Below are 132,229 nucleotides of genomic sequence, written 5' to 3'. Positions count from 1 at the left end.
TAGTTGGCTAACTGTAGTGTGACAGTTTTAATTGTCATAGTTTTTTATTACTTGTTTTGGTATTTAATTGATATGGTGGCCATATCAGTGCACTATTCAGATCCCCTTCAAGAGGACCTACTTTGGGAAACATACTTGACTGACAGCCAGCTGCCACTGCTTTGGGTCCATTGCATTTGAGCTGAGGCCGTAAAAACCTTGAGCTGCTCCTAGCCAGTAACTGAGCACAGCAGGAGTACTACTATACTTGTCCTTTACTGTCCAGTGTAGAACTTCTCTGTGGGCAACTGTGGCTTGGGGAACTTCTTAGCAGTCTGGAAGAGACTTTCTTGGAACTACACTATAATCTGAAGCTCTTTCCACTCAGTATTTCCTTCCCTTCCTTCTTTTTACAGAGGTCAAACTTGTATTATGGTCTGTAGGCTCTCTCTGTCAATTCCTGTCTATTTTATTCTTCACAGATGTTTCCTCCAGTCATTATCTTACATGTTTAATCCCTTCTTGGCATCTGTGTCTCTGAGGGCTGGAACTGACATATGTGGTACAGGGAGTGGTGTAAGAAATCAGGCAGTAAGATGGGGTTTGGGGAATAGTTGACTCAGTCCTTGGTACAAGGTGGCCACTTGACTAATGATTTGACCAGTAGTGACCTAGGAAAACTTCCCGTAAGAGGGGAATGCTGTTGTCTAGACAGTGATTTAGGCGTTTGAAAAATATGGGGAAAACAATGCCTACAAGGATAGCAGAGCTGGCCACTTAAGTTGTACTACTGCCTTGCAGGGGGATATTGAGTTGACACTTAACACACAGTTAAAGCTAAGTTTGGGAGCCAGGAGGCCTCTTTGGGCTTCATAAAAAGGCCCTTATTTCCTTCAGTGTAAGAACAGATATGGGATTTGACAGAGTTACAGAGCTCTAAAGATATTTGAATGCTTAGCCCGTGGGCGGGGGAGTGGGGGAGAGGTCTGCTGTGCAGTTAGGCCCCTGGTTGGGAAATCCTGCATCTTGAAATATGGGATGGTGTGGTAGAGCCCCTCCCTATGGAATGTGATGGAAACCTCAAGACAAGGGAAGGCAACCTGGCTATGTGTGCATGTGCAATATTCTTCACAACTTTGTAATATAGACTGCCCATTCAGACTGTATGTTACTATGTATGGGAGACACGGGAGCAAAAATTGAAAAAAGGCCACCCCCCCCCCCCCCCCCCCCGCTGCACTCAGGGCTCAGCTTTTGGGTTTTAGCCCACTGAGCCAGTGCTGGCACAAATAAAGTTGCTTCCTGGAAAGAAAAGCCTCGGTGTCCAGACTCTCTGTGTGTGTGATTCACCACTACATCTCGTGGGGTGTACCTCTCATCCAGGAGGTGGAGATGGTGTTTTACCTCTCTTATCGCAGGGGTATGAACCAGGAGAGGCAACCTCACCTGGTGCCAATGGACTGCTTGATCCATGTGTGCTGGGGTGGGGGTCCTGGATGCACAAAGGAACCTGGTGAGGCCCAGGAACCACCTCAGGGAGCACTGCTCATCAGACTGGTAAGAGCCAGCATTCATTTTGGTAGACCTGCCCCTGAGAGGCAGAAGGGGAGCCTGATCACCTCCCAGAGTTGCCTGAGTAGCTCCATGAAGAACGAAACCACAACTCCAAGGTGCTGCTGGGCAGTGGGTTAGAGTCACTGTGTGACTGTGTGTGAATGAGATGGAGAGTGGAAAGGTTCTGACCTGACCAATGGGCTGAAGCTAGTGTTTGGCCCTGATCCATGGTTCCGTTGTGACCTCATATGGCTTAGGGCAGCATCAGACTTGGGAGTCTGATCTGGGTCAGGGTTTGATACTGAACCCAACAGTGTCAAGAGGCACCTGAAATATCTCCAAGAGGAGAGTGGCTGGAAATGGACAAAGCGAGTGCGTCCTCTCCAAATTAGTCCCTCCCTTCCCCGCTTTTCCTCTCCTGTGCATGAAAGTTGTCGGATAGGGGAAGGAAATGAGTGGAAAGCAGAGTAAACCGACTCCCCTAGAGTGTATGTTGAGGAATTTCAAAAAGGGATATTCAATAGATTATGGTGTGAAATTAACTCCTGGAAAGCTCCAGACATTCTTTGAAATTGATTGGCCATCGTTCGGGGTGGGCTGGCCCTCTGAGGGCTCACTTGATAAGGAACTAGTTGGCTGAGTGTTCAGGGTCGTTGTGGGGGATCCAGGCCACTCTGACCAGTTTCCTTACATTGATTGTTGGTAAGACCTGGTCCTATCTTGGCCGCCCTGGCTAAAAGTCTGTATTGAAGAGATCTGTAAAGTTATGATAGCTCATGTCACGGCTTCCTCCAAATGCCAGCCAAAAACTGAAAAATCCATACTGTTGGGAGAGCCTGAGAGAACCCCACCACCGTATGCCCCACTGTACCCCTCGCTGCCACCTGTGTCTCCAGCCACCCCAGCTACTGAAACCCCACTGAGCTTGCCCCTAGTCCTGAGGCCTTGCCACCTCTAGCACCACTGGCCTCTCTGGATGTGACCGGCTCGCCCGGACCACCATTCCTAACCCCATAACACCCCTCCTGGAAGGCAACTAGAAGATCAGGCGGCGGAGACAGTCCTTCCCTGGAGCAACACCAGGGAGCCCTACAGATGCCACTGAGGGAAACTAAGGACCTATTATGATCAGGAAGGCCAGATCTGAGAAGGCCAGCATGTTTTTGTATACCAACCCTTTACCACCATGGACCTCCTCAGTTGGAAGCACTGTGTTCCTTCCTATACAGAGAAGCCCCAGGCTATGATTGAACTAATGCAGTCCAAAATTGAAACCCACAAATCTCCCTGGAAGCACTGCTGCCAACTCTTCCTGACCCTCTTCAACATGGAGGAGTGTCGCCAAAATACTCAGGCAGCCCTAAAATGGTTAGAGGAGAATGCCCCGGCTGGGGCACTAGACACCCAGGCTTATGCTCAGGCTCACTTCCCTGGGAAGAACCCCCAATGGGACCCAAATGACTCAAGTGTAGATGTAGGGCTTGCAAGGACTGAACCGTATCAAGAAGCCCTTCTAAATGGCATGAAGGAATGAGGAAGAAGGGCCATAAATATGAATAAAACATAAGAAGTGCTCCAAGGACCTGAGAAGAGCTGGAGCCAATGCCATGAGAGACTATGTGAGGCATTTCGTTTCTACACCCCTTTTGATCCAGAGGCGCCCGTTAACCAGCAGATGGTCAATGCGACTTTCATAGGTCAGGCCCAAGGGACATCAGCACAACTGTAAAAGCTAGAGGATTTCGCGGCATGAATGCCAGTCAGTTGCTGGAAGTAGCAACTAAGGTGTTTGTTGACCGTGACCAGGTGGCACGGAGGCAAGAATGCCAGAAGGTGCAGAAAAAGCCAGACTTATTAGTTGCTGCCTTGGTGGAGTGGTCAGAATGCTCCTGGAAAGATGCCTGCCCTGCAGGGACAGGGCAGGGGCCAAAAAGGGGAATGGCAGGGAGGATCATCTAGCCCAGGATCACAGTTAGGATGGAACCAATGTGGTCACTGTCATCAGGAGGGCCACTGGAAAAATGAGTGTCCCCTGTGGCTGGGTAATTTTCAACAGGGCCCCAAACAGAAAGAAAAAGGCCATGTGGTCCAGGACCAGTACCAACCAGCATCACTGCCTCATGGGGCCCCCGAAGATGATTTGTGGGGCTAAATGCCATGGAAGACTATGAGTAGGACTATGATAGACCGGGCTCTATTTTATTAGGCCCCCAAGAGCCTATGGTCCAAATGAATGTGGGGGACTGATCCATCGACTTCATAGTAGATACTGGGGCAGAACACTCAGTGGTGACCCAACCTGTGGGCCCCCTCTCACAGAGACAAGCCACCATTGTGGGATCCATGGGCAATTGGACACGTTGTCCCTTCCTGCTGCCCCAGCGGTGCAGTTTAGGCAGCCATGAAGTCATCCGTGAATTCCTCTATCTCTCCAACTTCCCTGTGGCTTTAATGGGCCAGGACCTGTTGGGAAAGTAGCAGGCCCAGAGAACTTTCAACTCCCATGGACAAGCTGCTCTGACCCTACGAAAGCTGGAAGCAAAGATTATGACTGTCATGATTCCCCAAGGGGATGAATGGCATCTCTACAGTCTCATGGAGGAGCTACCACAGAGACCTGAGCTGCCCTTCAGAGTACCGGGGGTGCGGGCTGAGGACAACCCACTAGGACTGGCCTCCAGTAATTGTAGAACTAAAGCCAGGGGCAGGGCCCATCTGCCAAAAATAGTATTGCATCCCTTGTAAGGCACAGATGGGTATACAGAAGCACCTGTAAAATACGGGATCCTCCCACCCTTGTCAGTCATATTGGAACATGCCTCTCCTACCAGTCCAGAAGCCAGGCACTGATGACTATCGGTTGGTCCAAGACCTGTGTGCAATAAACCAGGCTGCTGTCACCCTGCAACCAGTTGTTCCAAACCCATACACTGTCTTGGGTCTTATCCCCACCGAAGCTGCCTTCTTCATATGCCTAGACCTCAGTGATGCCTTCTGCATCTGCCTGGCCCCCCAGAGTCAACCAATCTTTGCCTTTAGTGGGAGAATCCTGAAAATGGTGACAAGGGTGAGTTAACCTGGACCAGCTTGCACCAGGGGTTCAAAAACTCCCCCGCTATTTTCGGCACTGCATTAGCCTCAGACCTAAGAGCCTTCCCAGCAGATCAACATGGCTCTGTCTTGCTTCAATATGTAAATGACTTACTGCTAGCTGGAAGGTCTCAGGAGGATTGCATGGAAGGAACTTACCATCCTATGGGAAACTGGTAATAAGGTCTCAAGGAAAAAGGCCCAAATCAGTCAAAAGAAAGTCAAGTACCCTGACTTTCGTCTCTCACAGGGGCAGTGCCAACCCGGCCCAGAGAGAAAATAGACCGTTTGTTTGATCCTGGTCCCGTCGACCTGACGTCAGGTTCAGGAGTTTCTTGGGGCTGCAGGCTTCTGTAGAATCTGGATAACTAACTTCTCGGCCTTATGAGGCCACAAAAGGGGGAGAGTGGGAACCTCTGTTATGGGAGCAAGTACAGCAAAGGGCCTTTGAAGGGACCAAATGGGCCTTCACCAACGTGCCTGGTCTGGGGCTCCAAGACATGTCCAAGTCCTTGTATGTTCATGAACATACTGGCATCGTGGTGGGAGTCCTAACCCAGATGTTGGGGTCATGGCATTGCCCAGTGGCATATCTCTCCAAGCAGCTTGACACTGTTGCCCAAGGCTGACCACCCTGCTTGCAGGCACTTGCAGCCATGGCCCTCTTAGTCTCCATTGCTGACAAATTAACTGTGGGAGAAGAATTGACAGTCCAAGTGCCATATTCAGTATTGACATTAATGGAGTACAAGGGACAATACTGGCTAACCAACACCTGGATGATCAGATCTTGGGGAATGCTATATCAGAACCTGTGCATTCACCTAGAAGTAGTGTGGACCCTAAACCCTGCAACCCTACTGCCTGTCGGGCCAGGTCAACCAGATCATGACTGCATTGAAATCATGGATGAGGTGTTCTCCAGCTGACCGGACTTAAGGAACCAGTCCCTCAATGACCCCAACACTGAGGATTTCACTGATGGTAGCAGTTTTGTGAAAGAGGGAGAATGCCTTGCAGGGTACTCCGTGGTAACCCTGAATTCTATCATTGAGACCAAACCCCTGCCAAAGAGGTCTTTGGCACAGAAGGCAGAGCTCATCATGCTAACCCGAGCCCTTCAACTGGCAGCAGGGATAAGTGTTAATATATACACAGACTCTTAAGTATGCCTTCCCCACCCTCCATATACATGGGGCTTTATATAAAGAGAAGGGTCTAATAAACTCAGGAGGAAAAGACAAAGTATGGTAAGGAAATCCTTGAACTCTTAGATGCTGTGTGGGGCCCTGAAAGAGTGGCAGTCATGTATTGTCAGGTACATCAAAGGGGAGATACCATGGCTGCATGGGGAAACCAGGCAGACTGAGAAGCAAAGCTTGTGGCCTCCAAAGGAACAATGGAATCAGTGGCTTTAACTGCTGCACTGTTCCCTAGTCCACTGGTAGAATGGGAACCTAATTACTCACAACATGGGAGTACCTGGTTTAAGACTGAAAATGGAAGCTACCTTCAAGGTGGATGGTGGAAATTTGAAGGTGGCAGAATAGCAATTCCTGAGGCCCTGGCTCCAGCTTTTGTCAAGCAGTTCTATCAGGAAACCCATATTGGCCATATAGCTTTTGAGACTACGGTCAGCCAACATTTCTACATCCTTCAACTCTCCACAGCCTGAGCAGTATGCAAGCAATGTGGAACGTGTGCCCGGATTAACCCACGTCAGGGACCCAAGACCCCTGTGCAGAGTGTCGGGGGAGCCCCATTTGAAAATATGATGGTAGACTTCACTGAGCTTCCCTAGGTCCAAGGTTGTAAATATCTGTTGGTCTTTGTGTACACTTTCTCAGGCTGGGTGGAAGCCTTCCCTACTTGCACAGAAAAGGCACATGAAGTCCCTCGACTAATAAAAGAAATTATTCCTCGATTTGTGATCCCTATCAGTATGGGGTCAGATAATGGGCCAGTGTTCATGGTGGAGGTGGTGTGACTGGTGGCAAATGGGTTAAAGATCACCTGGAAGTTACACATGGCATACTGGCATACAGACCCCAGACCTCTGGGAAGGTGGAATGAATGAACTGAACCCTGAAGCTGCAATTAAGTAAACTATGTCAGGAACCCACCTACACTGGGATCAGGTGTTGCCAATCGGCTTGTTAAGAATCAGGTGTAGCCCCAGTAAGCAAATGGGTTCTCCCCTTATGAAATCCTTTATGGGCACCCTTACCACATTATCAAGGGCATAAGAGGGGGATCTAAATGAGATAAGCAATCTGACCCTGAGGCAACATATGCAGGCCCTTGGCTTTACCCTGACCACCTTACACCACTGGGTTAGGGAGCGATTACCTGTTAATCTGACCACAGACCCTCATCCCTTTAAACCAGGAGATGCTGTATGCATGAAGGAGTGAAGTGTCCAACCCCTAAAACCCCTCTGGAGGGGCCTGTTCACTGTCATTTTGTCCACCCCCTACTGCAGTAAAGGTAGCCAAGGTGGGTCCCTCACCACAGCAGAGGGAAGCTGGCATCTCAAAACTGAGAGTGCATTCCTGATCCTTCAACGCTGTGCAAGCTGACCACACAGAGGAAGCAGTCTGCAACGACAGAGGCTCTGGGAAACTGCAGCCCTGTTTTAGTCACTCTGGAACCTGATTAATCTACACATGGCAGAAGCTTGAGGAATTGACGGTCTGGTGGAACAGACTGTCCTTATTTTCTTTATCTGTTTCCTTACTGTGATGCACTGCCACCCCTCGTTTCTCACTGTTTCTGTGATTCTCGCTCTACTTTTCACCATAGGATTGGCAGAGGCTGTCCCGGCTGGCTGGAAGTGTGGTGAGAGGTTTCTGTTAGCACTCACCTCTTTGTGGATAGGATGCTTCATTGGTATTGGTTGCTTCTAATCTGGACTTCTTCTGTAGACCTAGATTCTTCATCATATGACCCATGTATTGACAAAACCAGGTCAGGGCAGGGAATCACTTGGACCTTACTATACCATACCCACTTCACATGCCAAGGAAAAGTCCTGGGGACCTGCAGACCACCTATTTTATCTGCCAATGGGAGAGTCAATACACTTGCTTTGATCCACAATACTCTCCCAGTGAAGATTGGTTAGAAGTCCGATTCTACCAGGGCCCCCTCGGGGTGGGGTGGAGGGGCGTGGGTTGGTCAGCTGGACACAAATTACTAACTGCAAATGACTGGTGTCAATGCTGTTTGACGTATGTGCAGTTATAGGTATTGGCCCAGAGGCATCTGTCATACAAAAAAAGGCACATGTCACAAAGGGCCCAAGGACTCGATATACCATGTGGAGACTTAGACTGGGAGTGGGAATAACAACTCAATGACAAATATATGTGTGAGGAAAATGGTTTATGTGCCTATACACCTGAGTTTTTATGACCCAGCTGGAGGTGTGTTTCATGGGCTACTTGGAAACAAGAAAGTACAACAGTGCTCCTTCAGAAGGGGCTGCTACATCAGGTTGTCAATCAAAGGCCTATAACCCTGTTAATTTTACCATCATTAACCCAGGAGATTCCAAGTGGTGATGGGGCACCCGAAGTGGCATCTGGATCCATGGGTGAGGCAGAGACCCAGGGAACTGTGCTATATTTCAATAGAGTCACTACTGCCCATCCAACCACGACCCATCAAGTCTTCCACTCCTTCTATGAAGAAATAAGAAGTAGCCCCCTTCCCATTTCAGTCACAGCAAGAAACTAACTTGTTTCTAGCTCTAGCAGAGACTTTAGCCCAGACTCTAAAGATCTCTTCTTGCTATGTATGCAGGGGAATCAACCTGGGGGGTCAATGGCCATGGGAGGCTAGAGAATTAGATCCCCGGAAACCTTACAATGGAACAGAATACCCCAGTCCTACTATCAGGGTTTGGCTCCTCAAAACCTGTTATTGAGAAAAACTGCCTTGCTTGATGGGGAAGAAAGTTTACCATCTCTGTTGGAAGGTTAACGTGCCTATGCCAAAGATTTTGTAACGCAACCACCTGGAAAACCCAATGGTGGGGTCCCCAGATCACCTTGAGCCAGATCCCTACCCCTTGTCCAACTTCTCTCATCTCCAAGAGGCCTGGGACAATGTTGACAAAGCCATCGAATGGCAGGCCCCAGGTGGAAGGACAGCCTATACACTACTTGCCCTAGTCTTGTCAGGGTCATGTGTGCTGGGAACTATTCATCCATCTTCCTGCTCCCACTTGCCAAAGGGGAACATTTGGGAGTCCAAATGTATGGGGACAGGGAGACTCAAAGGAAATGATGTGCCCTACAAATTGGCAATTGGAAAGATGATGAATGGCCTCCCGAGTTATAATCCAATATTACAGCCCTGAGCACAGGATGGGTCCTGGGGCTACCACACTCCCATTTATGCTAAACTGTGTAATCAGACTACAAGCAATTATAGAAATTGTAACCAATGAAACTGCCAGAGCTCTTAACTTACTAGCCAAGCAGCAAACTGAAAATGCACAATGCTGTCTATCAGAATCGCTTGGACTTAGATTACTTACTTGCTTCTGAGGGAGGAGTTTGTAGAAAGTTTAACCTAAGCCTACAGGTAGGTGATAAAGGAAAAGTCCTAGAGGAGATCACAGATTGAATGAGAAAGATTGCTAAAGTTGGGACCCTGGGGGGTTATTTTCAACTCTCGGGGGATTCAAAACCCTCATAGGTATTATCCTCTTGATTTTGAGAGCTTGTGTAACTCCCCTGGTTATACGGTCTGTCTCCAGCCTCATTGAGGTAATGGTTGAAAGGAAAACGGCCGCATGTGAAGATGTTACAGAAATACAAACCTCTAAACCAAGATGATGCTCTTTGACCCAAAATAGGGTATCTGAAACACATCAAAGGCGGGGTGGGGGGGAATTCGGTAGAGCCCTTCCTCTTAAGGAATGTGGGGAAAACCTCAAGACAAGTCAATCTATGTGTGCGTGCGTGACATTCCTCACAACTCTGTAACATAGGCTGCCCATTCAGACTGTATATTACCATATATGGGAGAAAAGGGGCAAAAATTGTACAAATTCCGCCCCCCCCTTCCCCCCGCCCAGCTCCACTGTGCTGGGGGCTCAGCCTTTTGGGTCTTAGCCTGCTGAGCCTGTGCTGACATGAGTAAAGCTGCTTCCTGGAAAGAAAAGCCTCAGTGTTCTGACTCTGTGTGTGAGTCACAGCTACAATGGGAGTACCCCTGAAAAGTTTGTTCTGCAGACACCTCTGGGCCCTCAGGAATTGAAGAAGTGGCTCATACATCCTAGTAAGAAGTAACAATTCCCTCTGCTTACAGAAAGACCTCTTTCTATAGTTGGTCTCATTTTTTCTCCTAGCTGAGAGACTGTGGTAGCTAGGGTTAAATCTCAGCATCATCTGCCCAGGGACTGCTAGGACTGATAAGGGAGGAAGAGATTACACACTGAAGGAATTGAAATAATCATCTAGCATGTACTAGCAAAGAGCCAGAGGAGTACACTTGGGATTGGATTTTGAGGGTCCTTGATCAAGGGGGCTGGAGGTTAAGATTGGATAATTAAGATTTTGCTGACTTGGGATACCTGTGAAACAGAAGACTTAACCCAGGTCAGGACCTGAGGGGACGGGGCATACTTAACTGCTAACATAGCTCTTCAAAGCTTGGAAAATGGGAGAATAGAAATGAGCTTACACCATGGAAGCTTTTGACTTCTAGAGAAGATAACCTTTTTGTTTTGGCATACTTACCTGATTACTGCTTCCTTATTATTTGTAACTAGTTGTTTTGTAACAATTTAAATGGTTTTTAGATCCCCTGCAAATGTGTTTGTTCTTCTCAACCTCTTTTTAATCTTATGTGGATTATGACCTGAGAATACTAATGATAGTAATAGTGGTGATTCTTGTTTTCTTCCTGAAAACATTACTTAAATGGTAATGTCTCCAGTGTTGTATACAAGTTCTTAATTTCTGATAGATACCACTTAAATTACGGACATTTCCTAATATTTTAAACTCTCTTGTGCAAATTTTATAAATTGCCTCTTCTGCATGTGGTGATCATATAGTTTTTCTTTTGTTATCTTTATAATGAATTACTGTATATTCTTATTCTTACCATCCTTATATTCCCACAGATCTACTTGGTCCCAATAGATCTTGTCAATATTTTATTACGATAATTTATAGGGCGGAGGTTCAAGATAGTAACAAAGATCTTAAACTTACCTCCTCCCATGAACACAACAAATTTATAGCTACATATGAAACAATTCTCTCTGAAAAGGACCTGAAAGCTAGCTGAACAGCATCTCTACAAGAAAGGATAAAAGGACCACATTGAGATGGATAGGAGAGGCAATACATGGTCTTGCAAGAACCACCCCCCCCCACCCCCTGCAGGCACAGAGACCACCAACTGGAAAGGATCTCCTAATACAGAGCTTGTCCCTGAGGAGTGAGAGGTTTGTGCTCCTTATCAGGCACCCCAGTATTTGGGAACTATATCAGAGAGATGAGCCCCCAAAGCACTTGAAAATCAACTTCAGGAAAAACAGAGGGCTTTAGGGAATGGAAAATCCATTCTTTTTTTTTTTTTTTTTTTTTTCTTTTGGTTTAATGTCTATTTATATTTGAGAGACAGAGACAGAGTATGAGCGGGGGAGGGGCAGGAGAGAGGGAGACACAGAATCTGAAGCAGGCTCCAGGCTCTGAGCTTTCAGCACACAGCCCAGTGCAGGGCTCGAACTCATGAACCACAAGATCATGACCTGAGCTGAAGTCGGACGCTTAGCCAACTAAGCTACCCAGGTGCCCCGAAAATCCACTCTTAAAGGGCTCATGCACAGACCCACTCATCCTAGGACCCAGCACAAAAGTAAGTTTGCTAATCTTATAGCATCTGCTAGAGAGACAGGAACCTGTTGGGACTCTCGGGACAGAGGTGCTGGCAGACACCATTTTTGCATTCTCCTTCTGCCTTGGGACTGGTGCTGGCCGTGGCCATTTTTGCACACATACCCCCTCCTCTCAGCCAAGGCCTACCCTGCTCTAGCTAGTGCCCTGCCTCCATGGCCCACCCTGCCAGGCAGTGGGCATGTATAGCCCACATAAGGGACACTCCTTGAGCACCTGGCTCGGGTGGCCATGGCGAGACGGTGTTTCTGGACCCCCTGGGACTGAAATAATCAGTCCTTGACAGGTTACCACCTCCAAGGCACTGCACAAACAGCAGACTGAAATATATCCCCAGTGTTCATGTGAAAAAGGCATATTTTCTTGTCCTAGAGCTTTAGCCTGAGGTGCAGGATTCAGGTTTGCCATATATTCAAAAGCTATAGAGATGCCCCCAGAAGATGGGCCGGGAGATAACCATATTAGTGCTCTCCCATGGCCACATAACAGCTCACTGATACCTCCCAGAAAGGAGCTTATGTGAGTGTGTAGCCACGAGTTCTGCAGTTGTTACCCTGGGGTTACCTCCAGATTTCCAGGTCTGAAAGTCAGCACGGTTTATTGATTGCAGACCCACAAGACTATATATTTACATACCTTGAGAGCTGCTACGTGTAGATCTGGCTTATTCTATACCTAAAAGAAGTAGTAAAAGAACAAATGAAGCCCAAAGTTAGTAGAAGGAAGGAAATAATAAAGATCAGAGTTGAAATAAATGAAATGAATAATTGGTTCTTTGAAAAGATAAGCAACACTTATGAACCTTTAGGTAGGCTCACAAATTAAAAAAAAAGGCCTCAAATAAAATAAAAAACGAAAGAAGTTACAACTGATACTATGAAAATACAAAAGATCCTAACAGACTACTACAATTATGTGCCAACAAATTGGACAATCCAGAAGAAATGGATAAATTCCTAGAACTATACAATCATCCAAGACTGAATCTTGAGGAAATAGAAAATTTGAATAAACCGATTACTAGCAAAGGGATTGAGTCAATATTTAAAAACCTCCCAACAAACAAAAGTCCAGGACCACATGGCTTCACTGGTGAATTTCTACCAAACATGCAAAGAAGATGTAATACTAGCCTTCTCAAACAAGGATACATAAGAGAAGAAAATTACAGGCCAGGCCAATAACCCCGATGAACATAAATACAAAAGTCCTCAACAAAATGTTAGCAAACCAGGTTCAACATCATTAAAAAGATACACAAGGGTCGTCTGGGTGGCTCAGTTGGTTAAGTCTCTGACTTTGGCTCAGGTTATTCTTGTGGTCTGTGAGTTTGAGCCCCATGTCGGGCTTGATGCTGACAGCTCAGAGCCTGGAGCCCGCTTCGGATTCTGTCTCCCTCTGTCTCTGCCCCTCCCCTGCTCGTGCTCTGTCTCTCTTGCTCTCAAAGATAAATAGACCAAAAAAAAAAAAAAAAAAGATCATACACCATGACTGAGGTTGATTTATCTAGGGGATGCAAGGATGGTCAATATCCACAAATCAATTAATGATAGATACATCACATTAACATTTGCATAGAAGAATAAGCTATTGTGTGTAAAGTACAAATAAGGCCAGGAGACTCCAAAACAACTGTAGAGAGAGAACTGCCTCAGTTCATAATGACTTAGCAGTCCTGGTGCCATTCTGCCACAGGGAGTGTGACTTGGCTTCTGTGAAACAAATTCATGTCCTTGGGATAAATTCCCTCTTTTGCTTTAGCTTATGTTGGTTTCTGTCCTTTGATACCAAGACATATTCTTAGTTTTTCATTTACATTGTCCACCTACCTGGTCTCAACTCTCATTAGCCTAGACTTTTGTAATAGCCTCTTGAACTTTAACATGATCTCATTGTCTACCTTCTTTTTGTAAGTAAACAAACATATTCTTGCCTGATTAAATGCTTTGAAATATCATTTTGCACTGGCCTCCTCTTGACTTGTTTTCTTTAATAAAATTTGCGAATTCTGGTGAAGAGAAGGCACAGATTAAGGAGTAAGACTATATTAAATTGGTTTATAAAATGAAAAGGCTACTCTATAACATAAAATACCGAGTGAATATGAAGTTGTTAGTGCCTTTATCTGGAATTCTTTTTCCAGAATAGTGGCACATCTTCCTCCGCTTCATTTAGGTGTCTGCTTAAATGTTACCTACTCAGGCCATTCTGGTTAATTTTATCTAAAATGGTAGCTTTTTTCTTTTTTTCATCTTTTTAAAAAATTATTTAATTTCAAGTTAGTTAACATATAGTATTGGTTTCAGGAGTAGAACCCAGTGATTCATCACTTACATATAACATCCAGTACTCATCCCAACAAGTGCCCTCCTTAATGCCCATCACCCATTTAGTCCATCCCCTCCAGCAACCCTCAGTTTGTTCTCTGTATTTAATAGTCTCTTATGGTTTGCCTCCTTCTCTGTTCTTATTTTTTCCTTCCCTTTCCCTATGTTCATCTGTTTTGCTCCTTAAATTCCGAATATGAATGAAATCATATATTTGTCCTTCTCTGACTTATTTCGGTTAGGATAATACACTCTAGTTCCATCCACATTGTTGTAAATAGCAGATTTCATTCTTTTTGATCTCCGATTAATATTCCATTATATATATACACATAACACACACCACATCTTCTTTATCCATTCATCAGTTGATGAATATTTGGGCTCTTTCCATACTTTGGATATTGTTGATAGCGCTGCTGTAAACATTGGGGTGTATGTGCCCCTTCGAATCAGCATTTTTGTATTCTTTGGATAAATACCTCGTAGTGCAATTGCTGGGTCATAGGGTAGTTCTATTTTTAGTTTTTTGAGGAACCCCCATACTGTTTTCTAGAGTGGCTATACCACTTTGCATGTCCACCAACAGTGCAAAAGTATTCCCCTTTCTCTGCATCCTCACCAACATCTTGTTTTTTTTCTGAGTTGTTAATTTTAGCCATTCTGACAGGTGTGAGGTGGTATCTCATTGTGGGTTTGATTGTATTTCCCTGATGATGAGTGATGTTGAGCATCTTTTCATGTGTCTATTAGCCATCTGGATGTAGTCTTTGGAAAAGTGTCTATTCATGTCTTTTGCCCATTTCTTCACTGGATTGGTTTTTGGATGTTGAGTTTGATAAGTTCTTTACAGATTTTGGATACTATCCCTTTATCTGTCATTTGGAAATACCTTCTCCATTCTGTTGGTTGCCTTTTAGTTTTGTTGATTATTTCCTTTGCTGTGCAGAAGGTTTTTATCTCAGTGAGGTCCCAATAGTTCATTTTTGCTTTTGTTTCCCTTGCCTCTGAAGACATGTCTAGTAAGAAGTTGCTGTGGCCTAGGTCGAAGAGGTTGCTGTTGCCTGTTTTCCCCTGTAGGATTTTGATGGTTTCCTGTCTCACATTTAGGTCTTTCATCCATTTTGAATGTATCTTTGTGTATGGTTTAAGAAAGTGGTTCAGTGTCATTCTTCTGCATGTCGCTGTCCAATTTTCCCAACACTATTTGCTAAAGAGCCTGTCTTCTTTCCATTGGATATTCTTTTCTGCTTTGTTGAAGATTGGTTGGTCATACATTTATGTGTCCATTTCTGGGTTCTCTATTCTGCTCCATTGATCTAGGTGTCTGTTTTTGTGCTATAAAATAGTACTTTTTCTTAATCACTTTATCCCTTTACCCAGTTCTTTTTCTTTAAAGAACCTACTGTTATGCTATATACTTCTTTACTGTTGGCTTCCATCCATTAGAACGAGCATTGGAACTTCATCTGTTTTGTTTACTGATACATCTGTAAATGTTTACTGATTCATCTGTTTTGATACTGATATATTAATAGTGTTTGGAACAGAGTAAGTATTGAATAAATGAATGATTACTATGCTTGGCATAATTGAGCTAAGAAAGATATATTTATACTACTATCTTAAATCTGGAAGTGTAAGATACTCTATGAGAAGAAAAAATGATTGTATACAAACTGTAATTTATGGGCAAGGGGTTATCACAGTAACTAAGAATATGAAGGAAAAAGTCTTGTACGTACCTATAGTGCACGAACTACCAAAGATGGGCACTTCAATTTTAGTTCTTATAGCGTTTTTAGCATATAATTATATGCACTTTCATTTTTTAAAATATTTTTCAACTTTTCCATTTTTTTAATGTTTACTTTTATTTATTTTTGAGAGAGAGAGAGAGAGAGAGAGAGAGAGAGAGAGAGAGAGAGAATGAGAATGAGTGCCAAGTGGAGGAGGGGCAGAGAGGGAGGGAGACACAGAATGTGAAGCAGGCTCCAGGCTCTGAGCTGTCAGCACAGAGCTGGATGCCAGGCTCGAACCCATAAACCATGAGATCATGACCTCAGCCAAAGTCGGATCCTCAACCAACTGCAACCAACTAAATGCACTTTTAGAAGTACTTCATGGAATAGAGAAAACTATCAATATTTGAAGACAAAAATAAAAGTTCAGACATAAAGTGTAAGCTCTTGGTTTAAGTGGAAATGGGATCTTTTTGGAGATTTGTTAGTGGGCTGTATTGTCACTTTATGGAACCAGAGTTTTAAGAACTAGCTTCATTTTTCTCCTAGTAGTAGTAGTTAGGAGTCCCTCTGAAAAATAGAAATTTAAGAAAAACATAAATTACTATTTTGAAATCTACCATTGAAGTTTATGTCTTAGAAGGCAAAGTGAGAAATGAAAGATTTTGGTCACTATTAGAGAAAAATCAAATGTACAAAGCATATAGTTTATATTTAATGTCATTTTCAATTAATCTTAAGTATTTCAGAAAATGTGCCTACCATAATTATATATTATTTAGTATATAATAAATATTATATAATCAGTATTTATGGACTTAAATACATTTAAAAAATATTTGACTAAATTTTCAATATTTTATAAACTATGTATGAGTCATGAATATACAAACATTTTATCAGAGTTATAAAAGGATTGCATATTCTAAATTATGGCTTCCATCAGCTATTCACTTTTTTGTGGATTATGTGATAAATGAAATCATGGAAATGAACACTTTATAGCTATTACTAATAATTATGTCAACAGCCTTTATATAGGACTGTTTCAAACATTAACTGAAAATCAAGGTCTTTCCATCCTTTATACCAGGAACATACATATGTAAGCAACATACACAAAAAATGACCTAGATCCTTTTGATGAGTAAATGATTTTCCTATATTTTCTAAATATTCTAAATATATTTGCTAAATTTGAAAAATGTACTCCCTCATTCTAGTTAGGATCCCATTTATAATATTTATTCCACTACATTTATGGTTTTATGACCAATTTGAAAGATGGTGTATCATTAAAAAAACAGATCAAATTAGCTTCTTCAACTCCTTATTATATCTGGTAACTGTACTAAAGAAACTGGCTTTGAATACGGCAAGTCCCAGTCTGTGAAAGTTGTAGGCAAGTACAGCACTTGTGCAGAGGTAAGCTATTACATGACCAAGGGTAAACTGTCACAGCTATATACAAAGAAGGAAAAGAAGATATGTAGGAAGAGATCCATTACAGTAGCAAATGTTACCTATGATTTCTAAGGTTTTAAGCTATTTTGGAATTATAGGAACTGAAGGGCAATCTTTTTAAAGATGTATATAAATGGTTTAGTTTTAATATTTATTCATTTATAACATAAATAAAAATAAGAATAGAAGTAACTCTTAAAATAAAAAAATAGACCACATAAAATGAGCATTTTAATACAAATCATTAGAATATATTTATACTATATATAAATCTATACATTAGAAGACACTACTGAAATTTTGCTCTACAGAATATCATTCTAGAATTCTCTTTAAAACAACCAAATCACTGGGAAGAATTAGATGATGACTGTGAAACAGATTCTCCCATTACAATACTACTTCTGTCATTTAGAGTTTTGACAACAGTTGTAGCTGGAGACTGTAGCACTTTACGAGAGAGCCTCATTCTTCCATCAGCTGGATCACGTCCAAAGTATTTCACCTATATTAAAGAAACAAATTTACTTTGAAAGTTATAGTACAGTGATTGACATCCAAATTAGAAGATATTTAAATTTACATAGTGCAAATAAAACACTGATTAATGTTTTTACTTGTCTGTTGAAAGCATAGCTCAGTGCTAAGTAGAGGTATATGCTAATAAATATAATTTGGTTAAACAGTGATTATAAAAAAAGAAGAGACCAGCATTTAGTTGTCCAATTATAATCTTCTGTTAGACTCATCTGTGCCTTCCAGGTCTCTACACTGGAAGAACAGTGAAAGCCATGGTCAATGATTCTAGATAAGGGATTTCTGAGCCTAATGGTGCTACAAACTATATAGGATTATGCTTGGGTCATTTACACTATTTCTCAAAAAGGACTATCACACTGGAGATTATTTGGCTTGACCTTAGACAACACAAGTCAGGGGGAATTTTGGCAGTTTTAAAGTCCCTTCCGATGTTAAAAAAAACAATCTTATACAGATGTATCTTAGTTTTTATTCTTCTCCAGAGGCTACTTGAACAATGGGACTACAGATTGGGAATAAACTAGAAACCTTAGTTACCCGGGTCATGGATGATATGTGTAGCTGGAATGTGGTATGGAAGAACAATAAAACAAAAGAAACAAAACCAAACCACACCACACCAGACTGGCAATGACTTCCTTTATCCACTCATAAAAGACTATAGAAAAGGTCAAACAACATGGCTTTCATCAAACTTAAAAACTTTTAGCCTTAAGCAGTGTAGAAGCAATTAAAGTCTCAACTCCTCAAATATGACATTCGAGGCCTTCAACAGAGTTACTACACTTTCAGGGTTCTCCTGTCCTGTCTGCAAATCACTGCACAGTCATCATTGACCTCATGTATTTTTAAAAGCTCTACAGGGGACTACTGTTCTAACTAAACTATAAGCTAGGGGAAAGAATTGCATCTTAAATCTTTAGTGAGTCTATTTAAGAGCAAACCTAAAGTTTAAAAAGCACAGCATATAAATAATGTAAATCACAGATGTTGCTTTGATTCTTTCAGCTTACTTAAAAAAAAAAATTCAAACTTCGGATATAATTTACAACATTAAGGGTAAAAAGTTGAATACAAGTACCTGAATTTCTTGGCCAACTTCTAATCCTAAGGCAGTAGGATGTTTAATCTGAAAGAGAACATGTTAATCTATTAGTTGTTGTATATAATTTCCTAATATCCATAGTAGTACACATTTTTTAAGTAGAAACAGCTTTATTGTTTTTTTGATTATAAAATCTGTTGATAAAGACTTAATACATACGTATTCAGATGATAGCAAAAATTACTGAAGACCTCTATACTTTTAGATCACTACTGCTAATACAAGTATTCAAATGTCTACTTAGTGTGTATTACATTTGTAAAAATGGACCTTACTGAGCTTGTCTTATAGTATGTTAATTTTTCATTCAATAATATGTTGAGGACATCTTTTTACAGTGGTGAGAATGGACATCCCTGTTTTGTTCCTGACCTTAGGGGGAAAGATCTCAGTTTTTCCCCATTGAGGATGATAATAGCATTTGTCTTTTGTATATGGCTTTTATGATCTTGAGGTATGATCCTTCTATCCCTACTTTCTTGAAGGTTTTTTATCAAGAAAGGATGCTGTATTTTGTCAAATGCTTTCTCTGCATCTATTGAGAGGATCATATGGTTCTTGTCCTTTTTTTTTATTGATGTGATTAATCATACTGATTGATTGGCGGATACTGAACCAGCCCTGCATCCCAGGTATAAATTCCACTTGGTCGTGGTGTATAATTTTTTTTAATGTATTGTTGGATCTGGTTGGCTAATATCTTGTTGAGGATTTCTGCATCCATGTTCACCAGGGAAATTGGTCTATAGTTTTTCTTTTGTAGTGGGGGTCTTTATTTGGTTTTGAAATCAAGGTAATGCTGGCTTCATAGAAAGAATTTGGAAGTTTTCCTTCCATTTCTACTTTTTGGAACAGCTTTAAGAGAAGAGGTGTTGACTCTTAACTTAAATGTTTGGTAGAATTCCCCTGGAAAGCTATCTGGCCCTGGACTCTTGTTTTTTGGGAGATTTTTGATTACTAATTCAATTTCTTTACTGGTTATGGGTCTGTTCAAATTTTCTATTCCTGTTTCAGTTTTGGTAGTGTATATGTTTCTAGGAATTTGTCCATTTCTTCCAGATTGCCCATTTTATTGGCATATAATTGCTCATAATATTCTCTTATTATTGTTTTTATTTCTGTGTTGGTTGTGATCTCTCTTTTTTCATTCTTGATTTTATTTATTTGGGTCCTTTCCTTTTTCTTTTTGATCAAACAGGCTAGGAGTTTATCAATTTTGTTAATTCTTTTAAAGAACCAGCTTCTGGTTTCATTGATCTGTTCTGTTTTTTTTGGTTTCCATAGCATTAATTTCTGCTCTAATCTTTATTATTTCCTGCCTTCTGCTGGTTTTGGGTTTTATTTGCTGTTCTTTTTCCAGCTCCTTAAGGTGTAAGGTTAGGTTGTGCATCTGAGACCTTTCTTCCTTCTTTAGGAAGGCCTGGATTGCTATATACTTTCCTCTTATGACTGCCTTTGCTGCGTCCCAGAGGTTTTGGGTTGTAGTGTTATCATTTTCATTGGCTTCCATGTACTTTTTAATTTCCTCTTTAACTTCTTGGTTAGCTCATTCATTCTTTAGTAGGATGTTCTTTAGTCTCCAAATATTTGTTACCTTTCCAAATTTTTTCTTGTGGTTCATTCTGAGTTTCATAGCATTGTGGTCTGAAAATATGCATGGTACGATCTTGATCTTTTTGTACTTGTTGAGGGCTGAGGACATCTTTTTTTTTTTTTTTTTTTTTTTAATTTTTTAAATTTATTTTTGAGACAGAGAGAGACAGAGCATGAACGGGGGAGGGTCAGAGATAGAGGGAGACACAGAATCGGAAGCAGGCTCCAGGCTCTGAGCCATCAGCCCAGAGCCCGATGCAGGGCTCGAACTCACGGACTGCGAGATCGTGACCTGAGCTGAAGTCGGACGCTTAACCAACTGAGCCACCCAGGTGCCCCGAGGACATCTTTTTATATCAATGTATGAAACAATAGAGTATTCAATTATGTAATTTGTTTGATATCCTAAAGATGGTCATTTAATGTTTTCAATTCTGGTGTTACAAATGTTAATAATTACTGAATCTAGGTGTAAGGTATATGGGTGTTCAGTGTACTATTTTTTCAACCTTTCTGTAGGTAATTATTTTTTAATTTTTTTTCAACGTTTTTTAATTTATTTTTGGGACAGAGAGAGACAGAGCATGAACGGGGGAGGGGCAGAGAGAGAGGGAGACACAGAATCGGAAACAGGCTCCAGGCTCCGAGCCATCAGCCCAGAGCCTGACGCGGGGCTCAAACTCACGGACCGCGAGATCGTGACCTGGCTGAAGTCGGACACTTAACCGACTGCGCCACCCAGGCGCCCCTCTGTAGGTAATTATTATTTCAACAATTGTGTATTCATTTACTCAAATTATCCTCTCAAAACAAAGTCCTAATGTTGAACTTCTAGGGCCAAAGGTACTCATACACATTTACCAAACACTCTCCAAAATGTTTGCCCCAATCCTGTCAACAGTATCTGAAGTATATGAGAATGTCCATTTGTTTTACCATATATTTACTCACACTGGGAATTTTCAACTATCTGAAAGCTGAAAAATAGTAACTTAGTTTTATTTGCATTTAAAACAATTGCTATTGCTATTGCTCTTTCTTACTGATCCATATAATCCCTTTGTATATGAAACCTCTCTCATGTTATATACATTTTTTCCCCTAAGTTGCTACTTGCCTTTCAGCTTAATTTTGCCACATAGTTTTTTCCCCTTAATGTTTGTTTTTGTGAAGGAGAGTGTGAGTGTGAGCAGGGCAAGGGCAAAGAGAGAGGGAGGCAGAGGATCTGAAGCAGGTCCTGCACTATCGACACAGAGCCTGACATGGGACTCGAACATACAGTGAGATCATGACCTGAGCTGAAGTTGGACGCTTAACTGAGCCACCCAGGCACCCTTCTGCCATATACTTAAAAAAAAAAAAAAAAAAAAAAAAAAGGTCAAATTTAATCAATTTATTTACATTTTTGGCTTTGATATCATGCTGAAAACTATTTCCCCAGTCCCAATATTATTAAAATATCCCAATTTTCTTCTAGTGTCATTCCCCAACCCCACTCTCCCATGCCCAGATTTTTTTCTTCCCTCATCACCTTAAAATGTTTTTTTGTTTTTAACAGCTCCTCAAAGCAGATGGGATTTTGGTATTAAAAAAAGTAGACATCAGGGGCACCTGGGTGGTCAGTCCATTAAGTGTCTGACTTCGGCTCGGGTCATGATCTCACGGTTCACAATTCTGAAGCCTGGATCAGGCTCTGTGCTGACAGCTCAGAGCCTGGAGTCTGCTTCAGATTCTGTGTCTCCCTCTCTCACTGCTCCTCCCCTGCTCACACACTCACTCTTTCAAAAATATACATTAAAAAAAAAAAAAAAAGTAGATACCAAACCAGCTACTCCAATATGAATTACTGAATAATCTTTGTTTCTTCACAGACTGAAAATGCAACTTTTAGAATGTATTATGTTCCCATGCATATACCTGGATGACTTCTGGTCTCTATTTTCTGTTGCATAAATTGTCTATTTCTGGGTAATACACTGTTTTATTCTGTATAGCTTTATATTTCAAGGTTTGGTAAACCAAATACTCCTATTCTCTGCCCCCCCCCCCCCCCCCATAGTTTTCTTGAATAGTTTCGTATTTTTAGCTTTATCCTGCCATGCTTGGTTGGCCAAGAAAAGTGGCAAGACAGGGCTACAACTAGATATTTGTAGTTAACTGCCACGTGTTAACTCTAGATGTAATACTCAAGAATGTTTCTATTCCATCATGAAAGAATAAATATAAACATCTGTGTTAAAGAGTATAAGAACCTTTTGTCATTTTTAGTTTTCTTTATTTAGGCTAGTATTGGAGAAAGTACACAATCCTCATCAACCCAGGTAATTTTACTCTGATTATTTTAAGGCAGTTTTATATTTTTTTTTAATTTTTTTTTAACGTTTATTTATTTTTGAGACAGAGAGAGACAGAGCATGAATGGGGGAGGGTCAGAGAGAGAGAGAGGGAGACAAAGATTCTGAAACAGGCTCCAGGCTCTGAGCTGTCAGCACAGAGCCCGACGCAGGGCTTGAACTCACGAACCGTGAGATCATGACCTGAGCCGAAGTCAGACGCTTAACCAACTGAGCCACCCAGGCGCCCCTTTAAGGCAGTTTTAAAAATAATCAAGTTATTTATTTTTTTTTACCTTTCGTTGATCAAGTTGTGTGTTATGAAGCAGTACTGCAGTCATATTTGGATATAGTTTAACCATTACTCCAGTGTCTCTGAAAAGGAAATAAGCCTAGTTAAAATAGTAATATCTGTGTATGTACTGATAATCAAACTGATTACGTATTCATATGAGAGCAAAGTAAACACACACACACAATAAAAAGTAGGATTCTCTAACTTATATTTTCAATTGAACATACAACCCATATTTAAATACTTGTGAATCAAAGTACAGAGAAAAGATAAAAAGGACAAGCTTTTAGACTGTATATTTTTCTGTATTTCTTTTCATAGTATTTCCCAAAACATTTTGAAATGACATTAAATATTTTATTTTACTTTTAAATGTTTATTTATTTTGAGAAAGAGAGGGAGAGAGAATCCCAGGCAGGCTCCATGCTGGCAACACAGGGGCTTGACTATAACCATAAGATCATGGCCTGAGTTGAAATCAAGAGACAGACACTTAACTGACTGAGCCACTCAGGCGCCCCTCCTTTGGTTTTTATTCTTTATTATTCATTTCATATCACTTTGAACATTCAGGCTACATCTGATATGGTTTTTTTTTCTTCTTAGTGGATTTTCTCATTCTGAAAATCAATCTTTTCAGCTGATGTTGAAGCTGACATTTTAAAAAATGCACTCCTTAGGCATTAAGTAATACTATCTTTACAACAAACTAACAAGAAACTACCAGAAAAAGAAGAAAGAGAAAGGAAATATTGCTAGGTCTTTTCTGGGCCTGTTTACTATTAGAAGATTTAAATGGTGGGAAATTTGGTTTAAGAAAACAATTCAGATATAAGAATCTATTAGTACAATCGCAGAATCATCTTATTGAAAACAAACTAGTATAGAAAATAAAATATACCTTAAAAATAATTAATGATTCTATGGTTATTGACATAAAATCTAAATACCTTATACTTTCAAAGTACATAATGCAAATGTGAAGTTAATGTGCACTTATAAATCTTATAAAAACCAGAAAAGCATTACCTGATTTCAGTTATTGTGGCAGTATACACTGCTCCAAATTCTAGTTGGTGCTCTTGCTGTAAGTGCAAAATAAGTCATAAGATTAATAAACAGCAACAAAAAAGAAAAAAGTATTATAAGATCTATACTTACATCATCTCTGCAGATTTCAGTAATGAAGTCTCTTGCTTCATGCATAGCACTGGGTGTTGGTGCAAATACAGAAAATGTTTCTTCATCCACCTGACTAATAGTTACTCCTTTTAAAAAGATAATTTAACATATTAAAGTTAACTTGCTCATGTGAGGAGTGCCTGGGTGGTCAGTCAGTTGAGTGTCTGACTCTTGGTTCTGGCTTAGGTCATGATCTCATGGTTTGTGAGTTGGGGCCCCACACTGGACTCTGTGCTGACATCACAGAACCTGCTTGGGATTTTCTCTCTCTCTTTCTCAAAATAAATAAATAAGCTTAAAAAAAAAAGTAGATGTGACAGCAAGGGATTGACCTGTAAATAGCTGGGCAGGGTTGTGTTATATTTAGTCACTGCTTTAGGAATGATAGGATTCATTCACCAATAAATACATATTGCACACCTGCTATGTATCAGACATTGTGCTAAGACCTAAGGAAACAACAGTGAGTCACTGTCCCTGTGCCCTTGGAGCCTACAGTTTGGCAGGACAAAGCATATATAAGTTCTAATTTTGGAAGATTTGGCTTTGCTCTCTTAATTATGAGTAGAAACTATACTATAATGTTTTCCTCACCTTTTCTTCTTTCTCTTACCCTTTAGAGTGATGAACAGACGGGTAAGGGTTGAAATTATGTCAGTTTATCAACTAAAAAGCTGGTTAAGGCAACTCTGCTTCTCATTTTCCCTCAATAACTTCAAAGCTGGTAAGTACTAGGTAACTTAGATTGTTTCCAGAAAAAACAAAGTATACTATTTCTATACATACTCTTTAAATAAAATAGCTTAAATAAGACTAAGTGAAAAACAGAATAGAAGATTACAGCAAAATCCTCTAAAGTTGAAAACTAAACATTTTTCTAAATGTTCAATTTTAAAATGTTGCAAAGAAACTGATGAATTCTAGGTGATCCTTCTTGAATACAGTTAAGGATGAATGCTGATTTATTAAGAGGCATACAGAAAATGTAAAGACATGTCAATATTACATTCTTTTCTCTTGTTCTTTTCTTAAACATATTTTTGGAGCATCACAATAGAGATGAAATGGACCCTTACATGGCCTAGCATTAAAACCCCCAAACTTCATACAACTCTCACCTGTTTCAGCCTGAAGCTTTTTTAAGTGATATCCACCTGGTCCAACAAATTTTGCCCGTTTTGATAATGGAACCTGAACAGTTTCTGAAATGTAGTACAGACAAAATTATAAATAACTCAAATATGTATATGAATATAAAACATGTCTTGATCAGTCAAGATTTTTTTTGACTTAGACACATGTAAAAATATTTCATGTAAAATAGAAAAATAGTTATTTGACTAAAGTTTTTGAAAGTTTTAATGTCTAAAAATATCTCCCCAAATTTAAAGCATTTTCACTATGGAAGTATTTATAATATTTCTGTTTTATGTATGGAGTTAAAGGAAATTTAAAATAACATACTTTTATATATTAATGTTTACCTTATCATGGAATAAATAATTTTAATGCGTTACCTACAACAGGTCCATTTTCTTTTCTAGATGCTCGAGGTTTTGAAATAGTTTTGTTCATAATCTGTAAAATCTCCTTCTTTGCCACTATAAGAGATAAACACATGATAAAAATTATAACTACAGTTGACCTTGAACAACTAGAGACTAGGGACATCTACCCCTGCTTAGAAAATTCGTGTCTAACTTTTGATTCCCCAAAACTTAACTACTAATAGCCTATGTTGCCTGGAAGCCTCATCCATAACAAAAAAGTTAAGTAATACATTTTGTATGGTATATGTATTATACACTGTATTTTTACAAAGAAGTAAGCTAGAGAAAAGGAAATGTCATTAAGAAAACCATAGGATGGGGTGCCTGGGTGTCAGTTGAGCATCCGACTCTTGATTTTGGCTCAGGTCATGATCTCATCATGACCATGAGTTCAAGCCCCAGGTTGGGCTCTATGCTGACAGCATGGAGACTGCTTGGGATTCCCTCTCTTGCTCTCTCTGCCCCCCTCCCTCTAAATAAATAAAAAACATTAAAAAAATTAAAAAAAGAAAACCATAAGGAACAGAAAATACATTTACAATACTGTATGCTTGTTTATTGAAAAATATTTGTACACAGGCATGTCAGGTAGCTTAGCTAGGATGGGGACTCCCTGTAGAATGGCAGAGCTTCATAGCCTGATTGCCTAGGCTCAGTAGTGGCAACCTCTGGGTGGCCTGCAGGTAGCAACAGTTGTGTGGAGACAAAGTATAGCTGCCTTATCTGCCTGGGCATGTACCACAGTCCCATGGCCATTCACCTGACACCTGTGGCCACTTATGAGTGCACTGGTCTCCAGGGGTTCCTTGAGGCCAAGGTGCCATGGTGGGGAGTGGGTCCCTCCCCAACCCCACAAGCACTGAAGACTTTGTGCAGGGACTCCTATGCAGTGCTGTCTTGCCCTCTGGGCGTGTTCTTCCTTCAGCTGAGGCTTCTGCCAGCCAGCCCTGGGTGCTTGACAGGACCACCCTCTCAGCACATTGGGTGATCTTCAGCCCAGCACAATTATGGGCCCCCTGGGGGGCTGGTGATGGCCTCAGAAGGCCTCTCAGGATAGTCAAGAGTATAGCAGGCATGACCTTTGTGTGAGATGCCTTTAGTTGGTTGGATGGAGACTGGGATGGGCAGTAGAAAATAAATGCCTTTGCTGTAAACTTAAAAAAAAAAAAAAATCCACATGTAAGTGGACCCATGCAGTTTGAACACATTGTTCAAAGGTCAACTGTATATAAAATAAATGAGATCAGATATAGCAGCATTCTTAGTTTTTCCAGAGTAAAACCCAAATTCTTTAACTTAATAGTCAAAGCTCTTCATATCCTAATTACCTTTACAAGTCTACTTATAATCCCCCTTCTCCATAAATCCTATAAAAACTGAATTTTCTCTGGTCTCTCGTAAAGGTTGTTACGTGAAATTTCATTTTCTAAAGTGGTATTTTATAAACAAGCCCATTTTTAATAATAAGTTTAATGGGAATTATAGTTGCCATGAACAAATGAACAATGATGGAAAGAGAATCAGGCACACTGGGTTAGCTTACCTGAGGCTTGTTGAATGGCCTCCATTACAATTTTTATTGGTATTCCGGGTAATTTAATATCAGCCTAAGATGGAAAAGCCAAAAAATGATATAAATATTACTTCATGACATTATTTAAGTATTATACAAGTGAAACAAAATAGGTTTTAAAATACCTGTAATGCAGTTATTCCCTTATTAGTGCCAGCTATTTTGAAATCCATGTCACCATTGTAATCTTCGATTCCCTGAAAGAATTTAAGAAAGTATGATATGGTTTTAAAGAAAAATAAAATTCACCCAGTTACTGGAGAAGAATTAAAAAAAATAGCTTTAGAAGTAAACCATGTCTTCTGAGACTAAAAACAAAGTGTCTTCTACATTAACTACTGCTTCTCATTTGTGACTTTAAGTTGTAACTATTTCATCACAAAATCACTTTAAAATCATGTTCCTCACATAAATGCATAAGGATTCATTTACAATCACCCTAAAGTGAGCCATTATGAATATTTACAGTGTAATATATATATATATATAACATATATATATATCATATATATAACATATATATATGATGTTCATATATATATATCATATATATATATATATGAACATCATATCCCATAAAATTCAAGGGTAGTATTCAGAAGAAGAAAGTAAGCACAAGGACCTTTATTTCTCAAGTAGTATTATTCTTCTAAACATACAATGTTTATAAAATGTTTATAAAAATGCATAATCTTCACTCTTAAATATTTGAAAATGTGGATATACTTGCCAGAATATCTGTCAGCAATCGATAATCTTCTATTTCATCCTTGTCAGGATTGTTTTTAGTGACCAATCCTATTGCCACACCTGCGACAGCAGATGAAATTGGAACTCCTATAGTTGAGAAAAAGAGCTTGTGTGTAATGTGTATATCAGCCTAACACACACATCTATCATACTCTTGACACTTATTTTAAGGTAGGTGAATAGTGTTTTAAATTGACAATCACCAGAAGTAAGTTGGAGAGGTCATCTGACTACCTCATTTCTTTTTAAGCATACGATAAAAGCCCCTTAAGACAATTCTAACAGGTAATTACTGTTCTCAGCAAAAACCTCTATAAACATAGCAACCTTAACTCCTAACAGAATCCATCCATCTTTTTGCTTTTGGTGTGTTTATCTTTTTTTTTTTTTTTTTGAAAAGTAACCATGTATTTGGTAAATTCTTCTAGCTTGAACCCCTCAGTTTACCTTTCCATGAAAGCCATCATTAGGTTTTGTGTATCCTCCCAGAAAATTTCTGTGCCCAAATATGAATTGTAGTGTAATCTTCTTTACTTATGGAAGCATACTGAATGCTCTCACTATCCTGCACCTTGTTTTTTTCACTTAATAACATACCTTGGATATTGACACATAATGCCACACAAAGCTCCACCTTCTTCTCTTGAATGGCTGCAGAGTACTCCCCCCATGGGTTTATAGGCCACATAACAGAAGTGGGATTACTGAGTCAAAGGGTGTGTGGGTTTACATTTATTATAATTCTATCAAACTGCCTTCCAAAGAGTGTAGCATTTTATATTTTTACTGGCAGTATTTGAGGTTCTACATTCTTAATTCCCATCCAATCTCTTGACCTTTGTTCAGATAAAAGGTAAAAATGTAGCTTATTGTTTTTAATTTGACTTGTTTTTATGAGAAGGGTTAAACTTCTTTTGAATGTTTATAGGAAATATAAAAATAGATTATTTCCTAGTCAGTTGACTTTGTTTATTGTGATTTATTTTCCTGTACAGAATTTTAAATTTATATGCAATGATGGTTCCTGGATTCTGCCTAAAATGTTTTTTCCTAAGATTTTGATAAAATCTTCAATGTTTCATTTTTATATAACCATTAAAAAAAATTTTTTTTTTAATGTTTATTTATTTTTGAGACAGAGAGAGACAGAGCGCGAGTGGTGGAGGGGCAGAGAGAGAGGGAGACAACAGAATCTGAAACAGGCTCCAGGCTCTGAGCTGTCAGCACAGAGCCCGATGCGGGGCACGAACCCACGAACCATGAGATCGTGACCTGAGCCGAAGTTGGATGCTTAACCGACTGAGCCACCCAGGCACCCCAAGCATTTTTTTTTTTTTTTTTTTTATCACTTGGAACTTATTATAAAGGAGTGTGGCAGGGGAATCTCATTTCATATTCTCTAAGTAATGTCACTTATGCCCATGGTTTTTAACCATCACCTATAATGCTGATGACCTAAAAAATCCCTCTCGCCTGCCTACTTCTCTTTGCTAAAGCCTTACATCTGTATACCCAATAATTTGCCTTGGACATCTCTTGCTAAATGTCCCAAAAGCACCTTAAATATATATACGTATATTCAAAATGTAATTACCCCCAATAAATCCTTTTTGTCTTGCCTTTCTTATCTTGGTTGAATGCAACTAAGACACTTATGCCAGAATCAACACTTCTTTCCTCATGTCCTATATCCCATGAAGTCACAAAGATCTGATAGTTTATCCTTTAAATATTTTTTTTTAGAAAGTTGTCCTTTCCCCTAAATACTGAAACATCCATTGCTACTCCTTTAGTCCAAGTTCACATTATTTCTTGCTCTGACAGCATTCTCCCTGTCTGGTTTCCCAAATTTTAGTGTCTCCCCCCAGCTCTCATTCTCTCCCACTTCATCCTCCAGGGCTAACATCTAAGCTGGGAAAAACTACAAAAAAGAAAAAAAAAAATCAGATTAAAAAAAAAATCAAATTCAAATCAAATCTACATAAAATTCTCTGAGTTCCCCATTATCTCCTTTCAAGAAATTTTTATACATTTCTATGGTCAAAAAAGTTAGGGAAATAGTATATATCCTATTTCTAGAGATTCAGAATTCATACTAGCATATTAAAGTTTCTTTAACTCATTAAATAAACCTGCTTAACCCTGCTCAAATGTACTTTAGAATAGAAAAATTTTCAATAATCAATATCCAGCAGGAACACTAGTTCATAGAATACAATACGGAGTTGTTAAATACTAGCTTTAATTTCAAAATCCTTAGCATAACAATAACCTTTAAAATCTGGTCCCAATTTAATATTTTTTTCAAATACATTTCAGAAACACGCTATACTGCTTTCTAACTTTATACATGTTGTTCCCTTCAAATGAAATATGGTCCCTGCTCCTAATGACAGATCAAAAACTACTCAACCTTTGGAACAAGATGAAATGTAGCTGTCTCTATGAAGCAAATTTTCTTCAATCTAATTCTTCATCCATATTGTGCATATTTATGCCTTTTACCTATTTGTATTATCTTTCTGATTTGTTAGTGTCTTTGGGTTTTTCACACCTGTAAGATTTAAAAAAAGTAGGTATCATTTGTATCTCTGGAGCACAGGACAGTGCCTGATATAGGGCGTGGCAAGCACTCAGGTTTTGAGTTGAATTGTATACACTTTGTCGGCTTTTCCCACAGGACTTGACATTCCTTCTTGTCAAATTAAATTTTTTTCTATTTGGCTTTTTTTTTTAATCCTGTTTTTTACATTTTTTAGAGATCAAAATTGTCATTTAACAGATCGGTTACCTACTCCTTTTTAGCAGTATCCTTTTTATCAGCAGGCCAGTTTTCTCAGTTCAGTAACAAAAACATTGAAAGGGACAGGGTTTAGAATGAAGTATCCTCAAGCATTCCACTTGAGGTCTCACTCCAACATACTGATCTGATTCTCTTATCTCCTCTGCTCATCCTTCCACCAGTTATGAAGGTGCACCTATCATCCACCTCAATTTCTGCATCATTTACAGAAAGATCATAAACTGTGTATCTCTAGATACACAGCATAAGCAACATTCCCCACACCCCCCTGCTCCAAATCTAGTACTATTTTCCAAAAATGGAACATTGGTTTACTATGACATGTTTTAAGTCAGTCCCTTCTCTTCACAGTCCCCTTCCTTCCTAAAAACACTTATACACCTTTCTTTTCATAATCTATTTAAGAGTCTTCCACAGTCAAGTTCACGGAGTTATGCTTTACAGAAAATACTTTCCTTTCTTTCAAAATTAAAAACTTTTTGTGTCCTTGGTATACCAGGTTCTGATTTTTCAAATACTGCCAACATAGGTCAGTTTTCTCATCCTGAAGATCGTCTTTTTAGTTTGGGTTTTTGTCTAGACCAAAAGATCTGAATTCATTTAATGCAGTTAAAGGTTCTCTCTTTTTACTTTATCTTTCAGTTCACCTTTTTGAGAATATGTTGTGTTTTCCAATATGAAATTGGAAGACTGATGAATTCAGGACCCACAAGGACAAGGACTTCATTTTGTTCATCTCTGTGTCCCAAGGGCTTAGATTAGTACTTGGCACAGGAGTGACATACAGTAAAGATTTGTTGAATGAATGCATGACGGTGAAACAGCAACCTTAAATATCAGATTCTGTTTTCCTTCCACTAAACAAAACTGAAAATTGCCTTTAGCATTTTTTTTTTTTTTTTTTTTTGCTTTGGCTTAAGTTTTCATCTTTCTAGATAATGTTATTACATATTCACACCATTCTTTCATCTCATTCTTGGTTATAATATCCTTTCTATCCATTTCTCTGTACTATAAACGTGTGAACTTAGAGGGAACTCCTTGTATGGCCTCTTGAGTATTTTTAGGTTCCTTTTTCTTCTGAATGGCATCATTGGTGGGATGCAGGAATTGTTTTCAGAGCCTCTTAACATGTTGACTCTTTCCCTTTTGGTGTTTTAGACCCAGAGATTATACTGAACCACCTGCAGTCTTCCTTCCTAAAATTCTGTGTACCCTTCTATGGGTGGTATTGTTCTTCTTTTATCTTGCATAAATTGACTAGAAGATTACATGGTTACTTTCTTTTATGGGTCCTAAATACTTCTGCTTGGTGATCCAAACATCCTTAGTGAATGGAATCAACTGCAGAGCTCTTTACCTTTTGGAAGGTGAGAAAGCTCACTGCATCGCCAAGGCAAGTAAATAATTTCAGTATTCTGCTTTTTGCCAAAGATAAGAATTCTAGTAGATATCTGTATAGTTGAAGGTGTACTTTGATCTTGCTCTAGTTTAGTTTGGTAATCTGTAATCTGACTTCTCCAAGTCTTAGTAAAACCCAATTTTTTAAAAAAAATGTTTTTTAACATTTATTTATTTTTGAGACAGAGAGAGACAGAGCATGAACGGGGGAGGGTCAGAGAGAGAGGGAGACACAGAATCTGAAACAGGGTCTAGGCTCTGAGCTGTCAGCACAGAGCCCAACATGGGGCTTGAACTCACGGACTGCGAGATCATGACCTGAGCCGAAGTCGGATGCTCAACCGACTAAGCCACCCAGGCGCCCCAGTAAAACCCAATTTTAAAGAGATCTATATTTAATACTAATCAAATCCATATAAAGCGTTAGTAGTTTTGAGACATAATCCTTTTACCTGCATCCATTAATGCTAAGCTTCCACCACATGCAGATGCCATTGAAGATGATCCTATGGAAAGAAAAATACTTGCTTTATAATATACTGATTTTTTTAAGTGTTGAAAATTGTTATATTGGTTATTTCCTTGTACATATTCAGTTATCTTTCCTTCTTTCTTTTTACTTATTTTTTTATTTTTTAAAATTTACATCCAAATTAGTTAGCATATAGTGCAACAATGATTTCAGGAATAGATTCCTTAGTGCCCCTTACCCATTTAGCCCATCCCCCCTCCCACAACCCCTCCAGTAACCCTCTTCTCCATATTTATGAATCTCTTCTGTTTTGTCCCCCTCCCTGTTTTTATATTATTTTTGTTTCCCTTCCCTTATGTTCATCTGTTTTGTCTCTTAAAGTCCTCATATCAGTGAAGTCATGATTTTTGTCTTTCTCTGACTAATTTCACTTAGCATAATACCCTCCAGCTCCATCCACGTAGTTGCAAATGGCAAGATTTCATTCTTTTTTGATTGCTGAGTAATACTCCATTGTGTATATATATATATATATATACACACACATACCACATCTTCTTTTTCCATTCACCCATCGATGGACATTTGGGCTCTTTCCATACTTTGGCTACGGTTGATAGTGCTGCTATAAACATGGGGGTGCATGTGTCCCTTCGAAACAGCACTCCTGTATCCCTTGGATAAATGCCTAATAGTGCAATTGCTGGGTCGTAGGGTAGTTCTATTTTTAGTTTTTTAAGGGACCTCCATACTCCTTTCTTTTTAAAAGCAATTAACACAAGCTCTGCTAAACCACAAACTACAGGACTACACAATCCAGTATGATAGGTACATGTAGCTACATGTAGCTACTAAATTTAAGTTAACTGAAATAAATTCAGTCCCTAAACTGCACAGCAGAGATAACTTTCATCATCACATAAAGTTATATTGGGTAGCAATGCTATAGGAGATTCTAAGAAACCTCCCACAAAACCCAGCACACCTCTTTTGTTGCTTAATCAGATGTCAGTTAAAGATACAGGCTCTGGCTCTCTCACTGGACCCTAAGTCACACCCAGTAGAGAACAGAAAGTCTCTAATTTAAATTCAGAGGGTGTTTTTGTTTTTTAAAAATATCATCTGATCTGTGTCTGATATATCTTTGAGATCTCTGTGATCTTTCTATCTCTAATGACCATACCTTGCCTTGACCTGGGTACTTAATTTTAATTTAAATTTGATCTTATAATTCAGACTCTCTCTGTTTGCTATTTACTTGTATCTGTGATATATGATAGGTGTCCCCTACCAAATGGATCACTCTCTTCTGGTGCTTTCTTGCTGTAAGCTGGCCTTGTTTATTCTAAAAATAAACATCCCCAACTGGATAAGTTATAAAAGATAAAGAGAAATATTCATTTTATATTGCTTTAGAAACATCTCATTGGCTAAGAACAGAGATTTAGACAGTATATGATTAAACACATTTTTCTTTTGTAATGGACTTGGGCACTGTAGTTATAAGCATAATGTAACATTAAGTATGAAAAGAATATATAGAGAGAGTTCTGGTCTTTTTGACTAGAAAAATTTTATATTAATACTCTACCGTTTGACTCTAGGACTTCAGATGTGACTCTTATGGTGAAAGGAAAATCCTTGGGGATAACAGGATACAAAGCTTTCTCAGCAAGAGCACCTAAATTAGAATAGAAAATAATAAGGATAAATGTATTAAGTCTCTGTAAGAATATCATTTGAGTTTACAGATTTGTACTCACCGTGCCCAAGTTCTCTTCTGTTCACACCAGTGACTTTGCCAATTTCATTAGTTGCATAAGGAGGAAACTTAAAAAAATAAACACATATACATAAACAACCAACATGGAAAGATATCTAACCTATATTACCAAAATAATAACAAAAGTTACAAAACAGTAGAATCCCATTTTTTTTAAAGTACATTTATATATGTAGAAAACGTCTGAATATCTGAAATATACAACAAACTGCTAAAGGTATCTATTTCTAGTGTGTATATGAGCCAGAGGGGAACATGGATGGTTATGGGGACTTAATAACAATGACAAAGTATTACATTTTTATAAGAAGAAAAATATATACAAATTAAAAAAAATGCACACTGAGGAAATAGAGATCTTTTTCAGTAAGGGTTTTCTTTTAGTCAGAGGTTGCAAACTATTTTATTTGACCAATACAGTATCTCAAAGGAGTATGAATTAGTTGCAGTCATCTAAAATATTGGGAAATTTCCCATAAAAATTTGGAATTCCAGTTTCTTAAACAAAATATTTTTATTTAAGGGTGTCTGGGTGGCTCAGTCTGTTAAGCATCCAACTTTGGCTGAGGTCATGATCTCACGTTTTGTGAGTTCGAGTCACACATTAGGCTCTCTGTTGTCAGTTTGGAGCCTGGAGCCTGTTTCAGATTCTGTCTCTTCCTCTCTCTCTTCCCCTCCACCACTCAGTTCTGTCTCTCTCAATAAATAAACATTGAAATTAAAAAAAATTTTTTTTAATAAAATTGATTTTGAGAAAGAGAGAGAGAGTGCAAGTGGGGTAGGGGCAGAGAGAGAAGGGACAGAGAGAATCCCAAGCAGGCTCCACACTGTCAGCACAGAGTCCCATGTGGGGCTCAAACTCGTGTGTGCTAGATCATGACCTGGGCTGAAATCTAGAGTCAGATGCTTAACTGACTGAACCACCCGGGCACCCCTAACAAAGTATTTTTAAAAAGGAGTGATGATGGTACATGAATCTGATCAAGCCTCTGGATCTAGCCATCAATTTCCAGGAATGCAGTCAATTTTCAGGAGACAGAAGGACAGAGAAACTTGCTGGATTGCACCATGAGTGTGTAATCAGCAACATGCAGACTGTGGGGAACTCTACAGGTCAGATGGCTCTGGGACTTCAACAGACAGACTGAAAAGAAAAGAATGTACTGGAGGAGAAACCTATAGATTAAAAGAGAAATCCCAAATTAAAAAAAAAAAAAATGGACAAGACTATAGTGTCTAGGGATGTACACTAAAAATGCAAGGAAATAATTACTATAAAACTTAGGAGAGTAGTTATTTTTAGGGAAAGAATGATATTGAGACTAGGATGAAAAGCATGGAGAGGTTTCTGGGGTGACTGGGAACATTCTACTCTCTACCTTGGGTGGTAGTTTGTAAGGGTCTCTGCCTTATAAAAACTCATTATGCCATCCTTTTATAGGTTTTTCAGTATCTGTGTTTCATTTTACAATAAAAAGTTTTTAAAAAATGAAATGATATAGCAGGGGCACCTGGGTGGCTCAGTTGGTTAAGTGTCTGACTCTTGATTTCAGCTTAGGTCATGATCTCACAGTTTGTGGGTTTGAGCCCCACATTGGGCTCTGCATTGACAGGGTGGAGCCTACTTGGGATTCTCTCCCTCTCTCTCTTCTCTGCCTCTACCATGTTTGCTCTCTCAAAATAAACAAGTACACTTAAAACATTTTTTAAAAAAATCAAATGATACAGCAATAACAGCCTATATCCTTTTCATGCCCCCTCCCTCATTTCTTTTCCCAGTAATCAGCTAGAGCTGCATTTTTCAGACCTGCCCTTTTAAAAAGACTGTCATGTGCTGTGTAGCTCACAATGAAGGATATGCTTCACTCAGTTATAATTCCTCTCTGGCTTCTATAACATCTGGGTATATCCAGAACAGGGTATTTATAAGGGACCGAAAACCTGTGAAAATCTCCAGGTTTCTGGATATTCTCTAGCAATTACTGTCTACATGAAGTGTTCTCTATTAATTATAGCAGACTCAACAAAATTGACATGTTGGGATTCTGGGCAGCCAATAATGGTCACTCAAAAGTGAAGAGACTTGCTACTTTTATACCAGCCTCCCTGCATATATGCTTCAAATACTAAAATTAAAATGCTATATATAGTGTCTGGTTCCTTAGGATTAGTTGTAAATAAAGTCAACCACAAACTCATAATAATTTCACATAAAGTAATTTACTATCAAATACCTTAGAGTTCTTTTACTATTTTTCAACTGAATAAAAATATGAACATTTAAATGAACTAAAGGGAGAAGGTGACTTATCGTTTGAGGTATTTGAAAAGTCCCATTTTTGCTTGACACATGTGAATGGGTATGACTTTTTCTTGACTAAAACAAAGCTGTCTACTGTACTTTAACTTTTATGTATGATTCAGAACATGAAGTTGTTGATTGAAGACTATGGCTTAGCTCTCTAAATTCCTTTCTGCATGTAAGAAAACAATAGTGCCCAAATCCACCTTGTTTTATTTTATTAAAAAAAATTTTATTCATTTTTGATAGACAGATACAGAGCACAAGTTGGGGAGGGGCAGAGAGAGATGGAGACACAGAATGTGAAGCAGGCTCCAGGCCCTGACCTGTCAGCACAGAGCCTGACACGGGCCTCGAACTCACAAACTGCGAGATCATGACCTGAGCCGAAGTTGGACGCTTAACTGACTGAGCCACCCAGGCACCCCCCAAATCCACCTTAACAGATATATAAAACGAGCACCGTAAAATATTAATAGAACCGAGGTAGTGGGCATATAAGTATTCACTATAAAGTTCTTTCAACTTTGCTATATCCCAGAAATTTTTCATAGTAAAATACTGGGGAAAAAATTTATCTTACCTCATAGTGCAGCATGAAATTTTTATCTTTTATCCCACTACAAACAAAAAGCATAATATTAAAAACATCACATAGATACAAAAAAAATAATTTCAAAGAACTTAAAAAGATTTAAGGGTATCTAAAAAATAACTAGGTATTAAAGAGTTGGTCTGAAATTGAAAACCAGAAGAACTAGAAGGATGAATGTCAGAGTATTTTTTTCTGGGACTTATAAATGAATTTTACACAGATTTAGAAAATAATTTTGCTTTATAAGCACTTTAATATTCAATTTGAACACTAAAGACAGTAGACATTTATTTTTAAGCATTTGTAACTACTGAGAGAATCTCAAACGTTTAAACACATTAGTTTAATCTCAGAATTATGATCTTTCTCCCAGTCAACATGTGAAATGAAGACCAATAACTGAAATGATATATGGGAGAGCAATCAGGAGATTAGAGAGGCAAAGATTTTTTCAGGGTTTGAAATGAGAACTGTTATGACTCTGTCTAGAACAATGGGGGGAAATAAGGATGAGAAGAAACACAATTCCTGAAGTAGGAAACCAGATTTATCTTTAACTGAAGAAAAGACTAGCATATATAGGGTCTTAGCTCAAATAGTGTCCCCTTTGGGTGGATGTTTAATTACAAAAAATACCTCTCTCCGCTGAGTATTTAAAAAGTCCTGGATTAGGGCTAAATCTGCATAATCATAAGCCACAGTCTTGGGAAAAGAAATATAAAAACCTGACTCTAGAAGACTAAAGGAATAATAGATTTGGGGGGCTAGAGAGAAGGATATGGATCATTAGCGCAGCACCCGCATTTTACAAGTATGAAGAAACCAAAAACCAGCATGGCTGACTGATGTGTGCCCTCTCACTAACATAGGTTACAGACCTAAGACTAGAACATAAAGAAGTGCCCTGGCCAAACACAGTGCTCTTTCTTATGAAGCTGTGTTGCCTCCTAGAAGGGAAAGGAGTCAAAGTGAAAAAGGGCAGGGCAACCAAATTGGGGCTCAGATGGGAATTTAAAATACAAAGTATAAAAGCTCCCCTCCGCAAAGGATTATGATTACAATGAACAATCTCACCTTATACACACAGCTGCATTGTCAATTTTATCAGAAAACTGAAAAACAATTAGCAATGCTATCCTGAAAATACTGGGGATTATCCTCATAGGAAGAATGAGGCAGTCTTGTGGTCTTCTGAGACCCTTACCAAGGGAAAGGGAAGCAATGCTGTTAGGCACTGAGGAAAGAAAAGAACTGTGGCTATGAGTCCCAGGACTGATGCAGTAACGCTGGTGAGGACTGTAACACAGATTCTCATCATCTAAAATTGATCAACAAGATATTATTGCTGACTTTTTAGGAAAAGAGGAGAGCCAAGTATTTCTGAACACAAATTCCAACGTGGCTTGGGATTAGATAAAGCTTTTTTTACTTATTAACAGCCTCCAGATTCTTTTTAGCAACTGGGACTCTTGCTTATTTATTTGCTCTCTGGTTTGTAATAGAAAAACCTACCTATATCTCCTCCTGAAAAATGGTTCTAGAGACAGAGAATAAATGTACCCATGTTAAAAATACCTTAAAATCACTATTAAGTAAACAGAAAAATAAAGTACAGATATATAGGTTTAAAAAAGTAATAATGAGGGGAGCCTGGGTGGCTCAGTCAGTTAAGCATCCAACTCTTGATTCTGGCTCAGGTCATGATCTCACTGCTGTGAGATGGAGCCCCATGTTGCGCTCTGCACTGGGCGTGGAGCCTGCTTAAGATTCTCTCTCTCTCCCTCCCTCTCTCTCTCTCTTTCTGCCCCTCCCCTGCTTGCGCTCTCTCTCTCAAAAAAAACCCATAAATAATAGTAATGAATAATATACTATGAGCTTCAATTATATGCTGTAAGACCACAACTTCAAGACATATCAAACGTATGTTTTAGAACATACCAAACGTATGTTTTAGAACATACCAACATACTTATAACTTACCAAAAAACTTAACTTACTTTATGGCTGTTATAATTCGGTCTGACTTAATACTGGATTCTAATGAATCAAACGTAACAGTACAAAGTACCTAAAATAATAAGAAAAAAATTGTCAGGCTTTAATTTACTAACAATGAGAAGAAAATAAAGTATTTGAAGAACCCAATTAGTTATTAAAGAAATGGGACAAATTCTATACAAAGCTTGTCATGCTACTTAACACAGTAAACATTTATTCATTTTATAAATATTAGAGTTATGTGTAAATCTCAATAATGCAAAGGTGTAACATCACAGACTACTATGTAAAGCATTGTACTAAAAGTGCTGGGGGAGGACAGGAAGAGGAAGGTATATTTGACCATATAGGAAGCATCAATAAAGGTCTAGCCAATAAAACTGCCTACTTAAAAAAAATCCAGTCTCATTTAGAGGGACACAATGTAGTCCAAACTCTACAGCACATCATTCACAACATCCGAGATACAATGTACAAAAAAATAAGAAATGGGAATCATTCTTCAGAGAAAAGACAATGAATAGAGATTGCCCCAAGCTAATTGAGATCCTGGATTAACAAACAAGGATCTTTAATAGCTCTTATAATTATACTTAAGGACATGAAAAAGAACCAATAGAAATTCTAAAACTGAAAGACACATTATCTTATAATGCAAACGAGATGACAAGAGTCAATAAACATGTAGATGGATTAATAGAAATTGCCAAATCTAAAGAACAAAGAAGGGGTGTGGGACTATTTCAAAAGGACTAACATATATACTTACAATCCCATAAGGAGAGATAAGAGAGAATAAGGTAGAAAAGTATTTGAAGTTTCATTAACAATACAGATTTACAGATTTACAGGTTCAAGCTCAGGAAACCCTTAGTATATAAATACAAAGAAAACTACACTTATAGTTATATTGTTGAAAACCAAGACAAAAAGAAAATCTGGAAAGCACCAAGATGAAGACAATTGGAACAATGATTTGAATGCATCTTGACTTTTTATTAGGAGAAAAAATAAACAGTGGAACATTTTTTAAGTGCTAAAAGAAAAAAACCATCAACTTAGAATCTATACCTTGCAAAAACATTCTTTGTATGTAAAGGCAAAATAAAGATATCTTCAGATAAATGAAATATAAGAATATGTTGTCAGAAGACCCATAGGACAATAGCAAAGGAAGTCTTGTTAGATTGAAGGTAAACAATACTAGATGGAAACTTAGATCTTCAGGAAGAAATACGAAGCATCAGAAATTATATATGTAGGTCAATATAAAAGACTATCTTTGCCACTTACCTTCTTAAAATACATGATTGTTTAAAATTCAAGTTGTAATATTGCCTTGTGGGCTTTATAACATGTAGATGTTACTCATGAGACAACTACAGCATAATGTGTGAAATAGTACAAAATTAACTCTAAAATGAAAAGTTAATGATATATACCATATTCTCAATAGTCACCACTAATAATGTAAAGATATAGCTAAAAAGTAAAGAGACATATTAAAATGGAATTCTAAAAAAATAAGCAGTTAATCCAAAAAGAAGGAAGAATAGAAAAAAAGAGGGGGCAATCAGAAATAAGTAATAAAATGACAGGCTAAATTCAATCAAATCAGTAATTAAAACCAAACATCAATGGACTAAACACTCCAGTTAAAAGGCTGAGACTGTCATAATTGCTAACAAAAGTATGCAGGATATCTTAATTGAGTTACTTTTAAACTTTTATTAAAAGGCATAAAAGAAAACCTGAATCAAGAGTGAGGCTATTTATTGTAAAGACTGTGATTTAAATTGTAAAAATATCATTTCTCTGTCAAGTTAATTTATAAATTTAGCACAATACCAATTCAAATCTAAGGACCTTTTTTTTCCCCCCGAGAATGTAATTTAACACTGAAATTCAAATGAACGAACAAATGCACCAGAATAGCTAAAACAATTTTGAAGGGCAGAGGAGAATAACAAGGGAGGATTTGCTGGGTGCCTGGGTGGCTCAGTAGGCTAAGCATCTGACCTCAGGTCAGGTCATGATCTCGTGGTTCATGGGTTCGAGCCCTGTTTTGGGCTCTATGCTGACAGCTGAGAGCCTGGAGCATGCTTCTGATTCTGTGTCTCCCTCTCTCTCTGCCCCTCCCCCGCTCTCTCTCTCAAAAATAAACATTAAAAAAAAAAATAAAACAATTAAAAAAAGGAGCATTTGCTCCTCATATATTAAGACAAACTTTAAACCATAATAACTAAAACAGTTTGACACTGGCCAAGGAAATTCACAGAACAGAATATAGTTCAAAAATATATTTATAAGCTCAGAATATATCAACATTATAAGTCAACAGGAAAAATGAATTATTAGTAAATGAGTTGTAAAATTGGTTCACTCTGCAGTTTTCCACCTCACACCGTATGTAAGAGTAAACTCCAAGATAGATTAATGGTCTAAATTTGATAGCTACGGGGCGCCTGGGTGGCGCAGTCGGTTAAGCGTCCGACTTCAGCCGGGTCACGATCTCGCGGTCTGTGAGTTCGAGCCCCGCGTCGGGCTCTGGGCTGATGGCTCGGAGCCTGGAGCCTGTTTCCGATTCTGTGTCTCCCTCTCTCTCTGCCCCTCCCCCGTTCGTGCTCTGTCTCTCTCTGTCCCAAAAATAAATAAAAAACGTTGAAAAAAAAAAAAAAATTTAAATTTGATAGCTACAACCAGAAAGTTAACAGAAAAATTAGGTGCACAATTTTGTGACTAGGAGGGTAAGGAAAGATTTCTTAAATAAGACTTTAAAAACACAAATCACAAAATAAAAAACGGGAAGGATTATCTACATCAAAACTAAAGATTTCAGGTTCACTCTTCACAAAGCTAAAAGGCTTATGACAAAGAGGGAGAGGATATATACAAATTCTGGTTACTAAAAAGGATTAATATAAGAAATCATTAGAAAATAGGAAGAAAAAAATAAACCACAGTAAAAAAAAGAAAAAAGAAAAAAAACTGGCCAAAGGATATGACCAGATAATTCACAAAAGAGCAAACCTGAACCAGGACGAGCACGTTGCTTAAGTTCAGGGACCACTATCTAAGTGAAAAGAATGTCCTGGAGGGTGTGCAGCCCTCCAGGGTATGATTTATGCAGTGACTACACTGATAGGCTATTTATATAAAGAGATGCTTAGACTCATAGGGAAATACAAATGAAAGCAAGGACATACCACAGTTTGTACCAATTAAACTGGCAAAATTAAAGTAGTGATTAATATAAGAAGAGGGAGGGAGTATAAAGCAAATACCATGCACAAAACAATGGATACACCTATATGTTAAATATAAGACAATGGGTGCCTAAGTAAAGGAAAAGAATAGGACTGAGGTATAAGCTAAATAGAGAAAACAAATGAGGGCCTTGAATAGACCAAAAATGACAATATGCCATAACTGAAGAGCATGGGTGATTCCATTCTGTGCATGAAAATTAAAAGAAAAATATGATAGAGATACCAGGTAATTCTAGAAAATGCAAACCAATTTACAGAGACAAAAGCACATCAACAGTTGCCCGAGGAAAGGGAGGGGAGCAGGAAGAAGGGATTATAGAGAGGCAGGAGGAAACTTTGCAGGGGTGATATGTTCATTATCTTAACTTTGGGGACAGTTTCTCAATTGTATACACCTGAAAACCTATTAAACATACACTTTAAATATGTGCAGTTTTGTAGATGGCAATTATACCTCAAAAGCCATTAAAAATATTTTTAAAAAATCAGGTATTAACACATTCCATAAGATTAAAATCTATAGTGTCTACATAATGTACTTCTATTAGATCTAATTAAGCAATCCTGAGTTAGCAAATAATTACAGCTTTGCACATATATTACCTGTGTTTGTCCCCTCTGAAATAATGCTGATCCATGAAGAATTTTAAACATATCTACCTCACAATTTATATTCCTAAGTGAAGTCAAATCTCGACCATCACACCTACAGTAATAAAGGAATAAGTATGTAAAGCAGTGTTCAAAATCATAAATATCACCTATTATCTCTTTATTCCTACCAGAAAGTTCTCAATCCCAATTGTGTCATATCACCTATGGAACTTTAAGAACTTTAAAAAAAAAAGGAAAAAAAAAAAAAAAGAACAGTTCCTTGAACAAGTTGTCACTTTCAAAGCACCTTATAGAGACAGCACATATTTCATTCAGTTCCATCAAAAAAAGATATACTGGGGCACCTGAGTGGCTCAGTCAGTTAAGCATCCTATTGAGCTTGGCTTAGGTCATGATCTCATGGTTGACCGAGTTCGAGCCCTGTGTCGGGCTCTGTGCTGATAGTGTGGAACCTGCTTGGGATTTTCTCTCTCCCTCTCTCTCTGCCCCCTTCCCCGCTCATGTTCTCTGTCTCTCTCAAAAAAAAAAAAAAAAAAAAAAAAAAAAAAAAGATATATTTACCTTTTGTATTCATTCAAGATAATACTTCTAAAAACCTCCTTTGCAACAACATTGAAGGATTCTATTATTTCATATGTATCAGCCTCTGGAAACTTTTCTGTAGAAGAAATACAAATCAAAACAGAGGTTTTCTCCTTTTGGAAGATAAGATTTCTCTTCAATTCATAGTATCAAATCAGTTAACTGTGGGAGTAAACCAAGGGGGAGGTGAAGCTGAACATTTTGTCCCCAGGCAAACAAAGTAGATGAATCAAATATTCTGAAGTAGGAGAGACACAAGTATTATACCTCAAATGTATTGTTATTGAGAACTCAGTCTGCTTTCTACAAGAAAAACAGTGCTTTGTAATTAGCTCTCTATTGTATTACATTAATAACAAATCCAGCCATATTATGAAAAGGTCTGAATGACACTCTTTAAGACTAATCACCTTCACTGTTTTACCTTAGGAACTTGTATCTTAGTCTGCAAAGAGAAATAATTTTCTTTATGTTACAAATCTATAGTTACAAATCTTTTTAGTTAACATTTATCAAATTCTTTCATGATCCATGTGCTATATATATATATATATATATATATATATATGTGTGTGTGTGTGTTATATATATTAAAGTCTTTAGTCTTTGAAACAACTTATGAGGTATATTCTATTATTATCACCATTCTAAAGAAAAATCAGCTTAAAGAAGTAAATTGCCTGAGATCACATAGTGACTGACACAGCTGTGACACTGTTCTTTAAGGCATCTGGTTTCTTAATTATAACTTTAACCAGAACTAAGAAATGGACACAGAGAGATATATTAAAAACTGTACCTTCATCAGGCAAGAATAATTTTATACACTTTAGTATGAACTTTTATGCTCTGACTTGCACTTGGAAAAGAAAATAATTGGTAATTAAATATTTAAAATATTATCCTATGAACTCAAAATGTCCTCAAGATATTCTACTACATATAATATTAACACAAAATCACTTTTCTGTTTAAATAAGGCAACAGGTGTTATACAGCTCATTTTTAACACATAGGATGAAACATAATGAGAAAAGACTATACATTTTCAATGGCAATTACAGGCAATGGCCTTAGTATCAATACTAACAGCAGAGTTATAATCTTCAAAATAAGATAGGAAAGAGGACATTTATCTCTTAACCGAAAAATTAATAAGTATATGTCATTCTTGGTATACATTCAGTTTGTGATTGATATTAATATAATAAGATCCTTTGCTTAATAATTTCTGGAGAGCTAAATTCTCTAAAATCTAAATTTTACAATCCTACATATTAATAAGTGTCAGTTAACATTTTTCGGACAGTTGGTATGTGGCAGGCACAAATGCAAATGATTTACCTATTTAATCCCTATAAATCAGGTATTATCAGTATTATAATTTCACAGACTAAAAAGTCAGGAATTTTAAAGAATATTTTTCAGATGTTCAAATGACAGGATACAAAATTTCCTATCATAGAGGTTAAGAACCTGATCCAGAAGAGATTGGGAGTATTTCACATTCAACATTTACTGGTGATCACTCTGTATCAGGTACAGTGCTGACCACATTCACAGAAGTTAATTTAACAATACCCTTGGGATGCAGCATTATCCTAAATTTAAAGTAAGTTTAAGGTAAGTTTAGGTATCCTGAACATAAAACTAAGGAACAATGAGAATAACTGATTCTTTGAAGTCTTAGAGTAAATTGAAATTTAAAAAACCTATTTCCTTTAAATATTTTCTTAAATTAAAAAAAAAAAATTTACCTTTTAGTTGTTCCTCTGTATCTAATCTTATCTTGTTAATAGCTTCATCTCTGGAAATCTAAAAGAAAGATGAAATTTAGTATACATGGCAATATTTACCATTTCTATTTTTACATTATTATACAATTAACACAATGCAATAGTACTCAGATTTTTCTACTGATATTCTTCAAAAGATTAGAGCTGGTTATTGATTTACAAGAGCTATTAGCTGTTTAATTCAGTCAAATATATTTGCACACTTCCCTAAAATTTGCATTAACAAAAGGAGAATGGAGAAGCAAATTGCTATGCTTCTATTTACTTAGCTGTTTAGAGATTTTTAATAAAAATAGGACTAACATTCATAAATAAGATTATGTGAATTATGACAAAAAAGAATTCCCAGAACAATAAGACAAATTTCGGGTATACCTACTTTATCATGTTCATAATCAGTAAAAACCGCGTAGAGTCTTTCCATGGCGAGTCTATTTGAAGCACAAAATAAATGTCAGAATAAAAATACTTAGAAACATGAGGCAGTGTCTATTATAAACAAAACAAATATTTAATAGTAAGCTAAAATACTTAATAAGCATTTCATAGAGAATTAAAAAATATATATTTATTATTTTTTAACACAGCTCATCTGTTTACTGTTTATGAGACACAAATTTCTTTCTCCCCACCTGTCAGGGAAATCACTCACACATGGTGCTATGCCCTCCCTTTTTCTTAATTGTTCAATTTATTTCAACTTGGATTTTTTCTTACACACAAAGTCTCTCTCCCGAAACACTCTCTTTTAACTTCTTGCTTTTTTTCTATTCTGTCTACGTTGGCTGTTATTGCAGGCAACTGTTTTGCTGGGGACAGTTTACATCTCTTTACTCTCTCACTGATGGCTATGAGATTGATACTAATGGAAATATTAACTTTTTCAATTTATTTGAAGTAAAATGAAATACTTTTTCTGGTGATTTCATTTATATTTACTGAGTGCTTGCCTATGTACCGGCACTGCTGTAAGCACTGGGCATAAAGAGGTGGTCATACTTTTTTTTTTTTTTTCAAACTTGATTTCTTTTCAAGAACCTCAGCAGTTTCCTTGGATAAATATCCTATACTTTCTTTTTACTTTTTGACACAGAGTTATGTGGATTATATGAATCTTAACCAATAAATTCCCTCCCCCTTGCATTTGGGATTCAAGCTTAGGCCCTTGAAGAGGGAAGTGGGTTTATCCTTTTTAAGGCATTAATGACTGATACTTATGGCACTCTTAATTTTGGGGGGGTGGGTGGGTAAGAGTACACAAGTTGGGGAGAGGGGCAGAGGGAGGGAGAGAGAGAATCTTAAGCCAAGCATGGAGCCTGACATAGGGTTCAATCCCACAACCCTGAGAATCATGACCTGAGCTGAAATCAAGAGTTAGACACTCAACTGACTAAGGCACTCAGGTGCCCCTGGCACTCACTTTTAAAATAGAAGGGTACCATGTTAGTAATGCATGGACAATGCTTCCATGGGAAGTTTTTTTCTGAGAGGAAATTAAATCTGATAACAATTTCAAATTTTCTTTTGTACAGATATTCTTACTTATGAGTGTGTTCCACAATCTCTGGTGAAGGGGTAAATAACTTCTGAGGTGTCCTCTTGGTAACACCAATTTCTTTTACCAACTGCTGGATGCCCTGAATTATTTGTTGGGTATATTTTACCCCCACTTTAATAGCATGGCAAAAGTCCTGTTGTAAAATGTTCTCTGCAGAGGCTTCCATCATAACTATTTAAAGGGAGAAAAAAAAAGATTGTCATTGAACCTTTTACCAGTATAGCATTGTCAGTGCTACACATGACATGCATGTATATGACATGTATACATACATGTATACATGACATAAATACTACAGATCAATTTTATTAATAGTATATCTACTTTTTAAATTTCTTCCCTTAAAATCAACATACTTCCAAAATGTAAACAGCAATAAATAAAGAAAACTTAATATCTGAAATTAGGTTTACATTTTTCTTTAATTTAATAAGGGACTTCTCATAACAAGTGAAACGAATTATGCATACTTATTTTTTAAATAAGTTCTGAGCTATAATTCAAATACCATAAAATTCCACTTTTTAAAGCATACAGCTGCATTTACTTTTAATATATAGTTAAAATGAAATTTAAAAACAACAGCATAGTAGATATCCAATAATGTTTCCTGTTTAACAATTATTTGCTGTGACCTCCTACTTAATTTTGTCATTGTCACATTGTCTACTGCTTGCACAGGTGGGGCGAAATCTTTTGAAGTGATACTGTTTCAAGTAAGCCAACTAGAGGACAGTAGCTATTACCATAAAAAGGGTGTTTATGGTTTTGTAATAGTAAAACTCCTGTGTAAAGCAGAAGAAACCCCAAGCAGTGCTTCTAGCATGGTATCTAGCTAAAATCTGCTATTCAGGTTTGGCTTTGGTTTCTGCTAGGCTGACAGACTCTGGCCTGCTTGTGTGTCATTCCTGGCACTTCTCCATTTGTACCAAGTCAAAGATCCTGTAATGCAAAGATATGATAGTAATTATCACATCTAATATGTTTAATTACATCATGTTGTCATTAAGGTCACTTGTAATGCTTCTAGTTATAATCTAGAATGAAAAAAAATCTTATGTGCTTTGTATGTTGGAATTCCATCAGTCAGTTGAAGGAGACCTGTGAAACTAAAACGTTAAAAACCTAACATTTGTTGGGAATACAAGCTGGTGCAGCCACCCTGGAAAACAGTATGAAGGTTCCTCAAAAAACTAAAAACAGGGGGCGCCTGGGTGGCGCAGTCGGTTAAGCGTCCGACTTCAGCCAGGTCACGATCTCGCGGTCCGTGAGTTCGAGCCCCGCGTCAGGCTCTGGGCTGATGGCTCGGAGCCTGGAGCCTGTTTCCGATTCTGTGTCTCCCTCTCTCTCTGCCCCTCCCCCGTTCATGCTCTGTCTCTCTCTGTCCCAAAAATAAATAAAAAATGTTAAAAAAAAAAAAAACAAAACTAAAAACAGAACTACCCTACGACCCAGCAATTGCACTACTAGGCATTTATCCAAGGGATACAGGTGTGCTGTTTCAAAGGGACACATGCACCCCCATGTTTATAGCAGCACTATCAACCGTAGCCAAAGTATGGAAAGAGCCCAAATGTCCATCGATGGATGAATGGAAAAAGAAGATGTGGTATATATATATATATATATATATATATATATATATATATATGCATACAATGGAGTATTACTCAGCAATCAAAAAAGAATGAAATCTTGCCATTTGCAACTACGTGGATGGAACTGGAGCATATTATGCTAAGTGAAATTAGTCAGTGATAGAAAGACAAAAATCATATGACTTCACTCATATGAGGACTTTGACACAAAACAGATGAACATAAGGGAAGGGAAACAAAAATAATATAAAAACAGGGAGGGGGACAAAACAGAAGAGACTCATAAATATGGAGAAGAAACAGGGTTACTGGAGGGGTTGTGGGAGGGGAATGGGCTAAATGGGTAAGGGGCACTAAAGAATCTACTCCTGAAATCATTGTTGCACTATCTGCTAATTGGATGTAAATTTTAAACAATAAAAAAATAAAATTAAAAAAAATAAAAACAAAACAAAAAAACCCTAACATTTGTGTCATCTGAAATCTGGAAAGAGAGGCTAAAGATGGCAAGCTGAAAAGTACTGGAAAAATAATAGCTGGAAAGTCCCCAGATTTGGCAGTGACATAAACCTACAGATTCGAGAAGCTGAGTAAACCCTATATAGGGTAACCCAAAGAAAAACATATCATAATTAAACTTCTAAAAATCAAAGACAAAGAAAAAAAATCTTGAAACCAGCCAGAGAAAAACAACACCTTACCCGTATGGGAAAAGCAATTCAAATAACACTAGATTTATCATTAGAAACCATGGAGGCCAGAAGGAAGTGGCATAATATTTTTTAGGTGCTGAAAGAAAAGAACCTGGGGATCCCATACCCAGTGAAAATATTTATGAAATAAATAAATGAAGGAATGAATATTTAGGAATGAACTGATACTCTTAAATGAAGGAGAAGGAGAACTAAGAAAATTTGTCACTGGTAGCCCTCCCCTAAAAGAATGGCTAACAGAAGTTCTCTAAACAGAAACAATAAAGAAACCATGGAATACCAGGAAGAAAAGTACCTGTTAAGGAAAAATGTAGGTAAATACACTTTCTTTCTCCTCTTGAGTTTTCTAAATTATGTTTGATGGCTGAAGCAAAAGAAAAAATTGTAACAGCCTGTTGTGGTTCTAAATGTAGAGGAATATTAAAACATTGTATTACAAATGGGGGAGGGTAAAGCAAGATAAAGTTTCAATACTTCCCTTGAGATATGAAGCAGCTTTTCTGTCACCATGACGCTGAAATGGTTATATTCTTCTTCTCATCAGTATTCCCATGACATCCTCTCTCACTTTTCAGATTAATTTGAACTGAAGGTTTTTTTTTTTTTTTAACATTTATTTTTGAGAGACAGAGAGAGACAGAGCATGAGCAGGGAAGGGGCAGAGAGAAAGGTTGATACAGAATCTCAAGCAGACTCCAGGTGTTGGGGTGTCAGCACAGAGCCCAACATAGGGCTCGAACCCACAAACCACAAGATTATGACCTGAGCCAAAGTCAGACGCTTAACCGACTGAGCAAGCCAGGTGCCCCTGAACTGAAGATTTTTAAAAATGTATTTGACAAATGTAAATTATACCTCAATAAATTCATTTAAAACAATATGAAAGAATATAATAAAGAAAATTAATCGCACAAAAACACACAAACAGACCAATGGAATAGAATAGAAACCCCAGAACTAGACCCACAAACGTATGGCCAACTAATCTTTGACAAAGCAGGAAAGAACATCCAATGGAAAAAAGACAGTCTCTTCAACAAATGGTGCTGGGAGAACTGGACAGCAACATGCAGAAGGTTGAAACTAGACCACTTTATCACACCATTCACAAAAATAAACTCAAAATGGATAAAGGACCTGAATGTGAGACAGGAAACCATCCAAACCCTAGAGGAGAAAGTAGGAAAAGACCTCTCTGACCTCAGCCGTAGCAATTTCTTACTTGACACATCCCCCAAGGCAAGGGAATTAAAAGCAAAAATGAACTACTGGGACCTTATGAAGATAAAAAGCTTCTGCACAGCAAAGGAAACCACCAACAAAACTAAAAGGCAACCAACGGAATGGGAAAAGATATTTGCAAATGACATATCAGACAAAGGGCTAGTATCCAAAATCTATAAAGAGCTCACCAAACTCCACACCCGAAAAACAAATAACCCAGTGAAGAAATGGGCAGAAAACATGAATAGACACTTCTCTAAAGAAGACATCCGGATGGCCAACAGGCACATGAAAAGATGCTCAACGTCAGTCCTCATCAGGGAAATACAAATCAAAACCAAACTCAGATATCACCTCACGCCATTCAGAGTGGCCAAAATGAACAAATCAGGAGACTATAGATGCTGGAGAGGATGTAGAGAAACGGGAACCCTCTTGCACTGTTGGTGGGAATGCAAACTGGTGCAGCCGCTCTGGAAAACAGTGTGGAGGTTCCTCAAAATATTAAAAATAGACCTACCCTATGACCCAGCAATAGCACTGCTAGGAATTTACCCAAGGGATACAGGAGTACTGATGCATAGGGGCACTTGTACCCCAATGTTTATAGCAGCACTCTCAACAATAGCCAAATTATGGAAAGAGCCTAAATGTCCATCAACTGATGAATGGATAAAGAAATTGTGGTTTATATCCACAATGGAGTACTACGTGGCAATGAGAAAGAATGAAATATGGCCCTTTGTAGCAACGTGGATGGAACTGGAGAGTGTTACACTAAGTAAAATAAGGCATACAGAGAAAGACAGATACCATATGTTTTCACTCTTATGTGGATCCTGAGAAACTTAACAGAAACCCATGGGGGAGAGGAAGGAAAAAAAAAAAAGAGGTTAGAGTGGGAGAGAGCCAAAGCATAAGAGACTGTTAAAAACTGAGAACAAACTAAGGGTTGATGGGGGGTGGGTGATGGGTATTGAGGAGGGCACCTTTTGGGATGAGCACTGGGTGTTGTATGGAAACCAATTTGACAATAAATTTCACATACTGAAAAAAAAAATAACATAATAAACAGTAGATGGGATATTTCAAGCACAATGTGAGATTTTAGTAAAATAAACATGAGATGCAGCTCCCTAACAAAAAAAAAAAAAGAAAATTAATATTCCTCAAACTTTGTTTTCACTAAACTTCAAAGCAATTCATTTTAAAAAATACTTGATAAGAAAATTCCTTACAGTTTTGTATCTATAGACCCGTGCTGTCTAATATGGCAGTTATTAGTTCCATATAATTATTTGCATTTAAATAAATTAAAATTATATAAAATTTGAAATCCAGTTCCTTAGCCATTCTAGCCACATTTCAATAATGCTTAGTTGCCACATATTCAAATATAAAACATTTACTTAATTGCAGAGTTCTACTGGACAGCACCTGCCATAGAGGCTAAAAATTTACACAAAAATAGCTTGTCTAAATGCTTACTCTAAACTGTTAACCATTTTCAGCAGTTGAAGATTTTTGAGATTAGTTTAAAACTATGAATTCTAGATATAAATTTCTTAAAAATTGTTACTGGTATACTTTTTCCTAAATTATATCCTAGCACATGTAGAAAGATCAGTGATATTAAGTGTACCAGTTGAACACAAGCAGAATGTGTAGAATGATGGCTGCTGAAGTCATCTGGCAGCTAAAAGCACAAAGAAATTATTCTTTCCCTATAAGGTCATGCTTTAAAGATTTGGATTACTAAATTTTTAAATAATGGAATAGCAGTAATTACTTTTCTGTATTTTTGTATCCCAGAAGTTCCATGACTTGGGCCCAATATTAACTTTAACACATGAAACATGAAGTAAAATGTATATCTGGTGCATCGTTATCAAAGTGGAGAACTGGCTGAATATCTTCATGGAGACAGTGATGGCAAAAGACATAAAATGGAGGCTGGTAATTTCTGAAACCAATCCTTTAAGAGGTTGCTTCTGAAATACTCTCAGTCTCCTAGTTACTCAAGATAACCTTCTGATGGTTTCTTCAGTCTCTAGACTGCAAGAGAGCAATCCATCTAGAGAGCAAGAGGTAAGAAGAAAAAGTAGAAGGTTGCCTGTGAGGTTTCTTTTTTTTTTTTTTTTATTTTTTATTTTTTTTTGCCTGTGAGGTTTCTATAGCATGCCATAGATGCAATAAAGATCCCCAGTTCATTCCTCCAACATCTACATAAAATCAGAGGAGTTCAAAGTCCAAAGTAGGTAGAGGCTATATATATGACTATATATATGACCATTTATATGATATAAATTTTGAAGCAAGTTAATTTCTGTGTCTGAATGATAACAGCAGGTATGAACGGTATGCCTACTAGGTACTAGATATTATGTTAGGTACTTTACAAATCCTGACTCTAATCTTCACAACAACCCTATAAAAAAATAATTTACTAAGTAATGAACACTACTTGTTCACTTGTAACACTATTTCTAAGCAAAAAAAATTTCAGATTCAGACCAAGTAAACTTTATTTTAAAATTTTTTTTTTTTTTTCAACGTTTATTTATTTTTGGGACAGAGAGAGACAGAGCATGAACGGGGGAGGGACAGAGAGAGAGGGAGACACAGAATCTGAAACAGGCTCCAGGCTCTGAGCCATCAGCCCAGAGCCTGACGCGGGGCTCGAACTCACGGACCGTGAGATCGTGACCTGGCTGAAGTCGGACGCTTAACCGACTGCGCCACCCAGGCGCCCCAGACCAAGTAAACTTTAGACAGTAAACCAACACTTTGCTCAAGGCCCCTTCTGAGATGTTCAAGAATATAAGAGTCATCTGTTATTCATGGCTTCCCCAAATCTTTGCAATGTTCTCTCTACACTGTAATAGTTCCCTACAGTATGAATCTCACCTTCTGGAGGTAGAATCCAAAACATTTCCTTGCTTCCCCTATAGTCAAGGATGCAGTCATGTGTTACAGTTCTGCCTAGTGTGATGTAGGTGAAAACTGCTATGTCGGGGCTCTAGGAAAGCTCCTTGAAAGGGAAGGTGACTTACTCAGTTGGCATACATCTTTTTGTTATTCCCCTCCTTTTTCCTTCCTCTTGCCTACAAATCAGCTAAGTTGGTCAGAGCTCCAGTAGCCAGTTCATAAGCATGAAATAAGGGCCACACCTTGAGGATAGCAGGGCAGAAAACTGAAAGGAATCCAGATTTCTTAAGATTTCATAGAGCCACTATAACTGTCATGGACCCACTTGTTATTTATTTTACCAACACAATCTCTAATATGTAGATAACATACAATTCCTATTATATGTGTTTTATCTACCATATAGTACCAGATTCCATCTCCATTACTGACCAGTATTCCAAAAGAAGCTGGAAATGAGGTATTTCATATGTTAATTGTACAAAAAGGTAATAAAAGCTCAGTAGTTTACATTTCATCAAAATATTCCCACATCAGAAGATCCCATGTCAGAAAGTCCCAGATATCAAATATCACACAGAATACACTGATATGAGACCTTAATTAATTTGTCCAAGGTTACACAGTTAACTGTGTGGCAGCTGTTGGGTTTCAAGCACAGGTTATTTTGACTGTGGAAGCCAATTCTCCTTCAACAGAACTATGCCACTTTTCATTCATACAATTATGACATTTTTGTTACAAGGAGCGAGGGTAACCTACGGTCAGTGCATTTCTTCATTAGTTTTCTACCTACTAGAAATAGGTCACCTCTTTTTCAGAGGACATTAAACAGGTTTTGAATGATGAATTAGCTAAACATATTTAAACTAATAAAACAATTTACTACCAGATTTAGAAATTCAATTTTTAGACTAGCTTTTTAGTCTAAAAATAATTACCAGAACTGTCGTGGAAAATAAAAATTTTTGTATATTTCAATTAAACTTGTACAACATTCTATAATTCTAGGTATTGTTTGATATGTAGCAAGAGCACTACCACAATAGGGCAGCAATAAAACAGAACAAAAATCTTTATGGCTAATTGACAAAACACAAATACACAGAAGTATACAAATGCATTTTTAAGGAGCCAGAATTTATAAGTAAAATCCGGAACAAATGTAGTAAACTACTTACCAATTTGACTTTTAGGTGCTCCAGCAACCACTAGATTTAAAGTACTGGAAGACATTTCTTTCCGTGTTGGATTAACAACACACTCTCCATCAATCATTCCTATTCGGACTGCCCCTAAGATATATCAAAATACAGGCAGTTGTGCAATAAAAACTCAGTTTTCAAGACATTATTTCAGTGATAACTTCAATCCCTATCTTTAATTGTGACTACAATAAAATCCATATTTCTACCATGGTATTTAAGGCCCACAGAACATCCTACCCCACCTTACCTTCTGGCCTCACTGGAGCACTCTGAATTGCTCAAATACACTATTTCTTCCATACCTCTGTGATTATGCTCATGCTCTTTTCTTGGGCTAGACTGTACTTTCTCCAAGGCAAATGCTTACCATCTGATCCTACTAAGGTTAAGCTTTAATGGTGAGTACTCTGAAAAGCCCTCCTTGACAACCTGACTTCACAAGACTAAACCCAACCTTTTCTATCATTTTCTTACCATTTTTACTATACTTTTATAATGCTGTTTATAAATAATTGTTTCCCCTACTTACATTGAAAGCAAGAATTGTGCCTAGTCTGCCTTTATTCCTTCAGTTTTTACCTTAGTATCTGGCATTTAGGATATTCAAAAATTACTTACTTGAGTCTTTTTTATATTGCATGAATACAACTTTTAAGAGTCATTAAGTTCTAAACATGTTTTATCCTGAAAGACTATGTACTCTAACAATTTCCTATTCCCCCACAAAAAGTCCTTAAACAGAGGAGGCAACTAAGAAGTCAAAGTATCTAGGAACATAAAAGTCTCTAACACTGTAACTTATTGCTATCAGAAATAAAACTCAAGGCAAGGATGAAAATATCTCAAAAAGGAATCTTAGATGGTCATCTAACTAAACTCCCTATGAGATTTACAGAGCCAGTAAATCTATGCCCTTGCTATAGCATGCTCACTAGTAAAAAACATGTTTCTTATTTTCAAATCCTAACTTACCAATAGGTCCATTCCAAGGAATATCTGATAATGACAGGGCTACAGAAGCTTAACAAAAACAAAGAAAAAAAATAAGAGCTGAAATAAAATTATTTCATACCTTTAAAAAAAAGGTGATAATTTTAATCTCGATTTTAAAACTTACCACCATTAATTGCTAGAACATCAGGTTCATTAACACCATCTACTGCTAACAGATTACAAAGTACCTGGTACAAGGGGAAAAATTTAAAGCACTTAAAAAAAAATCTACTTGATTTAGGAGGATTATCATTTTTGTTAACATTTTGAACTAAAATAAAGGATCACCATGTGGTTAAAAATATGGACTTTATAGTTAAACCCTTATTTCTGGCTATCATTTAACTACATGCTTGACTATGGCAAATTACTTAAGCCTCAAAAGGTTCCTTATATTTAAAAGGGAAAGATAATAGCACCTCCCTAAAAGATATTCTGTAAGTTAAAGGTAATATTATTTGTAAAGCATTTACAATACTGGGCATGTTGAAAATATTCAGTAAATGTTAGCTATTTCTATTACATAAAAATACTGTTTTCTATTAACAAGCATATAGAAAACAAATGAGTGAATTACTTTATTATTACACTGCAATAATACGCCTATGTCATATACTTAAGAAAACAACTTAAAAGAGAGAAAACTTCTTGAGGCATCCTTGCAAAGGCATATTTATTTTTGTCAAATAAATAAAAGTTAATTAAAGTAAATTAATGGGTCATTATTCTGAGAGAGAATAATATTCACAAAATATTAAAATTATAATAAAGTAGAAGAGGACCCAATAAAAATAGGTAATAAAAACTAGTTGTAGTGATTGTCCTAGCCTCTGACACTAATCTGACTTTCAGGCCCCAGCCTGATCTGTCCCCGACCTCCTTAATTGCTATAAACTTTTGCTCTAAACCCTGTTTCCTGCCTCAGAGCTTTTGTGCTTCCCCCCCATCTGCTCAGAATGCTTCCTCCACACTCCTAGGTTGGCTAACTCCTACTCATAATTTGGTATCAATTCAAATTGACATCAGATTAATATTAGTTTTTAAAATTATTAGTATGTTTTTTAAAAAAAATGTAAAATAGCATCACTAAAAATTCTTATTTTGTTCTTTAATATTTAGCCTAAGTAGTATTATAGAGATTCATTACGTAATTTTTGATTAATCTGGAAACAAACGTAAAACAGAATCTACCTGTGTATCATAAAAGTAGCCAGCTGGAAAGAGAGGTCTAATTGAACGATCTGCCAAAAGAAAAAGAAAAGTAAATAGTACTGACAAAAGTTGCTTTATAATTCAACCTTTTCACTCTATTAAACACCAGGCTGGAAAATAATATAGGTAGCTGTTCAGATGTTAAAAAAAAAATCCCCTTGGACTGACTTACTGAGAGGGTCATGGATAAATGTCAGTGCTTCAATTAATCTATACCATGCCCTAATAACAAAAAACTAGCAGGGCTGGAGCACACAAGTCTAAAATTGGGGAGCAACTTTTCATTTCTGTTCCAAAGGCATCAGTTACATATATAAGCAGAGGAAAGAGACTTAAGGCCAATAACAGATCAAAAGAAAATCTTTCGAGGTACTTTGTGTCTGAAGAATGCATATACATATACACAAACTAACAATTTCTGTTGTAGAAGAGCTATAAACTCAAATGATCCCACAATATTTAAAGATGTCAAAGATTTGAAAGATTGCAGGCACATTTCAGTAGTTGAATATAATGCTTTCAGGAATTACTATGCTGAATATGAAAATGAAAAATACTAGAGCAGTAGAGGCATGAGCCACGGAATTTATATTGTCAACAGAGATTCATTCATTTCATCGACCTGTATTTAATGAATGCTCATTTTGTGCCAGGTAGTATACCAAGTACCCAGGATTCAGTAGTGAATAAACAAAATTTTTTCTTTCATGGACCCCACATGAAAGTAAATAACCTCAGGCAGTGTTAACTTAATGGAAGAACATTTAAGGGAACTGTAGAATATAGATAGAAAAAAGGCTAACAGAAGCATATCAGAGAGAGTTAATGTCTCTATTAATATCTTACCTATTACTCGACTTGTAAGAATTTCTTTATCAGAAGATCCAATCTCTCTTCTAAGATAGTTTGTGGGAATTCTACCTGCTGCAGCAGCCTTCTGTCTATAGTCAACCTGAAGTAGTAATGAAAAAAAAAAATGAAGTTCATTTAACTCCTTTTTATGGCAACTATTTCCCAAGAACCACTGTTCAGATACTAATTCTCCTGAGGTTGCTAACAATATGGTCCAGATTAAGAATGGAGAATATTTTATTTACTTTTAGTGTTTTGTATGTCTTTGGGAAGTGAAAGCTGATACAAGTATTTCAGTAAATTGATTTTTAAAAAGCCCTCCACTTAGCAGTGAGAGGACTATGTAGCCTCACTACTTCCCAGAGTGGCTTATTCTACTCAAATTAAACATTCCCTTTTTTATATCAACTCTGTTCAATAAAACTGCATTCCCCTTTTCATAATAGAAGGAAGCCATAAACTCCTAAAGAACTCTTTACTCTTCACCAAACATACTTGCAGACTCATACTGAAGGGAAACCTATGAAAGTAATGAATTCATTGCTATTCAACATCAAAGTATTAATGCACTTTACTGTTGTCAACCTGGACATTCTGAAGTATGCTTACTACTAATATGAGAATTGGTTATGAAGGAATCAGTCTAAATTCTTTTAATGACTCAGTATCAACTAAGGAAAATCCTTTACTGTGCAAAGTTTACATTGTGCACTCACTAGACACTAGACAAAAATATTGCAAATTCTACAGTGCCATATTACTGTTTAAATAAATCAGCAAATACTTACCACCAAAGGCAGGAACTGGGAAGGTGAAGGTTTTGTTTTACTGACTGCTGTGACCATCACTGCAGTGTCACCTGACTTAAACATAAACAACAACACTGGCAAATTCCTTAAAAATCAGACATTAACATTTAGGTAGTGACTGAATGAATCCTTGCTCCAGTTCAATACAAGAGAACAGTATCCCAAGACACCATAATGAAAATAATCACAACTAGTCCAATCTTGATCCTTTCTACAAGATCATGATCTGTTTTATAACAGTTGCTGAGCTTTGCAAAAGCAATAGAACTAAAACAAGAGGCTTACTGATAGCTTAACCACATCCAATCATATTTTCTACTTCTTATGAAGAAATTTAGGCTATATATAAAGATTTCTCAATTATTACTATTAAAAGAAAAAAGTAAAATCACATTCTCTAGAAAAGCATTACAGAATATATTAACAGAATAAAACAGAACCCTAAGTTTGGAACACATCTTAAAGGTCATTTAATATATCCAGCTTCTGACTCCCTACTTCTCTGGAATGGTTCTGAAACTAGAAATGGTCTGTATTAATTTCCAATACCACAATTCTAAGAAGTTATATGATGCTGTAAAGACAGTACCAGTCTCCATAACCATTTTTAAGATGAAAATTTTAAAATCTGGACTTTTTACCTGTACTACAGCAGAGCCATCTGCAAATCTGGCCAGTTTTCCAGAGGATATTTCTAACTTTCTGTTTAAAAATAAAAGTTCAATACAAAAGGACTTAGGTCATCAGTACAAATTCCAGCTTCGTATAAAATACTCTAAAATATCTAACAGAAGAACCAAGCCACACAGGCTCCCACCCAGCAAAAAACAAACAAAAAAGGGATAGAGTTCACAATTATTATCAAAAGTACTAGGGGAATTTAAGAGCTGCTTAAGGAAAAATATAGAAACCAAGGCACAGAAATAATCTGAATGAAAGATAAAATATTTTGGGGGTGCAGAAGCTAACTGCATTCCTAAATGTTAATTCCCGTTTACAACCTTAGTCTGTCAACCTTAGTTTACAACCTTTGTCTTGTTGATAAAAGTAGACTCTTAACTCACACACTGAATCATTTCCCTACTTACAGTCCTTTAAAATATTCTCCAATGCTTTCAGGACAAAATATAATTTTTAAATATTGCCTACAAAGACCTTCATGTTTGATAATGGTGCCAAGACAAGTCAATAGGGGGGAAGAATAGCTATTTCAACCAATGGTACTGGGACAACTGGATATCTATATGCAAACAAGTTAATAAACTGGACCCCTTCCTTTCCTCATACTATAAATAAAAATTAACTCAAAACAGAGTATAGACCTAAATGTAAAAATTAAAACCATAAAATTCTTAGGAATACACATAGGAGTAAATCTTCAAACTTGGGTTAGCCAACATCTTCTTATATATGACATCAAAAACACAAGTGACAAAAGACAAAAACAGGCAAATAGAACTTTATCAAAATTAAAAACTTTCATGTTTCAAAGGATATCAAGAAAGGGAAAGAAAATCCACAGAATAATAGAATGTATTTGCAAAGCGTGTAACTGGTAAGGGACCTGTATCTAGAATATGTAAAGAATTCTTACAACTCAATAGAAAGACCAACAATATTAATTTTTATATTGGCAAAGATTTGAAGTCTATCCAAAGAAAATCTACTAATAGCCAGTAAATACATGAAAATATGCTCAACACCGTAAACCGCCAGAGAAATGCAAGTCAAAACCACGATGAGATAATGACTTCACATGTACAAGGATGGTTATAATAAAACAGATCAATAAAAAGTGTTGGTGAGGATATGGAGAAACTATAACCCTCATACAGTATTAATGGAAATGCAAAATGGTACATCTCCTTTGGGAAATAATCTGGCAATTCCTCAAGAGATTAAACACAGAAGTGCCATATGGCCCAGCAATTCTACTCCAAGGTATATAACCAAGAGAAATGAAAACTTGGGTGGTGCCTAGGTGGCTCAGTCCTCTAAGCATCTGACTTCAGCTCAGGTCATGGTCTCACGGTTTGTGAGTTTGAGCCCCACATCATGCTATCTGCTGTCAGTGTGAGGCCTGCTTCAGATCCTCTGTCCCCCCATCTCTTTTCCTCTCCCACTTGTGCACATGCTTTCTTGCTCTCAAAATAAATAAATAAACTTAAAAAAAAAAAAAAAGAAAAGAGGAGCACCTGGGTGGCTCAGTCAGTTGAGCATCTAACTTCAGCTCAGGTTACGGTTTCATTGTTTGTGAGTTTGAGCTCCACGTTGGGCTTTGTACTTACAGCTCAGAGCCTGGAGCCTGCTTCAGATTCTGTCTGTCTGTCTCTCTGCCCCTCCCCACTCGTGCTCTGTCTCTCAAAAAAATAAAGAACATTAAAAAAAAAACATAAAGAACAAAAAAATAATAATAAAAAGAAATGAAAACCTGTATGTCCATTCAAAAATTTGCATATGAACGTTCATAGCCACAGCATTTTTTTTTCATAATGGCCTCAAAAAGGAAACAATCAAAATATGTCAATGAATGAACAAAATGTGGTCTAATACATACAATGGAATATTATTCAGCCATTAAAAAAATGAAGTACTGATACATGTTACAACATGGATATGCCTTGGAAACATAGTAAGTGAAAGAAGGCAGTCACAAAAGACCACTCATCATATTCTATTTATATGAAATGCTCAGAATAGGCAAACCCATAGAGACAGAAAGTCTGTAGATTAGTGGTTGCCTAGGGCTATGGAGTTTGGGGAGAAATGGAAAGTTACTGCTAATGGGTCTGAGGTTTCTTTTGGGGGCGATGAAAATGTTCTAAAATTGTGGTGATGGCTGCAAAACTGTGAATACACTAAAAACCACCGAACTGTACATTCTAAATGGGTAAATTGTATGGCATGTAAATTATATCCTAATAAAGCTGTCTCTATATATAATAAACAGTCAGTATTATTAGCATTATTTCCCAGCTTCTGGTGAGTACAAAAAGAGGTTAATGAAGGCATGAAACAGATCAGCAAAACTTGTCAAAGAGACTAAAATTCATCAGAGTATTGTGAAGCCTAACCAACTCAGTGACTCCTGAAGATACGGAGGAAAATGTTCTGTCCCATGAAAGCAGCTTCCAAAACTTTCTATCAAGTCCCAGTGCTGAACACACATACACACACACAATGCCCTGCCTCTGTACTTTATATACAAACGGGATAAAGAGATCACTGAATATTTCTACTCATTAAACACTTCTGTCAGAAGTCTGAGTTCATGAAAAGCACATTTACCTATTCAGATAGTCTCATTTTGTTAAATTTGAAAATCAAAAAAAACATGTACACTTGTGTTATCAGTCTTGAAAAACTATGAGGATTTTTTTTTAATCACAAGAAATATTTGAGACATTCAACACAGATGTTGCAATGACAGCCTATAATAAAATGGGTTTACCCTGAGAGATGGAATAATAAGATGCAGAGATAAGAATGAAGCTGGAATAGAAGGTGTAGGGAATGAGATGATTAGAGCCAGTAACACTGTAGCCTTAAGCAGAGCCCCACCAACCTATAGCTGAAATCAGTATTAAGGTTTTATGTGTAAAATGTAAATTTAGGGTCTTGAAATTTTGTTTAATCTGGAATAAGAATACGTTACCACTGTTTCTCAAGATTTATCAGGAATTGGCATTCCATCCAATAATGCAAATTCTGAGTATCTGAGTGATCCCTGTGAAAGGGAGTATCTCTAAATAAATTGAAGTGGGCCCAAGACAGAAGAGCTGTGAAAGCTACAGTTCTATTCCATTCACAGGGCTCTTGCCCCACAGTTTTTGAGATTGCCCACAGTGGCATATTCTTTTGAGTATCTTCAGCGATGGTTAAGTCTTTATTCTTAAAGGGGATGAAGAGAAGGCAGTAGAGAACAAATGTTAAAACATGGGTTCTCTCTGAATAATGGTAAGCATCACTGGAATAAAATAAATACTTCAGTCTGTGGATAACCTGTTATCACTTCATATTAGGTTTTGCTGGTGAAAACCAGTCATATAGCCCCACCTGTGTAGGGACTAGCAGTGTACCAAAGAGAGCACACATACAAAGAAAGCTTGAGGCAAGGAGTAGAGGACCCACTCCTCTCCTAAGAACCAGCCTTTCCCAGTTCTATCAGCAGGCAGAGAAGCAGAGAGAAGGCAACACTGTTAAGCTTCCAAAGCTAACCTGTTTACAATGGGAGCTGAGTGAGAAAAACAAACAGGTCTGCAGTGTCCCTAGATCTTAGACGCGCACGCTTGGATTTATGTATTTATTCAAACATCCCATGTTCCTGCCGTCTTTGTTCCCTCTCTTGAGTCTACCCAGTGTCTCCATTAGCGGTCCTAGCCCACACACCAGACAGTCCTATAGTCCTGCCTTGATGATTTCCCTAATTTGAACTCTTTTTCTTCTAGGTGTGTGCAATTTATATTACACAAAGAACCAGCCGGTTACTTTTCATTATATCTCATGATCTCAGCTGATGTTACCTGACCTTGTAATTTTTTTCCTATTCATGCAGTTTTGGTTCTGTTTTTAGTGCAAACTGGTTATTACTTTTATACTTCATAGTTGGTTTTACCTTTTAACAACTTACTGTCCAGTATTTTATGTGTAAAATATCTCCAGATGCATACAAGATTGGTAACACAAGTGGCCTTTGGGAACTGGAATTAGGCAGCTATGGAACCATATGGGAAGGAGATTTTGAACTTCTTAAAATGCTGATTCATGTGAATGTTTACCTAATTAAAAAAAACACTTGAAAAAAATAAATAAAAAGGATTAGGATGAGCAAGGAGATTCTGTTGGTGGGGAGAAGAGTGGGAAAAGGTAGCTGAGGAAGAGAAAGGGAAGAGCAGAACCAGCTGCTACAGGGAATAGAACTTCAGGGAGAGAGATGCTTAAAGAACATTTTTAGGGGTGCCTGGGTGGCTTAGTTGGCTAAGCGTCCAGCTTCAGCTCAGGTCATGATCTCATAGTTCGTGGGTTCGAGCCCCTTGTCGGGCTCTGCGCTGACGGCTCAGAGCCTGGAACCTCCATCGGATTCTGTGTCTCCCTTCCTCTTTGCCCCTCCCCTGCTCATGCTCTGTCTCTCAAAAATAAACATTAAAAAAATTTTTTTAGAAACATCTGCAGAATGATGTGGAATGTAACCACCTTGCTCCAACTTCCACAGAGAAAAATTGAGTAATACAAAACTAAAAAAACAAACATCTTTATGATTTGGACTCTGCCTATTGTCATTTGACCTTTGATGCTAAACTCACATTTTACCTTTTGCTTCATCCACATTGAGTTATTTGTAGTTACTCAAATACACTCTCACTTCCCTGTAGTTGCACTTACCTCTTTCTCCTTGCTAATTCCTCCTCCTCCTCACCCCTCAAGATTCACCTTCAATGGAAAGCTTTAGAATGGAATATGCCTTTGCTCTCCTTTGGCACCCCATCCATACCTCGACCACAGTGATTTTCCCAGCACCAAACCTGTGTTTATCTTACTCCCTCATCAGATTCTGTATCTACAGTGCCCTGTACACAGTAGATTCTCAATAAAAGCTTGTTGGAATGTGGGGCACCTGGGTAGCTCACTCAGGTAGGTATCCAACTCTTGATTTCGGCTTAGGTCATGATCTCATGGTTCCTGAGCTCAAGCCCTGCGTTGGACTCTGCGCAGACAGTGCAGATCCTGCTTGGGATTTTCTCTCTCCCCCTCCCCAACTCATGTGCATGCACTTTCTGTCTCAAAGTAAACATTAAAAAAAGAAAAAAAATGTTGAAATGAAAATTAAACAGTTGCCTCAAAGGTTACTCTGAGTATTAAGTACAGCATTTGAAAAACACCAAAACAGTATATAATCTATAGTGTATTGTAAATAATACACAAGATAACAAATATAAAGTGAACGGTACATAGTCAAATTTAATAAATGCTGCAAAAAAACAAACAAAAATCAAGACAAAGATGAAGGAACTAATTTACCCAGTGGGTATGTTATTTATGAATCTAGTTGTTACAACACATGACACAGTTTAAAAGAACTTTCAGGCTGACTAATAAATGAAATATTTAAAGTAGATTGTTTATGGAAAATTTGAAAGGCAGGGACTAATACTGTTGCTTTTGTGTCCGTTAAAGGAGTCTGTATAGCACACAGTAGCTGTCTGTTGAATGAAATGCTTTGAGGCATTTCTTTTTATTTATTTGAGAAAAAGAGAGAGCACGTGCATGCAAGTGGGGAAGATGGGCAGAGAGAGAGAGAGAGAGAGACGGTGAGAGAATCTCAGGGAGGCTCCAGGGAGGCTTTTAGGGGTGCCTGGGTGGCTTAGTTGGCTAAGCGTCCAGCTTCAGCTCAGGTCATGATCTCATAGTTCGTGGGTTCGAGCCCCTTGTCGGGCTCTGCGCTGGGCTCAATCCCATAACCCTGAGATCATGACCTGAGCGGAAATCAAGAGTCTAATGTTCAAACAACTGAGCCCACTCAGGTGCCCCCGCTAAGGCATTTCTTCAAAGAATGTTAAGTCCTTGAATAATGGAAGAGATATCCTCTCCCTCAAAAAATCAGAATCAAAGAATGTCAGAAGTGGAAAGGGTGCTTAGAGATCATCTAGTTTAGGGATCAACAAACTATATAGCCTGTTTCTGTACAGCCTTTCAGCTTTTTTTTTTTTTTACATTTTTAAAGGGTTTGTAAACAGGCATATGTGACAGTATGCAGTCCTCAAAGCCCAAAGTATTTACCATCTGGCCCCTTACAGAAAAAGTTTGACCCTTGACCTAGACCAGTCTTCTCATTTTGCCACAAAAAACTTAACTTGTTCAGGATTCGGTAAGTTAGGAAACAAGACCTGTAATCCAAAACAGATTTTTCAACTTTTTGCACGAATGAGGGTCAAAGAATTTTAAAGTATATGTAAAAAAGATAAATATATAAAGTAAGTAGCAATTTAACTTATTCCAAAAAGGATCCATTTTGTTATTTTAGACGTGAATTGTGACAAACGGACCCCTAGTAGAAACATGGGCTTGGAGAGAAACATAAAATCCACCTAGTATCAAAGTACTGGCTTTGTTGACTCAGAGAGAGTTACTAACCCTTTCTGAGCCTCTGTTTTAACTATGAAATGGGGATAACAGCACGTTTACCACAGGTTTAAAAAGAGTGTATCACAAAACTAGCGTTCAATAAACTGACGTTTTCCTTCCCTTCCTACCCAGGGTCATACTGGCCACGCATTTAAACAATAAACTGGATTGGATGACGTAGGCACCCATTATCAACTCATTATCCCGAGGTGGAATGTTACCCACTTAGGAGTCCAGGAATCCAAGCAAATAAAGGAGATGAAAGCCAAGTACACAGACTCAGCTGGAGAAAGGAAACCGGAACAGGGTAAAAGGGAGGACCGAGAGGCAAAGGACATGAGGCTGAGACAGCGCGGCAAAGGGGAGGGTACCAGCAGACAGACTCCAAACCCGGAAAGGGAAATCCAGCATTTTACGTTTGGGGTACAGAGGGGTAAACGAGACTTGTGTTGCCGGATTTCTAGTCTGGGAGATTAATATACATGCGATAGCTAGACAGGATGCCTTGCGAAAGGTCAGAGAACGTACACCGTTACTCACCTGCTGCCTAAGTCCACGGCCACGGCTCGGAACCCCGCGCCACCCCACAGTGCTCGCACCTGCAACTGGGTGAGCGCCCGGTCCCGCCCAGGCAGGCGGAGGGGACCATCGCCGAGCGGCCGAAGCCGCAGGCACGAGCAGCAACGCCTGCAGGCCGCCATGACACCCGGCACGCGATCACCCCGGGCTTCACCCTGATTGGCTCACTCTGCAGACGGTGGGGCGGAGCCTTATGCAGTTTTGTTTCCGTAGTGCCTGGGGGCGGGGAACGCGGGGTTGCGGATTACTTGGCCGCTTCCTACGAAGACTAGAGAGGGTCAAACATAGCTGAACGCAGTTGTGACAACCTGTTTTTCCTATTGAGGTATCTACCAGTGAAAGACAATTGGAAACGTAATGCCGTGTGTGTGTGTGTGTGTGTGTGTGTGTGTGTGTGCGCGCGCGCGCTCGGGCGCTATCGTAGTTTTAAAAAGTTCTAGAATAATGTATACGTTTAATAAGTAAAGTATAGTAATAAGAGAAGCCACCAGACAACTCATTATTATTTGGCTTCTGTGAACTGGCAATTACAGAATTTGTGTTGTGGTCCATGGAAAGAGGTCTCGCCGCTTCTCTGCCCTGGTTTTTACTTTATAAATTTCACGCAAATATTACTGCAAAGGTTTATGTTATTTCTAGTAAGTTAATTTCACTTCTTATTGACCTGTATCATTTTAGATATCTTTAACATCATTTGTGATTCATCTTCATTTCCATTGTTAATATTTAGCAATTCATTTCTCTGCCCCTTTTGATCAAATGTTAATCTTTTTTAAACCAACTTTTATTAAATGCAAAATGCCAGCTAGTATTTAAAGGAAATGTTTCGGAAAATGAAGAAAAAGAATTTTGGAATTCGAATTTGGTAAATTTTTAGGGAGTAGATAAATCTCTCCCACTCCTCTTAATCTTGTCTGTTAGAAAATTTTCATAATGGTTCCTTGAATAAACCAGTGATTTTTTTTTATTATTATTATGAGGGTCATATTTCTCTTTTAAGGTCGTAACTTCCTTCCTCCAAAGAAATCCAAACAAAAAAATCCAACACACAGTGGAACATGGTTTTAAGAACTAAAAATGTTGAACTTCAAACAAATGATTTAGTGGCAAAGCAGCTCCCTGACACCTTAGTTTCCAGGAGCCGTTATCACTGATTTTGGAAGGGATTACTAACTAACACTGCTTAGGGGTATTTAGTGTTAAATAAGTTTTTTGCCTCTTGCTCTACATATGACTTTACTTTGTGTTGCCACAATGTTTTCAAGACCACTCTATTGAAACCTGTCCTAATGACAAATCTGTCATAATCTATTTGCCACAATACAACATGACTTTGGATTTATAAAATAAGAATACCAAATCACCTTTTGGTAAAGCACTTAAGTACTATAAAATCTTTCATTTAGGTGGTGTTGCCTACTAATTTAGAGCATAAACTTGAAGTTAGTCTTGAGTGGTCCCAATCTAAGCTCTGCCATTTACTAGTTGTCTGACTCTACCTTTCTAAGCCTCAGATTCCTCATTTATAGAAATGGTTACTAATATGTATCTTCTGGGGTTTTTGTAAAGGTTAAATGTGATAGAGAATGTAAAATGTTAGTCACAGTACCTGGCACATTGTCAGCACTCAGTAAATGGCAGATTCAGCTTTGATCCATCCTTTTCTTAATTTTCCCTCTAGTTTCCTCTGAAATACTGAACAACCGTCTTTCCTGTAGAACCCCATGGATCTATTAAACTTTCATCCATCTGGAAATACTGGAAAGCAATATTCACACATTAAGTCCACCTGTTTCTTCACACCCACCCAAAATAACTGATATGGTAGTAATTGGATCATAAATTTAAAGGTAAAGGTGGGTATCGAAATTTGTTATAAAGTAGTCATAAAGATGACCCAGACTATGTTTATATTGAGTGTGGTGTCTCTCTTGATCAGATGAAGGCCTCCAAATGTGGGGTGACAATTGGGTGAAAAGTTTCACCCAAGACAGAACAAAGGAGATAGTTTACTGAATATACTACAAGGGAGCAGTGGGCAAGACGGCAGAGGAGAGGCTGTCTGCAATGAGGCAGTGGGGGCTGTATTTAAAGGGAGAAAGTGAGGAGGTATGGCGACGTTGGGAATTTTTTTCTATTTTGCTAACTGCTGTCCACTGGTTAGTTAGGGTCTATGGGTATTTTGAGGTGAGTCGCCTGATGGTCCTGTCTGTATTCAGCCAGAGTGTCGCTGTGGGCCCTTCCTGCATTCTATTGCTCAAGCCTGTTTGCCTAACAGTGGCCACTACATTATGTATCTTAAGATTAACACAGAAACAGGGTGCCTGGATGGCTCAGTCGGTTAAGCGTTCGACTTCTGCTCGGGCCATGATCTCATGGTCTGTGGGTTCCAGCCCTGTGTCAGGCTCTGTGCTGACAGCTCAGAGCCTGGAGCCTGCTTTGAATTCTGTGTCTCTCTCTTGCTTTCTGCCCCTCCCCCACTCATTCTCTGTCTCTCTTGCTCTCTCAAAACAATAAACGTTAAAAAAAAAAAGATTAACACAAAAGCAAAAATATAAAAAGTTTAAATTGTTGTGGTTGTGAGATAGGGAACCTGAAGAATTCCTTAAAAATGTGGCTTTTGCTCCTTTTCCTGCTCCTGTTCATGCTAAGACCTGCACCACCACTTTACACGTGCCTCAGAATGTAAATAGTGTGTGTCCCCCTTGTAAGGGACAAGGAGTTAAGGATTTCTTTAGAATATAGAACATCTATGGAAGGACCAGATGAGAATGATGGGACAAACCTATCATATGCATATTCCAGACAACCAGGAGCTAGGCTTCTCAACGCCAAGACCTGCTGGCTCCAAGGAATGACACCTGGGCCCTGTCTTTATTCTAACCAGTCCCTGGATGCCTGAGAGGACAGGTATACCAGGCCACAATCCTCAGTAAAAAACCCCCAGACCTCAAACAAAGACCAGACTCATACTCCTTTCCTTTCTGAGTCTCCCAGACACTCCATCTGTATCTGCTCTCTCTATATCTTCAATTAACTTTGCTCTCACTTCCTGCTGGCTCATGTTTGATTTCCATCCTATGTGAAGCCAAGGACCATTTTGGCTGGTCCTGGGGGACCCCCTCTGGGTCCCTGGACCTGGCCTGCCAGCATCATTTGTATTTAAAGAAGCTATGATTCACTGAGGTTCAATCTGAGATGTCACATTCTAGAAATATAGTTCTGCCAAGTATAGTTCAACAGCCAAAATATAATTTAAGAGGAAGTTCTTTACCTATAACTCCTGAAGGATATTAAAGATGATCTAATTTAAATCTACCAGCAATATTTTTCAGATCTCCTTTTCTCTTTTTTTCAAACTCCAATGAATGTGCATCCAAATAGTTAATACCACTGCCTGCTCTGAATGGCAATTTCGTTTAAGTAAAACATCATTGCATTAAATTACTGTTAATTAAAATTTAATTTGATTTGTAGTTTGGCTTATGAAGTATATACAATTGTTTCAGTTTGATGACTGTATAAGAGGTACCAGACTAAGGAGTTTGTGTCTTCTTATGTATTTGTACAAAAAGTATCCGTGGACACCAAGTCCACGGATACTTTTTTCTCTTAAAGAAGTGTAGGCTGCTCAACTTTAAGAAGACTGCTCTATGTCACTGCCAGAGGGAGTTTTCTAAATCACAGCCTAATTGTATCTCCATTCTGATTAATTTTCTTTAATCACTTCCTAATCTTTATTCTACAGGATAAAAATCTAAACTGCTTTGTGTTGACTGCAAACTTTGCCTTTTAGACTCATCAGTTTTGACTTTCTACCTATTTTCTTCTCTTCTCATTTTATAATCCAAGGAAACAACTACTTGTTCCCCTCCTAACATACAACCCTCTCTTCTGCCTCTGTGTCTTTGCATGTATGAGTCTCTGTGCTTGGTACATTTTCTCTCCTGTCAGTCTGGCACACTCAATCTTCAGGTCTTAATACTGGAGGTCTTCAATATTAGCCTCTCTGACTTCTGCATACTGACTTGTGGGTACAATCTATGACCGCCCTTCCACTTTATTAATTAATATGTGTAGTCATTATTTCATCCATGGAAATGAATGTGGGAGTAGGTATTGCACAGTGGTTAAAAGTGCTGGCCTTGGCATCAGATTCTCTAGGTTTGAATTTCACCTGTTACTTCCTAACCATGTGACTCTTGTTAAGTTGCTTACCCTTTCTATGCCTCAGTTTCCTCACTTGTAAAGTAAAAATATCTACCTCTTAGGGTTGTTAGGCAGATTTAAGTGCAATCTTATTTTTATGGAACTTAGCATAGTCTTTGGCATACCTACTTTATGCCAGGCAGTATGCTAGGCTCAGGGCATACAGGCGTGTAAGACAATCACAGGGCATAATAATTCCTGCATTATTAGCTTGAAGTTTAGTATGAGAGACTGACAAAAACACAACCAAACAAATAAAAAGAAAAAGCAGAGGGTGATGGTAAGAACAAAATAAACTAGGTGAGAAGATAGGGAACAATGAGATGGAAGAACTTACTTCAAATAAGGTGGCCAGGAAAAGCCATTCTGCAGAGACATTAAAGCCACCCTGAGAGATGAAAAGGAGACAAGTTCTGAAACATGGGGCCAGGTTGGAGCAGTGACTGGGAAGGGGAACGGTTGTCCCTGAGTCTGCAGAGTTTGGCTTTTATGAAGACTTGGAAAAGCCAGTGTGGCTAGAGAGTAGTAAGTAGGGGTGTGGCAAAGATGAGGTAGGGGAAGACTACACTGTAAAGTTTAAACAGAGAAATGTCATGACCTAGTCTACATTTTAAGATGGTCCCTCTGACTGCTGAGTCTAGAATTGATTGGAGGAAGATAAGAAATAGGTGTAGAAATCAGAAGTAATATGGTGACAAGGGTGACAAAGAGAAAGGATGGGCAGATCTGGAATATATTTTAGCTTGTTGATGAATTGGATACTGGCAGGGGTGAATTAAGATAATTAACAGGATCAGATGAGTCAGAAATGCAGTGTAGGAGACACCCAGAAGTAGCTGTCAAGGCAGTTGGATCTGAGTGTAGAACTCAAGGAAAGGAATGGTAATTGGGTGCCTGGGTGGCTCAGTCCTTTAAGTATCTGACTTCAGCTCATGTCATGATCTCACAGTTCGTGGGGTTCGAGCCCCGCCTCAGGCTCTGTGCTGACAGCTCAGAGCCTGGAGCCTGTGTCTCCCTCTTTCTCTCTGCTCCTCCCCCACTCATGCTCTCTCTCTCTCAAAAATAAGGAAACATTAAAAAAAAATTCAAAAAAAGTAATCAGCATACCAGTGATATCACAAGCCATGGAAATGCATAATATCACTTAGAAAGATGGTAGAGAGAAGAAGGAAGGTTCAGGTTTGCACCCTGAGGAGGGAGAGGCTGCCAAGGTTATGGAGGTGGATCCTGTGGTGATGCAGTAGTCAAGCTAGGATGATTATGCTGGGTATTTTCCATTTGCACCCACTCCATCCATACCGTTGGCTCTTCTCTGTGCCCCCATAGGTCTGATGCATGGATAGCAGCACGCCAACTCCCTGGCTCTTTTTTGGTTTGGTCAGCCAATGAGACACCAGCAGCCGATGAAAGGGTAGGATGAGGGAGAAACTAAAAGTATAGAACATAATTACTTATGATGTGGCATTGACTGCAGCTGCCTGCTACCTGCTTGCTGGGCTCTAGCTATCACTCCAATTGCTGTTTCTTCTCCTTGCCACTTTAAGTCTTCACAGTTTCCCATCATTGGTCATCACTCAGTGCCTTCAGCATTCCTCATCATTAGTTCCACAATCTGCCTTCCCCACCAGAAATAGTCTCTTCATTAAGTTCTCTTTAGAACTCATCTGAGTGTGCCCTCTGTTCCCTGTTTCCCTTTGCACTGCTTCTCTGGGAGCACACCCTGGCCTATCTCCCGGCAGTAGACCACCATTACTTGTTCGGAGTAGCTTGTTACCCTGGAGGTGGGAGGTGAGGGGTGTGCAGTGCTATCTGCTGTTCTGACTAACCCTCAGTCTTAGGAAGGTAATGTGTCCATGGATTCTTAGTGCTCATGCCCCTCTCCCAGCTGTAATTCTGGGCCCAGCATGTATTCTACCCTTTCCCCTGGGATAAAGTGTTATGTTCTATTCCTTCTTCTACCTGGGTTTTCACAGCGCCTTAAGATTAACAGTATTTGTCACATTCCCACAGAGCATAGAGCTTTGATTCCTATGGAGAGATAGGGGAGGAGAATCCAGTAGGGCTTTTGCTTTCCCCGCAGCGCTGCTGGGTGCCTTCCCCAGACCTGCACCTTTGTCAGGAGTTTTGCTTTTACCCCAGTCTTTTTTGTGAGTGCTCGGTGAAGTCCAAGAAGAGCCTGTGAGAGGTTGTGAATTCCTGTGTCTGCAGTCTCCATGGGTTCTATATACTCTCATTAGTCCACACTGAGCCATTAGCGATTGGTTAAAAAATCTAGTTGGATTCTTTTTACCCATGTCTGTTGGTGACTATGTTGGGTGAGCAAGAGCTCATGTCCTCTTTGTCTTTGGAGACTCTTATCTTTAGATTTCAGATTCACTGGTTTTTCTGTCACTTTTAGCTCTCTGATGGGTTTCAGAAGAGTTGTGAATTTTCAGACTCTCTGGCTTTGTTGTAACTGTTGTTACTATTACTCTTGTTATAAGGATGGGATGCTCTTTCCAGATTTCTGAATCCTAGGCAGAAGTGGGTCTCACATGCATTTGAAGACCTCTTTTCTCCATTAGTCTGGAGAAATGAAAAAAGGGCATAATTTGTTCTTTCACTATTTTTTGTAGCTTGCTTCTGCCTCCATAATTTTTCTGGTTCTTAAGAATTGGGACACAGGAACAGGGAATAGAAGAGGGATGAAAGAATTCAAATTCTGGAGCCAGTGGAATTTTTATTTGACTGATGCTTGTTGGTTTTCATGTCCACTATTACTGCAGACGTACAAAAGCTGGCTGTGATATGGGGTGGATGTGGGAATTGCCTGGTGACCTCTGCTGGGACCTCCAAAACGGCATAGTTTCCTAATGTGGGTACTCTTGGGGTGACCCTTTGTGACCTTCCCAGCTTCCACTCCTGGTGGTCTGTTGCACAGCTTCCTAGTGCTGAGATCCTCTTGTCTTGGCTCTTATCCTTCATGGGTGAAATACCATCAAAACAGCTTCCCTGGGTTCTTTTGGCCCACATATTCACACATTTTTGCCCCCAAAACAAGTGGAATTGAAGCTTCTCTCAAACACTGATTTCTTGCCTGGTCATTGTAGGTGAATTCAGTAAGCCTCTACCTTCCAAATTCTCTTAAATGGGAAGCAGGGGCTGGTGTCTATATTCTTAAATGCCCCTGTATGGCCATTTTGTAGTAGCAAAGTGGACCCTCATCCAAAATTTGGCTTGAATGTCAAGACTGATGTTCTCTGCCCTCCTTTTATCTGCCTTAAAGCTGAACACAAATTTCCCTTTGTGAAGGTGGCGTAAATATACCCCATCTCCTGTACCAGGACGAGGAAAGTGACCATTGTCTAGAAATGGAAGGCTGGCATTAAGGTGAGTCTGCATCAACATACTTTACTAAAATAACTCTTCCATTAGTTTCCCTCATTTATTTCCTACTCACTTTCCCACAATTTATCACCAAACCTCCCTTTACTTTGTCTAGTTTTTTTCTACAATTTATTGCCCTTTGTTAAAATGTCAACCTCTGAATCTAACTACATCCTTAGGTTTTCCCTTTTTTCTGTGAGGCCCCTATACATGTAAAAATATTAACATCAACAATATTTGCATGCCTTTTGTCCTGTTGATCTGTCTTTTGTCAGTTTAATTCACAGGCCTCAGTACTGAAATAAGTGGATAGAGCAAAAGCTTAAGAAAACACCTTTTCATCATTGTCATGGATTCATTAAGAAAGCCATGACTGGGGGCGCCTGGGTGGCTTGGTCGGTTGAGCGTCCGACTTTGGCTCAGGTCATGATCTCACGGTCCGGTCCGTGAGTTTGAGCCCCGCGTTGGGCTCTGTGCTGACAGCTCAGAGCCTGGAGCCTGTTTCGGATTCTGTGTCTCCCTCTCTCTCTGCCCCTCCCCTATTCGTGCTCTGTTTCTCTCTGTCTCAAAAATAAATAAACGTTAAGAAAAGAAAAAAAAAAAAAAAAAAGAAAGCCATGACTGGATTCAACCACTGGCTCACATTTTCTGCTATGAGGAAAGCAGTAAAGGTTTACTCCTTTGGAATAGGCACCTAGCCTTGCTAGTATAGATAGTAGACATCTCTTATGTATCTTCACTGGGAACCAAGTGACCTGAGCAGTTTTGAGGTTCTGGGTCATTTGGATAACTGAAAACTCCCACCTTCAGAGAGAGGGTAGGAGCAGATTCGGTAACCCATGGTAATACTTGCTACTACATATTTGGACAAGAATTCGGGATAGTGAAAACCCCTTCAGCTTGTTTCTTGGTGTACTGAAAATTTCCTCCATCCCAATAAAAGAGAATCAGAAAGACATCTGCCCCAGTAAGGGGATCATCCCTAATTTTTTGATACCTTAAAATAGCTAGGGTTCAGTATTCAGATCCTCAGTCTATAGCTGTCTCCCTCTGTGTCAAGATACCTCCAATCACCATTAGGGTTATTTATTTTCTTCTGCCACCACTAGTCATTGTAATTTTTCCTAATAGATTGATTTTCCTGTACTGACCACACTCCTGATGCCTTCAATTCATTGTCACAAATTACCTCAGACAGAGTGTTACCGAATTGTGATGAACAGAATCAATTTACAAATAGACTTTTGCATGAGTTGTGTGTCTTTAGAATTCTAACTAACTGAAACCTGCATTAGATTATTTAAATTTTCATGTTGGTTAGTTGTTTGTAGGGTATTGGGATCATTGTTCCTTCCCACAAAAGTTTCTTTAAAGTCAGCTTGAATGAACAGTAATTGAGCACAAAAGCCTGACCTTGCCAACACTGCATTGCATGCTCAGTCAAATTAGTTCAGACCATTATGGTTTATATTAACTATATTTGTCATTTGTAATTAACATGGATTAAGATTTGGAGGAGAGTTCTGGTACTTGTTTTTGGTTGATTATGCTAGTGGGAATTTCAGACCATATTAACATTTTCTCTTGCTTCTTAAGTTTGTTTTGTGTTTTCTTAACAGAATAATTATATCTTTGATCTGATTTTGGAATAGTCTGGCTAATGTTTGCTCAGGAAGAAAATAAAACCATCCCTTACCCAATTTTCTGCTTCTCCCTTTGACAAGTATATAAAAGGTTGATCGGGAGAGAAGCAAACCATACATTTGAGTTTTGGCTCATTGTATAAGATGATGATAATGATCCAAATTTAGAATGTCATGAAATCTCTTAAGGTTTTGTTTTAAAATGCACTTACCATGTCTTGGATATGAAACAGGTGGTTCTGCAGACAGGCCTGAGTTATCGCCAATGAACAGACTATTGTGTGCAAAGTAGCTTTTCATTATCGTTGTTAACCCTCATTAAAATCACAAACCTTTAGCTTTTCACAGCTTTGTTTTCTTTTAAAGAGATGATGTTCAAGGTTTTTGAAATGTCTACGTTTTCTTGAAATGTTTTCATTTAAAATAAAACTTCTTTTGTGGTTATACACATGCATCAGTATTATGAGAGAGGAGGGTTTGAAGCTGAGCAGTAATATTAGTTTTAATATTTTGTTGTCTTTTTCAGTCTTTCATAAAACTTTCAAAAATTAATAAATTCATAAAAATTTCATTTGGGCATCTGTATTTGCATTTTCTCTTCCTTTAAACAATCCCTGTGTCTTTTTCCTGCTGGCAATATGCATCATCCCCATTACCACTAAACATTTATGGAACAATATACCATTATGTAAGAAAACAGCAATTTCTGTAGCAAATGCCTGCACATTTTTGCTCTTTAAACACAAACTCCCATGGACTCATTGCAAGGTAATATCAGGGTGAGGAAGGCATTTGAGATTTCTTTTAGGCCTCAACCTACTTCTCATTAGGCCTCCTTTAGTTTGGTTTTGGCCTTAGACATAGCTTAGTTTAATTGTTCATAGCTGGTTTGCTTCACTTTCCCCCTCAAAGTTTAACTCTTCTAATCCTCCCAGTATTTTCTTATGGAAAATTTTAGATTGAGTTTTTATCTCTTGTAAAGTTTGGTTGCTTTGATGGTTAAGAAGGTACACTTCAGTCAAACCTTGAATTCTATGCACATTCAAATTGTTGCTCTTTTTGATGAAGATGTAAATTTTGAAATGGTACTTAGAGTATTAGGGTTCAGTTTCAACAATAATTTATTGAGTGTTGGGTATAGGCACTATGCTATTTTCACATTTGCTGTTTTACTTAATTATAAAGAATAAGGGATCATGGCTGTAAAGACTTGACCTAATATAAATTCATGAGCAATGTGTTATGGGGGAATTCAGACCATATGGAAGACTATCTTCTCTTAAGGAATTTGAAAGGAGGTATACAAATATAGTGAGATTACATTTTGAGATACTTATTCTTCCTTTCCAATATTTTCTGCTATCCTACCACTCTCCCACACTCAGGAGGTGACCTGAGTGTAGTATTCTCACTGCCCCTAAGCAAGGTTGTTACAAGAAAGAAAATAATAAATACTTGGTTTATGACTTTAAAAATAGATGCAGACAATACTTTGAAAGAAATTATTTGTGAGATACAGGGCAGAAAGTTCTGCACATCATACAAAACAGATTAGGAAGAATACAGGATGATGTAAATTCATTTTTCCAGTTTTTAAAAAGATGTCTGAGAGAGAGAGGCTAAACACAGGTGTGAGAGGGGCAGCAATAGGAACTTCACGGAAGCTTGAATATCTGTGAGAAGAGAGGACTGCAGCCATATGAGCTATTTTCAGTCCCCTAAAGAGCCATGTTGGCATATGCCTTGATGATTTTGTTCATCATCATTTTTTGCCTATATTTCTTCTGACTCATGTGTGTCTTTTGCTATACAACTCCAGTGTCATTTCTGTTGGGAGGTCTTCCTAAGCGCCCCCACTCTACTGAATTTCTATAAGTGGTAAAGGATTAACTCACTAGTAAAGGATTAATTGGTTGGACTAATTTATCCAAACCCTGCACATTCTGAGGATCTTCAGGACTGGTCTTGACCACCTCCTGGGAGGTAACCTCTGATCCCTTGAATATTCTTCCTGATAACTGTGTCTTTGTATACCTGAGACTTTGTATCACACTAGATAGCTTATGTATGCTAACCCTGTTGGTGGCAAATGCTTGTTTTTTTATGCCTTGGGCTGTGGGTCATCTGCATCAGTTTGACCTTTGGGTGGGGAGCTGGCGACTGTCATATAAGACTTCATTGCTTCATGCCTATGTGATTATCCCCAATAAAAACCCTGTAACAAAGATCTCAGGTGGGTTTCCTTAGTTGGCAACACTTTGCATGTGTTGTTATGCATCATTGCTGGGAGAACTAAGCACTGTCCATGAGACTCCTCAGGGACAGAACAATTGGAAGATTGAATATGGTTTCTCTTGGACTCTGCCCTATGCCCTTTTCCCTTGCTTATTTTAATCTGTATCATTTTGCTGTAATAAGCCATAACTGTGAATATAATAGCTTCTCTGTATCCTGTGAATCTTTCTAGTGAATCCTAGAACCTGAGGGTGGTCTTCATACTCTACAATAATTTTTGGTTATAACACTTATTATACTTCTATTCATTCATTAGTTTATTTATCCATCCATGCATTTGACTAATTAACTACTGAATGCCCACTATGTACCAGATATTGCTAAGCCCTGAAGTATGAGAATGAGCATGATAGGCAAAATTCCTACCTTTGTGAATTTATAGTCTGGTGGGACAAAGGGAGAAGGAAACAGATAAAACAATTTGGTATGGTAGCATCTATTATGGACATAGTACAAGATGACATGAAGAACAGAGACCTCAGACTCCAACACAATCTGGTGGGGAGGGGTGTCAGGTAAGCTGCTTGATAAGTAGGGAAGTGGCAAAGGGATAGAAAAACAGTGGTTATGCAGATTCAACACATATACAAAAGCCAGAAAGTAAGAGACAAGTGAAGTGAATTCATTGTGTCTGGATAAGCCTGTTTGAGGGAGAAAGTGACAAGAGATGAGGCTAGAGAAGGGGCCAGATGATGCAGGGTTCTGTTAGCTGCATTACGGAGTATGGTTTTTATCCTACAATGAGTGGGAAGTCATTGAAGGGTTACAAGCAGGTGAGTGACTTGATTGGATTTGCTTTTAGAAAGAACACTCTGGCTGTGGTTTGTAAGAATGCATTGGTAAAGCACAAGCATAGAGGGGGCAGACTCATTAGGAGACTATTGCAGAAATCCAGATATGAGATGATGGAGGTCTAAACTGGGGTGTTGGGAGTTCATTGGAAAAGAGTGGATAGATTCACAAGATGCTTAAGAGGTAGAATTGATAAGACTAGCTGATACGTTGGATACTGGGGAGAGGGCATGAAAAGAGTTAAATATGACATGGTATGCCCATCTTAAAAAGGTGTGAGCAGCTGTGCCTCTGTTAGAGAGGTGTGAAGAAAGTCAGATTTAGGAAAAAAGATGAATTCAAGTTTGGTCATGTTGATGTTGCTTAATGTTTTTTTTCTCCTCTAGTCTGTAATCTCCATTCGGTCAGCTAGTTGTCCCAATGCCATTGTTAAAAAATATAATCTATTTTGCTATAATTCAATAGTATCATTCCTAAGATACTTTTCACAACATAAAGTATGTTATCAAAACAATTGTTTCAGTAGCAACAGGAAATTAGGGGTTAGAGAGTTTTAGATTGGCAATAACCAAGTTATTTTTGCTGCAGGGATTTCAATAATAAAGGAATTTTGAATATAAATGTATTTAGTTACTAGATGCTAAAAATAATAAATTATATTAAAACTGACAAAACACACTTCATTTTCTTTACATTCCACTCACTCCAGAGCCTCATTTTGCTCTTTAATCTTTGGCCTTACCTGGCAATTTTGCTTGCAGCACAATTCATGAATATCAAAGTTAACATAAGAAAAAACATATACTCAAATAAATATCGGACATGCCAACAGAGTAGCCAGCCATTCCAGGAAAGTGGTTCTGTGTCCTATGTCTCATACACATTTTCTCTACTCACTCAGCATTAGCTCCCTATCACAATCAAATTATTAAACTATTAGTCACATTGTATCATATATATATATATATATATATATATATATATATATATATATATAGTGAAAATTAACTCTGTTGGAGAAATGGTTGCTATCTCGCCACCCCCAATGATGTGATATATGCCACCTTTGAAATATGCTCAATTCCAACTAATTTATGTTTAAAAAAAGCTCTCCAGGGTATGCTGATAACTCAGTCAGCTTTCTGTATGATGTCTATGAAGAATGTAAAGATATGTGCTATAAGCCAGAATTCCTTCTCTCTACCAAATCACAGTCCTGCAAGTGAAATGGCATGAACATAACATTTCAGTTTAACTAACATTTATTGAGTGTGTGAGGCACTGGGCTAGGAGTCAGAGCTACAAAGACAAGTCATGGTCTTTGCCCTCAAGCCTGGTAATGGGAGAAGCAAGTGCATAACCAGATGTTTGTTTTAAAATATGGTAAGAAGCCATGTGCAAGACTACTGAAGAATTCCAGGAAAGCTTCTGGGAGAGATGAATTTTGAACTGGACCAAAATAACAGGTATGAGTTCATTAGGTAGAGAAGAGGGACTGAGGGTACCAAGGGCTATTGCTGGCACAACAAATTGTATCCTGTGTGAATGGTATCCCCAAGGGTAATGCAACGCAGAACCCTGCAAAAGGAGTGTTGATGAGAAGGTTAATCCAGGCAAGAACAAAGGCAGAAAAGTGTAAAATAACAGTGTGTTCAAGGAACTAGAATCAGTTTGCAGTTACTCAACTGTAAAGTGAAGGTGGAAAGTACTAGGATGCAAAGTGGAGGATGGAAGTTTCTCTGCTGTGGATCTTGGACTGTGCTCTGTGGGCAGTGGAGAACCTACAGATGGTATTAAGCAGCAGAGTGGTGTGGAGTTTTGAATTTCCAAGAGATGTCTTGTGTGGTGAGTTGATGCATTTGAGGAAGTAAGTAAGATCAGATACAAGAACAGAGTTGACACTAATTGCTATAGTTCTGTGAATGATAAGGGGGAACCTAAACCAGGGCATTATAAGAGTACTCAGTGGGAGCAAATGTAAGAGATATTTGGGGAGTACAAAATCTGGACCCTGATTTACTGTAAGGGGTGAGGCTGAGGGAAGGAGGAGGATTCAGGAAAACTCCCAGGTTTCTGAAAGGTTTAGACTTGAGAGATGATGACATCAGATGCGAAGTTTGAGGTACTTGTCAACCATTCCCGTGGATTTGTCCTGTAGCACAAGGTGAGAAACAATAAATGGCACAGGGAAAGTAGAAATAAAATTTAGAGGAGCAGAAGTAAATTCTAGTTTGCATAATCAAGAATGATGGAATCATAAAGAAAGTAGTATTTGGATGTAGGCCTTGAAGGATTGGTAAGATTTGCATTTAGCGTCATGATGGGGTGGAAATGTCCCAGAGAAGGCATGGATACCATCAGGATATTGTTTGAGAAGAGTTGAGACTTCCTGTTTGTGACTGGAGTAAAGAGTTTGCTAAGCATGATAAAGAGGATGTGGCTGGAGTGGTGGGTTGGAACCAAGTCATGAATGCCTTAGGGTTCTATGCCTAATGGGCCTTGGGCTTTGCATTGGGCAAATGTGCAAGCAGAGCCATGCTTTGGGAAGAATGATCTTGGGTAGTAAATGAGACAAAGTAGAGGTAGAGAGATTGAAGCCAGACAGAAGAGTCAGGATGGTGCACCAGAATGCTAGAAACAGGAATAGAGAGGAGGGGACCAGCAGTGAAAACGATTGGGTAGTTCACTGCATTTGGTAGTGTGGCTTAGGTCAAATGTTATAAATGGTTGGATTACAAGGGATTGAGAACATGCTGCTGCCTCCATAGAAATAAAGGAGTCTAAGAGGAACAGATTTATAAAGATAATGGGGCACCTTCAAAGAGAATACTACTTGTGTCCCCACTTGTCTTTTTCTTTATTATTGGCAAAAAGATTTAAAAAAAGGGAGGAGGTAGTATGCCTCCTTATACTCGTTGACTATAGTTAGAAATTCTTGGCTTTAAATCTCTGCTCTGCTCTTTATTAGCTGTGTGCACTTGGGTGAGAGTTCTAAGCACTTTAAGTCTGAGTTTCCTGATCTGGAACATGGAAATAGGAAGACATCCAGTAAGCTTGTGAATAACACATAGTTTACATTGAATAAATGCTAGCTGCTATTATTAGAATTCTAAAAAGAAGGAAATGCAGAATAGAATTCTAATTCAGTTACTATGTTCAAAAATACAATTTGTTCAAAATTTTCATCAGCTCTTCTGATGGACTGAAGGGTTGGTAGGAAAACATTGATGTCATGTTATAATAATCCAGCTGGTGGTTACTAGCAACCATGCAAACTCTAGAGATTACCTCTTCGACTTAATATCTTAAAGATGTCCTGACTTGAATCCCTTAGACCTGGCTCTGAACCTATAGCTCTGTGCTGTGAATTCAGAGAGATCCACACAGTGGGTCAGGATAGTTTACAAAATACAAAAGATTGTTTTATATAATGTCAAGTAAATGGAAACAAGGCTGATGACTTCAGTGAAAGTCATAGGCATTTTCAAGTGGGACCAGTAGAATTTATTTATTTATTTATTTATTTATTTATTTATTTATTTATTTATTTATTCTCTCTTTCTGAGAGAGTCAGAGCGTGAGGGCGGGAGGGGCATAGAGAGAGAGGGAGGCACAGAATCTGAAGCAGGCTCCAGGCTCCAAGTAGTCAGCACAGAGCTCTGTGCGGGGCTGGAACTCATGAACTGTGAGATCATGACCTGAGCCGAAGTCGGACACTCAACAGACTGAGCCACCCAGCTGCCCCCAGTAGAATACATTTATAACTTGAGATAATTTTAAGAGTTTTCCAGAATTCTAGTTATGTGTGTTAACGTGCTATTTAGGTGCTTTGGAGTCTATAATGTAAATAAAAATATTTTCTGTCATCATCATAGTAATTGATTCTTGCAAGAATCATCAATGGAGCTAAAACTAGTGGGTAAAAATCTGAGGAGTAACAGATTTGATTTAGATCAATCTCATCTAAAATTTAGCTTCCTTCTGTTTTCATAACAGTTCCAAAATATCTCTCCTCAAGTCAGTCTTTTTTCTTATATTTGTCCTCAATACACAATACATTCACTGACTTCAAAGAGTTCAAAAAGTAATGGAAATCTCATTTATTGCTGTTTAGCATGGGAAACACTCCTGCAGCCTTTGGACCATGGAGAATTCAGTTCCCACCAGAGGGCGCTCGGTTGTCACTTAAGTCACCATTTTGGGTTTTGGGACTTCCTTTGTAACTCAAAAAGTAAAATGGAATTTTTATTTTGTACATTTGTAGGTGAACTTAGAGATTTGAGGATTAATGTAACTAACATTTTAAAGCTTGGGTAGGTCTTGCTTTTACTTCCAGGTTAAGGACAATTACCTAAATGACATATCAATCAGAATCCCTTACCAGAAACCAAAAACCAAAAACCAAACAAAAACAAAACAAAACCACTATAGAACACAAAGCAAAACAAAACAAATGAACGTCCATTTTTTGTTTTATTTTGTTTGTTTTTTTCAGCAAACACTTCCAGTCTTGGTTCATTGCAGGTTTGAGAGCCATAGTTTCTTCTTCATCTCATTCACTTACTCTGGAATTAGGTCATTGAAGGAGAGTTGGGGCCAGGATGGGAGGAACTCAGTTTCAGGGCCTAGGTGCCAGGTGCTGACACTCGCGTGAGTCTTGCTTCTTTCCCAGAATGGTCTTGCCTTCCTTGAGACTGTGACAGGTGTTCTCAAAGTCTCTCTGCCAGCAACATCAGCATCACCTGGGAACTTGTTAGAGGGCAAATTCTTGGGCCTTACTCCAGACCTACTGAGTCAGAATTTCTGGGGGTGGTGCCTGGCAATCTGCATTTTAACAAGTTCTCTGAGTGATTCTGATGTATGCTACAGTTTGAGAACCACTAAGCTAGACACTTTGTTTTTGCAAGGCAAGCTGCTTTTGGGCAATAGGAGCCTCAGGATTATTGTTTAGTTTCCATTCCAAGAATTAGGAGCAGACTTTCTCTAGGCCAGGTCTCAAAACTTTTAGGTAAAAGGTAGTATCAAAGTGGTTTTCTGCCTGCTTCAAGCTTCCAGAGAAACTTGTTTTTCACCAGTCTAAGCAGAGGTACCAGCCCATGGAAGGAAGTTTTGGAAATAGATCACTCACATGTAGAAGGAACCAAGAGAATCCGTTAAGAATTTAGGAAGGAAGTGTAGTGTGATGGTTAGGCCTACAGATTCTGGATCCATCTTGCCTGCTGTGACAGCTCTGTGTGATCTTGGGCAAGCTGTTATTGTTTTACCTGTCTAGAACTCAATTTCCTTATCTGCATATTAGGGATGATAATAGTACCTATGTCATATGCTTGTTTTGAGAACTAAATTAGACAAGATTTCTAATGTGATGAGAACAGACCATTGGCACAATGTAAATGTTTAGAAATACTGTGCTCTCCACAGCACAGGTCCCCCTACCATCCTACCAGCACAATACTGTCCCTTTTGGCTAGAAGAAAAACAACCATAATCATACTTTTTTCCCAATTCTTAATGGGAAAATCTTAATGTAAACAATCTCCATCACATTTATACAGGTGACAGGAGTCCTAGGAGCTCCTTTGGAATCAGAACTTTTCTTTTAATTTCAGCCCTCCTACCTAATAGATGTTCAGCTTTGAGCAAATTACTTAACCTCTCTTTAAATCTCACTTTCATTTTTATTTGTAAAATGGGATTATAATTCACATCTTCTTGGGTTTAGTGTGAGAGAAAGGAACACAGTCAGTGGGCAAATTGTAGAAATAAAGCACCGTTATCTGTATACTACTGTTCCCAGGAAATGCCATAAAGAGAGTAGGATAGTTCTTGGCACATAAGAGGGCTCAGTACACATTTGTTCCTTTTCATTCACAGCTTATACATTTTGAGTATTTAGGGACCTTTTAAATCACCAAAGCACTAATTATGTTCTCGTACTGTTTACTTTTCAGCTTCACACTTCAGCTCCTGAATTTCTGGCCTGGAGTGACTGGGAGAGTCTTGTTTTCCCTTCTTCTCACATGGGAACCTTTTGGGCTAGATTTTCTAGTCAGCTCTTTCCCATTTCTTTAGGCTGACTTGCCCCCAAGATCACAAAACTCATATTTTTCATTTTAGAAAATTTGGAACATTTCAATAAAGCATAAATAAGAAAACGAACATTGCCAATTCCTCTCCAAAAGAAAACATCGTAAATGATTTGGTATATTTCCTGCTAGACTTTCCTACCTTTGCTTCAATAAAATTGCTATCATAAAGTATGTTCAATTTTCCTTCTTGCCTTGGGGTTTCTACAGATGTGATCCTCCTGGCCTGGCATGTCCTTCCATGGCCTCGGATGCTCCTTATCTCCCCACCCCTTCATCCTATCCCAGCCACCCCTGATGTTTCAGATGAGGCCAGGTTTCTGTATTAGACATTTTTAAAGCATGCTATACTCTTTCTGGACTTACTTCTGGTTCTTAGTGATATACAGTATTTACTGGGTGAGTATGTGAGCAGTATTTATCTCCATGACTAAACTGTAAGCTCCAGGACAGTAGGAACCATGTCTGGTTTACTTACAACTGCATTCCAAGTGCCACCACAAAGCTGGACACATAGTGTATCCTCAACAAATGGTTTTCAAATGACTGAATAAGTAAATGAAATGTGTTGTAAGCATTTCTCCATCCTGGGCATGATCTTGAATGTCTGGGTTTAAGTGGCATGATTTTAACTTGTACATGGCAGGGTGATAGGTAAGATGGTCTTTTAGAATTTCAGAGCACTCCATGGATTTCTAAAGCAGCCTTTTATGGTGAGAGGGATCTGTAGGCCAGGAATCAAGAGACCAATGTATTCCTTTCTGCTTTACCAGTTCCTGTGACCTTGAGTAAGTCACTGACCTTCACTAAACCACATTTTCTTTTTTCTCCTCTATTTCTCTCTCAAGGAAACTCATACATAAAATAAAACAGTGTGTGTAAAGACACTTTTCAAATTATAAAGAGCTATATAAATATGTCCAGACCATTCAAAAGATATTTTTCTTAAATTTTTTTTTTCAACGTTTTTTTATTTATTTTTGGGACAGAGAGAGACAGAGCATGAACGGGGGAGGGGCAGAGAGAGAGGGAGACACAGAATCGGAAACAGGCTCCAGGCTCCGAGCCATCAGCCCAGAGCCCGACGCGGGGCTCGAACTCACGGACCGCGAGATCGTGACCTGGCTGAAGTCGGACGCTTAACCGACTGCGCCACCCAGGCGCCCCAAAAGATATTTTTCTTGATAGAGCCACTTGCGATTTTGCATAGAGGCTCCATTTTCAAACTTGAAATTGACTCTGTTGCCAAGAAAATCTCCTATTTCAAAGCTTAATGGTTAGAAATAATTGTGAGTCTGCATGTCTTAAATAGCCAAAATACATTAACTACTATTTTATTCCTTAAAGACAGACATAGCAGAGTTTGTTTCAATTTCATACTTGAAGATTGCAATAAAATAATTATGGTAAGTTGTGAAAACAGAAACTTAGATTTACGTTTCTTTCAAATTTCAGTTGGCTGATGCAGTCAAGATATTTCTGACAGACTAGCCAATGCATGTAACTTAAATAGATTAAAAAGAAACTTTAGTTTTTGAATATACTTTATACCTTATTCAACAGTCAAGGAATATAAGATTTGGAAATTCCAAAATGGAGTTAACATCTCTGTGACAGGATCAGTGTTCATATTTGAAGGCAGGATGGAAGAAAGAAAATTTCCCACCAGTGTGTTACATGTTAGGAACTGGAATAGGTCACCCCATGACTAAATTTTATTGGCTGATTCTTTGGTAGTTTTCCACTGCCTCTCAAGCAATTTCCTTTCCATTTTAGGTTATGTGAAGGTGCTTGAAATGTACATATTGAGGAGGTAAAATATTTCAGAGAACAGATAAAAATTGAAAGTATGATAGAAGAGAACAGTCTCTTACACTCTGTGGAAATTGTGAGTTCATGGATAGAATGAGGCAGTGTTTGCTGCTTTTATTTATTAATGACTCCAACACACCATATTGAAAGGTGAATTTTTTTTTTCTCCTTCTTCATAGTACCAAATAGTAAATGCATAGCATTTTAGAAGAGGAAAATCCTTTAAAGGTCTAATGTCCTTGTTTCATAAATAATATCTGACATTTACAAAGAAATTTACAATTGCTTCCAGATAGTATGGTTTCATAGACTCTTCACAACTCTGTTACTGTCCTCAGTTAAAAATGAGGAAATGAAGACTCAGAGAGCTTAAATGACTTGTGTAAGGTCACAGAGATGATGATAATAATGATGGGTAATATTCATTGAGTGCTTGCCTCTGTGCAAAGCCATCCTCATGCATGATCACACTGAATTCTCACAAGAGTCCTAACACCTTATACATAATACATTACAAGCTGAAATTATAAATCAGTGCTCAGAAACTGAAAATATTTTTTCACTGAATGCTCTTCTATAGACACAAGATAAATATTGAAATTAATGTGATTCTCTTTTTAGCTTGTGTTGTATATGAAACTGATCAATCAAGTAAATAGTATTCTCATTTTGCAAGTGAGAAAATATGGAGAATTAAGACTACCATAATAGCATTGTGGTAGCTCATGCTCACAAGCTGAGGCAAGAACCCAGTTTTCCCCAACAGACCAAGTTTCCTTTCTTTGCCATGTATTTCAGAGTATTGAGTGGGCAATTGGCAACTAGGAGCAAAGTTAAGGACAAAGTACACCATATTCTGAATATTGAGACCAGATATTACCTGTAGGATTTAATGAGTCAGACAAATGACTCTCTCTCCCTCCAGGAAACTCCTCCCTGTACCCTGCCCATCATCATCTGAGGCTGAACCACTCCTCAAACCCTATCTACTTTTTGACTAGATAAGGGGGGGTGGACATGTTGTTAGAGTCATGAATTTTGGCCTACTGGAAAGCACTGTGGCTTCCCCTTTGTGGCTCTGAGAACCACCTACAGAGACTGGGATTAAAAGAAGATAATGATATCTTTTTAAAAAAAGTTTATTTTGAGAGAGAGAGAAAGAGCAGGGGAGGAACAGAGAGAGGGAGAGAGAGAATCCCAAAAAGGCTCTGTGCTGTTAGCATAGAGCCCGACACAGGGCGTGATCCCGTGAACTGTGAGATTATGACCTGAACCGAAATCAAGAGTCGGATGCTTAGCCGACTGAGTCGCCCAGGTGTCCCAGAAGGTAATGATATCTTATTTCTTTGTCATCAAACCATATGATTGATCCCAGTGGTTGTATCAGTGAAGGAACAGAGAATCGAAATGAGACAATAGGGCAGAGAGAAGTGAGCTAGCAGAGCAGCCTGTGCCTACCTTGTGACATGGCAGTGATATGGGAGCCTCCCAGAAGTCAAGAAGCCTCCATGAAAAGTAGCTGGACTTGAGCTGACTTGCCAGTACCCTCCATAAGAGGCCGTAGCAACTGGGGAGTATTAGATCAAGGTGAAGACTTTGTCCTGCGGACACCCCTCAGTAGTCTCTAAAGAACCCTCACATGTACCCCATGGAAGAGCCAGTGTCAGGATGTCTGCCACCCAGAGGCCAATAAGCAGCATCAGCCAAGAGAAAGCCCTAATGCAGCACTGAAAGAGACACTTGTCCCTTTCTATCTCTGCTTCTACTAGCAGCTCCAACCCTCAAGCCCACCACTCGAGAAGGAAGGATGGAAAAGTGAAGGGGAAACCAGTCCCCTTTCCCGTGTCAGGCCCTAGTCACAAATGGCTTGGCCTACAGGAAGGAAGGGGCTGCAAGTAAAGTTTTAAATTGGACTGGATTTCTTTAACATAGTCGTTTCAAAACTGTCGGAGCTGTCCCAGAATGTTGTTAGTGGTTGGAAGTTGTACTCTGAATTCAGGCTATTTAGAATGGCTATTACATTTGCTACAAAAATATATGTAATAGTCATGGCTTACCTGGAGAGATATGTATCCTTTTCAAATACGCAGAAAGTTTTATGAGATGATATTGTCAGGAACCAAGTAGAATCTTTAAAATCCTTCATTATTGTATGCTCAAAAGGAATGGAATTGAGAAAATATGGACCAGTAAAAAGACAACCCCCTCCTTTCTTCTGATTATTCCTTTTCCTACAGCAGGTATCTTGGCATCTGACCTGCCAGAATGAAGATCTTTGATTCCAAGTCAGGTAGTTCACTTTTGCATAAGAAATCATGACTGATAGAGTCAATCAAACAATATTTAACAAGTGTCTACTATCATGAAAATTATGGGAATTAAAAGCGCATAAAAATGGTTCCTACTTTCAAGGAGGTTACGATCTAGATAAACATAAACTCATCAAAGATAAGAGAGTGTATGACAAGTGCTAAACGAACAGAAGTGACAGCAAAAGTACTGTCTGAATTGAGATGACCTGGATGCCTTCTTGCATTGGTCATCAGATCAGAAAAGGTGAGACTTGAGCAATGCCATGAAGAATGGGTAAGAGTAAGTGGGCAGAGACAAAGGGCTGCTGTATGAGGAAATGGGCAGAGATCAGGGTGGTTTGGAGGTCGCACTGTAAGGTATTGAGTCCCCTCAAACAAATTCTTCATTAGCCAACTTTTCTTTGCAAATATTGGAAACCTAATGCAAATTGGCTTAAAAAAATAAAGGACATTTATTTATTGGCTTATGTAGCTAAAGAGAACTAGAGGTAAAGGGGGCTGTAGAGGTGCATTAATTAGGGCTGTAGCTCCATTTCTCCACTGTTCTCATAGTCTTCTCTTTATTATCAGCTTGGTGTTCTTGTTGGTTGCAAGATGATTCCTCAAGTGTATAAGTTAACTATTGCTGCATAACGATCACTTCAAAATTTATGAATTAAGCAGTCAACGTTTCTTATCTCACAATTTCTGTGCAACAGGTATCTAGGCATGGCTTAGCTGAGTGGCTCTATCTCAGCGTCTCTCACAAGGCAGGAGTTAAGATGTCAGCCAGGCTGTGGTAGGTCATCTGAGGCTTCACTGGGGCTGGAGAATCTACTTCCAAATTCACTCATTTGGCTGTTGGCTGGAGGCTTCAGTTCCTTATTAGATGGGCCTATGTATGGGTTTCTCATGTTATAGCAGTTGGCTTTCCAGAGAGCAAGTGATGAGAGAGAGAAAGGGGTAAGGAGAGGGAAAAGGAGGAGAGAGAACCCTGTATGTTATAATGTAATCTCTGAAATGACATACCATCATTTCTTCCCCACTCTATTGGTCATACAGACCAATTCAGGGACACTGTGAAAGGGGTATTATTCAAAAATGTGAATATCAGGAGGCTGGAATCATTGGGGCCACCTTAAAGTCTGATTACTACATCTGGCTTATATGATTCCTCATTCATATCCAGGAGAAGAGACTTGCCTCTTTTAGCCACTGAACAAAACTTCTCAGATTTGCTCTGATTGTACCATCCTTAAGCCAATTACAGTGGCCAGGTGAATAACAGCTACTGAGTGACTTAGGTTTGGGTTATGAGCCAATGTTAGTTTCAAGGAATACAGGATGACCATGATTGGCTTAGACAAATTAAGGTCCACCTGTAGTGGGAGATGTGTTTTGCTGCCAAACAGCATGGTTGCTCCATGAAAGGAGTGGGTGATATGTTTGGGAGGCATCCACAGCGTCCTCTACAGTCTGCCTCTGGCTACTCTCAGCATCCATACATATCTTCCTCCCTACCCATACACTGTTAACATGCATTTACAGCCTCTGTCTAAAGGGAGACAATCCAAAGTTCAATTCAAGCTCCAAGTCCAGCTTCTCTGGGGGTTGTCTATCTCTATCAGGTATGGATACCATTCTTCACAGTTATTATCTAAGAGGTCCACTTGTAACACAACCAATATGGAATTGTGGCGAAAGAACAGGATAACTTCAATAAAACTTTCAGTGGAAAAAGAGAGGCTAGAATACAATACATAGCTTTTCCTGGTCCACAGCACACATCATAATTTACTGGACAGGAATTTTAAGCTCCTTGCCCTGGTTAGAAGAGAGAATCTGTGTAGGGAGGATAGGAAGTGAGGTCCCAGGAACTAATTGCTGCCAGATTGTTGAGAGCCTTTTAGAACTTTAGCCTGTAGGCAATGTAGAAAGAAAGAGGATCATTGAGCATTTTTGAGTAGGGTAGTGAAATGGTCAAAATTGCTTTGGTAAAATTAATTTGGAGGCATTATGCAGTATAAATTCACAAACTCCTTAAAATAATGCCCTGGGGACAAGTTTCCTCACATAAACTGAAGGTGATGCTTGCAAAAGAAATGTTAACAGATTCCACAGTAAAAATCCATGTATAACCCAGGTTTGTCTCTTTCCAAATAGAAACTGTAAGTTGTTTCTAGGCACCTACATGAAACAAACAGGGTGGTTCACGTTGTGTCACTTCCCTGGCATTGATTCCAAATTAGAATGAATGAGCTTTTAAGACTGTTTTATAATAGAAAGGTAGAATTGGTAGGTAGAGAGTGATTGGGACTAAGTTTAACTTGAAAAGTAAGAAAAAAATTAGTAGGGAAAGCTTTTTAGATAAAAATAACCCTTTATTTATGCATGGTGAAGTAAATAAAAAAATTACTGTTTTGTTTTTTAAAGATTTTATTTTTGAATAATCTCTATACCTAATGTGGGGCTTGAACTCATAACCCCAAGATGAAGAGCTGCATGCCCCACCAACTGAGCCAGCCAGGCACCCCTAAAAATTACTGTTTACATTATTTTACTACTGTAAGCCCAATGCAGTTAGCTGGTTAAAAGTTTGTGTAGACTGTGAAGCATTTGTATTTTAAAGAATCAAGCTGGGGGTAAGTGAGGCTGTGAGCACGTGGTGTCACCTGCCATTGTGAGGGGTCTTTACTAATTCAGGACATTAAGGAATATCCTCTTCATAGTGATAAAGCCTGTGAGATTTCTCTTCAGATGGTCTGGAAGAAATCCAAGAAGGGAAGTGGTGGAAAAATGGATTATTCCTATTCGAAACCTCAGATTATTAGGATTGGATTTGTATTTTGACTTATTCCTAAGAAACAGATGATAGAACCTCCCTCCCAACCCCAACACACACACACAATAAAGTTGTTATTTCTCTAGTCTACAGCCTTGAGTGAGTATGAGTGAGTGAAATGTATAAAAGAAAACATTTTTTGAGGTAGGAATAGATTCATCATTGAGTTTCCCTGCCAAATTCAGAATTAGATAGTGGAAAAATACTATTTATTTTGAGTTTGTGAATCTGCCAGCGAACTGTTGGGAAAAATAAAGACAAGCCAGATGAGGACTTGGGTTATGGAATGAACCATAGATGACATATGACTGAACTTTTTGAAAGAAGAATATAGTTTTTCCTACTTTTATTTCCCAGTTTTAGTTTAGAATCCTTAATAACTTTGATTTGCAGCATGCTTTTCTATTGTACTGAACTATAGCAGCAAAATGGAAAACACAGCATACTGCAGTGTTGAAATCGACCTTAAGGGTTGGGAAATTGAAAATATCAAGTTTCCATAGTAACACTAATTTAGTCAGATCACACATGTTGTTTCTGAGCCATTAGTTTACTCTTATGATGTTAAAAGAACATAATATTTGCTCTGTAATGTGGTTAAGTTAATGTTACAATGCAAAGCAATTTCATATTTTCTGCATGTACATTGTATTATGGTAGGCTTGACATTTGATTGCTTGTAATATTTTAGAAAATGTGAAAATGTTCTAAAAGCTTTTTTAAAAAAGTATCTTAAGATAATTAAACAGGAAATTATGAACATATCATAATTAGAAAAATAAGGTAAAGATTAACTGAATTTTGTAAGTTTGCATCAGCATTTTTTTATGTTTGTTTATTTTTGAGAGAGTGAGAGAGGACACAGAGCATGAGTGGGGGAGGGGCATAGAGAGAGGGAGACACAGAATCCAAAGCAGGCTCCAGGCTCTGAGCTGTCAGCACAGAGCCTGACACAGGGCTTGAACTCTTGAACTGTGAAATCATGACCTGAGCCGAAGTTGCATGCTTAACTGACTGAGCCACCCAGGTGCCCCTTGCACCAGCATTTATTGCTGAATTTCTGAGAATTTATATGGTCTTCCAACTGGATAGCTTTTACATGATCTGATTATAATTCTCACAGTTACCACATTCTTTATGATATATCCTTCACATCTACTAGGAATTTGTCCCAATTCCTTTTAGAATTCCCAAATTCATGAATACTACCATAGGCTGGTTGTGGGGGCCTATTATTCCACAAAGAAGCCTTTTCCTCCACAACTTTATGAGTTTCCACAAAGATAATGATCTAGAGAAGGGCAAAGCTGCCTTCTCAGTGGGTCCTCCTCCAGTGCACACACCAAGCATATCTTTATGACTGGCCCTCATATATTGGTCTTCTATTGTGTGTGGTTCAAATCTGCTTCTCAATAAAATGACAAAATGCTACATGTCATATATTCAAGGCCACTCATGATTGAGGATATTTATGCCTGTGTTTATAAGCAAAATTAGTCTGTAGTTTTATCTTCTGCTGCCGTTCATGAATATTAGGGTATAAGCTACCCAAATTTCCATTCAGTTTACTAAAATTAAAAAAGAAAACAAGTAAATTCAATGAAAAAAAATAACAGTCATGCTTTTTGAGAGATAATTCATTTGGTTGACTGGACTGTTCACTTCTTGCCTGAGTCTAAGTAATGCTGAGAAATTTAATTCAATACAAGAAATAGCTACTGAATGTCAATTATGCTAGGCATTGTGCTAGGTACTGGGGATATATTGATAAATATGTATCGTAGTAGCAGTAATAAGTTGCATAGTGGGTAATAGTGCTTGGCACTTGGTAATCACTAGATACACTTTAGCTATTATTACTATTATTATTATTATTTTGAAAAGGAGAGAGAGAGAGAGAGAGAGAGAGAGAGAGGAGGAGCTGTAGTAGTATTCATGGGAACAGGAATAGAGAGAGAGAGAAAGAGAATCTTAGCTCAATCCTGCAACCGTGAGATCATGACCTGAACTGAAATCAAGAGTTGGACGCTTCATCAATTGAGCCACCCAGGAGCCCCTATTATTACTATTATTATCATTATTTGTATTCCATGTGCCAGTACTTACTTACTTCATTTAATTCTTATAGCAACCCTGTTGAAGTTGTAGTGAATTGAAGTGGTATTACCTTCACTTTTATAGCCCAGAAACTGGGGCTTTTAAAGGCTAAGTAACTTGCCTGAGATAACCAATATGATAACTGGTAGAAGCAGAATTCACACCCAGAATACACTTGACTGCCAAGCCAGTGTTCACATACATTACTCTATCTAGCCTGTCCCTGGCTTAAAGAAGCTCTCACCTAGTTTTCCCAGGAACCTCTGTCCAATAACTAACTTATTCTGAAAGTTTCCAGAGGAGGTCTTCTGGGGCTGTATTCCAGTAACTTATTCCCCTAAAGTCAGTTAGAAAAAAAAGTCTAACACAAATCTCATGTATTACACTTGAAATCTATTCCTTCCTTAGTCTAAAGAAGAAAATGTATCTACCCATGTTGCTACCCAAAGTCAATACGTTCTAGTATTTTCTCTGATGTATACTTATAAAATTCATTGTTCAGTGGGGGGAGGGCACAAGTTATATTATGAAAGCTTTGGTTTTCTGGATTTCTCTTTAATGTTAAAAAGCTCTGTTAAGGAACTGAATCTTTTGTTGTCTATTTGGATACTCTTTCTGCCCTTGACTTTGATCGTGTTTCAACATTATTTTCCAGAGTCTTCTGACTGCCTGCTCATGGGATATGTTCTCACCTTGTAGTTTTTAAATGCTATGTTTTCACACCAGATGATGGGCATAAGAGGTCATGAGAGGATGGGAAGAGAGTCAGTAAATAAAGCGAAAGCAAAGGTATGAACATTTAGGGCCAAGTTTAGTGCATAACTTCTCTTGTGTGAAATAGCTTTTTTTGTGGTTAAAAAAAAGCTATCATTTTGGGGGAACCATGACAGAGTTTTGGATGCTGAGGCACCAGGGGAAGGAGTTTAAGTAGACTGAAACATAGAAAAGATACAGAATGAAGGTAGGGTAATTATTGTACTGCTACTAAGAGGCATCCTAGGACTTGACTATAGTCTTATATGCCCTTCAGGGTAAATGACATTGTAGAAAATCAACCTGTTTCTTCCAAAAGGAGAAATTGTTCAACATTTCCTCTTTTTTCTTGTCCAATGGCTCTTATAAGTAATGTTTTCAAACTAAGGGATTGTGCTCATATTTCCCCTAAAAATAAAGCCTTATGAGCACTATATACTTAGAATTGAAGTTCTTTGTGAAAGATGGGTGAATACCTAAAAATCAGGCAACTTTCTGAAAGGAAAAGTAGTCTTTATTTTAAAGGAAGAAAATTCCAGTGCATACCAAGTATGACACAAGACTAATACCCACCCAGTGGCCAGATATATTTTCCTTAGGGATTTTGTTGTGTTTATTCCTCTAGCATTTTTTCATTCCTGACTTTTGGGGTGGCCCTTCTGTGAAGAGTTTCCTCATCCCAGCTGTTATGATGTTTAATATAGAGTTGCCAACTTCTGATCTGGCGGTTCCAAGACACAGGGTGAGGAAAACAAAGCTTTCCAGCATTTTGAATCCTATCCCCCACCCGCACTGGAATTAGTGCTTTCATCTCTGGTCAATCCTGAATTGTTTTCAACCCTAGCTTTGTCTCTGCTCTCCCCCGGAATAGCAGAACAATTACTAATCATAAAGATCCATGTTCATGTCCGGAGTTCAAATTACTTATGCCTCACACAAACCTCAATTCATTTCTCTTTCCTCTTCTATCTCTCCCCTCTCCTCTCCTCCACCCAAGTAAATTAGCTGATTTTCTTTTGGGGAAATATTTACTTTAAAGAGCTGTTTTTTTTTTTCCAAGATAAAAATTAGATTCTGGTTTTTAAATGAAGTAGGGTGTAATTTTTTCTTAGGAAAAACAGGGTAATCATCTGGTTTTGATCCTAATGTTAGTCCATGGGATGGCTTGACATTTCCAATATGGAAAGTCATGGTATTTCGTTTTAGAAATATATAAGGATGGCTGTTCCCTGCTTCTCCCTCCTGCTCTCTAGCCTTAATTGTTTAATGTTAAGGTAGAATGGTCCTGACTGGTCTTGTGTTTTATGCCTGGCCTGCAGATAAGGAGTTTGGGATAAGCAGAACTCAAACTCAAAGGTAGAAAACAAGGCACAGATATATGAAGAAACAGCCCATTTTACCAAATGTGGAAACACATAAATCTTAACAGTACTGTACCTTGTTGCTTTCTTCTGGTACGTTCAGCATGCTATTATACTGTGAATACTTCTGGCAACAGAAGGTATTTAGGAGATCAAATGGTGAAATAGGAAAATGTTCTTTGGTCTTCCTACTGCCCCCAAGTGTCTGGTACAACATGGCTGTTCCCATATGTCTGTGTTTAAGGACCTCACCCTCAGAGCCCTCACAAACTTGCTTTTAGACAATATCTCATGCTCTGGATCTTTTCTTCGTTGTTACCATCCAGAGGAAGGATGGGATTCATTGACCTGAAATAATTGTGTCTACTTCCCTTATACACACCTGTTCCTAGATACGTACAGGAAGGTAGACGGTTGGAAAAATATTAGCATCAATATAACATTTTACACTTTTACAATAGGAATGTTTTAGAATTAATTCCTTATCCCCAAATAAACTCTACTTATATAACAAATTAGTGGAAATTTCAGATGATGTCAGGATAATTGGATAGGTATCTGGGAGCAGGCAGACCTTCTAGTGTTTTACAGGATTTTATGCATAAGGTCAAAGCTGCCTTGGAATCTTCACTTGTTTTCTATTGAGAAAAGTCCCTATTACTTCCATAAAAGGGTCTTAATGCAAGCTTCAAAGAAAAATGCAGATTTGTAATGAAGGAAGAATGGGTCCTTATTCTAAAGATATTTGGCCAGGGGTGCCTGGGTGGCTCAGTAGGTTAAGTGTCTGATTTTGGCTCAGGTCATAATCTCACAGTTCATGGGTTTGAGCCCTGTGTCAGGCTGTGTGCTGAGAGCTCAGAGCCTGGAGCCTGCTTCGGACTCTATCTCCCTCTCTCTCTGCCCTTCCCCTGCTCGTTGTCTCTCTCTCTCTCTCTCAATCTCTCTAAAATAAATAAGCATTAAAAAAAAGATGTTTGGCCAAAAAATACAAAGATTAAATGGTGTCCCCAATATTTCATAGCAGTCTAGATGAGGACAACCCGGATTCCTATACTGTTTTCACTGTATTATTCTAGGACTTTTGTATGCTTGACAACTCTTGTTCACATTTCTTCTCTTTTTCCTTTTCTGCCTCATCGGTATTATTTATACTTTGTTTCCATATATGAAAAAATATTCCTTCCAAACAGTTAAAATTCCTATAAAAGTGCTTTTTTGTTTTTTAAAGAATGAAGGTAGGTACGAATCTACTTTTGCAGGATGGAGAATATTTAGGAGATCCAAGTCATATTTATATTATTATTGATATTGACATTATACTTGACTCATCCCTCAAAAATCACATATGGTGGAAACCTTTTATAATTGCTTGTGTTGAGTGGATTTGAGTATCTCATTTACTGATGAGGCATGATTTCTTTGGAATTCTTTTGTTTATGAAAATATGCTTTGTATATCATCTACCTGAATTTGTATAATAATTAACTTTTGCAGAACTTAAGAAAATAATTCCTTCCTGTTTAAGCACTAAAATGTGCTTTTTAAATTTTATACCGGGGCGCCTGGGTGGCGCAGTCGGTTAAGCGTCCGACTTCAGCCAGGTCACGATCTCGCTGTCCATGAGTTCGAGCCCCGCGTCGGGCTCTGGGCTGATGGCTCGGAGCCTGGAGCCTGTTTCCGATTCTGTGTCTCCCTCTCTCTCTGCCCCTCCCCCGTTCATGCTCTGTCTCTCTCTGTCCCAAAAATAAATAAAAAAACGTTGAAAAAAACAATAAATTTTATACCAATATAAAGCATAATTTTGTTTAGTATTAAGGAGCTGCATTGGTCAAAATATTAAACTATTTTTGGTTTGTTTACTCATTTTCAGTTGTCAAAATAAGCATAATTGGAAACAGCTGCCTTGAGATTGTTTTTGACAACTCTTCACATCCAGATCTAACATGGATAACTTTAAGAAAATGAGCCTTATCTAATTATGATTTTTCCTAGAGTATATAGTCAGATTGCTATTCTGCAAATTAGAAGATAATTAAAAACAGAAACTGATCATTTAAAAAGTAGTACCACGGTTTTATAGAAAGACATTTTCCATGGCTTTCTCATTTTTACATAAATTGATTAGCTTCATTTGGCTATTTTATACACATCAACATTTTACTAATCTTTGGGATGATTAAAATGTAAGATTAATAAGATTAATGAAGTGTTTCCCTACCCTTTTATTCTTGTCCTCAAGCTGTAAACTTTTTGTAATTTCCAGGACAGCTGAATAATATGATTTGATATTAATTAGTAAGAGATTTAGAAATTTTCAATATTTTAATACATTTTGTGATTAAATAAGTACATTTATTTTAATAGTTCCTCGGGTTAATTTATCTCACTCTAAGTGAGCTCTTGATTAAATTTAGAAATTAGGAAACTATTGGAAATATTTTTTTAAATACAAGTTTTATACAAAATCCTATACTATTGGATAACTTTTAATTCTAAATTTATCCCTATAGTACTTACAATTTATTTTTGGAATTTAAAAAAGAAATATCATGTGCTTAGATATTCTCTGGTCTCTCCTAGACCAGAGAGTTTGGCAAAGACCAGAATAAGGAGAATCAAAGACACCTACGATGCATCTGAAAGTATGGGAACTGCTAATTTTACTGTTAATGCTAGGATTCCATTCCTATGTGCACATTAACATAACTCAAAAAAGAAGGAATTGGGCTCAAAAAAACTTTGATTTTACATGGCAATATGGTAAGGCATAAAGAACACTGGACTATGGGTTGATGGTCCTGTGTTCCAAACTTTGCTTTTCTTTAAGCCATTTCTCTAGGCCTCATTCCCCCCCCCCCCCCCCCCCCCCCAGATATAATGATGACGGTGCATTAGATGAGTTTCCTGTTTTCACCCTCTTTGATATTTTGGAATATTTGGAATGCAGTCTACAACTGACTCCCTCTCATGTTTCCTACACTGTCCAGCTCAAACATTTTGCATTTTCCTCAAGGTCTACACTTTATCACACTCATTGACTGCAGATGACTGTAATTCTGAGAACGACAAAAATAGCACATCATGAACCACAGTAAAAACAGAACCAAGGCAACAACACTTTGTTTAACACAAGCCCCTAACTAATGAAGACTTTCTGAGTCCTTACTGAGAAGTCCTTGATGAAAAAAATAATTCATCTCCAACTTCTGCCATCTATATGTAGTAGGTGGTGATCCTTGCCCATATGGTAACCATATGAGGAAATGACTGCTTTTGCCCGCCATCAACAGATTTCCTGTTACCTTGGTAACCTTGCATTTTTTTCCCTTCAATACCTGCTGTATTCTTTGTTTCGGGAATCAATTCTATTAATGATTGGACTCCATTATAAGACTCCATTATAACATTAAAAGTAAAAATACTTTCTTTTTTTAAAAAGATCTACTCTTTTAGCAACTTTCAATTATGCAATATAGTATTATTAACCGTAGTCATGATGCTGTACATTACATTTCTCATTACTGATTTATTTTATAACTGGAAGTTTGTACCTTTTGACTTCCTTCACTCATTTCTCTGACTGCCATTTCCCCTTTCCCACCTCTTCCTTGCCTCTGGTAACAAGCAATCTGTTTTCTGTATCCATGAGCTGGGTTGCTTTTTTCTTTTTCTTTTTTTTTCTTTTTTTTTAAGATTCTACATATAAGTGAGAACATCTGTATTTGTCTTTCTATGACTTAATAGGTGACTTATTTCAGTTAGAGTAATGCCCTTAAGGTCTATCCATGTTGTCACAAATGGCAAGGTTTTATTTTTTATGGCTGAATAATATGTCATTCTCTCTCTCTATATATTTAAACTTCTATCTATCTAGATCTATCTACATATCTATAACATATTTTCTTTTATTTTTTTCTTTTAATGTTTTTATTTTTTTAGACAGAGAGACTATGAGCGAGGGAGGGGCAGAGAGAAAGGGGGACAGAGGATCCAAAGTGGGCTCTGCACTGAGAGCAGTGAACCCGATGTGGGGCTTGGACTCATGAACTGTGAGGCTCAACTGACTAAACCACCCAGGTGCCCCTCTGTATTTTCTTTATCCATTCATCTGTTAATAAATACTTATGTTGTTCCCATGACTTGGCTTTTGAAAATAATGCTGCAATAAACATGAAGGTGCGTGTATCTTTTTGAGTTAGTTTTTCCATTTTCTTTGGATAAATACCCAGAAGTGGAATTGCTGGACCACATAGTTCCATTTTTAATTTTTTGAGGAATCTCTACACTGTTTTCCATAGTGGCTACACCAATTTACATTTCCATCGACAGTGCACAGAGTTTTCTTTTATTAATGTTTTGGTCTCTGAGTTTTTAATATTGTACACTTTGCTATCAAAGATCCTTCTGCCTCAAATAGGGTGTGTTCTTCCTCCTTTCAAAGACTAGCTCCTGCACTTGTGGTGTTCTGTCTCTCAGAACATTGTTCCCTCTACTCTGAACACCATCTTGCATCTTTAATATTTCCTCATTGTAGTCTATTTGTCTGAAATCATAGTACTCTTCTTTATCTGGAAAAAGGCCCTTTTCTTTCGATTTACTACTCATGTTATTTCCCTTTTACTACCAAAAGTCTTGAAAGGACCGTATTCACTTTCTCTGCATTAGGGTGATCCAGAAATTCCAAAACTGTTTGTAGCCTGACTTCTGCCTTCAACAATCTGCTGAAGCCACTCTGTTTAAGGTGACTAAAAATTTTTCCATCACTGAGCACAATCGCTTTCTCTCAGTCCTCCAAACCACTGCTGGAAAAATACTGAAAATCTTTCCTCCTTTGGCTTCTTTACATTATGTTTTCTGTTTTCCCCACCTTTCTGCCAGCAATTATTTGTCTCATCTTTCTTCTATAACTTTAGTGTTTCCTCAAAGATTTGATCAATTTGATCTTAGCATCTTTTTCTTCATTAAAAATGTTTTAATTAATTAATCTATTTTCGAGAGAGAGAGTGAGAGAACGTGAGGGAGGGACAGAGGGAGAGGGAGAGGGAGAGGGAGAGAGAGAATCTTAAGTAGGCTCCACACTCAGCGTGGAGCCTGACACAGGGTACTCTCCCACAACCCTGGATCATGACCTGAGCACAGTTTAGCAACTGGATATTGGATATTCAAATCTTTTCCCTATTTTTATTCCTGTGTACTTTTTCCTTGTTATTTGTAGCAGTTACTTATATTCTGGATAATAATTCCTTATTAGTTATATGCATTCCAAATATCTTTTCCTATTCTGAGAGTTCTTTACACTCTATATTGTTGTTTATAAGCAGTTCTTAATTTTAATTCATCAGTCATTTTTTCTAATATGAGTATTTTTGTGCTTGTTTAGAAAATCCTTCCTGGAGTGCCTGGTTGAGCATTATACTCTTGATTTTAGCTCAGGTCATGATCCCAGGTTGTGGGATTGAGTCCCATGTTGGGCTCCACACTGAGCATGGAGCCTGCTGTGGAATCTCTCTCCCTTTTTCTCTCTCTCCCCTGCTTGCACTCTCTGTCTCTCAAAAAAAAAAAAAAATCCTTCCCTTGTCCAAAGTCAAGAAGAAATAATTCATCCTGTATTTTCTAAAATTTGCTGGATTTCAGTAGAACAAATTTTCTTCTGGACGTTTTCTCTTCAAAAGTACTGTTATGAGCTGAATTGTGTCCTTCCCCCAAAAGATATACTGACATCTCTAAAACTTCAGAATATGATTTTTTTTTTTTTTTGGAAATAGGGTGATTACAGTAGTAATTCATTAAGATGTGGTCATATTGGTGTAGGGTGAGCCCTCATTCTTTTTTTTTTAATATTTATTCATCTTTTTTTTTTTTGAGAGGGAGAGAAACAAAGTGTTTGCACTCATGCTCATGCAAGGGAGTGGTGAGAGGCAGAGAGAGAGAGGGAGAGAGAATGATGTGGGGCTCAGTCTCATGAACTGTGAGATCATGACCTCAGCTGAAATCAAGAGTCTGATGCTCAACCTACTGAGCTACCTAAGCGCCCCAGGTGAGCCCTTATTCTAATATAATGGGTATTCTTATAATATGCTGGTCATATAAAGACAGAGGCACAGGGAGAAGGCTATGTGACCATGAAGGCAGAGATTGGAGTTATGCAGCTGCAAATCAAGAAAAGCTGAAGATTTTCAGGAAACCGCTGGAAGATAGGAAGACACAAGGAGGATTCTCTGTACAGGTTTCAAAGGAATCCTGTAACACCCGGATTTTAGAATTTTCACCACCTGAAATATGAGACAATAAATTTGTTATTTTAAGTCACCCAGTGGGTGGTACTTTATTACATAGAGCATCTCCAGGAAACTAATACAAGCGCCTTGATTGCTTTTGGCCTTTTGCATCAATATAAATTTTAGAAGTAGTTTGTCAAGTACCATAAAAGCTTGTGATTTTGATAAGATTGCATGAATCTACAAATAAATTTGGGGAAGAAGTTACATAGTTTTACTATTGAGTGTTCCAATAGTTGAATCTAGTATTCTTCTCCATTACTTAAGTTGTCTTAAGTGTTCTGAACAAAGTTTTATGATGTTTTTTGGGAATGTTTATTTATTTTTTAGAGAGAGAGCACACAAGCAAGGGAGGGGCAGAGAGAGAAGGGACAGAGGATCCAAAGCAGGCTTTGCGCTGACAGCAGAGAGCCTGATATGGGACTTGAACTCACAAACTACAAGACATGATCTGAGCAGAAGGCAGATGCGTAACCGACTGAGCCACCCAGGCACCCCTCTAAGATTTTCTTTATAAAGGTCTTAGAAATCTTTCATTAGATTTATTCCTAAGTAATTGGTAATGTTTAATGCTATTGTAAATGATGTCTTTTGTAAACTTAGGTTTTCCATTTGTTGCTCATATAGAGAAGAAATAGAGTTTTTGGACATTGAATTAATATTCAGTGACTTTACTAAACCTTCTTGGTCTAAATTATAACAGTTTATTTGGGTTTTGTATAAAATCATTATCATCTGTAAATAATGATAGTTTTTTTTCTCTACTTTAGTTTCTTATTTTTAATTTTTTAAATTTCTTCCTGAATGGGTCCTCCCCTACAACGTTGATTAGAAACAGTGATAGCCAGGTACCTAGGTGGCTTAGTTGGTTAAGTGTCTGACTCTTGATTTTGGCTTCGGTCATGATCTTATGGTTGTGAGATTGAGGCCCGGAGTCAAGCTCTGCACTGGGTGTGGAGCTGAAGTCTGCTTAGGATTCTCTGTCTTCCTCTGCTCCTCCCCCTCTCTTTCTCTCTCCCACAAAACAAAACAAAAAACAAAAACAAGAACAAAAACAAAAAAACAACAAAAAGAAACAGCGATAGCAGTCTTCCTGGTCCTGTTCCTGATTTCCAAAGGAAAAATTTTAGCATTTAAATTAAGTGTGATATTTGCTGTATGTTTTGTAAATATCCTTTATCAGATTAAGAATATTTCCTCCTGTTCCTTGTTTGCTAAGAGTTTTATTTGGTTAAATCATAAGTGAGTGTTAAATTTTATTAAGTGCTTTGATCTGCATCTATTGAGATGATCATATTATTTTTCTCTAATTTGTTAATGTGGTGAATTACATTACTTAATTTTTGAATATTAAACCAGCCATGAATTTCTAGGATAAATACACCTTAACCATGATTTATTATTATTTTTACATGTTGCTAGATTAGATTTATGGATATTCTATTAGAATTTTTGCATCTCTCTGGTCATAAGTGAATTTGGTCTGTAATGTATTTTTCTTTTCTTTTTTTTCTCACAGTTAAAAATTTTTAAATAATAAACTTTGGTTTTCAGAGTAATTGAACAGAAAGTAGAGTTTCCATTCACCCTTGCCACCATCCACAATTTTACCTATTATTAAAATCTTGCATCAACATGATACAGTTATTACAATTATTAAACCAGTATTGACACATCTTTTTTTTTTTTTTTTGTAATAACCTTTCTTATATTGTCATTGTCAGGTTTTGGTATCAAAATTATGCTAGCCACATTAAATGAATTGGACAATATTTCTTATTTTTCTATTCTTTGGAGAAGTTTATGTAAAATGGGAATTATTTATTCTTTGTATGTTTGGGAGAACTTAAGAGTAAAGTCATCTAGTCCTGGAATTTTCTTTGTGGGCAGGCTTTTTTAAAAAATTACTGACTTAATTTCTTTAACAGTTATAGGACTTTAGAGTTTTCTATTGCTTTTGATGCCAGTTTGATATGTTTTTCTATGATTTTTTTCTACTTCATTTAAATTTTCAAAACTTACTGGCAAAAGATGTAAATAATATGCTCTTATTATTTGTTTACATGTGCAGAGTCAGTAGTGCTGTTCTCTTTTTTACTTCTGATATTTGTTATTTGTTCTTTCTTCCTTTTCCTGATTAATTTCATAATGATTTTATCAATTTTTAAATGTTTATTTTATGTTTTGAGAGAGAGAGAGAGAGCACACAATCAGTGGAGGGGCAGAGAGAGAGGGAGACACAGAATCCAAAGCAAGATTCAGGCTCTGAGCTGCCAGCACAGAGCCCAACATGGGGCTCGAACTCACAAACCGTGAGATCATGACCTGAGCTGAAGTCAGAAACTTGACCTGAGCTGGAGTCGGACATTTAACCAACTGAGCCACCCAGGTGCCCTAAATTTTATCAATTTTGTTAATTTTTTAAAAAAGAAACTTTTAGTTTTGTTGGTTCTTCTTCATTAGCTGCCCTTTATCTTTATTATTTCTTTCCTTCTGCTTTCTTTAATTTTATTTTTCTTCTCTTTGTCTAATCTCTTGAGATAAATATCTAGCTTATGAATTTCCATTCATTCTTTCCCTTTTTTAAAAAATTTAGATTCAAGTTATTTAACATATAGTGTAGTATTTGTTTCAGGGGTAGAATTTAGTGATTCATCACTTACATAAAACAGCTAGTGCTCATCCCAGCAAGTGCCCTTCTTAATACCCATCACCCATCTTGCCTATCTCCCACCCATCTCCCCTCCATCAACCCTCAGTTTCTCTATGTTTAGGAGTCTTATGGCTTGCGTCCATCCATGTTTTTATCTTATTTTATTTTTCCTTCCCATCCCTTATGTTCATCTGTTTTGTTTCCTAAATTCCACATATGAGTGAAATCATATATTTGTCTTTGACTGACTTATTTCACTTAGCATAATACATTCTAATTCCATCCACATTGTTGCAAATAGCAAGATTCCATTCTTTTTGATTGCCAAGTAATATTCCATTGTGTATATATTATATACTGTATCTTCCTTATCCATTCATCACTTGATGGATTTTGGGCTCTTTTCATAATTTGGCTATTGGTGATAGCATTGCTATAAACATTGGGGCACATGTGCCCCTTCAAATCTGCATTTTTGTATCCTTTGGATAAATACCTAGTAGTGCAGTTGCTGGTTCATAGGGTAGTGCTATTTTTAACTTTCTGGGGAACATCCATACTGTTTTCCAGAGTGGATGCACTAGTTTGCATTTCTACCAACAGGCAAAAGGGTTTCTCTTTCTCCACATCCTTGCCAACATCTGTTATTTCCTGAGTTGTTAATTTTAGTCATTTTGACAGGTGTGAGGTGGTATCTCATTGTAGTTTTGATTTGTTTTTTGGGTGTTGAGTTTCATAAGTTCTTCATAGATTTTGGAAACTAACCTCCAAAGTGCTATACACATTCAATGAGTGATGTTGAGTATCTTTTCATGTGTCTGTTGGCCATCTGCATATCTTCTTTGGAGAAGTGTCTATTCATGTCTTTTGCCCATTTCTTCACTGGATTATTTGTTTTTTGGGTGTTGAGTTTCATCAGTTCTTCACAGAGTTTGGATATTAACCCTCCAAAGTGACACACAAATTCAATGCAATCCCTAGCAAAATAATGCCAGCATTCTACACAAAGTAGAACAAATAATTCTAAATTTAGTTTGGAACCAGAAAAGACCCTGAATAGCCAAAGTAATGTTGAAAAGAAAAACAAAGCTGCAGGCATCACAATTCTGGACTTCAAGCTGTATTACAAAGTTGCAATCATCAAGACAGTATGGTACTGGCACAAAAACAGAAACACAGAGCAGTGGAATAATAGAGAGACCCAGAAATGGACCCACAAATTCATGGCCAACTAATCTTCAACCAAACGGGAAAGAATATCCAGTGGAAAAAAGACAGCCTCTTCAGCAAATAGTGTTGGGAAAACTGGACAGAAACATGCAGAAGAATGAAACTGGACCACTTTCTTATACCACACACAAATAGATTCGAAATGGATGAAAAACCTGAATATAAGGTAGGAAACCCTCAAAATACTTCAGCAGAAAATAGGCAGCAACCTCTTTGAACTTGGCCCCAGCAACTTCTTACCAGACATGTCTCCAGAGGCAAGGGAAGTAAAAGCAGAAATGAACTATTGGAACTTAATCAAGATAAAAAGTTTTGCACAGCAAAGGAGACAATAAACAAAACTAAAAGGTAGGGCACTTGGGTGGCTGAGTCAGTTGAGCATCCAACTACAGCTTGGGTTATGATCTCATAGTTTGTGGGTTCGAGGCCCATGATGAGCCCCATGTTGGGCTATGCACTGACAGTGTGGAGCCTGTCTCCCTCATTCTCTGCCCCTCCATTGCTCTCTCTCTCTCTCTCAAAATAAATAAACATTGAAAAAAAAACCAACTAAAAGTCAACCGACAGAATGGGAGAAAATCAACAAAATTAAAAGTGATTATTTTCTAATGCATTCAGTTTATATATTTCCTTCTAAGTACTATCATAGCTGCATCATAAAGTTCTAATATTCAGGTTTTTATTTTTTATTTATTTTTATTTTTGTTTTTTAAAATTTATTGTCAAATTGGTTTCCATAGAACATCCAGTGCTCATCCCCAACAGGTGCCCTCCTCAATGCCCATCACCCACCCTCCCTACCCTCCTACCCCCCATCAACCCTCAGTTTGTTCTCAGTTTTTAAGAGTCTCTTATGGTTTGGCTCCCTCCCTCTCTAACTTTTTTTTTTCCCTTTCCCCACCATCACCGTCTTCTGTTAAGTTTCTCAGGATCCACATAAGAGTGAAAACATATGGTATCTGTCTTTCTCTGTATGACTTATTTCACTTAGCATAACACTCTCCAGTTCCATCCACGTTGCTACAAAAGGCCATATTTCATTCTTTCTCATTGCCACGTAGTACTCCATTGTGTATATAAACCACAGTTTCTTTTTCCATTCATCAGTTGATGGACATTTAGGCTCTTTCCATAATTTGGCTATTGTTGAAGTGCTGCTATAAACATTGGGGTACAGGCGCCCTTATGCATCAGCACTCCTGTATCCCATGGGTAAATTCCTAACAATGCTATTGCTGGGTCATAGGGTAGGTCAATTTTTAATTTTTTGAGGAACTTCCACACTGTTTTCCAGAGTGGCTGCACCAGTTTGCATTCCCACCAACAGTGCAAGAGGGTTTCCGTTTCTCCACATCCTCTCCAGCATCTATAGTCTCCTGATTTGTTCATTTTAGCCACTCTGACCAGCGTGAGGTGGTATCTCAGTGTGGTTTTGATTTGTATTTCCTTGATGAGGAGTTACATTGAGTATCTTTTCATGTGCCTGTTGGCCATCTGGATGTCTTCTTTAGAGAAGTGTCTATTCATGTTTTCTGCCCATTTCTTCACTGGATTATTTGTTTTTCGGGTGTGGAGTTTGGTGAGTTCTTTATAGATTTTGGATACTAGCCCTTTGTCCGATCTGTCATTTGCAAATATCTTTTCCCATTCCGTTGGTTGCCTTTTAGTTTTGTTGATTGTTTCCTTTACAATGCAGAAGCTTTTTATCTTCATGAAGTCCCAATAGATCATTTTTGCTTTTAATTCCCTTGCTTTGGAGATGTGTCAAGTAAGAAATTGCTGCGGCTGAGGTCAGAGAGGTTTTTTCTTGCTTTCTCCTCTAGGGTTTTGATGGTTTCCTGTCTCACATTCAGGTCCTTTATCCATTTTGAGTTTATTTTTGTGAATGATGTAAGGAAGTGGTCTAGTTTCATTCTTCTGCATGTTGCTGTCCAGTTCTCCCAGTACCATTTGTTAAAGAGACTGTCTTTTTTCCATTGGATATTCTTTACTGCTTTGTCAAAGATTAGTTGGCCATACTTTTGTGGGTCCAATTCTGGAGTCTCTACTCTATTCCATTGGTCTATGTGTCTGTTTTTTGTGCCAATACCATGCTGTCTTGATGATTACAGCTTTGTAGTAGAGGCTAAAGTCTGGGATTGTGATGCCTCCCACTTCAGTCTTCTTCTTCAATATTACTTTGGCTATTTGGGGTCTTTTGTGGTTCCATACATATTTTAGGATTGCTTGTTCTAACTTCGAGAAAGAATGCTGGTGCAATTTTGATTGGGATTGCATTGAATGTGTAGATAGCTTTGGGCAGTATTGACATTTTAACAATATTTATTCTTCCAATCCATGAGCACGGAATGTTTTTCCATTTCTTTGTATCTTCTTCAATTACCTGCATAAGCTTTCTATAGTTTTTAGCATACACAGCTTTTACATCTTTGGTTAGGTTTATTCCTAGGTATTTTATGCTTCTTGGTGCAATTGTGAATGGGATCAGTTTCTTTATTTGTCTTTCTGTTGCTTCATTATTAGTGTATAAGAATGCAAGTGATTTCTGTACATTGATTTTGTATCCTGCAACTTTGCTGAATTTATGTATCAGTTCTAGCAGACTTTTGGTGGAGTCTGTCGGGTTTTCCATGTATAATATCATGTCATCTGCAAAAAGTGAAAGCTTGACTTCATCTTTGCCAATTTTGATGCCTTTGATTTCCTTTTGTTGTCTGATTGCTGATGCTAGAACTTCCAACACTATGTTAAACAACAGCGGTGAGAGTGGACATCCCTGTTGTGTTCCTGATCTCAGGGGAAAAGCTCTCAGTTTTTCCCCATTGAGGATGATGTTAGCTGTGGGCTTTTCATAAATGGCTTTTATGATCTTTAAGTATGTTCCTTCTATCTCGACTTTCTCGAGGGTTTTTATTAAGAAAGAATGCTGAATTTTGTCAAATGCTTTTTCTGCATCGATTGACAGGATCATATGGTTCTTTTCTTTTCTTTTATTACTGTGATGTATCACAATGATTGATTTGTGAATGTTGAACCAGCCCTGCATCCCAGGAATGAATCCCACTTGATCATGGTGAATAATTCTTTTTATATGCTTTTGAATTCGATTTGCTAGTATCTTATTGAGAATTTTTGCATCCATATTCATCAGGGATATTGGCCTGTAGTTCTCTTTTTTTTGCTAGGTCTCTGTCTGCTTTACGAGTCAAAGTAATGCTGGCTTCATAGAATGAGTGTGGAAATTTTCCTTCCATTTCTATTTTTTGGAACAGCTTGAGAAGGATAGGTATTATCTCTGCTTTAAATGTCTGGTAGAACTCCCCAGGGAAGCCATCTGGTCCTGGACTCTTATTTGTTGGGAGATTTTTGATAACTGATTCAGTTTCTTCACTGTTTATGGGTCTGTTCAAGTTTTCTATTTCTTCCTGTTTGAGTTTTGGAAGTGTGTGGGTGCTTAGGAATTTGTTCATTGCTTCCAGTTTGTCCAGTTTATTGGCATATAATTTTTCATAGTGTTCCCTGATAATTGCTTGTATTTCTGAGGGATTTGTTGTAATAATTCCATTTTCATTCATGATTTTATCTCTTTGGGTCCTCTCCCTTTTCTTTTTGAGAAACCTGGCTAGAGGTTTATCAATTTTGTTTATGTTTTCAAAAAACCAAGTCTTGGTTTCATTGATCTGCTCTACAGTTTTTTTAGATTCTATATTGTTTATTTCTGCTCTGATCTTTATTATTTCTCTTCTTCTGCTGGGTTTGGGGTGTCTTTGCTGCTCTGCTTCTATTTCCTTTAGGTGTGCTATTAGATTTTGTATTTGGGTTTTTTCTTGTTTCTTGAGATGGGCCTGGATTGCAATGTATTTTCCTCTCAGGACTGCCTTCGGTGCATCCCAAAGCGTTTGGATTATTTTACTTTAATTTTCATTTGTTTCCATATATTTTTAAATTTTTTCTCTAATTGCCTGGTTGACCCATTCATTCTTTAGTAGGGTGTTCTTTAACCTCCATGCTTTTGGAGGTTTTGCAGACTTTTTCCTGTGGTTGATTTCAAGCTTCATAGCATTGTGGTCTGAAAGTATGCATGGTATGATCTCAATTCTTGTATACTTATGAAGGGCTGTTTTGTGACCCAGTATGTGATCTATCTTGGAGAATGTTCCATGTGCACTCGAGAAGAAAGTATATTCTGTTGCTTTGGGATGCAGAATTCTAAATATATCTGTCAAGTCCATCTGATCCAATGTATCATTCAGGGCCCTTGTTTCTTTATTGACCGTGTGTCTAGATGATCTATCCATTTCTGTAAGTGGGGTATTAAAGTCCCCTGCAATGACCACATTCTTATCAATAAGGTTGCTTATGTTTGTGAGTAATTGTTTTATATATTTGGGGGCTCCCATATTCGGCACCTAGACATTTATAATTGTTAGCTCTTCCTGATGGGTAGACCCTGTAATTATTATATAATGCCCTTCTTCATCTCTTTTTACAGCCTTTAATTTAAAGTCTAGTTTGTCTGATATAAGTATGGCTACTCCAGCTTTCTTTTCCCTTCTAGTAGCATGATAGATAGTTCTCCATCCCCTCACTTTCAATCTGAAAGTGTCCTCAGGTCTAAAATGAGTCTCTTATAGACAGCAAATAGATGGGTCTTGTTTTTTTTATCTATTCTGATACCCTATGTCTTTTGGTTGGAGCATTTAGTCCATTTACATTCACTGTTATTATTGAAAGATATGGGTTTAAAGTCATTGTGATGTCTGTAGATTTCATGCTTGTAGTGATGTCTCTGGTACTTTGTGGTTCTTGTAGCATTTCACTCACAGAATCCCCCTTAGGATCTCTTGTAGGGCTGGTTTAGTGGTGATGAGTTCCTTCAGTTTTTGTTTGTTTGGGAAAAACTTTATCTCTCCTTCTATTCTGAATGACAGAAAAATGCCTTTTTCCTTCCCCAGATCAGGGAAGTTCTCAGCTATGATTTGTTCAAGTACACCTTCAGCCCCTTTCTCTCTCTCTTCTTCTTCTGGAATTCCTATGATATGGATTTTGTTCCATTTGATTGCATCACTTAGTTCTCTAATTCTTCCCTCATACTCCTGGATTTTTTTATCTCTCTTTTCCTCAGCTTCCTCTTTTTCCATAATTTTATCTTCTAATTCACCTATTCTCTCCTTTGCCTCTTCAGTCCATGCTATGGCTGCCTCCATTTTATTTTGCATCTCATTTATAGCATTTTTTTTATCTACTTATGACTATTTCTTAGTCCCTTGATCACTGTAGCAATAGATTCTCTGCTGTTCTCTATGCTTTTTTCAAGCCCAGCGATTAATTTTATGACTATTCTATATTCTTGTTTCATTATATTGCTTAACTCAGTTTTGATCTATTCATTAGCTGTTGCTACTTCCTGGAGTTTCTTTTGAGGAGAGTTCTTCCGTTTCATCATTTTGGGTAGTCCCTGCAGTGGCTCCAAACTGCAGGGCACTTCCCCTGTGCTGTCCGGAGTAACTTGTGTTGGTGGGCGGGGCCGCAGTCAGACCCCATGTCTGCCCTCAGCCCACTGCTTGAGCCACAGTCAGACTGGTGTGACCTTATCTTCCCCTCTCCCGGGGCAGAACTCACTGTGGAGTGGTGTGGCCCCTGTCTGGGCTACTTGCACACTGACAGGCTTGTGGTGGTGCTTCTGTGGGATCTGGCGTATTTGCTGGGTGGATCCACAAGGTGCACAGGGGCAGGAAGGGCAGGCTTAGCTTGATTTGCCCTCCGTGGTCTCCTGTGGGAGGGGTCCTTCAGCATGGGGGGGGAGGCAGACCCGTTGGACGGATGGATCCACAGAAGCACAGCCTTGGGTGTTTTCGTGGTGCAAGCAAGTTCTGTGAGGGGAAGTGGTTCCTTTTGGAATTTGGGCTGGGGGATGGGCGAGGGAGATGGCCCTGGCCAGAGCCTTTGTCCCCCAGCGGAGCTGAGCTCTGTCTTCCAGGGCTCAACAACTTTCCCTCCCCGTGTCCTCTCGCCCTCCCCTTCTCCAAGCAGAGCTGTTGACTTTTAACATTCCAGATGTTAAGTCCCGCTGGCTGTCAGAACTCATGGAGTCTGGCTCCTCTGCTTTTGCAAGCCAGACTTTGGGGGCTCTGCCTTGCTGGGCGGGCTGCCCCTCCACTGCCCCGGTTCCCTCCCGCCAGTCCATGTAACACGCACCGACTCTCCGCCCTTCCTACCTCTTCCATGGGCCTCTATGCTTGGCTCTGGAGAGTCTGTTCTGCTAGTCTTCTGGCAGTTTTCTGGGTTATTTAGGCACATGTGGGTGGAATCTAAGAGATCAGCAGGACGAGGTGAGCCCAGCATCCTCCTACGCCGCCATCTTCCAAGCTCCCAGTCCAAATGCTATTCAGGTTTTAAAATTTTGATTCAGTTCAAATTATTTTCTGATTTCTCTCATTATTTTTGACCCGTTTGACCCCTTTTATAATTTCTCAAACAAGTGGAGATTTAAGAGTTTATGTTCCCACATTGTATGGTGGTCAGAAACCATTACCTGTATGATTTCAATCCTTTGAAATTTGTTACGACTTGCTTTATGACCCAGTATATGGTCAATTTTTTTGCAAATGTTTCTGCGTACTTGATAATAATATGCATTCTACAATTTTAGAGTCAGTATTTTATATATTTCTATCAGATCAGTTTGTTAATTATATCGTTCAAGTATTTTGTCCCTATTTTTTGTTTATTTGTTTTATCATCTACTGACAGAATTATGTTAAATCTTTCAACATAATTGTAGATTTGTTTACTTGTCCTTGTAGTTTAGCTTTTGGTTTACATATTTTCTAGTCATGTATCTAGTCATGCATCAGGTGTATATAATTCTAAAATTATGTCTTCCTGGCAAAATGAAGTTTTTATTATTCAGAAGTCTTTCTTTCTTTCTTTCTTTCTTTCTTTCTTTCTTTCTTTCTTTCTTTCTTTCTTTCTTTCTTTCTTTCTTTCTTTATCTTTATTTATTTTTGAGAAAGAGAGATACAGAGTGTGAGCAGGGGATGGGGAGAGAGAGAAGGAGTCACAGAATCCAAAGCAGGCTCCAGGCTCTGGGCTGTCAGCTCAGAGCCCAATGTGGGGCTTGAACTTACGAAACTCGAGGTCATGATTTGAGCTGCAGTCGGATGCTTAACCAACTAAGCCACCCAGGTACCCTGGAAGCCTCTATTTCTAGTACATTTTTTCATTGAAGTTGATTTTGTGTGATATTAATATATACACACCAGTTTTACTTTGGTTATTATCCTCATTTTTTCCTTCCTTTTACTTTCAACTTTTCACTGTTCTTTAAAATCCAGATTGAAAATCTTTGTTTCTTAAACTGGAACATTTAATGTTTGCATTAAGCATAATTACTGATATATTTCATTTAGTTCTATCATTTTATTTATTTATTTATTTATTTATTTATTTATTTATTTATTTAAATTTGACCTACTGATCTACCTCCTTGTTTGCTTCTCTCCAGATTGACTATGTATATTTTTAAAAATCGTTTTTTCCCTTTATTATCTTGGTTGTTATATACTTCAATTTTATTCATTTAGTTATTGACCTATTCATTACAATAATTTGCTTATTGAAGTCTAAAGTTAATACAAATTTGCCCTTCTTTCGGATAATACAAATAATTTAGTATGGCACTTACCCTACCCCAGCTTTATTTTTCCCTCCATTTTGACTTTCTGGGTTATTTCAACTTTATTACCCCACAGAAATGGAGAAGGCATTTTAGGAAGACATAATAAATTTAATATTGATAGATATAATCTTATAACGGTTTTAACTAGAAATTCTAAATTTACTTTTATGGGTCTTTCTCTGAGTTTCAGAGCTGTTAAGGAACTTTTTAGTTAGCATATAAATTCTTATGTTTAAACTTCTAAAGATTTTTAAATAAACAGTACATTCTAGAGGTGGATTTTTTACTTTAGCATCTTTATTGCAATGGAACAATTCCAGGCCAAATACAGCAACTTATCCCATGTAGCACTTGGTGGACATGTTTAATCTGAAAACTTCTGTATTTCTTCTATTTTGGAAAATTTTTTTTTTTTTTTTTTTTTTTTTTTTTTTTTTTTACATTTTTTTTTTTTTTTTTTTTTTTTTTTATTTATTTTTGGGACAGAGAGAGACAGAGCATGAACGGGGGAGGGGCAGAGAGAGAGGGAGACACAGAATCAGAAACAGGCTCCAGGCTCCGAGCCATCAGCCCAGAGCCTGACGCGGGGCTCGAACTCACGGACCGCGAGATCGTGACCTGGCTGAAGTCGGACGCTTAACCGACTGCGCCACCCAGGCGCCCCTATTTTGGAAAATTTTTAAAAAAATGTTTATTAATTTATTCTGAGAGAGAGAGAGAGAAAGAGAGAGTGAGCATATGTGTGTGAGTGGGGAAGGAGCAGAGAAAGAGAGAGAGATGGAAAGGGAGAGAATCCTAAGCAGGGTCCCAGTGTGCTGTCAGCATAGAGCCTAATGGGGAGCTCAATCGATCTAATCTCATGAACTGTGAGATCACGACCTGAGCCGAAATCAAGAGCAGGATGCTTAACTGACTGAGGCACCCAGGCGGCCCTATTTTGGAACAGTTTATGTCATGTCCTCAACAATCTTTTTGTGGCCCACCCATTAGACATATGTTGGAGACTCCTAATTGAGTCTCCATGTTTTTAAACTGCTTTTTCATAATTATGATTTTACTTCCTTATCTCACTGTCAGAGTTCTAGGTAAATTCCCCAGTACACTTCCATTTTATTAATTCCCTCACCACTAACTATCTCACTTACTAAAGTTGTTAAAAAGTTAAACCCAAAAAATTTTTTTTTAAGTTTATTTATTTTGAGAGAGAGAGAGAGAGAGAGAGAATGTGCAAGCAGGGGAGGAACAGAAATAGAGGGAGAGAGAATCCCAAGCAGGCACCAAGCTATTAGTGCAGAGCCCAACACCAGGATCAAACCCATGAAACTGTGAGATTGTGACCTGAGTGGAAACCAAGAGTGGGTAGCCCAACCAAGTGAGCCACCCAGATGCTCCATAAACTCTAGTTTTTATTTCAGAACTTCTAACTGGTTTTTAAATTGCCTGTTCTCATTTCATTTTTGCTTGTTTTATTTTACAATTTATTAGTTTTTTTCCATAAAAGTGTTATTACTTTATCTCTTTGAAGATCCTATAGTCATTTAAAATTCCTTTTTAATTTTCATTTTTGCTTCTTAGCTTTCCTCATGTGTTAATAAACTTTTGATTTGTAGATTCATCTTGGGAGTAAGCATTTTTCCCTTTGTCTTTGCTCACTCCCCTTCTACTTTGTTGCAATTGTACATAGTCTCTGGTGTCCCCTTTTCAGAATCAGGTGATAGGGACAACTCAAGGCATTTATCAATGGTGATTTAGGGACAGAACAGATCTAATCTTAGCCAATGGCAGTTCAGCCCAGATGCTGACTCTGAGGCTATCTGTTTTGTCTCAGGAGGATGGGTATATAGCTTTATATAAGCTGTCGCCCCAGGCAGCTGTCAGGTATAGCTCTTTCAAGCCCCCTTTCCATTCTAGTTGGTTATGTTAAATAGTAAGACTAGCTCTGGTCTTCTGCCTCAGATAGGGCACTTTCAGTCATCATGATTAAAAATACAAGTTCCTGGCTGCCTTTGCCTACTGTGTCCTTCTGTATCTATCTGCTGTATCTTGAGAGAGACAGAGACAGTGCAAGTTGGGGAGGGGCAGAGAGAGAATCCCAAGCAGGCTCCATGCTGTCAGCACAGAGCCCAACACGGGGCTCCAACTCACCTTGAGATCGTGACCTGAGCAGAAACCAAGAGTTGGATGGATACTTAACTGAATGAGCCACCCACATGTCCCTAATATTTCCACTTTTTACATTTTAATCTTTCATTGCTTATTTGGGGTGGAGAGTGAGTGGCTTACAGCATGAATTCTCAATGCCTTGATCTGAGGTTGTGGCCAAAAATATATGTTAATACAGCCAGTCATTTGCTTATTAGGGATGAGTAGTATGTACTGCAGTTATTACTACTTATATCTCACATAGCCAAATATTTTAAAAATTTAAGAATTTGAGCTTCACAAACTCAAACTCATTTCCTAAGCACATCTTGATTTAATTTTCCTCCATGCTCTAATGGTGGATAGCATTAAAAATTTTACATTATATTTGGCTTGATGGAAACCTGCCCAAAATAATCATTGAACACAGCTTGTCTAATTAGCCCTTTTCCGCATGACTGTAATTGTAAAAGTGGTGGAAAGTTCTGCAGAATATAATATGCCCAGATAATTAATTAAAAACATGCCACCAAGGAGGATTTGGCATATGTATTAGTTTTCTCTTGCTGCTGTAACAAATTGCCACAAATACAGCAGTTTAAAACAATATCCATTGTTATCTCATAGAACTGAAGATCAAAAGTCTGGCATGGCATAGCTGGATTCACTGTTGAAGGACTCGAAAAGCCAAAATCAAGGTGTTTGTAAGGCTGCATTCCTTTCTGGAAACTATTGGGAAGACTTCCATATCTAACCTGCATTAATTATACGTTTTTGGTTTTGATGCTTTGACATCTGAGACGTTGCTGACCCTGAAGAGACTGCCTTTCTACAGGCTAATTTCTAGAGGTGATAAATGACTTACCTGCAAATGTACCTTTCATATGCAAATTAACCAATCCAGTCAGGATAGCCCCTGTGCCTCAGAGCCTGTGGAAATTATTCCCGCTAGCCAATCCTAAAACTACCTACCCTGCTCAGTTCATTCCTTCCTTGGAAGCCACAATAAGGAAAATTGCTCACATTTTCCCCACCCCCTCTGCCTTTGACTGACACTAGCACTTCCCTGTGCGGTCTTGTGCGGTGAGCCTACTCTTCTTGCCAACAGTGAATAACAAACTATCTTTTTAATTGCAGCAGTCTCCTGATTCCTTGGCCTCACCATATCTGAACAATAATAAAACCTGCATTTTAAAACACAAGCTTATTCAGGTTGTGGGCAGAAGCCAGTTCTTTTTCATGCCTTCCACTTGGCTCCTCTACCTTTGAGCCAGCATGTCAAGTCCTTCTCATGCTTTGACTTCCTCTTATCCTTTTAAGGGCTCCTATGATTACACTGGGTCTGCATTAATAATCCGGAATAATTTCTCCACTAATTTAAGGTCAGATGATTAGTAATCTTAATTATGTCTGCAACATCCTTTTACCATGCAATGTAACATAGCCACAGGACATATACCAGGGGACATATATCATGGAGGTCAAAATTCTGCCTAACACAGTGTTTTAAAAGTTAAATAAGAAAATTCTGATTTTGGGGCACCTCGGTAGCTCAGTTGGTTAAGTGTCTCTTGATTTCAACTCAAGTCCTGATCTCATGGTTTGTGAGATGGAGCCCTGAGTCAAGCTCTGTGCTGACAGCCTGGAGTCTGCTTGGGATGCTCTCTCTCCCTCTCTGTCTGTCCCTCTCCTGCTCTCTCTCTCTCTCTCTCTCTCCCAAAATGAAAAAAAAAAAAAACATTTAGAAAAGAGAAAAATACTGATTTCAAAATTTGCATTGGGAAGACATCATGAGAAGTTGTAATATGACTGTATCTGTTCCCATTGCAGACTATAGTCTCTGAGTTCATCTGCTTAAAATTTCTGTGACTGAAATAGCTTAAATAATAGTATGATTGAAAGAATTAGGCTGGAAAGAATTACTCAGCTATGAGTCTGGTTTTGCTCCTATCATGCATAAACCTTGCATGACATTTTGTCATGAAATTCCTTAAATTTCTCTAAGGGGGTATCTAGGTGTTTCTGTGCTCCTTCATGTGCATTCACTGTCATAAGACACCTTACTACTTTCCATATTTTTCCATCACAGTATCTTTATTTGGACATTGTTTGTTTTCTTATACACTCATTGGGGGAAAAGTTCTGAGGCACAATGATACACTGATAGTTTAAAAGGTCTGACTTAGACTGTCTAGTACAAACACAGTTAAAAATACCTTATCTTCGGGCGCCTGGGTGGTGCAGTCGGTTAAGCGTCCGACTTCAGCCAGGTCACGATCTCGCGGTCCGTGAGTTCGAGCCCCGCGTCAGGCTCTGGGCTGATGGCTCGGAGCCTGGAGCCTGTTTCCGATTCTGTGTCTCCCTCTCTCTCTGCCCCTCCCCCGTTCATGCTCTGTCTCTCTCTGTCCCAAAAATAAATAAAAAACATTAAAAAAAAATTAAAAAAAATACCTTATCTTCTGCAATTAATACAGGACCAAATAATGCAAATGTAAAGCATCTCAGAGGCAATCATTTTCCAAGATAACTTTACTGCAACCCAGAGGCTCTTTGAGATGGTCACAAATATGTTCCTCTTGCCATGTGAGTGCTCATTTTCACTTTCTCTAACCCTGTTTTACTATACTTTCTGTTTTTTCCTTCTTTCTTCATTCTTCTTTTCTTATGTCTACTTCTTGCTTTCTCCTTTCTTCTCCTATATTCTATTTTTTCCTTGTGTGCCTGTCCTGATCCTGCTTTATGTATTTCATTACTATATGATTTCATTACTCACTTTATCCTAGTTTTCCAGTTTCTTTGGATTACTCTCTTACTTTCTTCTTTTCATTGTGTTTTTCCAGTAAGCATTGTTGTCTTATATCTTCTGTTCTTCAAACAGTTATTTCCTTGCAAAGTGCACTATTTCCTTGGCAAATAGTACCCATTGAAGTCTATTGCTAGGTGAGGAAAGAGAAATAAAACTAATAAAAAATTAATGGTAAACAAAAATAATTATAAATTAAGAGAAATAAAATTAATGATAAATTAAAAAATACTGATAAATTGTGTGACCCTGGTTTTAGACATAGGGTCTTCCTCACCCATAGTGATGAATCCCATTTTCTCAAATTTTATCTTTAATGTTCTAACTTGAGAATTTAGAATAACATGATGAGGACAGGTAACCACTTGAAGGTTAAGCATTTTTCAATTTCTTGCCAAAACAGGAGGGCATGGCAAACTTATGAGTTGGCTCAGGTTCAGAGACATGCTTCTCATGTTTTTCATGCCTTTAGAAAAGAAGTTCAGAGTTCCTCCAGCTCTAACATCTCATATGCCAAGAGTTCTGAATTTATCCCTGTAGGGTATACTGCGGTTAGTACACTATGTGCTTAATGAATCTCTGGGGATAAAGCTTGACTCTGAACTCTCTCAAATCTGAACAGTCGTTATTTTCCCAATATAAGTAGATTTACCATAACTTTGCCATTTGCTTGGTATGTAGCTATACTGCAGCTTTAACTCCTGAAAGATTGGTGGAGTTTTCATTTGGTTGTCATAATTTTAACAAAGTCAGACTTGGCCTTTGCAAAATTATTTTGCTTTCAAGAAATCAGACCTGGTCTTTGAAAACCCTTAGGACCTTTGTGAGGTTTTTAAGAAAAATATTTTGTGACAGTTCCAGTTGTTTTTTCCTTCTTTTAAAAATTTTTTAACTTTTTATTTCATTTTGGAGAGAGAGAGAGTGCGAGTGGGGGTGAGGGGCAGAGGGAAAGAGAAGGAGAATCTTAAGCAGGCTCCACATCCAGTGCAAAGCCTGATGTGGGGCCTGATACCACAACCTTGGGATCAGGACCCAGGCTGAAACCAAGATTCAGACACTCAACTGACTGAGCCACCCTGGTGCTCCTTCCTTCATTTTTTTTTTTTAATTGTTTTTAATGTTTTATTTTTGAGACAGAGAGAGACAGAGCGTGAACGGGGGAGGGTCACAGAGAGGGAGACACAGAATCTGAAATAGGCTTCAGGCTCTGAGCTGTCAGCACAGAGCCCGACGCGGGGCTCGAACTCACGGACCGTGAGATCATGACCTGAGCCGAAGTCGGCCGCTTAACCGACTGAGCCACCTAGGCTCCCCCCTTCCTTCATTTTTAAAAAAACTGCTGCTATCATGAGAAATCTGGGCAGATGAATCAATTCCCTCTGTTTTGGAGTTAAAGCAATGCCATACATAATACAAATGTTAGCATTTTGCCTGTGCTAGAATATTTTTCTCCTGCTACAAATACAAAAACAAATAAAAAATATGCTATTTTCTTATTTAACCAAATGATTCCAGTCACTTTGTTTCTTGGTTATTCAGAGTATAATTTCTTTCTTCAGCTGCAGAAATGGGATTCTTTCCTTGTGTTCTCATTATAATTAGTTGAACAACTGCTATAATTATGAAACTTCTAGGGGCGCTTGGGTCGCTCAGTTGGTTAAACATCCAACTCTTGGTTTCAGCTCGGGTCAAGATCTCCTGGTTAGTGAGTTTGAGCCCTGCATTGTGTTCTGTGCTGGCAGTGTGGAGTCTGCTTTGGATTCTCTCTCTGTCCCTCCCTCTTTCTGCCCCTCCCCCTCTCTTGTGTTCTTTCTCTCTCTCAAAATAAATAAATAAACTTAAAAACAATTTTAAAAAACGAGGCTACTATAATTGTGGTGCTTGAGAGATGCTTCTCTGTAAGAGTTCTGTAATACCATACTGTCTACAGTAAGCTAACGATCAAGATCACTAACTTGAGGGTAGGATTTATATTCAGATTTTCCCCCTTTCATAGTCTAAAACTTGCAGTACATTGGTGCATGAAGATTATATATATATTACGTCTAATATATATAATATCTATATATCTGTATTATATCTATAATATATAAAATATAAAATATAAAATATAAAAAAAGCAAAATAGTATATATATAACATAATATAACATTTTTTACAGTGTCAAAAGAAATAGAATATAAAATGTAGCAGGAAAAATTTAAGCTCAAAACAATTTATTCAATGCTGAAATTGTTAAGGAATTTAGCACTGATTGAGAGTCCGCTATGTACCTACACTTTAAACATCTCATCTTATTTAATTCTGCTAGCTACCACATGAGGGAGGTATTATACTCTTCATTTTAAAGATAGAATGGGGACTCATAATTAGAAGTATTTAAGGTGACTGAAATTGAGGAAGCCAGGATTCAACAGCAGGTCTGTCTTCCTCCAAGTTTTTTGTTCTTTTGAGCACAAAAAGAGGTAGGGAAGTTTTTGAGGTTTTATTTTCCTCCCTGAAAGTCTTTAAATTCTTATTCCCAGGGTCATTTAACTGAGATCTGAAGGTGAAAATAATGGACGGAGAACTCTCCTCAGTGTCAGGAGATCTGGGTTCTAGTGCTGTCCCTGGTCTCCACATGTGGAACTAGATGTACAGCTGCTGGCTTTGCTTGGACTTTGTCAGTTGCAAAGCACTGTTGACAGGCAAGGTGCTATTAATGAATAAGAAAATGTCATCTCTGGTTTTCTTGTGGTAAAGTAAGAAATTTAGTTTAGGGCTTTCCCATTACCACTCACTTTACTTAATCTCCTACTCTTGGTCAGAGCAGTTAGTTAAAATTAAAAAGTTCGTGAATGAAGAAGACTGGGTAGTCAGCATAACTCATGTCTGCTACCTTGCTTAAGGTGTCACAGAACTAGTAGAACAAGAAAAGAATGTAAGTGGATCCTGTTTTGTGGCAAGAAAGCAAAAAACATAATGGCTTCTGGATTCAATCCAGGATCATAGGTCTTGTTGAGTTTTGAATTCAATCCAGCATCACAGGTCTTGTTGCCAGTCAGATCCTAATGAAATGAATATTCTGGCTCAGCCTATTTTTGGGCAGGCAAGGTTTCATTCCTACTTTTTGGGTGAAGCAACAGTGACTGAGAGGTTATGCAACTTGCCCTAGGTTATAGAGGGGTCCTGCAGAGAGGAATGAGAGAGTAGAACCGCCTTTGAGTACAATGATCTTCCTGCTGCAAAACAGTAAAGCAAGTCTTGGTTTTGGAAATGTTTCTTTTCTGTGGGAGCCCATAGTTTTGTATTCTACAGCGGGGGAATGATCTCTCTCCTCACTTTTTTTTTAATTTTTTTTTTTTTTAACATTTATTCATCTTTGAGAGACAGAGAGAGAGACAGAGCATGACAGACACAGAATCCGAAGCAGGCTCCAGGGTCTGAGCTGTCAGCACAGAGCCCGACTCAGGGCTTGAACTCACAAACTGCGAGATCATGACCTGAGCCGAAGTCAGACACTCAACCGACTGAGCCACCCAGGTGCCCCTCTCTCCTCACTTTCTAAATCAACCACTGTGTTCAGTGATATATCTAAAATGATAACTAAGACTTTCTGAAGTAAAAGGATCTTACATAATAGTTCCCTCCAACAGATGCTGAAACATATGCATTGCATCTACTGGCTCCAGGTCTCCACATCTTAGATCATCCAACAGTTGGATAAATCCTCTGGTTTCAGAACCAGGTTGTTCATCACTTTTTGACAAAACTTACTTCAGCAGCCTCAATTTTCACTTCAGGTGTTTAGAGCCTTCTCTCTTATTTGTCATTCAATAAACTAAAACATCAAAAAAAATTGCCAGTCTCTGATTATACTTGGTATATGTATTTCTATGCACCACTCCAACATTAATGTTGCTCTGTGCCAGAATGGTCCTCATTACTGCATGTTATTTACAGCTTCTTGTTGGGGAAGCTGTGGAGAGGATCCATGCATCAGAGTAAGTCTTAGGTGAATTTTTGGACTCTTTCAATCCTGTGAAACTATGGTTTTGTAATAACAACATTGGTCAATTCAGTGCTCATAAAGGTAAGTGTACTCTTAAACCCTGTCACCTATTTCACCCATCCCTCCACCCACCTTCCTTCTGGTATCCATTAGTTTATTCTCTATAGTTAAGAATCTGTTTTTTGGTTTGCCTTTTTTCATTGTTTTGTTTCTTAACTTCCACATATGAGTGAAATCATATGGTATTTGTCTTTATCTGATTGACTTATTTTGCTTAGCATAATATTTTGTAGATCCATCCATGTTGTTGCAAATAGCAAAAACCTCATCCTTTTTAATGACTGCATAATATTCCATTGTGTGCATGTGCGTGAGCATGTGCGTGCGTGTGTGTGTGTGTGTGTGTGTGTGTGTGTGTATACCACATCTATATCCATTTATCTAAGGTTGGATACTGGGTTGCCTCCATATTGTGGCTATTATAAATAATGTTGCAATGAAAATAGAGGTGCATCTCTTTTTGAGTTGGTGTTTTCATTTTATTTGGGCAAATACCCAGTAGTGGAATCATTGGATTATGTGGTGTTTCTGTTTTTAATCTTTTGTGGAATCTTCACACTGTTTTCCACAGTGACTGTACCAGTTTACATTCCTACCAACAGTGCACAAGGATTCCTTTTTCTCCATATCCTTGCCAACACTTGTTATTATTTTTTTTTTTATATTAGACATTTTTTATATTAGACATTCTGGTTTAAGGTGATATCTCATTGTGTTTTTGATTTTCATTTCCTTGGTAAATAGTGATGTTGAGCATCTTTTTATGTGTCTGTTGTTCATTGGTATGTATTCTTTGGAAAAATGTGTATTCTGGTCTTCTTCCCATTTTTTACCTGGATTATTATTATTTTTTGGTGTTGAGTTATATAATTTCTTTATATATTTTGGATTTAACCCTTTATTGGATGTCATTTGCAAATATCTTCTCCCATTTGGTAGATTGCCTTTTAATTTTGTTGATGTTTTCCTTTGCTGTGTGAAAGCTTTTAATTTTGATGTGTTCCTAATAGTTTATTTTTGCTTTTGTTTCCCTTGCCCCAGGAGACGTAGTTAGAAAAATGTTGCTAGAGCCCATGCCAGAGAAGTTACTGCCTGTACTGTCTTCTAGGATTTTTATGGCTTCATGTCTCACATTTAGGTCTTTAATCCATTTTGAGATTATTTTTGTGTATGGTGTAAGAGAGTGGTCCAGTTTCATTCTTTTGCAGGTAGTTGTCTAGTTTTCTCAGCACCATTTGTTGGAGAGACCCTCTTTTCTAATCCATAAGTATGGAATATTTCCATTTGTTTGAGTAGTCTTCAAATTATTTCATAAGTGTTATAGTTTTCAGAGTACAGGGCTTTTGCCTCCTTTGTTAAGTTTATTCCTAAGTATCTAATTTTGTGTGTGTGCAGTTGTAAATGGGATTTTCTTAACTTCTCTTTCTGCTACTTCATTATTAGTGTATAGAAACACTACTGATTTCTGAGTATTAATTTTGTATCCTGAAACTTTACTGAATTCATTTATTACTTCAAATAGTTTTTAGGTGGGAGCTTTTGGGTTTTCTATGTATCATATCATGTAATCTGCAAACAGTGACAGTTTAACTTCTTCCTTACCAATATGGATGCCTCTTATTTCTTTTTCTTGTCTGATTGCTTTGGCTAGGACTTCCAGTACTATGTTGAATAAAAGTGGTGAGGGTGGCTATTCTTGTCTTGTTCCTGATCTTGGAGGAAAAGCTCTTAGTTTTTCACCATTAAGGATGGTATTAGCTGTGAGTTTTTTATGTATGGCCTTTATTATGTTGAGGTACATTCCCTCTAATCCCACTTTGAGAGTTTTTGTGAACAGATATTAAATTTTGTCAAATGGTTTTTCTGCATTTGGTGTGGTGATCATATGATTTTTATTCTTTGTTTTGTTGATGTGGTATATCACGTTTATCAAATTTGCAAATATTCAACCATCTGTGCATCCCCGGAATAAATCCCACTTGTTCATGGTGAATGATCCTTTTGATGTATTGCTGAATGTGGTTTGCTTATGTTTTATTGAGGATTTTTGCATATGTATCCATCAGAGGTATTGGCCTATAGTTTTCCTTCTTCCTTCCTCTCTTTTTTTCTTTCTTCCTTCTTTGTTTTTTGTTTGTTTGCTTATTTTGTTGTTGTTGGTATTGTGTCTTTGTCTGGTTTTGGTATCATGGTAATGCTGGCCTCATAGAATGTGTTTGGAAGCTTACCTTCCTCTTGTATTTTTTGGAATCGTTTGAGGAGAATAGGTATTAACTTTTCCTTAATTTGGTAGAATTCACCTGTGAAGCCATCTGGTCCTGGACTTTTATTTTTTGGTAGATTTTTGATTACTGAGCCAATTTTATACTAGTAATTGGTGTATTCAGATTTTTTATTTCTTCCTGATTCAGTTTTGGAAGATTGTATGTTTCTAGGAATTTATCCATTTCTTCTAGGTTGTCCAATTTGTTGGCATATAATTTTTCATAATAGTCCCTTGTAATCATTTATATTTCTGTGATGTCAGTTGTTACTTCCTTTTTGTTTCTAATTTTATTTATTTGAATCCTTTCTCTTTTTCTTGATGAGTCTGGCTAAGGGTTTATCAATTTTGTTTATCTTTTCAAAGAACTAGCTCTTGGTTTTATTGATTTTTTTTGTCTCTTTGTCATTTATTTCTGCTGTAATCTTTATTATTCCTTTCCTTCTTCTCACATTGGGCTTTCTTCTTCTTTTTTTAGTTCCTTTAAGTGTAAGTTTAGGTTGTTTGAGCTTTTTTATTATTTCTTGACGTGGGCCTGTATCACTATATATTTCCCCCTTAGAACTGGTTTTGCTGCATTCTAAAAATTTTAGACTGTTGTATTTTCATTTTCATTTATTTCCACAATTTTTTTTAAATTTCTTTGTTGACCCTTGGTTGTTCAGTATCATGTTGTTTAACCTCCATGTGTTTTTTTGTTTGTTTTCTTGTGATTGATTTTTAGTTTCATACCATGTGGTTGGAAAGGGTGATGGTATGACTTCTGTCTTCTTTAATTTATTGAGACTTCTTTTATGGATTAACATGTGATCTATTCTAGATAATATTTCATGTGCAGTTGAAAAGAATGTGTATTCTGTTATTTTCGAATGGAATGCTTTCGTGTTTATCTGGTCTTATGTGTCATTCAAAAACATTGTTTCCATATTGATTTTCTGTCTGGATGATCTATCCATTGATGTAATTGAGGCATTAAAGTCCCCTACTGTGATTGTATTGCCATCTGAATGCATATTAATACTTGTTTTATATTTAGTGCTCCAATGTTGTTTGCATGGATATTTACAATTGTTATATCCTTTTGTTGGATTGATCCCTTTATCATTATGTAATGCTCTTCTTTGTCTCTTGTTATAGTCATTATTTTAAAGTCTATTTTATTTGATAGAAGTATTGCTACTTTGACCTTTTTCCACTTCCATTTGCATGGTAAATGTTTTCCATCCCTTTACTTTCTGTCTGTACATGTCTTTAGGTCTGAGGTGAGTCTCTTGCAGGCAGCACTGAGATGGGCCATGTTTTTTACCCACTCTCTCATCCTATGTCTTTTGATTGGAGCATTTAGGCCTAAATGGGCTCATTTTTAAATGCTTCATGAAGTTTTGAAGGGACATTGGGAGCTTTGTATCTTTAAGTTCTATTGGATATTGGCACAGAGACCTGAGGGATGATAGGAATAGGACAAATTTGTCAGTTTCACTGCTTAACTCCAACCATTGCCATTCTTATTTTCTCATTATCTTCATTGTCTGATAGGTGTTCTATAATCTGGTTATATAAACTTCTCCTGCAAAGGGCCAAATAGAAAATATTTTAGCCTTTCAGGGTTTTATAAGGTGTCAGTTACATTTTTTTTTCTTTTTCTTCTCTTTCTCTTCTTTGTCCTCTTCAATTCTCTAAAATTGTAAAAATAATTCTTAGCTTGCAGGCAGTACAAAAATAGGCTGAAGCCACATTCAGCTCAGAGGCCCATGGATTTCAAACTCCTGGGCTATACTGCAACTTTTGTTTGTTTGTTTGTTTTTAAACATCTCCTTTTAACAGGTTGTTTGCATTTTCACTATTTCAACCAATGCTATAGTTAAAAAATCCTACTACTTGTGCCTTTGCTCTGTGTGCCAATAGAAGACTAGAAGTGGAATTAGTCATTAAAGTATAATTGCATTTAGCTCTAAGATAGACATTGCCAAATTACCCTCTGTAAATGTTGTATCATTTATACTTCCAGTAATAGTATGAGAATGCTATTCCTTTGTAAAAACTTCATATTATCAAACTGTAAAATTTTTTGCCCATCTGATGTATAAAAAATAATGCCTCACTTTTTTTTATTTTTTTATTATTTTTTTTTTTTTAATTTTTTTTTCAACATTTTTTATTTATTTTTGGGACAGAGAGAGACAGAGCATGAACGGGGGAGGGGCAGAGAGAGAGGGAGACACAGAATCGGAAACAGGCTCCAGGCTCCGAGCCATCAGCCCAGAGCCTGACGCGGGGCTCGAACTCACGGACCGCGAGATCGTGACCTGGCTGAAGTTGGACGCTTAACCGACTGCGCCACCCAGGCGCCCCTAATGCCTCACTTTTTAAAATAATGTTTTCTTCATTCCTAGCAATGCTGGGAATCTTTTTGTGTATTTATTAGGTATTTAAATGTATTTTCTGTGAATTTCCTATAAGTTTGCCTCTTTGTCTTTTGTTATTAATTTGTAGGAGTTCTCATTAATCTTCTCTCTATTTATATGTTGCAATATTTCCAACGAGACTGTCGCTTGTCTTTTAACACTGTTTAAAAATTTCATGTTTGGGGTGACTGGGTGGCTCAGTTGGTTGAGCATCCAACTTCAGCTCAGGTCATGATCTCATGATTCATGGGTTTGAGCCCCACATCAGGCTTCGTGCTGACAGCACAGAGCCTCCTTGGGATTCTCTCTCTGCCCCTTCCCCACTTGTACTTTCTCGCTCAAAAATAAATAAACATTAAAAAAAATTATATTTACATTTTATTTTAATTTTTTTTACCGTTTTTATTTATTTTTGAGACAGAGAGAGACAGAGCATGAACGGGGGAGGGGCAGAGAGAGAGGGAGACACAGAATTGGAAGCAGGCTCCAGGCTTAGAGCCATCAGCCCAGAGCCCGACGCGGGGCTTGAACTCACGGACCGCGAGATCACGACCTGAGCTGAAGTCGGATGCTTAACCGACTGAGCCACCCAGGTGCCCCTACATTTTAGATGAACTAAACTTTTTTGGTTTGTGTTTTCTGGGGGTGTTGTGTCTTATTTTTGATGCCCTAATCTCAGGTTAGAAGTATGTCCTTTTTAGTAGTACACTTGACTAAATTTCTATCAGAATTTGACATAAGGAAAATAATGGTTTCTTTCCAATAACTTATATGACTTTTTTTGCCTTGATTGTCAGGAAACAGCTAAATCTATGGTTCAAGTGTGGCAACTATCCTACCTCTTATGCTATGTAATAGTTACTGTGAGCTGTCAGTGCTAAAATGGTAGCTATACACCTGAAAACAGAGGCTGAGTATAAGCTGAGCAAGTTTAAAAGACTAGCCCCTGAATAGAATTCCAAGGCAGAAAAATAGGTCATTAGGAGACCTCAAATATGAATGAAACATCACTGGGAATCTGAGTTTGGTGGACAGAGTTTATCAGCAGTATAGAAGAGTTGGTGGGGAGATAAGACCTGGAAATGGGAACAGATGCATACAATCTGGGAGAATATATAGCCATGGTTTCTGATCCTGTGAGCTTACAACTTTTGCAGGCTCACAATCCTTTACCAGCAATTCTGAAGTCCAGAAAGCTCTAAAGACCCAGACTTAAAAAAATTTATTGTCAAAATCTGACCCAAATGGATGTGAGACTATTAAAAAATCTTTATTTGACTTAGTTTGGAAATGTGGGACGCCTGAATGGCTCAGTTGATTAAGCAGTGACTTCAGCTTATGGCATGATCTCATAGTTCATGAGTTTGAGTCCCACAGTGGACTCTCTGCTGTCAGCACAGAGCCTGCTTTGGGTCCTCTGTTTTCCTCTCTCTGCCCCTACCCCTGCATTCTCTCTCTCTCTCTCTCTCAAATATTAATAAACATCAAAAATAAATAAAATAAATAAATAAACATTAAAAAAGAAAATGCAGACATTTGGCTGCATAAATAACAAGGTAGCTGATTTGAAGTTGTTTTGGAGGGTATTGTGTAGTATCTGGCGTGTGTACCTCCTTACCTCCTTACCTTTCTAAAATTCAGTAAATTTTGAATTCTGAAACATATGTAGCCTCAAGGGTTTCTGTTAAGGGATTGTGGACCTGTAATAAGTAGCTGAAGGCCTGGGTGGAATCAGCTTTCTTTTTGCCTCTTTATGGCTTTTGGTTTCACTTTCTAACATTATTTTTAATAATCCTGTTACATTTTTATTTTTAGTCTATGCTCTCAAGGTTTTTGGCAATAGGGATATTGAAGACGGCCTCCAAGAGGACCCACAACAATCCTTGCCCTTTTATAGTCTTCCACTACATTAACTCAGAGGTGCTCTGTGTATTCATAGAGAATATGATGATGTGTGACTTCTTAAAAAATTTTTTTTAATGTTTGTTTATTTTTGAGAGAGAGAGAGAGAGAGAGAGAGAGAGCAAGTGGGGGAGGAGCAGAGAGAGAGGGAGACATAGAATCTGAAGCAGGTTCCAGGCTCTGAGCTGTCAGCACAGAGTCTGACGCGGGGTTCAAACTTGTGAACTGCAAGATCGTGACCTGAGCCAAGGTTAACTGACTGAGCCATCCAGGTGCTCTGATGATGTGTGACTTCTGAGGCTAGTCCATAAAAGACATTGCAGCTCTGCTTGGGTTTTTTGGATCCTTTGTTCTGGAGAAAGCCAATTGCCATGGTGTGAGGACATACAAGGGGTTATAAGAAAAGGCCCAAATGGAGAGGAACCAACTTGTCAGCCATGTGGGTGACATACCTTAGAAGTGACTTCTCCAGCCCCAATGAAGCCTGTAGATGACCATAGACTTGGTCAACAGCTCACCTGCAACCTCATGAGACACTCTGAGTCACAACTGCCCCACCAAGCTTCTCCCATACACATGACCCACCGAAACTTCGAGAAGAAGAAATAACTGTTGTTTTTTTAACTGCTAAGCCTTTGGGTGATTTGTTATGCGAAATAGATCACTAATGCAATGAGTGATAAGTAATGAATAATTAATTCTAAAAAACATCTACTGTTTGGAAATTTTTTTCTGTAGGGCCTCATACCACTGAATAGACTTAATGTAGTGCTTGATCCTTGATTACGTTTCCTGCATAATTGTGTATTGACAAAATCTGGGATTTTATCATTTATCATACATTATTTTTATATTTTTTCCCACTCTTTTTTCCCATTTCCCCTTTGACAGAACTGCTGATATAGTCATATTTTCATGAAACTCCTTATTGTGTGACTATTCTTTTTTTTAATGTTTATTTATTTATATTTGAGAGGGGAGGGTGGGGTAGAGAGAGAGGGAGAGAGAGAATCTCAAGCAGGGTTTGCGCTGTCAGTGAAGAGTCCTAAGCAGGGATTGATCCCATGAACCATGAGATCATGACCAGAGCCAAAATCAAGAGTCAGACACTCAATTGACTGAGCCACCCAGGTGCCCCTTATTGTGTGACTATTCTGAGTCTGGTTGAGAAATAGTTTTGCACCAACTACCTATTGTTGTGTAACATACCACTCCAAAACTCATGTTTTGAAACAATGACATTTTACAGATGGTCCCCAACTTATGATGATTTGACCTAATGATTTTTTTACTTTACGATGGCGTGAAACCAGTATATATTCAGTACAAACCATACTTGGAATTTTGAATTTTGATTTTTTTCCTGGGCTAATGATATGTGGGATGATTTTCTTGTGATGCTTTGCAGTGGCAGCCAGCCACAGCTTCTACCCGCACGATCACAAGAGTACGTAGCTGATACTTACAACCCTTCTATATCCATACAACCATTCTGTCTTTCATTTTCAGTTTAGTATTAGATAAATTAGATTAAAAAATATAAAATAAGCTTTGTGTTAAATGAGTTTGCCCAACTTTAGGCTAATGTAAGTGTTATGAGTGTACTTAGGCTAGGCTAAGTTAGGATGTTTGGTGAGTTAGGTGTGTTAGATGCATTTTTGACTTAGGATACTTGTAATTTATAATGGGTTTATTGGGAATAACTCTATTGTAAGTTGAGGATGATATGTACGGTTTCTCATGATTTTGTGGGTTGGCTGGGCAGTTCCTCTGCTGTTCTTGGCCAGACTTCCTCATGGAGCTTCATTCATCTGCTGGGTCTGCTAGAGCTGAAGAGTCTAGATGGTCTCACCCTCATGTTTGGGGCCTCAGAAGAGATAGTTGGAAAACTGGAAATTCACTCTCCACATGATCTCTCATGAATATTTGAACCCAAGCTTTTCCCCATGGTGGCTGAGCCCCAAGAGAACACAGGTGGAACCTACAAGGATTCTTGGGATTTAAGCACTGGAACTTTCACGGTATCACTTCTGTCACATTGTAAAGGTCAAAGCAAGTCACCAGGCCAGCCTAGATTCAAAGGGGTGGAGAAGAGCCCCAGGTCTTTACTGAAGAAACAGCAACATCATTCTGCAAAAGAAACATAGGCACAGGGAGAAGTGATTCCTTGGGAGACATTTTGATAATGATATACTACATGCTTCTTAGGAGAAATTATGAATATTAGTTTATAGACTTCAGCAACCTGTGTTCCTGAAAATGGAACCAAAAGATCCAGAATGATTCATTCACGAAACATACATATATTGAGAATCTACTATCTGTTGGCCCTAGGGAATAAAAATATGTAATCCTTTTCTTGAAGCAAGAAACATATTTTTTTTTTTTGTTTCTTCAAATTCAGTCCTTTAGGATTAGGAAATGAGTGTTCTACATAGATAAACACAGTAACAGATATTTCTCAAGTGCCTCATGTACTTAGAATTCTTCTATTTCTCCCTGAGGTGCTTTGCTAGGAGATAAACGTGGCAGCCTCTGTAAGTTATTGATGCTCTCTGCAGATGTGCCTATGGATCCCATACTTTAGACTATAACATCTGCCCTCAGGGTGTTTGATAGGGCATCTGAGTCCTATTTAGCTCCACCTGCCTTTCTGTTATGCACTATACCATATGGCAAAGATGGTAGGATTGAACTCTCATGCCTTAAAATAATGGGAGTAGGTGTCAGACGGAGGTTATGGAATTGTCTGTTCTGTATTTTATGTACACTACAAAGTGTTGAGCATTAGGTTACAGTGACCTGAATAAGATATAAGACATGGAATCATAGTGCAGGAAGAGAAAAACACAAAAAATCTAGCCATCC

The 132,229-nt window shown here is 38.1% G+C and overlaps 1 protein-coding gene and 1 long non-coding RNA gene across 7 annotated transcripts; one reads left to right on the top strand and one right to left on the bottom strand.

Moving 5' to 3' along the window:
* Window positions 1-17,291: 17,291 nt before the first annotated feature.
* PNPT1 (polyribonucleotide nucleotidyltransferase 1) lies at window positions 17,292-66,563 on the bottom strand. Of its 2 annotated transcripts, none has more exons than XM_058684047.1 (28): window positions 66,368-66,563; window positions 59,347-59,407; window positions 58,685-58,759; window positions 57,891-57,996; window positions 57,024-57,073; window positions 55,957-56,020; window positions 55,812-55,859; window positions 54,813-54,926; window positions 47,153-47,339; window positions 45,990-46,041; window positions 45,572-45,629; window positions 43,794-43,890; window positions 43,221-43,323; window positions 39,348-39,418; window positions 37,339-37,375; window positions 34,434-34,500; window positions 34,262-34,351; window positions 32,651-32,704; window positions 27,975-28,081; window positions 27,370-27,441; window positions 27,215-27,278; window positions 25,639-25,722; window positions 25,240-25,323; window positions 24,101-24,207; window positions 23,969-24,024; window positions 22,941-23,019; window positions 18,695-18,742; window positions 17,292-17,578 (listed from the first exon to the last, which is right to left on the bottom strand). In XM_058684047.1, the coding sequence occupies exons 1-28, from the start codon at window positions 66,526-66,528 to the stop codon at window positions 17,420-17,422; spliced, it is 2,355 nt and encodes a 784-aa protein (XP_058540030.1). In that variant the 5' UTR covers window positions 66,529-66,563; the 3' UTR covers window positions 17,292-17,419. The 2 variants fall into 2 exon arrangements, with proteins under 2 accessions (XP_058540030.1, XP_058540031.1); XM_058684048.1 differs by having other exon boundaries at window positions 58,685-58,790; window positions 66,368-66,397.
* A 22-nt stretch (window positions 66,564-66,585) lies between these two features.
* Window positions 66,586-102,262, top strand: LOC131485074 (uncharacterized). 5 transcript variants are annotated; one of them, XR_009248625.1, is made up of 4 exons: window positions 66,586-66,731; window positions 73,907-73,984; window positions 94,495-94,628; window positions 101,819-102,262. It is a non-coding gene; the product is annotated as an uncharacterized LOC131485074 (long non-coding RNA). The 5 variants fall into 5 exon arrangements; XR_009248626.1 differs by lacking the exons at window positions 94,495-94,628; window positions 101,819-102,262 and adding exons at window positions 80,103-80,177; window positions 84,663-84,971; XR_009248622.1 differs by lacking the exons at window positions 94,495-94,628; window positions 101,819-102,262 and adding exons at window positions 80,100-80,177; window positions 84,663-84,971.
* Window positions 102,263-132,229: the final 29,967 nt, after the last annotated feature.

Source organism: Neofelis nebulosa, chromosome 9 (genome assembly GCF_028018385.1).
Source record: "Neofelis nebulosa isolate mNeoNeb1 chromosome 9, mNeoNeb1.pri, whole genome shotgun sequence".
Classification (NCBI taxonomy): domain Eukaryota; kingdom Metazoa; phylum Chordata; class Mammalia; order Carnivora; family Felidae; genus Neofelis; species Neofelis nebulosa.
Note: the sequence above shows the minus strand (reverse complement) of the source record. Positions and strands in the feature narration are given on the sequence as shown.

What these genes read in the sequence shown, in the direction of transcription:
- PNPT1 (XM_058684047.1), bottom strand. Translation starts at nt 66,528, where the DNA reads ATGGCGGCCTGCAGGCGTTGCTGCTCGTGCCTGCGGCTTCGGCCGCTC. An exon ending in TACAGAGGAACAACTAAAAG is followed by an intron (nt 43,891 to 45,571) that starts GTAAATTTTTTT and finishes TTTCTTCTACAG; the next exon opens with AAAAGTTTCCAGAGGCTGAT. An exon ending in AGAAAATGGACCTGTTGTAG is followed by an intron (nt 25,324 to 25,638) that starts GTAACGCATTAA and finishes ACTACATTTCAG; the next exon opens with AAACTGTTCAGGTTCCATTA.